Source organism: Numenius arquata, chromosome 12 (genome assembly GCF_964106895.1).
Source record: "Numenius arquata chromosome 12, bNumArq3.hap1.1, whole genome shotgun sequence".
In the NCBI taxonomy this organism is placed as follows: Eukaryota; Metazoa; Chordata; class Aves; order Charadriiformes; family Scolopacidae; genus Numenius; species Numenius arquata.
The window spans coordinates 3,668,097-3,809,487 of NC_133587.1; the positions used below are offsets into that span (position 1 = coordinate 3,668,097).

Sequence of the window (141,391 nt, forward strand, 5' to 3'; positions counted from 1 at the left end):
ATCGATGTCCTGCAGCAACGCAGCGCTGCCTCCCCTGGAACTGCCACTTAATGAGTAACTCTGGCTTAATAACCAAAATCACAGGCTGGGGGTGGAATGAACCCCACTGCTCCAAGAGCTTGTGCCAGAACCGAAGGCTGGGATATGAGCTCCCTCCTGGCTCCTATCTTTAGCCTAAAATGGCCTAAACTAGACGATCTTTAAGGTCCCTTCCAACCTAAACCGTTCTATGATTCTATGGTTCTACGTTTCTATGAAAGTGGCTAAAGCATCGTCCCCCCAAAATGCTGTTTCCCACAGCTGTGCTCAAACCGTGAATTTTATTGCAAACCCTGAGCGTGCCGGGCCAAGGCACTCTGCCCTAAAGTATTAACGATTTGGGGGGCGAGAATGAATAAATAATGCTTTATCTATAGCAGATATCAGACTGCCTTTGTGGACACACCGTGAGGCTCTGAGTGCTGTTTTGACACTTAAAGGGGGTTCACTTTGTGTTTTCAACCGCGTTTTCAACCGCGTTTTCATTCCACGCAGAAAGCAATCTGCTGTAAAGTTTATGTTTTCCTCTTCTGTAGCTTTGGCACTGCCTTGGCTCTCCAGCACTCATACCCTGCGACACCGGTCGTTTCTATACCAGCATCTATACAGTATGTTATAGCAATATGTAAGCCACAGAGCCGTATTTCGGCGTGGATTCAGCACCCAAGCCTTGCTGCAGGCTTCTTCCTCTAACGTCAAGTCTTCTCCCCGCCAAGTTGATACAGCCCAGCCAGCTCGGAATCCCTCCAGATCGAAATTTATCTATTTATTCCTTTATACCTTAATTTTAAAGCCCCTCTCGAAGCCTGAACCCCTCCCGCCGGCCCCCGCCGCTCCGCACCCGCCGCCCCGCCTCCCGGGGAAAGGGGCGTGGTCGGCCTCCCGCCCCATCCCGATTGGTGGAAAAGATGGTGGGGGCGTGGCCAAAGGGTATATAAAGGCGGGGCAGGGGGCGGGGCCGGCAGCGCCGCGGCTCAGGCCGTGCGGTGCGAACCGGACGCGGACGCTGCGTTCCCCGGGCGGCGCCGCCGCCCCCCCTCCTCCTCCCCGCGGCCCTAGTGCCCGCCCGCCGGACCTCACCGCCGCCCAGCCCAGGTGCGCTGCGACCGGGAGTGGTAGGGGGAGGAAATGGGGCTCCCTGTAGCAATTTGGGGGCCGGGCGGTGGGGTGGATTGCTTTGGAAAGGATCAACTGCAAAGCTGCACCGAGTTTCACCTTTTGGGGTCAAGCTTCTGAGACACGGCTCCGTGCCTCAGTTTCCCCGATAAGGATTACTGTATTAATGGGGCCCTGGGTGCGTGGAGGACATTCTGTAGCAGGACTCCCAACAAGTGGGTGCATCGTTAGACCAGGGAAGGCCTCAGCAGCAGCTGGGGAGGAGCTGGATGCCCGGAGGGTGGTGGTGAGGGGTCCCGGGGTTCTGGGTGCCTCCCCCCACACCCGGCTCAGAGCCGGGGTCGGTGCTTTTGCTGTTCCTCCGGGTGGCGGGGGGGCTCGGTGTCCTCCTGCAGGCCCAGGGGACTGTGGCTTGTGCTGGCAAGTGGCACCTTTGGCTGTTTGGGCCTTCTTGGAGTTTGCTTGAAAAAGTGTGGGTCAGACCGTGGGGCGTGGGAAGAGTCAGCGTCTTAGAGCGGAGCGGGGGTGTGTGCTTTGTACCAGGAGAAAAAAAAATACTTGTCCAGCTCAGAGGTGGGCATGTTGTGGGCCAGGGAGAGGGATTTTCTCATTGGGAGAGAGGGACGGAGGGGGGGGGGGGGGGGATGCGTTGTGCAGGGCTGGTAGTTTTGCCCCCCGACTTTTGAGGGGGGGGGGGGGTGGGGGGGTGGCGGAGGTGATGCTGGGGACAGGCTGGGGCTGGAACCCCTCGCAGGAAACCCCTCGGTACGTGCCCCGAGCTAAACGCTCCTTCGCTCCTTACGCAATCTCTGCTGGAGATGTCGCAACTCCCCGGTGTCGGGGCAGAAAGAGGAACGGGATTTTCTGAAAGGAAGCACAACACCCGTGGAAGGGGCTGCGCAGATTTTCCAGGCCTGTGCTCCCTGCCAGCAGAGTCGTTTCCGAAGGAATTATTTTGGCTTTGCACGTCGGGCTGAGCTCTGCAGCTGCGGATTTAAACCATGTGTAGCACCACGGGCACTAACCCCCCCCCGCGCACACACACACACACACACCCCCCCACACCCACCCACACACACACACACACACCCCCCCACACCCACCCACCCACACACACACACACCCCCCCACACCCACCCACCCACACACACACACACCCCCCCACACCCACCCACCCACACACACACCCCCCCCCGGTGCGGTGCCGCTGGGGAAGTGTGTGTGCCAAATCTCCTGGGAAATCACATTTAAAGCATTTAAACTCTTGCAGTTCTCTTGTGCCTGGGTGCAGGACGGTTCCCGGGCGGGTGGGGGGCTGCGGGGGGACTGCGCTGAGACCCCTCTGCAATGACGGTTGCCCCTGTGTTGTGTTTTTTTTTTTGCTCGCAGGTTTTTAGATCTGCACAAGAACCAAGATCGAGAACCATGGCATCCATCCCATCCAGCGGCTCGCTCATGGCGACGCACAACTACCGCAGAAGTAAGGGCGTGCTGGGGGCTGAGGTGGGCCTGGGGGAGTTGGCAACGGGCAGGACACCCTGCCAGCTCGATGGGTTGTGGCTCTGGCAGAGATGAAGCCGCTCAAGGAGGGCTGGCAGGCTCCTTGCTGATGAAGGAGGGCAGCCAGCAGCCATCCCTCCTTCTGCTCGCACCCTCCTTGGGGCCACCGCAGCCCCTGCCCGGTTTGTACCAGCTGGAGATGGGTCTTGCAAACTCCTTGACTTCTTGTTAAGGTGAGGGGAGGTGACGGCTTCGAATGCATCTTACGCTGCTGGTGGTGGAAATAAGCTGCAAAACCAGTCTGGGCAATGGTAGGCACCGGTAGCTCTCCAGGGGAGAGGCTTTCTGGTTTAATGGATTGCCTAAACCAGAGGGAATTAAAAGTGTTCCTCTTGAGCTGGAATTAGGAACAGGATTGTAGCAGTTGGACTAAAACTGCGTGGATTATATGCAGGAATCTGCATCTTCTTGGCCTCAAGTTATCTGTAAAAGCCTCCCAAGCGTTGCACGCAGATGCAAAACCATTAAATAATGTCCTTGGGGTTGCAAGTCTTTTCCTGAAGAGGGGTTTGGGTGCTTTTCTGCTGCCTGCTCTTGGCCAGCTTGTAACCTCGCCAGTATAATTTCCTTCCTAGTGGTTTTTATTGACTTGGCACTAAAGCTGGGCAAGGACTGGGGTGAGATAATGATGAGACTGAGCTGTGTCACCCCACAGGCGGCCATATCAAGGCCGTGCTCTGCTTTTCATGGCATCACCGAGGGTCAATGGTGGCTCTGATGGCTGTGATTTCTCCACAGGGCGTCTGAGCTCCACATCCAGCAACAGCTCCTGCGGCAGCTCGGAGTACTCTGGGGAGGTCATCCCCCACCCCCCGGGTAAGTGCCACCCATCCTGGCTTGGGGTCACACGGGGATTCTGCTGCCAGCCCCTCCAGTGCAGATTTTACTGGAGGTGACCCAGCATCTCCTGTGGGATGAGACCGGGGTGGTAGTGGTGCTGCCCAGGCTGCACTGACGTGGACCTTCCCTGGCACGTGCTGTCCCCCAGGTCTGCCCAAGTCCGACCCTGGCCACTGGTGGGCCAGCTTCTTCTTCGGGAAGACTACTCCCCTGGCCATGACAACTGTGTCGGAGTCCCCGGAGAGGTGAGTGCTTTCCTTGGATGTGATGATGCAGGGGAGTGCCAGTGTGGCACGGTGAGAGACATCCCTGCTGCGTTCCCCAAGGTGCCTCCTGACCCAATGGTGACACCTTCATACCCAGGGCACCTGCTTCTCTTGCTGCAAAAATAAATGCAGGGTGACAATGCGACGCCTCGGCGTTGGCCTGACCCTTTTCTCTGCTCTCTCTTGCAGCTTGGGAGCGCTGCGGGTGACAACAGGACCTATGGCGTGTGGCTTGGTGCCGGTCCCGGGAGCGGGCCGGCGACGCCACGCCAGTGAGCCCAGCTCCGGGCCCTCGGCATGAGCAGGTGGGCTGCTGGTCCCCAAACCGGCGGGCACAGCCCCTTCCCCTCCCAGCCCCGTAGAGTAGGCAAAGGTTGCTCTGAGGCAAAGGTGCTGCTCGGTGATAAAAAAAAAAAGCACAGCAGCCCCCCCCCGATGATTCCCACACCAGCCTTTTTACTCTTTTCTTAATGCCCTTTCCGTGCAGACTCGGTAACACGTTTTATTTACCTTGTACTTGTACAATGGCAACTAATAAAGTCGAGCAGCCTTTTAAAACCCTGCGGGTGGTTCTTCCTCCGGAGCGGGAGGGCAGAGGGGTGCTGTGGGGGTTTGTGGGGCCGGATGGGGGACACGGCACGGTGTCGCACCGCAGCAGGGTCTGGTAATGCTGGTTGGCGCGGTGGTGCCAGTGACTCACTGGTGCGTGTGTGTGTTTTGCAAGTGAGCAAGATCCGGCTGGGCTGTGGTGATGTTGTAGATGCCTCCCCTACCTTTGTCTCCTCCCTGGGCTGCACAGCCTGTCCCTGCTGGCACTGAAGTCCCTTTCCTCCCCAAAGACAACGCTGCCCTGCCCTGCTCCGGAGCCTCGGGGGGGGGCAGGAGTGAGTGCCTGGGTCTGCTCAGGGCTGGGGGAAGGATTTGGGCATGGAGTGAGCCCTCCCATCACCAGGAGGGAGGTGAGGTTTGCTCAGGGCTTGCGTTTCCTGGGTCTGATGTCAGGCTGGAGCTCATGGGGCAGATGGCGCTCAGGGGGTGCATGGAGCTGGGCAGCCCCCGTGCCCAGCTGGCCCATGTGCTGTGCTGCCCCAAGTGGTGTTTTGGCTGATTTTTGCCTTGAATTAGTTAACTTGGCTGTTTGGTGGTCAGCCCAATAGCTGGGGAGTGCTGTTCGATAAAGCACTGAGAAAACAAGAGCCTGCAGGTGCCAGCATGCAGGGAAGGGGGCAAGGTCCCAGTTCCTCCAGTTCCTACTGGAGGCAAACAAAACCCTGGCATGGCTCGATTTGAAGGTGCCAAATCTTCCTGCTCTGCTGTTTTTAGCCATAGACAGCCCCTGTGTGCACCAGGTGCTCTGGGGGCTGCAGGACCCCTGAGTGGTGACTTTGTACCCCCAAATCCTGTGCAGGCAGGGGCGAAGGGCAGAGCTGGGTTCAGAGAGCAGCTGGGGGGGGGGGGGGAGGTGGCTGCTCTGCTTTTCATCCGTGCTGTGGAGGCATCCAGGGTCACTGCCAGCTCTGCTCCTTGTTTCTGGAAGGGAAAAGTGTTGTGTAAGCTTTTCCCTGAGCTCTGTGTCTCCAGGCAGCGGTCCTTGTCCTCAGGGCAGAGGGTCTGTGTCCCTTCCCTGTCCCTAGGAGGGGCTGGGGCAGCACTGGGACCTCCACTCCCCCTCTGGAAGTGTGTGCATCCAAAGGGAATGGCTGCAGGGGGTTTCCCAGGGCCAGCAGCCTTGGGGGTACAGTTTGGACCCCTAAGGCTACCAGCACCCTGTGGGGTCACCTCCATATCCACAGGAGCACATCACCCTATGGCTGATCTGATGTGACTTCCAGCTGGGTGGCAAACTGGTGGTACTGGGGAGGGGGCTACGCCTACGTGCATGTGGCTGTGTATCACGGGAGGCACGTGGCAGCCTTTAAACTTTGCAAAACACAGGAAAAACAAGGCGGGGGGAGAATAAATTCCATTCTGAGTAAGGCAAGATGAGGCGTGCTGTCTGGCTGGTGAGCTGGGAAGGGTGGCTGCGGGACCGGCTCATACCAGCAAGTGTTGCCCCAGGGTCTTCCCATGCCCAGACAAACCCCTTCGGCTGCTGCTTGCCCCCGCGATGCCTCAGGGGAGCAGCGGGGTCTCATCTGCTGCTGGTTCTCAGCAGCAGCCACAGGTTTTGGAGAGACAAATATTTTTTTCCCAGCCTCAGAGGCTGCAGATTAAAGTGTGGACACACAAAGGTAAAGTCAATATTGCTGTATTTGGTTGTTGATCTCGTGATTGTGGAGGGTCAAACCCAGGGACTGTCCCCAGGCACCCCCGGGGGGAGGCTGTGGCAGAGCCAAGGCACCGGTTCTGCATCCCTAGTTTTCAGGTGGGGGTGAAAAAACAGGGAGAGCTCCCCCCTCACACCCCACACACCCCCTCAATTGTGCTCCCAGGAAGCTTCATGGCATTGCTGAGAGCAAAGACCTTGGCATCGCCTTGATGGCATGGGGTTGCCTGGTGCTTTGGGGGCCTTTCTTGCCCCTTCGCAGCACTCAGATGTGTTAAGGAAAAGCACCTGACGGCCAAGCACTTTTATTTTAGCGCTGTTTCCATCCCCACCGCTGTGGGGGTCGGTCTCTTTTCTCAAGAAACAAGTGATAGGATGAGAGAAAATGGCCTCAAAATGTGCCAGGGGAGGTTTAGGTTGGATGTTAGGAAAAATTTCTTCACCAAAAGGGCTGTCAAGCACTGGAACAGGCTGCCCAGGGAAGTAGCTGAGTCGCCATCCCTGGAGGTATTTAAAAGACGTGCAGACGTGGCACTGAGGGACGTGGGTTAGTGGTGGACTTGGCAGTGCTGGGTTAACTTGATGATCTTGCAGGTCTTTCCCAACCTGAATGATTCCATGGTTCCAGCTGATTTCCCATGTCTCGGGTCATCGTGCTGCCCCGCTGTGGTGGGATAGCAAGGGGTTCATCGGGCAACAGAAGTGAGACAAGCAAAGGGTCTCTTTATATACCATGCCCCCCTCTAAGCATCCCCCCCCCCTCCCTTCCCACCGGGAGGGGCAAACACCCCCCTACCATGGCACCGACCCCCATGGGGATGGATGTCCCCTCTTCTGCTCCCCAGCTGCCTCCTGATGCCCTGTTTTGACCGTTGGTTAACTCTAGTATTTGAGCAAAAAGCAGCCGGTGCTTTCTGCTTGCCCTCGGCCCTTGCAGCATCCCTCGTGCCACCCCGCTGCCTCGCAGGAGCTCTCGCAGCAGCCCTGCCGTGAGAAATACTTCTTTTCATTGCCTGCCTCTTGCCGCTTGCAGAATTTCAGTGGTTTTTTTGGTCCCCTCCAGCAGTTCTTCTTCCCCCTCAACCTTCAAAGGCCAGTGTGGGACCTTAAAAATAGGAACACGCTCTGCAGCCCAAACGCGTCGCGTTGGCCTGATCCTCTTTTCAAATGCCACTCGGTCAAACTGAATCCCCAGACGGGGCACGTGCCAGGCTGAAACCAGAGCGAGCGAATGCCTTTAACAACACGTGTTTGCAATGCCCACCTCGGAGGGGGTCGGAAAGGAGTGGGGACCCCACAGCTCTGCCTTTGTGGGATGGATTTTGGGAAGAGCAGGGTCCCTGTAGCGGACCCGATTCTGGGGGTGCTGCAGTGCCCTCCCCAGGCTGAGATCCTGGGATAAGATGGGAAAATCTGGTCTCCCCCCCCTCGACTCTATCTGCTTTTAGAAAGCAAGTAATGACTCAGAGAAATGCCAAACGCCAGCAGACTGCGCTGGAGGGCAAACCCAAGCAGCAGATCGGCTTTTAATGGAGTTGTGGAGGAGGAAAGAAAAGCTGCTGTGCGTAGTGCTGGCTTGGCCCGTGTCCCCCCTCCCACAGCATTGCTGCAGCAGCGTGGGCAGGTTTGTGGCCCTGCGTGTGATGCTGCAGCCCTGCCAGCCCCACCGGCTCCTGGAGGGACCCCGGCCATGCCCCACTGCTCCCCGCACCAGCCCCACCACCCTGGCCACCCTCACGCACACCCTGCTCCTCCTGCTTAATTTAATTTTTAGCTCCATCTGGTGGCAGCCAGACCTGCAAATTTAATATCTTGCTGCACCACACTTGTCCCAAGCCCTTTCTTGGGGTGCCATAAACCCATCGCCTGCCAGACACGGCTTCGGGCTTTATTTTCTCGTAGGAGGGGACCTGGGCTGTGCCTACGTGTCCTCTCTGCCGGGGTGTTTGATCAGGCTGCAAAATGCTTTGCAAGATGAGGGTTTCCTCTTGCAACCGTGTCCAAACTATGCGGCAAAACCAACCCTTTTTAGTTTTGGTTTTTTTTTTTTTTTCCAAAACTTTTTTAGTTTTGTTTTTTTTTAACCCTGAGCTGCCGCCTTTCCTGGGGCACGGCCGCAGCTCCCGTGGGCTCGGCAACCGCCTCACCCTCGCTCGGGCTTCAGAGGATGCGTGGCCGGATCTGAATTTATCACACATCTAAACCGCGTTCCCTGCATCCCCTTTCCAGGCCCCTCGCGCCTGGAGACTTGCTCAATTAACAGCCAGGCTCGTTTCTGCTGGTTCGCACAGCACGGCCGCTGCCCAGGCAGGGAGAGCATTGCATAAACTTTATTAACTTGATATATTCCAGCTCTGCTGTTGCTTCAACCCTACGGGTCACCCCGTCTCCTGCAGACAGACAACCTTGTTGGAAGGAAACCTAAGCCCACGCAGCCCTGGCTGCGTGAGGTGGTTCGCCCACGGCACGTTGTTCTCCCCACCACCAGTGTCCCGAGCGCATCGGTGCTCGAGCAGCCCCTGCCCACGGCTTTGGCACTGCTCCTGGTGCTGCTTTTCAGCGAGTCCTTCCAGCGCTGCCAAGGACAGCCCGGCCTCCCAGAGCGTGCCAGGGGGACACAAAAGGTGCTCATCTGGAGGAAACGCTCCCCCCAGCTCTGGGGAGATAAGGGGTCAAGGTCCTCCCGTGATGCCGTACGCCGGGAAGGGCGAGAGGGGCTCGGCGAGGAGCTGGGGGTGGTGGGGGCATCTCCTGGCTTTGCTCCACGGGTGTGACGAAGGGCAAAGCAGCGTTTTGCCAAGTGCTGCCTGCACCTGGGTGTTAAATATTTGAACCCAGGCATACATTTTTCTTGGAATAACCGCACGCTGGTGAGGAAGGCAAGGAGCCAGAGCGGAGCAGCACCAGCAGGAGGTGCCTGTGCAGGGTCCGCGGGGCATGAAGGGCTGCCGCCTGGGGAAAGAGGTGGCAGAGGCACACAATTTAACACACATCTTTGTGAACATAGACCAAAGAGACGCGAAAATGGTTATATCTGTGGTTGTAAGAGCGGGACTGGTTGCAAACCACTGCTTCCTGGGCAGGGAGGAGAGCAGCTTGGTGAGGGCTGAGGGTTCAGCGATGTCCTGCAAGGACTCACATGGCTGGATGCGCACACATTTATTGATAAATACACCGGACACACGCTACAAGAAAAATCAAGCTGAGCCACAACTGAACACAAACTAGAAACCTTCACGTTGGTGTGGGGAGCGGCAGGGACCTCCCACCCTACTGGCTGAATGAAGATGTAAACTCTGGGTGATGCCTTCACTACCACGGGGCTTTTCCAGGCTGCTACACTGCCAAGTACTGGCACCGAGTTCTCCATGACTGGTTGCCTTTTTCCTTGGCCACCTCCCTGCATCCTGACCAAGCGGGGCCACAGGCTGTTTTCTGGGGGGATGTTCTTTCCGTGGAGCCCTGTCAGAGGGCAATCCAGGAGGAAGGAGCCTCTCGGCAAAAGCTGGCCTGGAGGGGCTTGTGCAGGAAGGACAGTGGGAAGGGGGGTTCCTCAGGAGAGGGAGCTGAGCAGCCGTCTGTAGATGAAGCCCAGCTTCTCCCGCAGGGCCAGGAAGGTAGGACGCTCCTCCGTGTTGCCGCTCCAGCACTCCAGCATGATGCTGTAGATCTCAGGAGGACAGGAGCTGGGCCGGGGAAGGCGGTAGCCCCTGGTGATTTGCCGTACGGTTTCTTGGTTTGTCATTCCTGCAAGGAAGGAGAAGATGCCCCTCAATCTAATGTCCCCAAAGAATGCCCTGAAGGTACATCTGCAATGGGCCAAGAAGTCAACTGGTGCTGCTGTGAACTGGTGTCTCTCTGCCACGAGGTTGGTAGAGGAGATGCTGTGGGAGATAATCAAGCTTGTACCACCTTCCTGCCCCCAGCTCCTTTCACTGCAAGCACTGAAAACCCCTCTCAGTAATCCCCAAAGTGGACAATAACTTGCTCGTGCTCTAGGAGCTGCTTCCACAGCCCTTGTGGAAGGGACAATATAATAACTAATGATATGTTGGCTTTTGGGGACCATGGGCGAGCTGCCCAGCATGTGGATGGAGCAGCACTGGATGCATCCCCTACCTTCATACGGGATCTGTCCATACGTGAAGACTTCGTAGAGCAGAATCCCATAGGACCAGACATCGGACTTGAGGGAGTAGGTGCGGTAGTTGGCTGCCTCCGGGGCTGTCCACTTCACAGGGATTTTGGTGCTGCTGCTGGTAGAATAAATGTCATCCTGAAAAGCAATGGGAGATGGGTCATGAGGGATGGTATGATGAACACAGCAGCTGCTTTTGGGTCTTTGCTGGGGCTGCGGGCTGGGAAAGGGAATGACGAGGGAACGGCTGCAGCATGCAGCAGCTTGGTGGCCTGGGGTGATGGGAGAGACCACAGCATCCTGCTGACCAACCTTGAGGAGCCGGGCAAGTCCAAAATCGGCGATTTTGCAGGTGAGTTCCTCTCCCACTAGGATGTTTCTGGCTGCAAGATCCCGGTGGACAATGTGCTTCTCCTCTAGGTACCTCATCCCATCTGCCACTTGGCAGGCAATGTTGAGCAGGTGGGAGGTGCCCAGGGACTTCCCTTCAGGACCTGTTAACCCAGATGATCCAAGCATTGGGTGCAGTCTAGAAACATCTATTTTGGGTGTCCTGGTTTGGAAGGAAATCCTGTGCTGACAACATGGGACCCAGGGAACATGTAAAACCTTGAACTGGAGGTCCTGCCTAACTATCCTGGTTGTGCCACATGGGAAGTGCAGCACAGCCATGGGCTCCTCAGAAATGGGTCTGGGGTGAGCTCTGAAGAGCGCCTTGTGCTGCAATGAGGACACAGACATCCACAGCTTGTTCAAAGCTAAAGGTGACCTTCTGCCATGCAAATCTCTAGCCAGGCCTCTCAACCTGTCCTGCCTGCAAGCTCCAGCTCCTCAGGCACCAAATGCTGCTGGAGGCACAGCCAAAAATGAGGTCAGTGGAGGGGAGGAGGGGGGTGCACCCAGTAGAAAAACAGGTCTTGGTGGGAGCTGTTTGTCTTGTTTCCCTTCAAGACTGATTACTGAGTCAGGAAAAGAAAGGCCAAGAAAAATAAACTGCTGGCCAGGTGATGAGTGACCATGCTCTGTTACCAGCTCTGCAGGTGAACAAAACTATGCTGCTGGACCCAGGGAGAGGTTCGGTCATTTCATTCCTATTGAAGGTAGAGCTGCCTAAACACAGGAGAGGGGTTTCTCTCCACCTGGCAGCCCACAGGAGGGTGAAGAAGGAGGGATGAAGGTCTCTATCAGCACAGCTGGGCTCACAGGGACTGAAATGGACTCAACCCATATGGACACAAAAAGGATCACACCAGACTGTCTTTGGGTCTCGGATTCACCCAAGAGCATCTCCACCAAAAGCCCATGGATTTCTCTGCATTACAACTCATCTAAGTGGGATGGAAACCAGGCTTTCTTTCTCTTAGGGTCCTCACTTGGGTTTGTAGGGCCATTCCAGGGCATGGAAAGCATCTGCAGAGCACTGCTGCCCCAGGAGCCCACTCCCCGCGGTGCGAGCTCCGGTACTCACTGTTGAGGTAGCTGTGGAGGTTGCCTTTCCGCATGAGTTCAGTGATGATATACACGGGCTCATCTAGTGAGCAGACAGCATGGAGCTGGATCAGCTTCTCATGCCTCAGGCGCTTCAGGTTCTGAATCTCCTTGGTGAAGTCTTCTGCTTTCATGTCAGCTAGGGGAGAAAGACAACATGACCGTTGTGAGCTACTTTCTCACTCAGCACCTCCAACTGGCATGAGGACCATTTTCCTCCTCACAAGCCACTCCTGCTCTCGAAGTTCCTGTCTGCATACCTCGTTATCTCAGATCCAGATACCCAAGAGATGTTTTCCATGGGGCTTTGGACCCTGTTTTCCATCAGGACTTGACTTGTCACAAACTCATTGGAAAGAGCCATTTTATAAAGGTGAAGTCCAAGCTCAGGGCTATAGAAGTAGTTCAGTGGCTACTTGCCAGGTCCTACCACAGTTTGCTTGATAGGACAGACACAATGACTGAGAGGACTCAGAAGCAAAAGGGGCTGAATGATGTGGCAGTGAACAAGAGACCCAGTCGGCCACTGTTAGCATCTGCTCCTGCACCTACCTTTTATGATCTTGATGGCCACTGGCACCGTGTTCCTCCACAGTCCTTCCCACACCTCTCCGAAGTAGCCCTCTCCCAGCTTCCTCCGCAGGGTGAACTCCCAGCGCGGGCGCTCCCAGCCGTCCCTCTCAGGTGGGGTCTGTGAAATGGGCATTGTATACTTGGACCAGCCAGGTAGGACCTGCTGGTGGAGCCTGCACCAGCTCTTGGTGCCCTTCAAGGCCTGGTGGCCACAGAGGCGTGAACAGGACACGGTGCTCCACCACCAACGTTCCACTGGGGCTGCAGCCTGGGCATTGCTTTCCCCTCTGCCAAATGTTTGTTGGGGGCACAAAGCATGTGGGGCATCCCCTGCTGGGAGCCAACGTGTGCAAGGGGGGAGATTTTTGGAGACTACATGAAATATCAGGAATTCAAGTCATAATTCCCTCCTCATCAGACCTCAAAGGTGGCTTTTCTCCATTTCCACCAATAAATAGAAATGGGTAAATGAATATTATTGCGTATTATGGCTGATTTAGACTTCAGCTCATTAAGCATTTCTTTTATCCTACACCTTTTAATTTCACTCTCGAATTATTCACATGTTTAATTGTTATTTCTAAGGCATAATTGGTGAATGGAGTTCTAATCAGGAAATGAGTCGGCAATTTGGGATTAATACTCTAATTGGATTTATGGGTGCCACACTAATTGGCATGTCAACTATATAAAAGCAACATGGTCTAGGAAAAAAAAAAATTGAAAGCGCAAGTATTTCCAGATTCGGTATCGCAGGGATTTGTAACAACATGGTTTCTAGTCTTTGAGATGGAGAAGACATTTCAGAAAAGCCTATGCATTTTGGCTGGTAAAAAATATATATAAATTCCATGCCTGGCCTTAACGTGGTTAATAAGAGGTGATGCTGGCAGCTATAATAATGCTGTATTTTAAATTTAGTTTAATAAAGCTCAAATCCCAAATGGATAGACTAATTATTTCTATTTTTCCCCTAATTTCTCTTTCCTTTTTTCATCCTGGCCATCTTTGGGAGCTCGGCTGAGCCGCGCTGTTGGCGTACGCACCGCGGGGCTGCAGGGCTGCAGCAAGGGGCTCTGGATGACCTTCCAGTGCTTGGTGTAGAAGGCCAGGAGCTCCTCCATGTCCGGGAAGGGATGTCCCTTCTGGATGTAGAGGCTGCCCCCAGGGCTCTTGCAGATTCGGAAGTGGCTGACCTTCGTGTGGTTGCGAACTGTGGGGGAAGCGCAGGAGGGGGAAAGCTTAGCTCATGCCATCGCCGGCTCCTTCCCACCTCCCTGCTGATTCTCACCCTCTCTCCTTTCCAGGCACGGGGTCTATTAATTCCCCCTAAAGCACCCCAACTCCCCCCTGGGGTATTACATACCCCCTCCCCATCACCCCGTTTGCTCCCACCCCCTGGCTCAGAAGACTCCTGGCCTTGTGTGGCTCCTTTGGACCGGGGAGATGATGCTTTATTAGCAGGGATAATTCCCCACACAAACGAACTGCTTGGAGAGTGGCAGAGTTGGTGGCTGCTGGAGGTGGATAAACCAGGGGCAGCTGGAGCTCCCACAGGCTGCATCCCGGGGGGACAATGGGTGGGATGCGCGGTTCGCCGTGAATGTCTCAGGATTGATATTACGTGGATCGGACCAGGTCGTAACGGCGCTGCCTGGTCCGAAACTCCCTGAATTCTGATTTCTGTACGTGGGAGCAGCCCAGGCCCTGGCAACCTGGAGTGGCTGCATATTTTTAGACTAGCCTCATATGACAAAAGCCGTTGGAATGAAATCCTGGGAGTTAGGGCCACGAAACCATCATTAAGCCACTGTGAATTGCTTATGGCTTTCATATCCTGGACGGGAGCAACGTACTTTCCTTTACCTCCATAATTTGGCAATCCATACCTGCATCTATTAGCTTTCCCCCTGCTTCTAGGAAGCAGTCAATTCACTTGATGCCATAAAACGCTTTAAACATATTCCCATCTTTTTCACCCTGTGCTGACCAAGCCAGGAATTGCCCCTAAGGAACAGCCTGCTTCCTTTCCCTCTGCTCATTTTCTCTGGCTAATTGCCACAAAATTACCTGAGAGAGAGTACTCGCCCTTGCTGCTCTCACTGTCCCGGACGAGGAAGGAGCCGTGCTGGTTGGGAGGCGAGAGGAGGAGCTGCTCGGCTTCGTTTCGGCTGATCTTGCTGAAGTACCAGCTGGGGGAGCAGAGCAGAGGGGTTAAGAGATGGCGTTCAGATGGTTCCACATCCATCCCAGGGGCTCCTGCACCTTCTGAGCACGAGCAGCTCCCTCCAACCATCTGCTCGCCCCTGGTAGCCACCAAGCGAGTGGCCCGGTGGCCAGCCCAGGGGCTCAGAGCTTGCCAACGTGGCTTCCAGCACACACCATGGCCAGCCTGCATAGGGGGTGCTTCACCCCATTGGTTTTGCAGGCACGTTGCATTTTATCGCAGCTTTGCTGACTGCAAACCGTTTCCTCTAGCAGTCTCTGGTCACTGCTGTGTCGAGCTGGCCAGGTCTCAGCTCTGTCCCAAAATCAGGAGGGTTTCACCCCGTGGCTCAGTGGGCTGACAGCCTGCAGTGAATAAAGCACCAACAGCCTGGTGCTGAGCAGAAGATGCTCTGGTGCGGTTGCACCCACGTGTCCTGCCATGAGGGCAACAGCTCAGGATCGCTTTGCACTTCTTGACCTGCGGGTCATGGACACAACCAGCTCTCAGAGCAAATCTCATCAATGAAAACATCTCCAGGAATTGCCCTTTGCTGCTCCAGACACAGGGGACCTCAGCAGCACCGAGCCAGGAGGGAAGACCCAGCCAAACCCCTCTTCTGTGCCCGATCAATGCTGAGATTCATCACCGAATCTCCAGCAAGAAAAGGCAGGTTGGGCGGCTGGGTCCCGATTCAGCAGGACACAGGGGAGCACGGGGCTGCTTCCTCCAGCCTGACACAGCTGGGAGGCGAGAAGCCGAAGGTTTCATCATTAGCTGGGATCGCCGGCGTCTGAGAAGCCGTGCAGGAAATTATACGTGATGGGGTTACACAGCCGAACAAATTACCACCCAGCTCCGACCTGCGGCTCCGCAGAGTCTGCATGCTCTCCGCTCGCCCTGGCTGCCACGCTGCGCTTGTAGCTTGCCCGACTGTTCTGTGCCATGGGACCAAAGCAGCGAGCCCATGGTCCTCACTGGTGTGGTCCCAGCACGGTCCAAACCAGACCAGACCCGCCTTTCTCCAGAGCACACGTAGGGAGGGTGTCTCCCATCCCACCAGCTCCAGTCACTGCCCCTGCACTTCGGGGTCCCTTTCCAGGCTCCCCCTGCTCCTTTCCGTTTCCCCTATGCCCGGGCAGCGCAGGGCGAGCACCGGGGGAGGCTGCAGGGCGATCACACCCATCCCATCCGTGCGTTCCCCATCGCCAGCTGTGACTCAGGGCCTGGCACAGAGGGAACAGCAGTGTCTTGGGGCGCTTTGCCCGGCGTGTCAGGACCAGGCTGCCTTATGCAATGATGAGCCTGGGCTTTCCCCGGCTGAGCGAGGGCTGAGACATCAACCTGAGCTCCACATCGGGTGGAAGAGGCACCGAGAGGGAGGGAACCCCCAGCCCCAGATGAGCAGGAGCCGGACAGCAGCAGTGGACTGGCTTGGCCCTACAGAGCTCTGGGCTTCCTGGCAGGTCCTATCCAAACTGCTTTTCCCGACACTCCTGGGCTCTTTGGAGCCAGCAGGGCTCAGATAGAAGCTTCCCCAGCTCTCTCCCACCTCCCCTTTCATGCAGGGAAAGGAGCTGGAACAAGCAGGAGCCCGTTTATTCAGCACCCAAACTGCACCGGAGTACACCATGGCACCACATCCCAGCCCGGATGAGCCACCTCATCCCGTGCAAGGGTGATGCACCTGGGAAGGGGGACCAGCATCTCTGTTCCCCAGTGCATCCCCTAGATGGGATGTGCTGAATGCCCCCACCCCACTGCTGTGAGCTGCAGGAGCTTCACAGTGGGGATGCTCAGGGAAGGAAGGTCCCCTCTCAGTCCCACCACCGCTGGTGGCAAAAGCCGGGGGACGAGGAGCTTATGCTCCACGCCGGAGCAGAGGGCGAGCGCTACCTTTCCCTGGGCAGGGACATGGTCCAGCCTCCATCCCCCTACAGGTCCAGAGCACAGGATACTTACGGCCGGTGAGTGGAGGTGCCCTGGCTGAGGTTGGCCACGTAGGCAGCAGGAACGTAGCCCATGGCCGGCTCCCCCAGCAGCCGCCGGGCTAAGACATACTCTCCTTCTTCTCTGAGGACACGCAGTTTGTCCCCTGCGCTTACGCTCAGTTCTTCCTCGCTCCGGGCTGTGAAAGCGTATAAAGCGATAAAGAGAGAGGACTTGGGGATGAAGGAAATGGAGTTGGGCTCCGAGTGCAGCGAAACGGAATCGGAACCAAGATACCCCAGCGAGCAGCTCTCCGGCACGGAGCGGGGACGGAGTTTATTCCAGAAGGAGGTCAGGAAGGTCAAACGCTTCCGGACAAACTGCTCCATCCCTGGTGGATGCGGTGGATGGGGTGGTCTATGCCACCGCACTCCTCGAGGCTAGAGGAAGGGACGATCCCGGGCTCATGCCGCCGGCCGGGCAGCTCATGCCGCCGTCCCGCGTCCCTCGCGCGCGTCTGGGCACTCGCCAGCCCTTCCCGGCCAGCTTCCTATTTCTGAAAGTGAAACTGGTTGATCTGGTGGGACGAGTCTGCAGGTGGGATGAGTCTGCAGGCGGGAGTCCCACGCTCAGACCCGCAGGCACATCTGGGAGACGGGCACAGCTGGAGCCAGGCTCGTCGCTCTCGAAGAAGGAGAATAGCTTTTTTTTTTCCTTTTTTTTTTTTTAATTATTATGTTAAAGTGTGCTCTCCTGCTTCTTACAGGAGCACGGGTAAACACAGCTCTCTGTTCTTCAAGCAGCTCTTGTGACAAGTGGCTGACTCCAGTTAATAGTCTTGATCTCGCTTGTGTAGGAGGGTTTTTTGTTTGTTTTGTTTTGTTGTTTTTTTTCCATAGGAAAATAACTGCATCCACAAATGTGTGAGAGTTAAAACAGAATTAAGGAACTAACCTTAGAAGAGATCTGAAGTGGTTTGGATATTTGTGGGGTTTATAACACAAGATCCTTTTTCCTTTTGGTCTGCAATGACCTCCCAGTGTCACCCCGCTAAAGTGTTTGCCTCCTCCCACTAATTCCCCGTTGCAGAGGATCTCTAGGGAATCCACTTCCCAGATCCACCAGGACCTGATGCTGGCTCAGCCTCCAGCAGAGACGGGTCCCCCTCAGCATCAGGGGGTCCTCGGCTGGTGCAGGGTCTGGATCAGCCCCAGGTAGCACCCAGAGCCGAGCCCTGGCACAAAACCCCCGGCTCCTGCTGCCGTCAGCACCCCACGCCCCTCACTCCTGGTCACACTTAGACACAGACACATTACAACCCTCCTGTCAAACCCCAGCATCCACAGGGACCGGCCAAAAGATGGAGATTTCCACCTCGCATGTTGCACGTGTGCTTCAAGCCGCCCGAAGGTCGCTGCTCTGGTGAGAAACCCCACCTCCAGCCCCCACCCCAGCCCCTGCCTGGGTTTTGTCATTTAACTGTTCCATCCAATTAGTGGGAGTTTTGTGCCTGGCAACTCCACTCCTGGCCTTGAGCCCATTATTTCAATCCTCCTCTGCCTGTAATCGGTCTGGGTAAGCTCGTTTTGGGTGTGCAGTTGGATTTTTGAAAGAGGTCACTTAAAAAAAAAAAAAAAAGGAAATGGAAAATTAATTCTAGGAGTCCAAGCTGCAGACTCCAACCCTATGGTGTACGAAGAACAAACTGGACCCATCCCTGGGTCAACAGCTCTGAGCTCGCCACGTCCCACGATGTCGAAACAACCTGCAAAAGCTGGGTTTGAGGGTCTTCCCTCACTCTCTCCCAGGCGGAGAAGCCCAGGGGATTCCAGAGGGCAGGACCGCACAGCCCTCTGTGAGTGTGCCCTACACATTGCTACAGATGGGAACTGGGAAAAAAGGTAGTCTTTAATAAAATATTCTGCTCCCTGCTTACCAAAGCAACACCTGAAGATATGGGTAATTCCCCCAAGATCTTCCCCCACCTGCCCAGCACAGAGCCTTGCTCTTGGTGGCACGTGGGGATGTGTAATATCTCGGGGTATTTTTCCCAATCTTTCCCAATGCCCCATCCCTGGAAGTGTTCAAGGCCAGGTTGGATGGGGCTTTGAGCAACATGGTCTGGTGGGAGGTGTCCCTGCCCAGGGAAGGGGGGTTGGAAACACATGATCTTTAAGGTCCCCTCCAACCCAAACCATTCTGCGATTCTATGATTCTATGGGGAGGGGAAGAGATGGAGCAATGAAGGTATTGCAACATGTGGGGAAGGGACATCCCCTCTGCAGCGCTTCTGACATGTCTGTGCCTCACGTCACGCTCTGTCAGGAGGAAAATGTGCTGCTTGGCTCTGCGTTTGGAGATCATCTGATTAGATCGAGCACCGAACGTTTATGCTTTACTGTTTTGAATGAGGACTTGGCAAACTCGTGGTTTGCAGAAGGAGACTGGAGACCGATTTACCTTTATTGACCTTTGCCAGATTAGGTTCTCTAGTGGTACAAGCGATAGACAAGTGCAGCTGATTTATAACACGCAAGGCTTTGGATCTTGATTTGCACCTAAATGAAAGAGCACTTCAAAATGACAAACATCCCTGAGGACTAAATACTGCCTCTGAGCTGAACTTGCCAGACATGCATAACACACACTCATCCCTGCAAAGCCCTGTCTGCGCAGGACACGCACGCACAGCTCAGAGTCCCACACCAGGAAATAGCTGATAAATCACCACCTTTTTCTAGTATCTTTTTTTTTTAATTTTTATTTTCCTATTAAGTTCCAGGAGCATCCCTGCTGCTTCGAATCCCTTTGGTACTATAAAACACCTAAAAATAAAAAAAAAAAAGAAGAAGAAAAGAAAAAAGCACATGTTCATAAAAGTTTCTGGTCCTTGCAGCGTGGGAAGGAAGGTGGGAGGATGCAGGAACAGTGAGAAATAGAAGGAAGGCACAGATATCTGGTGGATCAAGTATTTTATCTTTAGTCCCCGTGCCCAGCTCACAAGGATGTCTTAAAAACCACTCTGCTCCCAGATTTGGGGCTGTGGTGGGTACACAGGGACTTTAGTTCTAGCACCACTAAAAAGCACCTTCAAAGAGCAACAAAACCAGAAGAGCTGTTCCGTAGAGCTGGTTACATGGTCCTGGTTTAGCTGCAGAGCACCTGGGAGCAACGAACACAACCAGCACTTTGCATTCATCCGCGTGTCAAACACTGCACATCGTGTTCTCCCGCACTAATTGACAGAAACCAGCAGCTCCCCTCCACTAATGAGAGCGCCCATTACATCTAATTATTTGAGGTTCTGTTCCAGGTCCTGTTACATTTGCACTCAAAATACATCTTCCAGCAAAGAGCCTTTTGGGAAAAAAAAAAAAAAAAAAAAAAAAAAGGGAAGAGAAACACAAATCAAATTAATCCCCCCCAAAGGGGCAGAAAGTTGGAGAACGAGGAAAATGTTTTTTGAGCACCAGGCACGTAACGGTAGGTCACTCGTGGCAAAGCACAGCGGCTGATCTCGGCATTGCTGGGTCTGGCACCCCGTCCCGAAGCACCCAAACAATCGGGAGACTTCCCCAAGCCTTGGGTTCACCTCCATGCTGCTGGCAGGGACGGCAAGCCCAGCCCAAACAGCGGTTGCCAGGGCCCTGAGGTTCCTCTTGCTCTTTCTGTTGGCATGATAAGATGGTGGGGGGGGGGGAGGGGGGAGGAGGAGGGTGTTTTGGGTTCCGTATTTATTTATTTATTTATTCTTTTCTTTTTTTAAAAAAAAAAGATTTCTCCAGGTGCTTCCTGGCACCACAGTACATTTGAGAAAGGGTTTGCCTCTTAAGGAGTTGTTTCAGTTGGGTGCCCGTGGGACGTTTCAGACAAGGGGTGGTGGATGGTGACAGCATTGCGTGGGAAGAGGAGGAGAGCGGAACGGTGGCACGAAAGCAGCTCCGATTATTCTCCATTTCCTGGGGATCCCGGAAGGAAGCGGCATCTCGGCAGACTGCTGGGTGTCTCCACATCCCCGGAGGGGAACGGACCAGGGGCTGAGGGGCTCAGAGACAGGCAGTGCAGAGGGTTCGATACAGGCAGAAGTACAGCTGTCCTGGGACAGGGAGCGGTACAGGAGGTGTGAGGGGAGGCAGAGCATCGTGGGGTCTTGTGGCTGCTGTTTCTGAGCCCTGTAGGAGTGGGTTGGGCTGGCTGGTGGAGAGCAGGAGTGCAGGTCACAGGGCACCTGGAATGGCAGAGGAAAGTGGGAAAAACTCTATGGGAGGCAGCTGGAGGCAGAGCGAGCTCTTTGTACAGTGCCTGGCAGGTCTGGGGCAGCACAAAACTAGCAACAGCCCTTTAAAACCACAGAAATGCTTTTCAGGGACCCTGTAAACCCTAGAGTGCTCTGCAGGGATCTGCAAATGATGACAAGAAAAAGCCAGCTTGTGTATCACACTGTGATTTAAGTCAAATTTCTAGAGGAGAATCACTGTTCAACTGGAAAATCTATAAGGACCGACACACCAAATCAGACTGGAAAACAGCGTGGCCAGTCTCCAGGCTTCCCCATCTGCTTTCTGCTGAGATGATCAGCACAGACCAGCTCCTGCTTGCCCTCTCCTGTAATCTCCCTTCCAGAGGATGCTCCTTCTAGTACAGACTGCCTGGCAGAGCAATGCTTCTGCGTAACTCTTCTGCTCCTGTCCCTGCAGTAATCATTTGCAACGCGTAAAAAACATTAAACACCTCCTCCAGACTGGCAGGTGCCAGCAAGTTGTGCGTCCTCTCTTTCAAGGCTGCAGGGATCTCCACGGAAAGTGGGCTACGGAAGCTCAGCCCGTGCTCTCCGTGGCCCTAAACACAGGGGACTAGAGGTCTCCAGGCTGGCCCGGTGCTGCCAGCGACCTTAAACACGCGCCTGAACATCCTCACCCCCTCGTCTGGAGCCGAGCAAACAGAGGACTGGCGCTTTCAGGAGAGAGGTGCACAGTGACTCAGTTGTCGAGGGGGAAGTCTCTGTCAATATGTAGGCAAATGACGGATTGCTCCATCTGCCCAGATGTCCTGAGGAGGAACCAGTCCATCTACTCCATCGCTGAGCTCTGTGGTATCTCTCCCTGCAAAGGCCCTTTGCGGGCTGTTGGATTTGGGGTTGGGATATTAGGTGTTGCTAGAAGAAACCTACCTGGACTCCCAAGGAGAATAGGCCTGAGAAACCTCACCCAGTCCACCTCGTCCATCCTATACTTACGTCTTTCCCCATCTTTGCCAAACCAGTTCTTAAAAGACCTCCAGGAATGGATACGCCATAACGTTCCCAGACAACCCATTCCAGTGAGTCACTGATCATTACTGGTAGGAACGAGTGTCTCACCTGCTGCGTTTAAGCCTATCACCTCTTGTCCCATCATCACCAGATTGCTTCAGTTCTTTCTGCAACAGTCTTTTCTGCATGTGAACTGCTCATGTGTCCCACCATAGGCTTAGCAGCACCACATTGATCCACCTCTCGGACCCCAGCCCAGAAGAAACACACTGACCTAATACAAACTGGCAACGTGGTCATCTTTTTCTCCATTTGTCTCCAGTCTTCTTCCCCTGTCCGTGCGTGCTGGTGTTCCTGTGGTGCCACCTCAGCTGGCTCTCCAGTGCATTCACCTGGTGGGGACAAGAAAGCAGCAGCTCTAAGAGGAGCCTGCACCCTTGCACAGATAATCTCTAACCTGTCCCAAATACAAGAAGAAAGCACCACCTCAAGTTACCTCCGTTGAGGCTCAGACTCGTGTTTTTCCCTGCAGTTATAGAGGTTCGAGCTCACAGAGCTCAGCTTCATCTCTCCTCTCCCTACTCTGCTTCTTCTCTACCTGCCACTACTTCCCTCCGATCAGATGGTTGCCCTTGGCTCTGGAGGGCACAGAAGTCACAGAGGCTGCCCATAGCACATAGCTAAATCCTGCTCCTGGGGTGATTCCACGGAGTTGGGGCATGAAGTTTTACCTGTTTCCGTAGGGAAGCAACTGTCTTCTCCAGTTCAGCCACAAGGGACTCGAGATTCTCTCTGGTGGAAGGGCTTGGAGAAGGCACCTCATTTCTGGGGTGAGGGATAAGAAGTGAAAAGGATTACGCAAAGGGAAGCTCCCTGGATGAGAGAATCATTCTGCCTTCTCCAATCTCAGCCTCCAAGTAAGCACCAAACAGAAGGGCCCAACTCCCAAATTCACCTGCCAAGAGATGCCAACTAAACAGCCATCCAGCCCAGATATTTAAATACCAGTCAGGCTCTGCACTAAAGTCTTCGAGGACTTTGACCAAGCTCAGCATCTATCTATGGAAACGCTCCTGACCTCTGCAGAATGCCCATTTCAAAGGCCTGAATGGACTGAGTTATTAAAACCTTTTCTTATGCTTCATCAAATGGAGGTAAAAGAAGTGGTGATACTACACCTGGGGAAGGCAGGCTTATGCTTGGCAGGGTTTTCTTCTGGGTAGCTGAAGCCAGGAGACCTCTTGCTTCGGAACCGCTGAGAAAGAGCCCTCAATTGTCCGCGTGTCTGGCAGTCTTGGGAAGGAAGGGAAAGTCTGTGGTGATCATTTGTGTTTGAAGCAGAACCATGGGGATTGAAGGCAACACAAGGCAGCGCTTGCCCTCCTTCACCATCCACCCTCGACACATCTCTCGTGCGGGAGAGGAGGAGGCAACAAAGGTGTGTAACAGGGCATGCGTCATGCATGGATTCCCACGTCTTAGCTGGACAACTGTAGCCAGAATATAGCACAACGGGACAACCTGTGGTTTAATGGCAGAGTTTTACAGACTCCAAACTGAATCTGTAAAGTGATACGTGGTGGGGATCACCATGCCTACGTCCTGGTCCAGCATGAGCTATTGGCTGCTGCCAGAGACAGAAGCCCTCAGCTAGGTGGACCTTTGGCCAGATTCAATGAAGCTCACGGGCTTCCTCAAAAGGTGGTCGATGCCCCATAACTGTCAGTGTTTAAGAGGGGTTTGGACAATGCCCTTCAAAATCTGCTTTAACTTTTGGTCAGCCCTGAAGTCGTCAGGCAGTTGGACTCCTGGATGCATCCATTTGCTGACACACAGTTCAGTGTACCATGAAACCAGCTCCTGGTATTGCCTATAAGCTGGTGACATGTGACAAATGCCACCCAGAGCCATCCCCACGTTGGTCGGTGGTGGAGCAGCCTCATTCCTTACCCTCACAACAGTCTTGCCACAAACGGAGGTCCACCGTGGGAATCTCCTCACAGCCAACCATGCCCTGTGGGTATGATGCCACCAGGAAGACATCTTTCTGGAGCTGCTGGATGTGGTCACTGTTGTCACAGATGACACGAGCAAGGGACGTCTGTCTGATCTGAGTCAGCTGCGCCGGCGTGAAGACTCCGGGATTCTCATACCAAAATCTGCAGTGGGTTGTAATCACGGCATGAGTCAGGAGTAGGGGAGGAGGACGGGGACTGAGGCTGGGAGAGGGAGACGATTTCCCCTACATCTGTGTGGCAGCACCCACACCCCTCAAAAGGAGCTTTTATTCTGGTGTCAGGCGAACACAGACTGCCCTTTTCTGAACCCATGGATCCCCAGGAGCGGCTGGTCAGAGCTGCAAGGTGCCACCACCTGCAGGTACAGCCGCTGGCAGGGGAATCCCAGGACTCAGACAGCTCTGCTGAAGCAGGTTGGGACACGGGTGAACAATGCTCCTGCCCTAAGTATATCATCAGGCAAAGATGGGTATTATTCACACAAGTAGCAAATAGGAATGAGAAGGAAGGTCCTGCAGACATTTTCTAGCATTTTCAGGAGACATTGGGCACATCCTCAATGTCCTGCAGTGAAACGAGAATCTTTATATCAGAAAAGGACACACTGACAGTAATTGCGACGAGTCCTTTCGCAAATGCACTGGACAGGGGAGACCTCCTATCGTAAGACAAGAAATAATAAAAAATTACAAGTTCTCTTCCTGCTCATAGGGAAAAAATCCCCCCAAACAGAATACTGGTGACTTTGGATTGACTCCGATGATAATACCTGTCTCCATCCCTCAGTCTTCTGAACTGCGTCGTTAACAGGCACATCAGTGTTGGTCCAACTCTGGTGCCAGGGACAAGATCCTCCACCATCAGTGCTGGGAACAGGTCAATATTTTTAGTAGTTCCATATAAACTGCAAGATGAGAGGTAATAATAAAAAAAACAAAATTTAACTGACTATCAAGAGTGGAGATAAAATAAATCTGATCACATCGTAGGAATTTGTATGCAAGGAACTCATCTGGACAATATTTATAATGGTCTTATCTATAAGACAATGGGATAAAGGCTTGCCCTGCAAAGAGGCAGCCAGTGCAGATAGGGTGCAGTTTAGTCTCACTGGAAAATAGCCCCGAGGCTCAACCTGCTCCCAGACTACACCACAGCAGTGCCTGATGACATTCCACTCAGAACCAGACTGATCACTTGGAGACACCTCATTTGTCTTACCCCGTTCTTAAACCACAGCTATTACCCTATCTTAACATCAGAAGAAGTATCTGGGAAGGTTATCTGATGGGTGTCCTGGGAGGAGCAGAAACATCTCACTGACTGATCTCCAGTCATTTTGCTGCCTCCAAGTCCAGGCTACAGTACCTCCTGAGCTTTTCCCTGATCTCCAAGTTCTTTATCTCGTTTCTGAGGTCCTCAAACTCCTGTGCAGATGAGAGGTTGCAGAAGACCCTGAAGTCGTTGTAAGGTGGGATGCCATGGTCTCGCCCTCTCTGGATGTTGATAGCAGCCAAGTCCAGTGAGACAGAGTGTGCCATGGAGAAGAGTTTCTCCGTCAGCTCCATGTTGAGGAGTTCAGAGGGGACCCGCATTTTCCCAGGAACCCCAAACAGCCCGCGGAGGAGGGGGTCGATCCCACCCTCCTGGGTGATCCTGAAAGGGGAGAAGAAGGCTTTGTGCAGGGGGATGTGGCCTTGGCGGATGGGCTGGAAGGTTTCGTTCAGCCGGTACAGGATGGGGTTGATCAAGGTGTGCCCGAAGCGGAAGGCAGCAGTGGCAAAGGCGTTGAGAATCCCCGCATTGATGTTGGGGTTGTAGCCTTTGTACTCACCCAGCATCTTCATCCCAGCTTCCCCGAGGACCTTGGGGAGCCACTGGGCATAGGTGATGTGCTGCATCTGGGCACCCACAATCTTCCGCGCCTCGTGATACAGGAGGTCTCCATCCCAGTGGGGATTGAGGGCTGACAGCTTGGTGGCAATGCGGTTGTGCTCCCGGAACCAAAGCGTGTGCATGGCCGTGAGACCCAGCTGCTCATTGGCACGGTGGTCTCCGGCCAGGAAGCACGGCACGGGGCTCTCATTCTCATCTCTCATGCACTCAGTAGGTGGCCCTACAGCAAAGGGAAGGAGATGCTTCCCCGAGCTCGGCACAACTTGCCCTTGCTTCAGGAGCCCGTTTTGGCTGCTCAGATCCCGCAGCTCCCGTGATTCCTGCTCTGTGCTGCCATAAACGTTGGAGGCATCAATGTAAGATGTCAAGTGGTTGATCTGCTCCCTGGCGTAGACGGAGTTCATCAGCAGGGAGGTCATCCCGCTGCCACACACGGGGCTCGAGCGGACGAAGAACATGCAGCGCCCGTTCCTCACACGGGGGTCGTTGGCGGGGACCATGACGGAGAAGCACGGCGGGTCGTTGCTGCACACCTCGCTGCAGGGTGCTCCATCTGAGAAGCGGGACATGCTAATGGCTGCCACCGTCTGGTCCATGTCGTGGTCCAGAAACTGGCCCCACTGCATGAGCATGTGCGTGAACTGGTCATCGGGGGTGATGGTCTCAGTCCCAACCATGGCAGTGGAGACGAGGCGGGGTAGAGGAAGGGGCAGGTCCCTGGCATCTTCTGCCAAGGAAAAACCCCGGGGAAGGTTAAATCCGTTCTGGTAGGCGGGTTTGAGGAGCCTCTGGAAGGCTGTGAGCGACGCACCCCACATCGGGTGCTGGAGGTTGTTGCAAGAGCCATCGTGGGTCCTGTACTTCTTGTGGAAGCAGATATCCGAGCAGTTCGGCGTGCGGCGGTGGGCAGAGCAGCCCGACAGGTTGGCAATCATGTTCAGGTAGTGAGGGGACACCAAGTCGTTGTACCGATAGCCTGCCAAGGAGAAGGCAAAGCACCAGGTCAGACCACGGCCGCTGAAGCCATCTGGTTCCCACCACCCCGTGTCAGGGCTCTGTGTGAAACCCACTGCTGGGGCTGTCAGGGTGGGCACGAGAAGGCCAGGTCTCTGGTTGTGGTGTTGCTATGGATTTGATGGAATAAATGAAGCCTGGCATTGTACTAGGCCCACAGAGAAGAAAAGAAGGGGAAAAAAGTTCTGTATAAACTGCACGGAGGTGGAAACCAGAAATGTTATGACTGGCAGACCAAACTGTGGGGTGGCCTTGGTCTCCACCCTGGGTTTATTTTACATCTCTCTGGGTTATTCCTGCCACCTGGAGCACCATTGACCACCCAAACCCTACGTGACGAGCAGCAGGGAAGCTGTGGGTGACTGCCTGGGCGCTGCGCCATGCAAGAGCGCTGAATAATGCTGGGCTGTGCAGATGCTGGCAGGGCGAGGAGGAGGAAAGGCTGGGAGCCCGACCAGCCCAGACGAGACCTGCAGCCTGGAGAGAGAGTCCTCACAGCCAGGAATACATCCAGGCAGGCAAAAATATTTACGGGCCCCAAACGTACATGCCTGCTCCATGATGACTCACATGTATAGGTAGAAACACGCAGGAATGTCTGTTGTATAGAAAGGAAGTCTCAGCTAGCAAGGTTTGTTGTCCAGCTTGGACCTCACTAGGTATTTTTGGCATTACATTGCTTTATTGCTCGCTATCCTGCCTCAATAAAAAGAAGCTGAGTGGCTGGAACCCATCTGGATTTGTAGCAAAGAGGTCAAAGTAGTAGAGAGACGGAGGAGAAAGTCAGGAGTGATGTTCCCCTTCCTGTTACAGCACCCAAACACTCCACGGTTTTCAGTATTATTCTCTGGAGGGCTGGAAACATCTCTGACCATGATGCTGAGGGACTGAGCCTCAGATCCACGAAGGTACTCCTTTCTGAGTTGAATGGCTAAATATTTTTAAAGATTAGGGCGTTCACAGCCAGTCAAGAAATCTCTCGCAAAACGGGAAAATGAATCATTTTCCTGAGTACCGGGTAACCCCAAGACCTCAGGCTGTTATGAAACCCATGAGATGGAAGAGAGCATTGCAACACAGACACCACATTTCTAGACAGACCCAAAACTGCACTTTTAAACTTTCTGGGTACCTACACATTGTTGCTTTAATTTATTCCTGCACACAAAGTGAAGAAGAGAAATAAAATCTCTCCTACCTGTGACGTTCATATCCACGATCAGACCCTGCTGCACGTGTTCCTGAATCAGCTGCAAGGTCCTCTCAAAGATCTCACCAGCCCTGGCTGTTTCAAGGGTGTAGGGGTCCCGGGGGTAACGGAAAAGAGCCAGCAGGTCATTGGGCGTCTTGGGGCGTCTGTTTCGAGGAGTTAGAAGCGATGCAGGAGCATTAAAATCGACTGTTCAGGGCAATGAGCCTCCACAGGCAGCAGGAGTCAGGCTCTGAGCCTGGTCTGGTGCTCGACCCCCAAAATTAGCGCATAAGAACAAAGTGACTTGCCTGAATATTGCAGATGATTAAAGAAAGGATATTTTTCCCCAGCACAACACACATATTTAATTTCCTCAGCATCTGTTTTCTTCTGCTATAGTAATTTGTTTTTCACTTTTCAACAGCTGAAACCCAGAGGTTTTAGGCTTAATACAAACTGTCTTCCTTTTCAATAAAAACATATATTGGGGTGGAATTGGAGGGAATTACCATTCACTCGGGAAGTCATTTTTCATTGAGAAAATCATTAGAATTATTGTATTATTAGTTCTGTTCACCCTACACGAAGTCAGCTGCATTTATAAAATGACTATGCTGATTATTTTCTTTTCTATGCCCTGTCTCTGGAGCCAGCTCCAGCTGACAAAATGTACGCTGCAGATATAAGTGACAATAAGAGGTGATATTTGTGTATCAGATTTTTCCAGAATCCCAAATGCCTGTTATGAAGCTCTATCACATCCTCACATCTACACGGTGCAGCTTCAACCTCCAATACCCAAAACAATACTGTAGTTTTCATTTGCGGGTTGTCAACGATAAAATGAGATTTGAGGAAGCTTCATTGTCTTTTTTTTTTTTTTTTTTATCTCTTTTCTGCTTGAAGTCTCAGATCACAGCGTTTCACACTTACTTGCTGAACAGCTCGGTGCGTGTTGAATTGATGGCGTGGTCCACGCTGCTGATGGCTTCCCGCAGCGACGTGGCTACAAACGTGTCACCGCTCCGACCGACATCCGTGGCTTTCCAAAGCAGAAAGAAAGGACAAAAAATGATAAATTTACTTTGATATTAATTTGTCTTCCAAGCTCAAAGGAATCTGTGCACCAGTAGAAGCCCCAGAGTAACTCCACTGCAGGTCAAAAGCCGTTTCCATTTGCAACATAAACATCAATAATTTTTATTTTTTATTTTTAATAGATACTCTGAAGAAGAAATTAAGTGCCTGAAAAAGAAGGTGACTTTTTCAGGAGATGCCTATAGCATACATATTCAGAGTTTGCTCCTGTACAGCTTTGCAAATAAATGCCTGTTTTGGTTGGTGGTTAAACTGGAAAAAGAAAATATAAAAATCATAGCGGGTTAAATCAAAATCATGTGTTTATTTCCCACAAAAGAAACTTCTAAAATTCATGACATTCATTTGAATGTGATTTTCATACATGAATTTTCCATTTGTGGAACACTTCTAATTCAGTTCAACTTTAGCACTAACACATCAGATACGTCATTTTAAAACAAAAAATAAAGCTGTTGTTTGAATATCTTCAGAAGTAACCACATGAATTCTTAAAAATTATTACAGAATGTATTTTTTAAGCCAGGGTCTTTGTCACAGCTGAACAAACCTGCTCCAGTCTGGCTACCGGCGTTTGCAATAGCCAGCTGGAAAATGAGGTACCAATCAAGAATAAATCACAGAAATTACCTCAGGAATAATTTCGAACAACAAAGAAATTTCAATTATTCTCAGCTCCTTGCATACAATCCCTGTATAGAAAATGATACTAAATTCACCTAATAAGCCACTCACAATTCATGCTGGTGCTCGAGGAATAGCTCTCTACTTAATTTTTTAACCTTATTGCTCGCCTTTGATTTTTTTCCCCACATCAGTTCTTCCTCACCCTCTAAGAAGGACAATTTCTGCTCTCGACCTCTGGTTTGACTCACGGAGGAGCACTGCTCCTCTTTATTCATCGCAGCTCCCCTAATGCACGGAGCAGCAGCTTGAAAACCAGCGCCTCATTTCCCACCCCCAAGGGACCGAGCGAACATTTAAAACCCCATCTTCGCAGCGACAACGTTGTTCTCCTTCTCCCTCCCCCAGCGGGCGAGGTTATGGTCAGACGGTGGCTTCTGAGCGTGTTGGCACATCTTAATAAGTTTCTCCCTCCCAGCAGAGGCAGTGACTACACGCACGCCGACAGCTCGGCTTGCAGGAGGTGGTTTAAGGAAAAAACTTTAGCTTTTTGGGAAGAACCATAGAATGGTTTGGGTTGGAAGGGACCTTAAAGATCATCCAGTTCCAGCCCCCCTGCCCTGGGCAGGGACACCTCCCACCAGACCAGGTTGCTCAAAGCCCCGTCCAGCCTGGCCTTGAACCCCTCCAGGGATGGGGCAGCCACAGCTTCTCTGGGCAACCTGGGCCAGGGTCTCACCACCCTCACAGCAAAGAATTTCTTCCCCAGATCTCATCTCAATCTCCCCTCTTTCACTTTAAAACCATTGGCCCTCATCCTATCGCTCCCCTCCCTGATCAAGAGTCCCTCCCCAGCTTTCCTGGAGCCCCTTTAGGGACTGGAAGGGGCTCTAAGGTCTCCCCGGAACCTTCTCTTCTCCAGGCTGAACAACCCCAGCTCTCTCAGCCTGTCTTCATAGGGGAGGTGCTCCATCTCTCTGATCATCTTTGTGGCCCTCCGCTGGACCTGTTCCAACAGGTCCATGTCCTCCCTGTGTTGAGGACTCCAGAGCTGAACACAGTACTCCAGGTGGGGTCTCACCAGAGCAGAGTAGAGGGGCAGAATCACCTCCCTCCACCTGCTGGCCACACTTATTTTGATGCCGCCCAGGATGCAGTCGGCTTTCTGGGCTGCCAGCATGCACCAAATTGCAGCTCAGCTGAGAAAACAGCAAGGAGCAGCTGGGAGGTGCATGGGCTTACACAACAGAGCAACTCTGATCATTCTTGCAAGGGACCTGTCTGCAAAGAAGCTAAAGAAATAACAGAGTTATCCCTTCAAAGTGTAGGCAGCAACACAGCGTAGCCCCTCCTTACACAAGAGCAGGAGAAGACTCAGGAGGAGGACAGGAGACACCCTACCGGTGATGGTGAGCTGCATAGCGCTGGAGGTGAAGCCAAAGGGGTTTCTTGCTATGCACTCGTATCTGCCCTGGTCAGCCACGCCGAGGTCTTGAATGGAAAGGGTCCCATCTTGGCTTATGTGGAACTTGCCACTCTCTGTGATCTGGATCCCCTCCTGTTGCACCATCAGAAGACAGAAAAGGTGTCAGGGTACAGAAAGCTTCCCACCATCCCAGCCTTCAGCCTGTTCAGCAAACCCACAGACAGATGCGATGAGCTAAAGTGGCCACCAGATGTTAGCATTGCTCTTTCCAGAGAAACCAGAAAGCCATCCAAGGACATCTGCTCCTGCCTGAACCCACTGCGAGGGGGTCCTTGCTCAGCTTCTTCACCCTGGTCCACCTCCAGGCACTCACTGTGGCGCCCAGACACCCCACGCGTTTCCCTGCATGTCTTACAGATGGGCTGGCTGGAGCGAGTGCTGTGCCCTGATGTTGTCACAGAAGTTTCATGGCATGTAAAAAAGTCTGAATATCTTGAGTTTTGGGAAAATCTGAAACTGATGGATTTTTGCTGGCCTTGAACTGCAGGTACCAGCTTTTGCTGGCTCTGGTCGGCATCGCTGATCAAAGTGCTGCGAGCAGCACCCTCAGTCCCTACCTCTCAACCTGGCTGCTGGCAGAAGTGGCTTCAGGTTTGACTTTTTTATTCTCCCATTTCTTAACATCTTTCTGCTGCCCTGCCCCAACCTAATGTTTACTGTGCTGCCCTCCCAGGCTCTTTTCTTCTGCTCCCAACGTTGGCTGGAGCCCAAGGCAAACTGCAAGGTCACCTCCCACGAGACCCTCTGCAGGGTAACTGAGGCTCAAGCATTTTCCCCTGACTTGTTCTGTGCCTGCCTGGGCTCACAGGCGGGACAGGTCCCAGGGAATGTCCCAGGTGTTGTACTACGGCACAGCAGGAAAACTGAATTTCACTGAATTTTTTAGAGTTGGAAGGGACCATAAAGATCATCTAGTCCAACTCTCCTGCCGAAGCAGGATTGCCCAGAGCATGTCAGAGCATGTTACTCAGGACTGCATCCAGGCGGGGCTTGAAAATCTCCAGAGAAGGGGACTCCACACCCTCCCTGGGCAGCCTGTTCCAGGGCTCTGGCACCCTCACCGTAAAGAAGTTTCTTCTCATATTTGAGTGGAACCTCCTATGTTCCAGCTTGTGCCCATTGCCCCTCGTCCCATCACTGGGAACCACTGAAAAGAGTCCGGCTCCATCCTCCCTCACCCCACCCTTTAGATACTTATAGGCATTGATAAGGTCTCCCCTCAGCCTTCTCTTCTCCAGGCTAAAGAGTCCCAGCTCTCTCAGCCTTTCTTCATAAGGGAGATGCTCCAATCCTTGAATCATCTTTGTCGTCCTTCGCTGGACTCTTTCCAGTAGTTCCCTATCCCTCTTGAATTGGGGAGCCCAGAACTGGATGCAGTATTCCAGTTGTGGCCTCACCAGTGCAGAGTAGAGGGGGAGAATGATGTCCCTCGACCTACTAGCCACACTCTTCCCTATGCAGCCCAGGATTCCATTGGCCTTCCTGGCCACAAGAGCACACTGCTTGCTCATTGTCATTTTTCTGTCTACCAGGACCCCCAGATCTTTCTCTTCAGAACTTGACTCCAGCAGGTCCACACCTAACCTGTATTGGTGCCTAACATTCTTCTTCCCCAGGTACTGGACCCTACACTTTTCCCTGTTGAACCTCATGAGGTTCTTCCTTGCCCAGCTCTCCAGCCTGTCCAGGTCTCGCTGGATGGCAGCACGGCCCTCCGGGGTGTCAGCCACCCCTCCCAGTTTGGTATCATCAGCAAACTTGCTGAGGATACACTCAGTCCCCTCGTCCAGGTCGCTGATGAATATGTTGAACAGGACTGGACCAAGTATTGACCCCTGGGGGACACCGCTGGTTACAGGCCTCCAGCTTGAACCTGCTCCATTAATCATTACCCTTTGGGTCCTGTCACACAGCCAGTTCTCAATCCACCTCACTGTCCCCTCATCCAGCCCACACTTCCTTAGTTTCCCAACGAGGATGCTATGGGAGACTGTGTCAAAAGCCTTGCTGAAGTCAAGGTAGATGACATCTGCTGCCCTCCCTTCATCCAACCAACCAGTTATACATGTAAACATCTGAAAAGCTTCATCTAATGAATTCTAGAAAAGAGCAGCCAGGCTGCAGTGTGATTGTGGGGGATCGTGGCCCTGCCCCATCAAAGCTGGAGCCAACCAGCATCATCCACTTCCACCAGTGGGAATCCTGGAAATAAGGACCAACTACTCAGGAAAAAAAAACAAAACCAAATTTCATTTTTTTCCAGGAATAGTCAATCAAGTGTTTCTAATGTCCTGGAAGGTCACTGGCTTCAAATTACTCGTTTGGAAGAAAGAACAAGAGAAAACAGGAATGTGCTTTGCAAGGCTTTGAGACTGGGAAAGAGCAGCATTCTTTCACATCATTAGAAAACCCAAATCAGTGGAAATGTTGGTCCTTAAATTTTCATCAAACACAATTCCTTCCATGTGTATTGCACAAATGGATTTAAGTGGTTGAGCTGGGAGAGGCATTTAATGTGAGAGCTGTTTAATGCCCCCATGGAGGAGCCATCCCGCTTCCCGGTGACGGTTGAGGACACGGTGTCATCACTTACTTTGACCCAGGTTATGGTGGGCCGTGGATCTCCTTGGGCAGCGCAGGTAATCGCAACGTCCTGGCCTGTCTCTGCCACCACGTCTTGAGGGGGATGAAGGAACACGGGTATCACTGTGCGACATGGGGGAAAATAAGTCACAAGTGCAAGAAATGAAATAGAAAAAATAGAAAAATAGAGAAATCTGGGTGCAAAACATCTCAGCATGGGGAAACCAGAGCTGCTGGGGCTCCTCCTGCTGCTGCACGGGCTCTTCAAAGGGGTGTTAGTTCACCCATGCTCTCTGTCTCTCCACCAAGTCCTCTGTAATTTACGTTCGTTATTTCCTGCTCCTGTGGGTCTCTACGCGGGGCAATTACATAGGAATGTGCTGGGCTCTCTGTCATTTAAAATCTTTAATTCAAAGGCTTTCTAGAAAAGATGCTCCAGCTGAAACAGGGATCATGAACTGATTCAGGAGGAGGCTCTACGGCAGGTGTTAATCAGGTTAGATTAAATAATTATATTGATCTTGCTGGTCCTAAACTGTTCTGTGAATTCTGTGCTTGAAGCGTCACTAATTTCATGTTTCTAGACAGTTTCCTTCCCTCCAGTTTACCATTAGTAAAATTCTGCCATGTTTGTGAAAGAGCAGGGAAATTTGCTTGTTTAGAACGATTATTTATATGGGAACAAAAAAGAAAATTAAAATATGAAAGCTTTCCTGGGTGACTTGTATTTTACAGCAGTTTGATTTTAGAATACCTAAATTTATGTTGAACCTATGACCTGGAAGCTAATGTTTAAGAGAAATGTATCCACAACCAGGGTTAAATCTTCCTGAGAAGGAAACATCTTGTTTTGCAGAATATTTCATTTCAGAAAAGAATGTTACAATTCATTCTGTAGGAAAGCTAAAATGTAGAAATAGCAAAAGAAAGATTACTAAGAATTTAATCCAATTTTTTGTAAAGTCCTGACAAAAATTCTTTTTTTCCTTTCCTTTACCAAAATAATTCTCTTAATAACAACTCCCGAACTCATTAAAGGGCCCCATTTTTCACTCAAACTGGCCAGATATCAGGGCTCATCTGATGGGCTTTAAAGGTCATTTCTGATCACGTAACCCTGCCCAAGTGCTTATTCCTGCAGATGCCCACCGATACCATCCCGTTCCCTGGCCACACCGGATGAGTTTCATTCCCACGGTTATACTTTTTCTAGACTACCAGATAAATTTCCAAGGAAAAACGAAGCAGTTCCTTCCAATTTATAAATCCTGGCACTCTGGAAACCTCCTTGAAGTTTCCCACCAACTGATGGAGCTCTCATGGATAGACATCTGCTCCCAGGGAAAAGCAAAATCCCTTCCCATTGGAACCAGGGCGATTCCCTGCCTTGTCAGTGTGTCGTTTACCATAACGTTAAATTAATGACACGCATTTGCCAGCCCTGATTTCCCACAGCCTCACCAGCGTACCTCGTGGGGTCACCGACAGCTGTACCGGGAGGGTCCTCACTCCGATGGCACTGATGGCGTGGCATTCGTACTGGCCTTGGTCATGCAAAGCCACCCTCATCACCCGCAGGGTACCCGTGGAGAGGATGCTGTGCCTCCGGTCACTCGGCAGTGGCCCACCTGCTCAAACAAGCAGCAGGATTTGTTAATTGTCAGTGAGATTCCTCCTCCCGTCACTGGAGGTATCTGTGACAGTTCAAAAGTTCATTTCCTTCCCCAACGTGACATCAGCCACCCTGAAATGCCATCTTCATCTTGCTAAGTGAGGAACAGGAGAGATGCTTCTCCTCCCACCCCCAGGATCATGACTGAGTTGTCTTGTCCGAGCAACTGGAAAGGAGCTGGTATCCCCTTTTTCTTGCCTTGTAAGCCTTTTCTTAGTGCAAACTGTAGATTTACTGACACCTTATGGATGGCAAATCTGTGTTCAATTATCCAAACTGTTTAATCAAATAAATGGAAACATCTAGCATTGTCTTTTTTAATTTGGTATTTTGATTTTCTTTGGTTTGGAAACTGCGTTGTTTCAATATTTCCTCTATTTAAGGAAAAAAAGTTCAAAATTAAAATGCTTTACCAAACCCAAACAAAATTATTAGAACTTCTCAGTTTAGTGACTTTTTTGGTTTAATATTTCATTTTTCCTCCAAATAAGGGCTCTATTTATTCATCCCAAATAGCAAAAGGAATCTGAATCCTCCCCACACTGTCAAAAGTGGTTTTGAGAATGAGCGATGCTCCATCACTTCTCCTCTTGTCTTGCTCTTAGCAAGCCCTCTGTGAAAGCACTGAAAGCCTGGCCGATCTTTGGATTGCTGCGTGACCCAGCAAACTTGGCTACAAAGCAGTTATTAACCTTACTCCTTGTCACTGTGCTCCTTTCCACATCTCTAAGAGATACATTCTAAAATCTGGGCAGTGGAGAAAAACAGGTTAAAGGAGATGGAGAACATGGTGGTGGAGAATTTCAGCTCGTCCTTCTTAACTCCACGTCAGGGCTATTGCTGTGGAAGCTGGAAAACAATAGCCACGAATTCTCCGCAGCACTAAACCATTAATTATGGCTTGTGAAGCATAAGGAAAAGTTGGAGGGCCTCTGGGCCAAGAGTTATTGGCTTCTGTCCCAGAAAGTGCTGGATGGGATCAGTTCAGTGGAGCCAGCGCTAACAATCATCCGAGACTGTAAAAGTTCACCACCACCTGTTGGCCCAAAGTGGTCTTTCCTAAGCTGAAAGGAACCTCCGAGGTGTGTCAGCGGTCAATGGTGCCCTCCTACAATGCGCTCCTCAAGAGGAGCAAATCAATGACAATGATGGAGAGCTGCTACGTGGTGATCCCCACCGACTTGGAGTGTCCAGACCCTGACTTTTCAAAGGAGGTAAGAAGGAGGAAGGAGGAAGTTTGAGGTTTTCCATGGGTTTCACGCTGATGAAAACCAGCACACTTCTTCCTTCTGTCATGATGACTTGGTGTGTCAAAGACCTAAGAGGCTCCTTCCTCGGTGCTTAATGTCATCCTTGGTGATCTATGACATACCTCCTAGCGTGACTAGGGCTGTGCTGATCACCATCTGTCCTGTGTCACCACTGCAAGTTATTGCCCTGGACCAGCAGCTTGGCTGTTCCTCACCCACACCCCATGGATGGCAGCACAGAAGAGAAAGAAACCCCGAGTCAAGTGAGGCAGTACCTGCCCTCGTCCAGGCAATCACAGGAGGAGGGTGACCCTCAGCAGAGCAGGGGAAATCCACACTTTGTCCCTCAGTCACTGTCTGATCAGTGGGGGTGAGGAGAAACCTGGGAGAATCTGGAGGGGAAAGCAATGACTGAACAGCAGGAAAAATTCAGGCAACAGATTTGGAGGAATTCTCAGTTCATGGGAGCAGAACCAGTCACAGGGCTCAGAAACAGCACTTTATCCCAGAAAAATCATCAGCCTGGGACTCCTCACCTTGCACTATGATCCTTGCTGTCGCCTGGATGGATCCCTCGGTGTTGCTGGCATTGCAGTTGTACTGTCCCTGGTCCGAGAAGGTGACGTTCTGAATGAAGAGTCCTCCAGAGCTGGTGATAGCGAAACGGGAATCCTGCGGTAAAGGAGAGCCTGTGCCAAGGGTCCAGCTGATGCGAGGGTGGGGGTGCCCAGAGACCCCACACTCCAAGGTGACGCTTTCCCCAATCAGCACTTCAGTGTTCTGCGGCTGGATCACAAAAGTGGGCTTGGCTGGAAGGAAACAAGTGCTTCAGAAACCAGAAGCCCTGCTGCCTCCTCGGTTATGGGCAAGAATTGCTTGGACTCCTCATGCAGCCCACCTAGCAGTCACCTGGCTCTTCCCTGACCTCCAAATCCTCCATGTGAGCAATTCCCCCAGTGCTACTTTTTCCTACCACCTCCCCAAGCTGGTCACTTAGTGCTGGAGCATCCCCACCCCTATGTCCCCTTCACCCTTGATACCTCTGTGCTGCAGAATTCATCCCAGCCTCCAAACTCCCTCTCCAGCCCCAAATTACCTTCAAACTCTAAATCCCCAGTTTCCCACTCCCATGAAGAAACCCCCTAAAGCTCAGACCACGCTACACTGTTGGCCACTCTCTTCCCAACCCAAGCTGGGCCTTCAAGAGGTGCACAAGGCTCAATTACATGGGGTGCCAAAATAGCGCAGAACGACTTCTTGTGTCTTGACCTCCCCAGCTATGTTCTTGGCCATGCATTGGTAGACGCCTTTGTCGGACTCCTTGGTATTCTGGATCATCAAGGTACCATCTTGCAACAGGTTGAGGCGATTGTCATCTTTCATGTCAATCTCATTACTGGAAAACAGCCACAAACAGGCAAAGTCTGAAAGGAGTAAAGACCATTGGTCTTCCCTTGAGCTGCTGGTGGGGCTTTGCGTGCACTGCAGTAAGTTGGTGTTCCTTGGAGCTGTTCCGAGACTTCATGAAATTTATAGCAAAAGTTATGATTTACAGCACTGAACTCCAGCTCCAGCTCTGATTTACTCCCTGGGTGAGCTACTTTTCCTCTCACCACTGATTACATACGACGTTTACAGCCCATGGGGAGAGCATACTGTTCCCATGCAATAGCATCATTGCTATTGTCAGGGCATCTAGGCCCAGAAAGCTTGTTCTCATTATTTACTGAGTGCAAATATAATAATGAATTAATATTGTTATTGTGTGCAGCCGTTTCTATCCGAATGGGCTCAAAGGCCTCAGGGGGGGCAAAAAGCTCTGAGTAAGTCACTGTGGGACCCCAGCACAGCTTGGACTCCAACCCAACCCAAGAGCTGTGAAACATCTTCTTTCTTTCTACAATGACCTGCGACTCCTGGATCCAAGCCTGCGGCAGAAGGTCCCACTGCTGCATCCCATTTGTCCCAGCACAAAGGAATCTTGGACGGCTGCAGATGATTGAAGAGGGAGAAGGGACCTCTCTCCCCCTAGGACAAAGGCTGAATCCACTATGCAAACTAATATGCTTGCTGGGCATTTATTTAATTCCCCTGATGTCTCCTCACTCTAGTCATATCTCGTTTGTGGAACATTTATTATCATTACCCCTCTTACAATGCTATTTTTGGGAGCCTGCCAGCATTTCCCTAACAAAACCTTCCTTCCAGGGGACTTAACTCAACCATAAACTTTTGCTCCGTGCTGAAACTCTGCCTGGTGGGGAGTTAGCTGAAGAAGCATACATTGATCATTTTTATTAATAACCGAGCCCTATTCAGGCTCCCACAGACAAGAAGCTCGTAAAGCAGCAAAGTTACTTCACTTCCACAGTGGGCAACTGCTTGAGCACAGAATATTTTATTGCGTAGCATTTCCCAGAAAAAATTCAGCATCCAGCATGGCCATATATTTTTTTCCAGTGTTGCTGTATAGAATGATAATCTGCTTTGCAAGGTCTGCCTTTCAGTGTAGCACAGTGATTTTTCCCTTTGGAAAAAAAGCCATTCTCCCAGCCTGCTAGGCCTCCAGTGAGAAAAACCGAGAGACTAGAAGTATTTCAGCAGTTAATAAATGGCAAGCATGGTGGCTTAGAGCAACATGAAATACTAATTTTTATTTTTTTTCTGATCAAAAGACAATTGCTTTCAGCCTGCAGAGCATGTTTATGGGAAAGTTATAAGCTCTTGGAATCCATTACAAATGCAGATGAAACATTTCAAATGCAGATGAAAACACCACTTGGATTACGTGGTCACCAGAGAATGCTATTAAAAGGAAGGTAAATACAACCCATGGAATATCCATTTCTTTTTTTTTTTTTTTTATGTTGCGTGAAACAGCTTTTGTAATTACAGGCAGTCACTAAAGAGCTCGGTGCTTGAAAACCTTTGCTACCCCAGGGTTCAATGTGTGCGACTTACTTGTTGTGCAGCCAAATAATGGCAGGCTTTGGGTTGCCTTCTGCCCTGCAGGTGAAATAAACCGTGTTTCCCAAGAGGACGTCGACATCGTGGGGTTCGGAGGTTATGCGAGGCCTCTCTGCAAAAGACAGTTTTAATGCAACCCGGTCTAGAGCAGCACAAAACCACCTACAGCCCAACCGGAGTGTAGGGGGTAACGCAACACCCGTCCTGCAACCCCCGAGCAAGCAGGAACCAGCAGAGCCCTCGGCACAACAGCATCCTCTCAGAGCCACCCCAAGACTTCTCACCAACGTCTAGATACGTAGCTGAAGGCTTTGTTTGACTGTGGTAATGTGTTGCGTTTGTTAAGCTGCTATTCTTTACACTTATATAAATTCTCACTGAAAAATGCCATTATCTCAGAATCACGGAATTGTCAGAGTTGGAAAGGACCTCTAGAGATCATCTAGTCCAACTCCCCTGCTAAAGCAGGGCTGCCCAGAGCACATCACTCGGGACTGCATCCAGGCGGGTCTTGAAAATCTCCAGAGAAGGGGACTCCACGACCTCCCTGGGCAGCCTGTTCCAGGGCTCTGGCACCCTCACCATAACGAAGTTTCTTCTCATATTTGAATGGAACTTCCTATGTTCCAGTTTGTGCCCGTTGCCCCTCGTCCTGTCACTGGGAGCCACTGAAAACAGCCTGACTCCATTCCTCCTTCAACCCACCCTTTAGATACTTGTAAGCATGAATGAACCTTTTCAATAAAAGGTTTAGTCGATGTCCTCTTGGGAGGGAAGAGCATCTTTCATCTGAGCCCACTAAAAGCCCTGGAGAATTGAAGAGGCAGTACGTCGGGCAGTGGATGGGCTCCCTGTTCAGCCCCCGGTGGCACTGGGACAAAACAGACCTGGCTGGACCCCACTTCACCATAGTTCCCCCAAGAGTTGGTCCCTGGCTCCCCCCAAAAAAGCGAAGAAGTCAGTGGCATCCTCACTCAGGTTGTTGTCAGTGGGCATCCTCGCAGAGCCTGCTGCTCTCAGTGACTGCCTGCTCCATCTGAACACGGTGCCAGCTCTCTGCGCATCACACCACCTCCCGTTCGGCAGGATCTCATTCCTTATGTCCCTAATTCATCAGCCCATCCCTGTTCACCAAACCTTTCACTCTGTGCTTCACTTTAAGATGAACTCAAGCACTAAATTAAACATTTAAAGGATGTGCTAAAATGGGAAGGAATTTATGTACATGATCTGGAACGCTTGATCTCAATTCAGCAGAATACTTACCCGTCTAACAATCTGTACGTTCACCAGTAATCCAGTAAAACCAGCTGGATTATTCATAAAATGAAGTGAGAATCTGCCACCTTCTCCAATGGAAGGTGTGTGCCCTTACTCCTTAGACCCCGAGTTAATGGCTTGGCAATTTGTCCCCAGTGGCAATGCCAGTGTGGGACCAAACCCAGCGCAGCCCCATGGTAACAAAATGCTGCTCCAGCACAGATTTGCTCCGCTGGGCTCACATCTGCCAAAAAGCCGTGGGTTAGCTTGATGCCAGGAGGCTTCGTACCGACTCAGATATCAGCTGCCTGCATCCTTAGAGCTCCACGCTGAATTATACATCATCTGTCTTCCCCAGCTGGCACGATACCAACATAAAAAGCCTAATGCCAGCAAAATCTTCCCACCAGGTGCTCTGGCTAATTTGACAGACATCCCACTGTGCGCCCATGCCTAAACCAGAACAAATTTACATTAACGGCTGTACCGTGGCACCAGGTGTGTGCCGGGGACAGCTCGTCGTGCGGCACATCCACTTGCAGTGAATCCCACTCCATGTGTCCCCAGCTGCTTTCTCTAGATCCTTCCTATCCCCGCCCCCCTTCCCCCCACCAAGCCTTGAGGTTATGGACCCATTTGTGCCATTTCAACTCTTTGCATGGCTCTGCCCTAAATTAAGCTGTGAAACGGTCAAGATTAAAAAAAAAATAAATAAATAATAAGATCATAGGAGAAAAGCAGAATTCAAGGGAGGGTTCTTCAAAAGCCAGCTGATGTCACACATCTGGCTCACAGTGCGGCCAGGGACACAGCTGGACTGGCATATCCAGGAGGGATGCTGAGAGCTGGCCCGGCCAAGTGGGAACGACTCGAACTGACTCTACCAGCAGTGAAGCGCCAGGGAACCACAGCCAGCACTTCTGCCACCCTCCGCCGACACCTGCGTTTAAAAGTTGGAGTTTTGTCTTTCTCTAGCTGAAATATCTAAATTCGGGATTTTTCAGAACAAAACCTGTCATTTCAAAATGACATTTTTCAGTGAGAAATTATCTAATACATAAACAACAATACACGGCCACAGCCAAACAAAGCCTTCCGCTACGTACCAACTAAGAGTTCGCTTCGGTTTTCAGTTGCGTTTCCAGCCCTCCCTTCTGTTCAGCCCAGGTGGGACATTTCTTCTGGTTGCTGGTTTAACCACTGGCCCCAGCAGGTCCTTTACTAGACCTACTCTATCTAAAAACCAAGACGACACCCGCCAGCCAAAACAGAGCTGCTTCCAACCCCCGTGAGACTTTCCCTGCATTATCCTGATAACTCGTGTGACCCCACTGGGACTTTTCCATTCCGGCAGCCAAAGGAGGGAGAAAGCAGGATGCCAGGAGAGGGAAGGAGGAGGGAATGGGGTAGAGGAAGCGATTCCCAAGACCAGAGCCCAACTCTACGGGCTGAGGGTGGCCGGTGGAAGGGTTTGACCTTGCTCACCACAGTTAAACTCCTGGGTGGTCAGGGTGACGATGGAGCGACCATGTAGTTCCCGTGGCGCCTCGCAGGTGGCGGCTGTTTGGATGCTGCCCTGCTCGGCGTATTTCCTCAACAGCTCCGCCAGCCACATCAGGTCGCAGTCGCAAAGCAAAGCGTTGGAGTCCAGCCGCCTGCAAGACCGAGGAAATGGCAGGGTCATTTCCCAGCCTCCAAAGGCCGCCTCCTTCTCCGGGACATCGGAGGGGAACAGTTCTCTGGAGAGAGGGATCACCTGGCTGTTCTTCCCTGCATTTGATTATATCCCAAATGAAAATTTGAGATATTTCATTCCCACAATGTTTACAGAATCACAGAATCTTAGTGGTTGGAAGGGACCTTTGAGATCATCGAGTCCAACCACATTAAAAAAAAAAAAAAAAAAAAAAAGAAAAAAAACAAGAAAAAAAAACACACACACAAACCCACACAAAAACAAAACAAACAAACAAAAAAAAAACCAACAACAACAAAAAAACCCCCCATACCAGAAAGAAAAAAAAAAAAAAAAAGCACCCACCAACTAAACCCCACACCCATAATCTCACACACAACACCCCACCACAAACCAACAAATCCAAACATTTAAACAGGATGCTTAACCAAGTCAGAAGGATTTAGTTGAAAAACTAACATTACCCATCAGCCATTCTGGCTTCAAATGAAAATTATTCTGTTAAGACTGGATGATGCATTTTGGGGCTTAACTTGAGGCACAGAGAGAAACTGAAATATTGGTATTTCCCCCAGGATGGAGATTTCAACCTTTACTGAATTCTGTAAGAGCAGCAGATAACACCACCTCTGTTAGAGCTTTCCATGCTCAAAAAACCCTCCTCCTTCATTTCAAGTGCATTGGATCAATCTCTTTCTGTGACCAGCTGCTAGAGGTTGTAGCATTCCTGCCCAACTACAAGAACTTTTATTACTGCACCATAGTCCTGCACCATGCTGAATGGAGCACTGGTGACCTCCCAGTGCACCCGTGCTTTTCCCTCCACTGACCTCATTCCTATGTGCAGTGCTATGCACAAGGATAAATAAAGATTATGGGGGGATTAGCTGATGCCTCCTTCCCCACTGACAGTTTTACAGGAGATGGGCCAGGGCCATTGGAAAAAGAAAAACCATGGCAAAAAGGTCTAATGTTTCCAGGGACAAACATTTGAGAACGTGAGATTTCACCCAAAGCCACGATAGAGCATTTTATAGACACCCCACCTTTTTCTCTGACACACACAGACAACTTTTCACAAGTTACTCCCTGTTAAAGAAAAGCGAAGAATTTTACCTGCTTGCAGAAATCACAGAGGGCTGCAGTGAGAAACACATTGTTTTCTTGTAGTTCAAAATCATGGCAGAACACCAAAATTCTTTAGTTTTTGCTTTTTCCCCAAAAACACGTCATAGAGCTTATTTCCAGGGATCACAAAAGACAAACAAAGCAAAGCTCTGGGGGGTTTAAGCAAGCAAAAAGTAAGCTTAGGAGGCAGCCAGGTTATGTGGGAATAACACACCAGGGCATTCCTGCATGGGATAAGAATCATGCACCTCGGCACCCCTCTGAGAATTTTCAGTCTCTAGAAAAAAAAAAGGCTTTTCTTTTACAACTGTGACTTTTCCTTCCCTGTTAGATACTGATCTGAAGACACAACTCAGGTCATAGCTGTGATTCGGACACCCTACATTTTTGAAAGATGTTTTATGGGTTCAAACTGTGTAGGACAGTCGTGGTGGTGAGGACTTTCCAGGAATGTTCATTCCTGTGGCATTATTGAGCTGTAAGAAGATTACAGTTATATTATAATTAGACACCAGCATGAAGAAACCACGAACTGGTTAAATGAGCTCTCACGTCCAATCAAAACTGTTTCATAAACTGAGCAGTGGCCTTAGAAGTGCAACAACTAAGAGCTTTGCCAACCAGGCACATTTTTCCTCAGGTCCTGGCCATCTGATCAAAGATAAACAATTGCTCTTTGCAGGCAATGTTTTTCACTTACAGCCGTTTGAGGGATTCCAGTTGAGAGAATGTCCCTGGATGAATCCTGGAAATCTTGTTGTTGTGCAAGAATCTGCAATGGGAGAACCCATGCCAAAACATTATTCAGTATTTGCACTACACGGGTGATAACATCCCAGGTCAAAACTCAGCTTAAATACAAAGTCTGCTCATCAAAATGGAGCTTGGTTTTTAAATTTACTGTGTTTGTTTCCATGAGCTATTGGGATTTCATTCATTTGCAAGTGCAATGCAATACACCAAAGTGGAGAGCGGGTGTGGAATGGAAACGGTGACTCAAAAACGTGATGTAACAGGTTTAAACTGGAACCTTAAAGTTAATCTGCTTCATGCTCTGCAAAGGGAGGAGAAAGGGCACGAAATCCCCACAGGCTGGACCCACCCTGTGTGCCTGGGTCAACTCCAGTTTAGAAGGGACCTTTTCTTTCCCCCCCTGCAGAAGATAACGGCAATTTTACGAGGGCAGCCTTTGAAGTAAGGCTCCAGCAGAAGACACCAGACAACTCATGCCCTCCACTAAATGTAGTTATTAACCCAAATCCATGAGTAAATCTAATTCAGACAACATCAGCCTAAACTGGGCTTATCTCTGAAAAAGGTGAGGCAAATTCTCACTTCCAGAGTCTTAGCACACAGATAAGACTAAAAATAACCGTGGATTGCACTAAAATGCATCAGCGGGTACCAAGATGGGATAATTAACTCTCCATTCCCATAATGGAGGAGGAAATTTCGTTATGTCGGTTACATCTAAAACTCAGGCCATTGACAAAAGATAGGAAGCAATTTTAGTGCTTGGAAAATTTAGTGCTTGCACCACCTCCTTGGTGGAACAGGAAAGAAATACAAAGGCAGTAGAGCTTGCATGCTAATGTCTCCATACACACATGTATGCATGAGTTCAGCCTAGCTGGATGCTGAGGAACCTTCCTCTAAAATTTAAATCCAGAATTTTTGTTGGATCAAATACAGAGACTGAGATCAGCCATGGCGTGCAGATCCAGAGCTAATGGCGCTTGGATCCCATGATTTTATTTTCCTGTCATGTGTGGACATAAGGCACATTTCCACGCAGCACCAAAGGGTCTGTTGGTTTCACCATGGAGTGGGAACCACCATGAGAACTTTTGTCCTAGTGGCTACATTATTATTAGGAGCAATCCCCGGGTGCAGGAGACACAGGACTTCACTTTTTAACAGCTTTCAAGACAGATGCGTGTTTTTCTTGTTAGACTTTCTTCTGACTTTATTCCTTTTCCACCCTCTTTTTCTGTACACGCTGCCCAATGGTGACTAATGTTGACCTTATGGTCATTTATTTGAGTAAAATTTCGATTGGCTTGGCCAACTGTAGGGCTTTCTGCAGAATTACCCCTACTTAGATGAAAACATGAATATAACATAAGACGGGAAATTCCCTTCATATTCTCAGTAACCCTTCTACTTGGCAAATATGTAAAATCTTTTTTCAAGGAAGCTTCTTTTTGCATTTTCCTCCATTTTGAAGATCACACTTCATGCTACCAAAATGGTTACACAAAACAAAGGGGTTTTTTCCCGTTCTCCTCACCCCCTTGCTCACGAGAAAGGTCCCATCTTTACTTACAGCCTTTCAAGTTTTGGCAGGTCACTAAAAGTCTCCAGCTCCAGACTTTCCAGGTTGTTGAAATGCAGGTAGCTGCCACACAGAACATCACAAAGGACGGGGTTACAGATCGCAATTTAGAAGCCACAAGATCTTCTCAGACCTGTCCACCAACACCCACCAATTGGTCACCACACGTCTCAGGGCAGACATGGAGAAGCCAACATTCACCTTAGTGTCTCCACTTTCCACGTGCAAACACAGGAGCCAAAATTGGTTTTTCCCTATTCTGTCAATTATTTACTCTATCTTTTAATGAACTAAAGCACACGGAGAAAGGAGGACGGATTTGCTCTTCCCTGAAGCCCAAGACCACCACCACCACCATCACTGTGACTGTTGCACTGTCAAGGGTCAGGTTGAAGCTGCTGCCCATGGAGAGTTCTCCCATATGAGCACCATACGCGATCCCCCAGTGCCTCGGCATTCCCTGACACATCATGGATCCTCGGGGAGGAAGAAAGGAATAAATAGCCTTACTACAAGACACTTATTCCCAGCCTTGGAATCGCAACACTTCTGAGTGGGATCATGAGTTTGCTGAGAATTAATTTGTAGAAAAAGGCCCTGAACAACCTGATAAAGCTTTGAAATCAGTCCTGCTTGTTACTGAAGTTGGACTGGAGACATCTAAAGGTCTCTTCCAGCCTGCATTTGCCTGTGATTCTACCAGGGGCTCCCAGCAAGAGCTTTCTGCGGAGGGAAGGCAGAGTCTCCAAAGACAGAGACGGAGCAGTTCCAAACTGGAACACTTGGATCTAAATGGCACAATAACGTGAAAAGCCCAGGTCTTGCTAATACAGGTTAATGTTTTGATTTCCACTAAAATCTCAAGTGTGACCTGCTATTCCAGGCCTGGGAGACCTTCTGCACTGTCCCAGGTCACCCCTGGCCATCAGCAAAGAACACTTGGGGTCTGCAGAGCAACACACTGTGATACCTGAGGCTCCCTGTTCCCATTATGTGACATTGACCGGCCAAACTGACACATTTCTGACCTTTACATGGATTTTGGTATGGTTTCAAAGTTCCCTAAACTCTTCCCCTTTATTTTACACAGGCATAAATTTCACAGCAGACGCTGATTAATCACGGATCTACAAATACTCATTCTGCTGTTGTAGCTGAGTGCATTGAGAAATAATTGCCTGAGCCGCCACATGGCTGTTTGATTTGTAATGGAAGGATTCATGATAAATGGTCCACTATCAGAGCGCAAACCGAGCGATGGTGACTCAGATTCTGCAGTGGAGGGTAACAGCGGGGAGAGACGTTTGTGCTTTAATAAATCTCAGATGTCTCCTGTCATTGCTTTGGACCTTGAGGAAAGCATCTGATACCGTCCATCAATCGGGTTATACTTTTTCTTGAAAAGCTGGCTTGTGGGGTGCAGGAAAACGGGGTAGGATTTGAGTGAAGCTAATTCTTTTGGAATCACGCCTGCCCAGGATAGAAAACAGATGGGACTTACAGCTGGTTGTTTGTTGGTTTTGTTGTTTTGGTTTTCTTTTTTTTTTTTTTTTTTTTCTTTTATTCGTGACATCAAGTCTGGAACGCTTATTGTTAAAATCTCCCTGTGGCCAGCATCATCTCCTCTCCAAGCAGTGCTGAGCCGGTATCTGCTTCCTCTGTTTTCTCCCAGGCATCCCTGCTGAGCCGGCAGATGAAAAACCACCTTGCACACAAGGCTGGTAGCACCCCTATTATTAAACTCGCCTGAAACTTCTCATTATACTCTGTCCATTTCTGGAGAACAAGCTGAATCCTATCGCTTTTACAGCAAAATCCTGCGCTACATTCCAGCCCTATAAACGCTGTCATTTGGCACAATTCATGAATTAGAGCGGTTTCACCTTTGGTCCCAGTTCTTCAGTGATGCAAATAAATCCTGTACTTCAAACATCCACGCTCACACTCTCTCCGTATGTACACATGTATTTACACACATGCATATAATATATCATGACCCCAGCATGAAAAATCCAATCCCAGTTTAGCAAGATGCTTTAGAAGAGTCAGACCTCAGTATTCCCATCTCACCTTGAGTGTGGAGCACAAAGAGTCAAAAAACAAACCCCTTTTGATTGAATAAACAGCACAGATCTGCAATACGCAGAAGGGGAGCGAGTAAGGGCTGCCAGAGTGTCACTGTGACGGGATCCAACTGCCAGGAAAATATGGGAGGCTCCTTTCACCCTGGAGTGCCAGGCAGCTTGGAGGGAAGGTCATTACTTTGTTTGAATCCATCATCTTCCCCCCATTGCAGTTTCCAGATGCTTTACAGCATGTAAGCACCACCATCACTCCCACAGACACCCCGCTGCCCCAGCTCTCAGCTCGCCCTTCATCCATTCACTTTCGGCAAAGGTTTGGGTAAGAGAGAAACTCGATCAGCACCTTCAGTTCAAGCAAAGGGCCAGATCCTGCTCCAGGAGTCCCAGCAAACATACACACAGCAGCCCAGCTGCCTTCTGCTTCAAGCCATCCTACAGACCCCTGTCCCATCGTAAGGTCCTTGGACCTAAAGGGAATCAGAAGCCCAGCTGGGCTCTTCCTACACTCCAGAGGTTTAAGGTCAGGAGAAAACTTACGGGACGTCAGTAGGAAGAGACCTCAGCATTAACTAACCAAGATCGGTACTGGGACCAGCTGTTTTCAAATGAAGCCAGTGAAGTCTTGTAAAGCTGGATTATAAAACAGTAGAAGCCTCATCCTACTCCTTGCTAAGCGTCCGGTACTCTCCACTACTGGAAACACAGTGCTCGGGTTAGAGGAGCCCATAAATCAGCTTTTACACACATCACATTCAGCAACAAACAAGTCTCGTTTGTACTTACAGCTGTTCCAGAGAACGAAGCCCGTTGAAGGCATGTTGCTGGATGCTCTGAATTTCATTTTTATAAAGGTAGCTTTCAAAACGGGAGAAAGAAAAAAAGCATTAGGCTAACTGATCAGCAGTTGTGTTGTAAAGAGACACAGGAAAATAGCTATGATCCTCAGTCCAAAGCAGGGCTTGCTGATCGGATTCAAGGGCAATGTTTTAGAGCTATGACATGAACATCCAGAAACTCCACACGCATAAAATACATCCTTGACTAACAAACATTAAAAGTGGGTTGTTACATTTCAAAGAGGTTAAGAAATTACCGAGCTACCAACTCACAGGTATTTCAGGTTCTCCAGATCTTCAAAGGATCTTCTCACAATTTGTTTTATTTGATTATTGTTCAGCAGCCTGTTCAAATCAAGAAAGAAAAACACAACCGGTGAATTCAGCACGTGTGAGACTTGTAGCATTTCTGTGCCTGGACGCCCACTGAAATACCCTGAGCCCACGTCTCACAGAGTTTAAGATTTAAAGGGGTCAGCAGATCAAAACTTGGATACTCACCCCAGCTAAGTCAATGACACGGTTTCTTGCCCAGAGGTGCCAAGTCCTTCCAATATGTACAATGTTCAAGGACTTTTCTTTACCTTTTGCTACAGTGGTTTTCAGCCAAAGTTACGATTTTGGCCAGGAAAGGATGAGGGAAAGGAGACAGGCGGAAGGAAGTGGAGGGGAGGGAGAAATTAAATCACTGCTACCACTCTTGTACAACCCCAATGGTTTTTGGAGGTGCACGGTTGTGTTCAACATGTGAGCAGGGGCATGCACAGCCAGTTTTTAAGAGCATAAATGCAGCGTAAAACACCAGTTCACAGTGGAATTATAGGAGTTATAAAACACTAATGCCTTGTTCTGGTCACTTTGTATACAAATATGCACAAATGAAAAATAAATACATACGGATTGGACTCATGAGGCTATTCAGAGGCAGCCTCTTTCGATCTAGAGAGCCTTGTGCCAGGTTTTAATACAAAACCTATGGACAGCATCGCATTGGCAAGCGTTCTCTGACTTGTATGTGCAGTTGCCATGACTGTGCATGCAAATGTTGGCTGGTGCCCATGACCAGAAACACAGCTCAACCTTGTCATGACCACGCTGTGGTAACCATGCAGCTGAACGCTACAAAAACCTCTTCTGCACCCACTGCCAAGCCCAACACCGAGAAAAAGAAATAAAACCCTTATAAATAGCTCTGTAATAGACGACGTTTAACTATTCATCGTGGCTGCCCAACCGCACTCCTGTGGGTCCTTCGCCGGGATGTTCGTATCTGGCAAACCTGGCTGCGGCCGCAGAGCTGGTGGGGTTGACAGCCCAATGGCTCAGAGCAAGGATTTCACTGGCCACACTTAGTTTTAAAATTCCTAGATGGAGATATGGATGGAGAGGAGAGTTGTGACTGTGTACTGCAAAGATTTTTCTAGTGTTGTAGGAAAAACGGCTATTCCTTCTGCAAGCAGCCAGACCTTACAATGTTGGGCCAAATTCAACACGTGTACTGGATGTGCATTTTCTATTTTACAAGCTCCTTTTTGTCATAGCCATGCTCCTCAGAAACGATCTGCCACCAGACAGCAGGTGAGGAGACAGTTCAGCACTTTCCCAGCAATAACGGCCAATCTTCAGTCCCACTTTGCTGGAGAAAATAGGGCCTCTGGCACAACAAGGAAAGGTCTCTTCCTGGGAAGAACAGTTTGTGGGGGAAAAAAAAAAAAAAAAAACACAGAAGAAAATGTGTGGGAAAAGAAGATAAAATCAAATGCCTCAGGGATGCAAAGATAAAAGGTGTTGGAAACATATTACAGCTGCTTCACAGGTTACCACCAGGCACCTGAGTCACACCAACTTTCCACCACCTTGTTCTCAGGCAGAGTATTACATGAAGGGTCCAAAAGGCATGTAAGAAACTCGAGTGCAAAGAAACCTTTGGAAATCAGAACACTAAGAGTTTGAGAAAAATCTCACTACCCTTGATTTGCCCATCCTCTTCTGACTAGCCACCCTGCCACCACGGATGTGGGTACCACAGCTGCACGTTGCCAGGGATGCGGACAAGCAGCCCGAAGAGGTTAAGGCAGAAAGTTGCTGGAAAGTTTCTGCACAGCTGGAACCAATGGCTCAATGGCTGAGGTTAAACAACCCAATTTCACTCATAAGGATGCAAAAATGATGTCAAGTCCTTGGAACACACGACCCTGCTTTGACAGCCAGATATGCCGAGTGGAAATACAGCCCCTGAACACCAACCCAAAGGTTTATTTGAGGATTGAACACCCAAGGACTGGAAATAACCGCTCGAGAGCGGTGCGGGAGAGGGGTTTTGTCTATTTACCCAGAGGACAAAGACAACACAGGCACCAACCGTGCGTGCTTCCTCCCCTGCCCGCTTTCATCTCCAGCCAGGGGAGGATGGAGGCAGCTTGTTCTCCATTATCTGACCCTTGGCTCTACTTCTGAGGATGCCACATGGGCTGACAGATGGGTGTCAGCACCCATGTCATTCCCACAGATGTGAACACCCTGCCAGGCAACCGGCATCGCTTCACAGGGGGCAGGAGACGACAACCAGGTGACGCCCTGGAGGCAGGGTGACACTGACAGCACCACGATGGTCTGCACTCCTTCATGGCCCTTTCTCTTCAACGCAATGAGTTTGGACCAGGACTGAAGTTCAGAGGGGCTTTCAAATTGCAACATGTTGTCTGACTGCATTAACCTAGTCCTTTTTTTTTTTTTTTTTTAATGTCTTGGCTATTTAGGACAGTTCAAGGGGATGTAATCAGTGATCCCAGCCAAATAAGACAAATTCTGGAAGTTCAGATGGCATGCGGTACACAAGCCTCTTATCTCATTGTCTGATACTTAAAAATGCATTCATTCCCCAATTAAAGGTTAAAAAGCGTATGGAAGAAGCCATCTCTGTTTCCTGTCTCAGGATTCCCCATTGTAATAGAAGGACATGTTCTGGAAAACACTCAAAAGTGAGATACTTTATGAAGTCCATCATAGCCCACATATTCCAAAATGCTGCTTTCAGAGAAATCCATAGACAAGACAGCACATCTGGATCCTAAAAAGACTTTAAATGGCTTGTGCACAGCTGTCTGCTCTTGACTCCCGGGCAATTCACCCAGGCAGAGAACTCTGCAAAATCCTGGCATGACCTGGAGACTGATCCCGGCTGCAATCAATAGCAAACTGCACGAATTCCTGCTAAGGTTAAAGAGGACTGAATGCTGAGATCTACCGCTAACCAGATCTGCTGGGAATAAACACTCTGGCAGACAGAAGCTGGGAAGATCATTATTGATGCATATCTTCAGGATACCCTTTAGCAAAACAAGCTAAATTAAAAGTATCAGAAGCACGTTTCCTGGAGCTTAGATAGCAGAATGGTGTGGCATTCCCCTTCGTGCCAGCTGGTGAACTGGGCTCCAAATGAGTAGGTGGATTCAATCATACAGGTTTTGGGAGGTTTGAGATATACAAGCACCATGAGATCTGGCCCAGATTCACTGAGAGAACATTTTACACTCAGTTTCTTTTAGGTTTTATGTCCTGACCGCCCCTCCCTTCTCCTTCCCCACCCTCTCTCTGGGCTGCCAACCACAGGCTTAAGTTGCATTAAGTGAGTCGTTTTCTGTTTTGAAGAATGTATTAAATGATGTGACAGCACAGAATTCAGACTCAAAACATGTACTCCTTCCTCTTTTCATTTGACAAACCACATGCTACAGTCGTTGTGACATAACAGCTTTTTTTTTTCCTTCCCACCATTAATAGAAATCATCACGTAGTGTATTTAAAGGGGGAGAAGAAGTGAGTTTAATGTTCAGCCATGCATTCCGCCTTGTCGACAGAATGATCTGGAAAAGCCATTTCCCATATTTGAGGGGGAAACTTTTATTCTGAGATCCAAGCAGGCTCCAACATCCATCCCCTCCTTGCTGGCAGGAACATGTTCTCTCAAGAGCTACTAGAGGGTTGGAGACAGAGCCTCCACGTTACTCTGTTGTTCACCCTGAAACCCTTTACAAGCAGCATCTGAAGCAGAGCTGCAGCGCTCACCAGAAGTGCCTTTTCCTCTTGACTCAGCAGAAAAAGAAATATGATGTGAGCAAGGACGTTGACAGGGCAAAGGTACAAGCAGAAGCACGTACCATGATGTGGTCTCCACAGGGTCCCAATTCTCTAGGGTTCCAATGTCACAGGCAGAGCAAAATACATACTGGGGAAGTTAAGATGTAATGCTTTGGTCCCAGGGCTGGACATTTCTATAGACAATGCGGGAGAGACTCAGGTAGCAGCAACCATTTGGTTGTGATGGCCTTGGTTTGAAAATATAGCAATCGACCAGCTGGGTCAACGTGGCAGGGTACAGGGGGACAGTCACGTGGGGGTGTCGTCATGTATCCCCACCCGAAGATGACCTAAAGGACCAAAAACTGGAAAGCAATGAGCTGCTGTGCCTCACCACGGGCTCGCAATGTGTTTGCTGTCCTCCCCAGTCCTCCATCTGCTGTGAGCTAATGTTGGGCTAAGTACGGCTGGCGTTGGCAAACTCAAGCCAAACATCTGTTGAGGAGCTGTGGGTATTTTGTGGATGGCATACAAGAGATTTTTCCCCTCCTTCTCCCTGCTACCCTATTTTTTTTTTTTTTACCAAGGGGACATATTAACAGTTTAAAAATACACAAAGGAGATCCTGACATCAACATCTGCACGGGAACTAAGAGGCAATAGGAAGGGATGAGGAAACCTTCAACTCTAAGACTTCTAGTCCAAGAGGACTTCTCCAACGTACACAACATTTCAGAGAGCTGACAGGCAAGCCCCGAGAGGTGTAAAAATTAGGATAATTGCTCATTACCTGTGGTGCTGCACCAGGAGTCCCCAGCCAGAAAAATAAAATGAGTGCCTTTCTTCCACAAACAAACAGGGCTCCTGTTTTAAATTTTAAAGTAGTGCTCTGTAATTTATCAACTCTCCCACACCAGGGAGAGAAGAGAAAGAGAAAGAGCCAGGGGAAGCTTTGAGCTGTCAAAAAAGCCCCACCGGACATCCACGGCAGGTTCCTCTTCCGACAGTCTCACAGCCCACCTCTCCACATCCAACACTGGCTACAAAGGTTTCCTTATCAGGGTGGTTTATCAACTGTCAAACTTGGACATACTACAGCCATCCTGCCCAAAAAGAGGTGCAGAACAGAAGCTTCACCAGAATCTGCTGCCCTTCCTCTGCCAGGCCAAAGCACCACAGGAAAAGGCTGTTTTAAAAGCATTTCTTTGCTTAAAGAACATTGCTTTAAGTCCCACGGCAGAAAGCTACAAGCTCAGAGCTCTGCATACAGAACCTGAGCTATTCTGTCCTCCAAACCTCTTGCTTCAAATATTCTGGTCAAACTTTCCCAGCAAGTCTCTCAAGGATTTTAAAGGATTTATTCTCCTTATCACTCCAAGACCTATATGAGTCCTCAGGCAAAGGTTTACCATCTAAGAAACATCAGCAAATTCTTCAGCTCTTATCAGTTTTGATGTGGGAATTGGACAACCCAAAGTTCCTGGAGAGAAATTTGCTTTTGGAGTGTGAGGTCTGATGCTCTTTCATTCAGTTATCAAGCTCCTCATCCGTGGGAGTTAACTACTACGAGGCTGAGAACAACCGATTTTTCCAGTTTTCTGGCCAAACCTGGAAATACAACCAAGCGTATGAAGTACTATCTAAATGGAAAAGTTTCCTTTGCAAAACCAGTTGATTTCCAGAATTCAAATATGAAAATGCAGTATTTTGTTAGAGCAGTGTTTCACCTAGTCCAGTATTCCAACTCTGATGGAATATCATCACAGGACAGTATTTAGGGAAAGCAGGACAGCATCTGTTCACCATTCCTCTTACTGCCCTGGCATCCGTGATCACCAGGTTAAGGATGTTAGGGGAGTACCTTCGTGCCTGTTCCCTTGAGTATCTGTTCATGGACTTGCTGTCCTTGAGGTCCCTTTCCAGGAGGATGTGGAGACAGAAAACAAAAAGACTTGGACAAATTAATGGAGCATAAACAGGTATTTTAGACAGGTCTTTCCACCTCAGCCAGGCTGCGTATCTACATCTAGCTTTAAGCAGAGAGGCAGGAGTCGGAGAGAGAGAAGCAGAAGTCTTGCAGATGTGAGGAAACTGCCCAGAGCGAGGCACTGGCAGGGCAGGAACTGGGATCTCTTACAAAGCTCCGCAGGTTGGGTGGAGCATCTCTCCAAGTGAAGGCCTGCCAGCATCCTCCGATTCCCCAGGGTTCGGCTGAAACTAGCCTGGCGGTCCTGCCGAGCTGCCTGCCAAACATCTGTCTGCATCACACAGGGATGACATCACTTGGAACGGTTTGTCTTCTTGACTCAGGAGAGCTTCAGGGGTGGAAGAGCAGGTCTGGAGATCAAGATGCCTCCGCAGAGCTTTGTGATAAGGTAAAACCCCACGGACTCAGACTCTATTTTCTCTCTAGATATTTTAGGCGCGTTTATCACCCTATCTCAAATGACAGAAATCCATCCAAAGTATCCTTTCTCTTGATTATTTTTGGTAATTAAGTACCACGTGGTGCTCTTTGAGAGACCTACACTGGCTGTTCTTGTGCTCTGGGTGAACAGCATCATTGGCAATAAAGTTTTCTATCTCTCTACCGGTGCTATGAGCAGCAGAGTACTTTGAAGCATCCAGTTTGGCCAATCAGTCCCACACACACGACGGAACGATCTTTAGCAAATGCTGATTTTGAAAAGATAGCTATTGAACAGGTCTCGATGATAAAGTCCTGCTGGATTCCTGCTCTTTCTACAACTCCTTACAACTGACTGAATGCCTTATTGCCCGTTCTTTCAGCACTGCCGTCTTTACAGGATCAGGGACTTCAGAGCTCTCAAAGACAGGCACAAAAAACCGATCTGGACTTTCTTTTGCCATTTGGGACCATTAAAGCACAAATCCAGGAAATATGAACGCCTGGTGCACAGAGCAGGTTCCCAAGCAAGCCGGTTTGCCTCACAGAGAGATTCAAGCTTGGACCTGGAAATCCTATAGCTGTTAGCACCGTGTTACAGCTCGGATAATCAGATCTGAGTCTCAACAAGCCAATTACATCCAGCACAGTGCTGTGCTGACACAGCTTCTGTTCCTCATTTGGGAGTTGCTTTGTTTTCAATTTCTTGGCTACACGGTGAGGATGTACTACTCATATCTGTCTTCAAACCCTCAGCCTTACAGCGGCAAGAAGCAGCAAAGGCTCCCACTATTGCCTTTGAGCAGAGTGAGAAGCTTGTTAGAGTAGTACATCACACCAATGGGAGCACGTCTGCCCTGGCTGGGACATAGGACTGAAGGAACTACTTTCTAGTCCCATTCCTACCTGCAGTAGGATAAACATAGGCATTTATTCCAGGGCAGGGTTTAGGGACGAGACGGCATTTGGAAGGATGGACTCTCGCTTCAGTCAGTCACATCGAGCAACTCAATTGGTTTATGCATTTGAGTAGGTCATAGAATCATAGAATGGTTCGGGTTGGAAGGGACCTTAAAGATCATCCAGTTCCGCCCCCTGCCCTGGGCAGGGACACCTCCCACCAGACCAGGTTGCTCAAAGCCCCGTCCAACCTGGCCTTGAACACCTCCAGGGATGGGGCAGCCACAGCTTCTCTGGGCAACCTGGGCCAGGCTCTCACCACCCTCACAGCAAAGAATTTCTTCCTAATATCTCATCTAACTCTCCCCTCTTTCAGTTTAAAACCATTGGCCCTCGTCCTATGCCTCCACTCCCTGATCAAGAGTCACTCCCCATCTCTCCTGTACCCGCTTTAGGTACTGAAAGGCTGCTCTAAGGTCTCCCCGGAGCCTTCTCTTCTCCAGGCTGAACAGAAAGGAATAAAAAAGAAGAAGATTTTAATGCATTCCTCCGCTATCTTGATCCCAGGCCAGAACTGTTTTTACGGGCTCCTCTAAAGCCATACCTGCTGAAACATCCTCAGGCAGTGGCAGTGTGCATCAGGATTTTAATTTTTTTTAAAAAAAGACAGGTTAATTGCCAAAATGAAAGTTAGTAAAATACACATTTAATTAGAAAAGGGTAAGAAACATGATCCAGGGTGGAACAGAGAGAATTTTAAAGCTTTAGTTGGATATGCACAACTGAAATAACTAAAAGACCAAGGCTATCTTTCAGACATTCTAGGGGATAGAACTAACATAAAAAATGGATTATCCTTACTGCAGGATCACCGAGTGGAACTTACAGTGTGTTGAGGTTCTTCAGTCTTCTGAAGGCTCCAGGTTGTATCTCCTTGATGTGGTTGAAGCGTAAATCCCTAAAAGCAGAAAACACGATCATTGCACTCGTGACATGAACAAGCCATTAGCACTCAGCATCGTCCACGGCAGGAAGGGAGGAGGGCTGCTGGGAGAGTCTGTCACACCAGCCCTACGTGAACTGGAGAAACAGAGACAAAGATCAGGGAAGGGGATGGAGAAGGAGCGGGGATGATGGTTTGGGTCTACTCTTGTCTGCAAAGTCAGCCAACAGCCAGGACAAGCTTATACTTACAAAACTCATTTTAATTTCATAGCAAACAAGTCTAAAAGGACTCAAGCGATCCTCTCCATGAACACCTGTCAAGGTCTGCTGCTCAATACCCCAAGTTCACATGCAATTGCACTTGCGTCTCATACTGATTTGTAGAGGAATGCACCTCATCATGTGGGCCCATTTTTCAGCTCCCTAGCAAAATTATCTTTGCCCTAAAACGGTTAAATCTGATCAAATAACCTCACATAATAAGCATTTCACATTCTGCTCTGCAATGGTCCAAGAATCAGAACAGCTTATCGCTGCCTGCATTTCAAATTTGTGCCAACTTCAATTAGAATTAGTGGAGTCCAGGGGATTCTGGCAAATTTCAAGGGCCGTCCACGTAACTACATCGACTCGGAGCCCTAAAACATGGATTTTTGATTGCTAATGAGATAATAAAATAAGAGCTAAGTGGTTTAACCTGGTTAACCAAGTAGAAACACTTCTATAGGGAATGTGCATTGATTTGGAACCTTCCACGGTCCACTGTATTATAACAATTCGCAAAAGACTGACAAATGGTTTTTGCTGCTAGTTTCTATCCAAAGCACAACAATGAAGCTGCTTTTTTTTTTTTTTTTCCCCTCCTACTCTGCCTGATCTGTCACATTTAGAGAATAAACAGCTATTTCTCTGTTTAAGGCATCCTTTTAAGGGCATTTGCTTTAAGAGATAAATACACACGAATTGCCTATCATTCTGGTGGTAAATTGCAGAGCATTTGGAGGCAGAGTTTAAAACAACAATTCTACAAACAGCTACAAGTTCAGCGCTTATTTTTAGAACAGACATCAACAAGATTTGCATTCATATGAAATTAAGATTAGAAAGAGGTACATTCATTGCAGGTAGCTGTAAACTCAAACCGACAGTAAGTATCCAAGGGGGCTGAAACGTCTCTGGGCAAGTACTCGAGAAGAGGATACACAGTAAGTAAAGCTGATTTTATCTTAAGATGTAATGTTTCTTTAGCTTAACAGTTTGCAAAAGTAGTTATTTTATATGAAAAAATTCCCACTTAGATTTTCTTACTTTTAAGGGCAGAAAATGCACAGCTTTTTTACCGAACTCAAGTTACACTGAAATATTAAGTCTCTGCCTTGTTACTCCTTTGTCGTCACTGAATGCAACAGAACACACGCCAGTGGAAGTTATCTTTTCTGTCCCGTTTTCTCCTTTCTGTCACTTTTCAACTCTGAACAAAGGAGAGAGAAGCCTAACGTAGGGAGAGATCTCTCCCCTTTCTCTGTGGTAAGTATGGCACAGAGAAGAGTTAGAGGGCAGGAAGGAACTCAGCTTCAATGTTTCAAAAAAAAAAAAAAAAAAAAAAAGTGTTGGAATTGTAATTCACAAGCACCACTTGTCCTCTGCAAACTGCAGTCCCCAAGGATCACCCTTTGGAATTGCAGTTTTTAACAGAAACTTTACCTTTGACATTTTTGGGTGTGTTGGGTTTTACTTGGATTGCTTCAAATGCACGTTTCTTGCTCTTCATGTTGGAAGGTGTTACATACCCCTCTCCCCCGAGGATGGGAATTTGAGGATATCTGGGGGGGGATTTTTCAAGGCAATGGCTGACACCATAAAGCCAAATACAATTAAACATTGGCAAAGGTGACAGCACAACGCGCTGAGTGCTCTCCACGGCCCCATTAAAAGGAAATGAGGAAAGACTAGACCATGAAAAAAAGGTGAAGAAATGCAAACTTGATTTATACACTGTAATGCACAGACACCAATTTTGCCTGCCCTGGGGGGGCTGTAAAGAGCTGTGTAATTAGTCCAGGCAGCTGGCTACAGGTAATAGGGAACACAACAAATAAATGGAAAAAATACACAGGGGTCAAGGCTGAAGCTGTTGATGCTCATGGAAGGCAGCGGGAAGCAGGCAGCGAGGTGTAAAATATCACTTTGGGTCACAGGCTGCAGGTGGGGGGAAGAAAAAAAGAAAAAAAGACTATTTTAGTGAACAAAGACAACTGCCATCCTTCACACCCCAGCATTCACACATAAGCGCACGGCTCCCACAGCTGCAACAAAAAGCAAAACCCAGGACCACAGGTGACTGAAAACACCTCTGAAAACCCAGAAAAATAAAACACAAGCTCCTCCGCTCCCCGGGTTGGTTTCGCTATCGGTCGTTTGCTGAAAACAACAGCTTGGAAACTCTACTGTGGAAGTTTGCACCTGGACTTGAGTTCCCCAAGTGAGTCCGACCTCCCAGGCAGTGGGTTTCTTCACCTGTGAGAGCGACAAAGCCACCCTGGGCTGCAGAGCCTGGCAGGAGTGACCCTGTGTCACTAACAGAGGTGTCACGGCTGTCCCCTGGCTGGACCATCTCTCAGCTGCGGAGAAGCGCAGGGATGTAGAGATTCCTCCCAATATTTCCCGCTGCTGAGCGAGCAATGGGGGCCTGGTTTCACGCAGGAGCTTTTCCCCTACACCATCCCCAAGGAGCATATAATAAAACTTAGCTTATTACTTTAATGAAATATTTTTCTTTTTCTTCTGTTTTCTATTCCAGATAAGACATCTAAATGAGTCCCTGGACCCTAGCTGTCTTGCACTCCTTTGGAAAGCTCGCTCCCCGGTTTGCTCTCCATCACACAAAGGCAACAGCTTTCCCCACAGACCTAAAAATAGGGATCTGAAACAGTGCATGTCTGCTCTGAGCACTTCACTTCAAGAAATGATGTGAATTAACTGGAGAGAATCCAGAGGAAAGCAATGGGAAGGATCTGAAGTTGAGAAAACATGACAATGAAAAGAACTGAAATGGCTTATTTAGCCATAGATACAATAACTAGGTCAGAACATCGCTCCAAATAGAAAAGGGCAAATAGTCACTGACTAAAACTGCAGATTCAGATATATATTTTTTTTCTAAAAAGCAAGGTTATTAAAACCCTCAGGTGGACTGCAGTGGCATCAGCCACACATGGTTTAGGTAGTGTGGATCCTGGAGGCAGAAGGATGGACTAGACTATTTTGCTCCCTGTACCCAAGAAAGCAGTAAGAAGCAGCTTAGTGTGGATGTCCCTGCCGAGCAAAAAAAGCCTCTGGAGGCAGAGAGGAACCCACATCTTCCTTCTTACCACTGCTTTTAAAAAAAAAATTTACTCTGGCTCCTCCATTGTGTTTTCCTCCAGCCCTTGCCTCAGCCTGAAGTGTAGCTGGTAACGAATGCCGTGTAGGGCTGCTCTGGGAAACTCCTGGCTTGCGTGTATGGGATTGAGAACATTCCCCACTGAGTTTGTCTGTCCCCTCTTACACAGAAACACTGGTTTCTCTCTATTCCCAGGGCATTAGCTCTGGAAACTTTACGTTTCTTTTCACAAACAAGTGTGCTTTTTTACGGGAACCCACCACACGGCTTCTCCCGTGCCAGCCTGTTCCAGCTGCTGTGTGGACCAGCAGCTGGGCTCCCTCACTCCCGCCTGCTCCCTTCCACCTTGGAATTAGCAAAATTGGGGGGAAAAAAATAAAATCCCTTGTGATTTGACTGTTCCCCATGTTTTCAAGCCAGCTGTGTGGGATTACAAGATATCCTTCCACAAGAAACAAAAGGAATAGCTGCTGCTAAAGGATCTCAGATCCTTTTCTACCTTCACATACAGAGTTCTTGGAGGTCTGGGACAACAGCTGTTCTGCATCACGGAATACTGATCCCTCTGGACAATACCAGCTTGACTGGCTCAGCAGAAAATCTCACCAAACCCTCATCCCAAAGCACCGAAGCTTTGACAGGGAACCCAGATGGATAATCTAGGATCTGCTATTGAAATAACTCACCTTTGCTGACTCTGGAAACTCTTAACCCCGTTGCAGAGGTTTGCCAAAAAAATGCCCGAATTTGCAAATGGATGAGGAAACAGGTCTTTAAAGAATGAGACTTGAATCCTTCTGATCCTCTCAGCTGCTATCAAAACAATCATTCCTGAAAGCACTGTGTTAAATAATTAACAGCGATTAGCATACAAAGCAATCAAGGGCTTTTAGAAGAAGCTTCCACTTCTATTTAATCTATTTAGGCTTTTACAGAATCATGTATTACCATGTTAACTAAGCAGATAATTAGCTACAAGAGGTATTTTACTGCAGTTCCATGGAAATTACTGGGTTTGTTTCACTGAAGCATCTTTTGTGTTAAAAACAGGGTGCACACCAATGATGCTGGCAGTTCTGGACCGTTTCACCCAGAACTGGTTGAGTAAGCGGCAGCCACCCCATCGTTACCAACAAAGGGGCAGAGAATAAAGGTGGTTTGACAGAGATAAAACATCAAGGTTCCTTCCAGTGTTTCCTGGGGAAGGGAGGGTGTGAAAGACATCCTAAAGGCAATTTTAAAGTCAAGTTTCCCATATATAAGAGCCAGAGCATTTATCAGAACGATGATCATTTCTCTTACTTATCGGCAGAACATCAGAGTCAACTCTGCAGGTTTCCCCGTCCTGCCAAAGAGCTCCACAGCTGGCAGGAAGGGAAAACAGCCTTGCTGACATAGAAATGCAGTCTTCCAGACCCACTGTCATCAGCTCCCCAACTCAGGAATGTCCCTCACACACACACACACGAGCCCCACATGGCTTTAATAAATGACAGCCTTCGTCTCCCAATCCCTACATGGCCAGCTGAGCATCGCCGTCTCTGTTAGACAGATGAGGAGGACCACAGGGAGGCTCAGGGCTGGGGGTTCTTCCAAGTTCTGGCTATTTTGGGGTGCACCAGCTTAAGACATCAAGATTTAACTGTTCGAGGAGTGAAGAGGAAGGAAAATATGTTCAGCATGGAAATACTAATTAACCAGATGATACGATTGTGGATGAAACACTGAAGAGCAAGCAGATGCAGAACAGGCTGCTGTTCTCTGCTGTGCTGCCACACTGCTTACATTTTAAAGTTTTAGGGATGGGCACACTGGATTTTAATTAAGAAATTACCCCACAGGCATTCCTGAAGCCAGCTTTTTTAAGATTTCACCTCCCACAAAGAGGGGTCAGATTTTCAAAAGGGCTCCCTCTGCACGAGCTGGGGCAGGACGGAAATTCAGCAGTCAAGGTACCAGGCTGGTTTGGTCCCACCTTTTCTGTGCTGGGGTCAATGTTGTGCTTCACAGCCTGGCCCCGAAGGCAGTGCCAGGGCAGGAGGGATCTGCTGGTGCTTCATCTCTGGTGGAATCATTTCATCAATGGCCACAGAGCATCCCTTTAGCTCCTGCCAGTAAAGTGAGCAGCAAAGAATACCTCCAAAATGTAGTTTTGGCCCTGGACATGTATTCAAGTAGGGAGATTACACAGAAAACTGTTGACCACATCACTCTCAGATAATTTGACCTATTACGTACTAGCAGCAGGGATGGAGATTAGGGCCTGATCCTGATCAAACCAGCTAAGTCTATTCTTGGGCATTCGTGTCAGCAAGGAGCAGGCCTCCCTTAACATAATGCGTGTTTCCTTTGCACCATCTATTCAAGATATTGCCCACATCAAATGAAGACAACTTTCCCTCCTCCAGATGTGTGTTCTGACCCTGATCTGGAGGGAGTAAAAGAAAATTTCCCAGTGTAAAGATGTATTTACTTTTGAGTCCAAGAACCATTAGCACCGTGCCAGCTTAAATGAACTACTGGGGCATTCTTTAATATAAAATCTTGTATAGCACAAGTGTCAGCTTTTTTTCTTTTTGAACAGCACAACCATTTATGTCTTTACCCAGAATACACATTCTTTCACCAAAAAATACTGATTTCTCCTTAAAGAGCACAGGAAAAAAATCCTGGTATACACCTATGGGGAGAAGGATGTGGTGAGGTCAGTGAAAATGCAAATACTCAAGTGGGAACCAGACGACGAAGCCTTGTGAAGCGATTTCTAAAGACTTTAGGTAGCTACAATCCCAAGAGTTAGGATGTTTTCATTAAAAGATGCTGGAATGTTTCTAGGAAGGAAAATACCTTTTAAATACCTTCCCTCCCCATTTTCCTTCCGATGGAGGGACTTGTAGAAACAGAACATACAGAAGACTTTGGTCACCTCTAAAAGGTTTAATGAGGATTAAATCCTAGAGTGAAAGAAGTCAGGAAGAGATCACACCTGGCACATCCAGAGTGTGTGGGTGTGCGTTTAATGGCTGCATATAAGACTATCGCACGCAGAGGAAATGAGTAATCCATTCTTCAACCCAAAGCACACGACAGAGACCACAACGGGAACAGCATTTCCAAGAACTCAGTTGCTCAGTAAACCTTTCCCCAACAAATGTATAAAGTTCCTTCTCAACACTATGCTCCTTAAGAGCTACAGCCTGCCCTACTGCAGTGCAACGACCTGCAGGAGGATGAAAGGAACCGAGAGGCCACCAAACAAGCAGCACAAGGACGAAAGGAAACAAAACTTGCCAAGCTGGCCATGCTTCCCCTGCCCAATTAGCAACCAGGTCCGTGAACAACTGGGTCACCTCCAGTTCATGCCAGCGAACGAGTTCAGATCCCAGATACTGCACTGCCTTTGCTTGTGCCCTCAGCGATGCTTCTCTGGAAGGGCTCATTCATTATGTGCTCTGCATAATGCAGAAAGGAGAATAACCCACAGATAATTGGATTGCAATCCATTAGCTGCCAGCCAGAGGGGAACTTCTTTCCATAGATTTCTTCTACTCATGCCCACACATTTCAAAGTTTATTGTTTTAAATGTCACACTGTAGAACAAATGACTTAGAAGGTTAAAGACCTATTGAAATTTTCTGCGTCTATGTTTCACAGCTGTTCCCTTCTTTGGGCTGCTGGCGAAAAGGACCGCTTGAATCCCAGCGGTAACCAGCAGATCACATCTGGATAATCATGTTCCAGTTGAAGAGACAGTAGCCAAAATACGTTTGCAGTTATACACCATGAATTTTTATAGCTTACTCATCTGTACATGTGTAGCCATTCCTGCCATCCTATTCTTTGCTCGGGATAAAATGAACAGACTTCATTACCCAAGATAAATAGTCTATTGCTAAAAGCAGACATTGGGCCAGATCCTCAGCTGCACCCAGCTGGGACTGGGAAGGGAGGAGGGAAACGGCGACCCAAGAGGAGCCAGTAACAGCTCATCAATCCTGGAACTGGTTCCATGCCAACCCCAGCATCGCTTGGAGAAGGCGATGGGCTGCTCTACGTTACGCCAGCTGGCTACAGCCCCGAGGGGGCCATCTGCCAACGGGGCTCGTTGAAGCACAGCGTGTGCCGGCTACAAGACTTCCCCACTCTTCAAGGATTGTTAGAGAGAGGGTGGCATGGAGTCCTGGAGGTCAGAAAGTCCCGAACTCCCAACTTCAAAGCAAACTCCATCTGCAAACTGCAGCTGTTCTGCGAGGGAACCGAGCTGGAGCCTGGGATTAGGGTTTGTATCCACAGTCACAGACTCGGTCCCATTCATACCAAAGGGCAAATGTGGAAAATATCACAGTCCCACATTTTCTACTCAGAATAACTCCATGATCAAGACTATTCCTGCTATAATTCTGAATGTTCACTCTGACACAACGATCCTCCCAGGAGAAAGATTAACATACCAAAAAGCTGGAGTAGTCAGGGGCTTGGTTAAGAAGCATTCTTTGATCTTTCACAATTGAAAAAACTTTAATTATTCAAATGCTATTTATAACAGATACAATGGGATGCTGGCTGGCAAATGCATTTACATACATTAGATCTTCAAGATAGCCAGAAAGTCAGGATTTTTCCTTGCCACACACCATCCAAAGGCACATGATCTGCCAACAGAGAACACTTACCAGGCTCATATGCCTTTGTATCTATGGAGATTCTCTGCTCATCAGTATGAGTTTTGCTTATAATTATGCAGGCAGTATAAAAGAGAGGAAAAAAACCAGACAAATCTCCTTAAAAAATACTGGTCTACAAAGGTAGTCATCTCATTTTGGAATAGTACTACTTTTATGTCTCACATCTATACCCTTTTAGTTAAAGTTTTAAAACCCTGTCTCCCATTCAAGGCTGTAGCTATCACGTTAAATTAATTAAACCAGCTTTCCCAATGGTTAAGGAGGCAAAACACAGACCATTTACAAGCAGTGTAGATGTAAACTAGTTAGAGGAGGGGAGAGGGAATGAGGGTGACTGTATACACTGCACTGGGAAAGCTGGTCACCTTTCTAGACTGAGTTTTACAGAGAACTAAATGCCACTTACATTATAAGAAGATACTACCTGGAATTTTACTAAAGCTGCAAGGACAAGCCATGGACCAGAGTAAGGTTTTTTTTACCCCTTGCAGCACAGCAAGAATGAAGTGCGCTGTTGCCAGAGGGCATGTAGAAATCCACCATTCCAGTACTGAAAAAAATTGGTGACCACAGTAAATTTCCCAAATTCAAAGAATCTCTACCAAAAACACTCAGGCTATCCAGTGTGACAATAGATGTCTCATTTCAAACACAAAGAACAGAAATTAAGCTTTACTAAGCCCAGAAATATCCCAGTTCAGCCAACGAAACAAGCTCTCCCCCCAATAAAGTCTATGTTTAAACAAGGAGAAGCAAGTTATTTTGGTAAAATCAAACAGTATAGGGGTATTTTAAATATTTTAGTATTTCAAAATGCGGAGGAATAAGAGGGGGGAAAAGTTTAGGGACAATTTGGAGAGTCAGGCTCTGCAAGTTGCTGTAAGAGCAGATAACCACTGCCCAGAGAGTTTGCAACACGCCAGACAGTTCTGCCCAGTTTCACCACTCCATCGCTAGCCCAGATTCTGATCTGCCCCATGGCAGGGTGACCCCCAAGTAGCTCAGCTGCCACCAGTTTCCCCAACAGCACAGCTCTGGCAGCTGGAACAAGTGGAGGCATTTCCCTGTGTGCCCCTAATGCCAGAACCTCTGTGGTCTCCATCCACCACAGCAGATCTGGGTGGCAGGAACTGGAACGCCAGCGTCCTGCCTCCGTCCGGGTCCTTAGGCTGCCGGCAGAGAAAACGCATTAGCAATATCAGTGAGATGTTCACATGAGAGATGCTGGTAGAGATGTTCTGGCTGAGATAAAATTCAGTTTGTTACAGGGAAAAGCTTCTCAAAGTAGTGCTGAAAAAGTTTGAGAACTTTTACAATCGGCAGCAGTTTAAGGACAATGAGTATAAAGATAAATTTTGGACAAGTCTTTCCTACTATTTACAAAAAAGGTCTTTCAAACCAAGGGATCAGCTAAGAGTAGCACAAAGGGAAGTATTTTGTCACTGCATCTTAAAGCCACCTTTAAATTTATGATTAACTACTTCAGAATCACAGGGAAGATCTTCTGGCTCTATCACAAAGAGCTGTTTAGGAGGCTCCAAGCCTTACGTGCCCTTTTCCTCCCCTTTTTCTGTTCGAATGGGCTCAGCCAGGAGCTCCCTCTCCAACAGGTACTTTATTTCTCAAGGAATTTGTGACTTTGCCACAATTGTTGCTTTCCAAATAAGCCTTAAGTCTGGTTTGTAGAGTTCAGATAGAAACTGGAAAACCAGTACTTAAAAAAGTAGGAAAGAAATAGGGTTGTATGTATTAGAAAAGTGGGGGTTTTTTTCCTGTACAGACAAAAGCCTGAACTGCAGTATTTCCTCTCTCCCCCCTACACCCACGGACAAAGCCTTTTCAAATATAAACTGTGTACCTTTCTATAAGCTCAGTTTAACATTTGTGACCTTTCATTCTCCACAACTGTCTTCCGGTGATCGCCCTGACATTATTCTCATTAATTTTTTTCAATTCCCTTGATCATCCCGTTAACAATTAACTGATGCTAAAAGAAGCAGTTTCTGTTTCATGCTTTAAAAACACGAAACAGTTTGTGATACAGACGATTCTGCAGGAAAAAAAAAGGAGGATAAAAAGCCTGCCTTTGACCTTGACTTTTTCTTTCCTCTTTCTAAAAGAGCAAGCAGGTAAGAAAGGCAGTTAAAATGCAATGGTTACTCACAGTATGTTTGTCTGGGGTGGGATATCGGGGATGGTTTCCAACATCAGATGCATGCATCTTACTGTGGTCCTGAAGCAGAGGCAGCGACTGGGGCAGGAGCAGGAGAGACCGGGCAAGAGGAGAAAGCACAAAAAGCCTAGAAGAGCTGCAGGTTTGATGAGCATGGTGTTTGCTGGAGTGTATTTGCCTCGATTCTGAACTGCAGGGAGCTGACAAAAAAAAAAAAAAAAAAAAAGAAAAGTTTCCCAGCCCTGAGGTCCAGGAGGAGGGGACTCATCAGCATGTGTTTGCAATTAAATTAAGGCAGTTTGACAGTCCAACCACCCATCCCCCTGCACATCCCCGAAGATCAGACTGTTCCCTCCCCTTCTCTAATTGGGGTGCTGAAATAACAAACCCTTAATTTTGATTTATTTTTGCCTCGTTTCCTATTTGGAACAGTGAGTTCGCTCCTCACCTTCTCCTGCAGAACGTACCTTCATGGACAATGACCGAAAAATGCCCCCGCGCTCCCAGGACTGAGCCAGGACGCGGATGGCCCAGGGTCAAGGGGTTTTTATGTCCAAATTTTTGCCGTAGCACACTCTGCAAACTAAGGGTAGAATCTTATCTAACAGCCTGTCAAATACATCAGCCGGCAAGACTTTTAGGATAGAGGCTGTCTCTTTATTACATGTACTTACAACATCCAGCAAAAAATATCTCTTCAACCTTTGACAGGAGCGTGGAATGCTAGAGATAAGTGATTGTAAAAGGGAGATCACTAACAGAGATAAATAACCTGCAAATAAAGGCACAAAAAAAACCCCAACCCTGATTGTATGCATCCTGTAAAGTTTCTTATGCAGAGTAAAAGCCGATTCATATCAAAGACCTTTAAGCCAGCACAATTTCTTTCTACAAGGGTGTCATTTGGAAAAACATCAAGATTTTGGAGAAATTATAAGCAATTTGGGGAGGGGGAGGGATTAAAACAATGAAATTGAGGGGAAGAAACAAAGAAATAATGAAACCAAGTTTGAACTGTAAGAAATACCTCAGTTTCTTTCTCCCATTGGATGACAAAATCAAGATATCAAAGGGAGGACCCGTTTCCAGTTGAATTAATAACCTTTTACTGTTATAAAGAAGCTCAGCACGAAAACAGCTTGTCTTTAGGTTTTAAGTTGTTATGACACAAGATCCTGAATGTGTGGGTTTAGGAGGAGCGTGAGGCATTAACACCCATTAGGATATAACTGTACTTTGGGAATTCCAAACATGGCACCATCTCATCTCACCTCACCTGGAAGATGAAAGGAAAGTTCCCATCACCCTGCATCAGTCAGCTTTATACTGTAAACGACAATATAATTAACGTGACAAAACGGTACCTAACAAGAGTGACATTTAAACCTCCCCCGTCCTCTTCTCCTTTCAGGTTCTTTGTTACTTGAGCATTTGGGGACAGAATGTAGGGTTTTGGGGTTTCACGTACAAATTTCACGTTATAGATGGTAAAAGCTGTATTTTTTCCCAGCTACAAAAGGGCATTTTACTGCAGGTTTCCTGCATCCGTTGTTTGTTTGCCCTGACATCACTTCGAAACCCAAGTTCCCTGAACTCCTCCCCGCTCCCCGCAGTGGACCCAGCTCATGGTTTTGAGCAGAGTGTCCTCTAGTGGCCACCCAACTCCAAAACAGGTTGTTTTCGGCTGAATTACCTGCTCCAGCCTTTATATATATAACAATTGGCAGCTGAGAGCAGATTGCTCCAGGCAAATGACAGCTTTTAATTCCAATTTGAGAAATCAAGTGCATTACAAGTGCGTCGTTTATGTGCATTAGAAAAGACAACGCAGGTTACATCATCAAAGTCTTCAAGACTTAAGTCGTACGTTCTTCCAGCCTGATCGCTCCTGTATCATCCCTTTCCAAAATACACTGAACTCTTAGGACAGGCTCACACAGCTACTTAGGAGCTGCTCCGTAAAGAAGTATTTCTAAGAAAATAAAAGAAAATGCTCTCTTCAAACCATGCTTCAGTATTTAGAAAAGTCATCAACACCCGTAACACTTTGTGGGAACGGGATCTTTGGCCAAATGAGCAGATTTAGCTGGGGCCAAACCACAGGGAATAATTTGAGTGCAAAAAGGCAAGTTCTGCAAGCTACGCATTTACTTAGAAGCAGATCTTCACTTGGACCATACCTCTTCTACCTCGCTTATCTCCCCTTCATGACAAGATGGGATGTTTGTGAGATATCACGAGACACTAGGGATCACGGATCCCTTACTATTGCATTAATTTATCTTCTTTTCCATCAACATGACAAATTGTTTAAAAAGGAGTGTGCTGCTCCAAACAAGAACCAAAAGTTAACTCCTAAGCACCAGGAAGGAAAATTAATGCTTGTCCCACGCTTCAGCGTTTCCAGCCTCTGCTGGACACACTTTTTAACACCGGTAGAATGCAAGGAAAGTTGCTTTTCTTTTTCAGGTGTGTTTTCCCCCTCCCACCTCTTCTTTGCTTTATTTTTAACTATCACTTCTGCCCCAGCAGAAAGACTTCACTGGAGTAGGTCCCCTGAAGAGCTCATCACTACTTCAGGGAACTCTGAGATTGCACATTTTACTATGTAGCGAACATAAACATTATCTGACAAATTTAATTTACTCGATACCGTTTGTGTGACACATCCATAGCTTTCCAAAGCAGAAAAGGATATTTTTTTCAGCAAGCATCGTATGAATAAAACATTAACACTGAACTAGTCTCATGGTATAGTTGGTAAAAGGACATCTGTCATATACACAGGTGACGTGAAGAAACAGAGTAGAGGTAATTATCCTGTGGAATGAAGGTTAACAGCTACTGGAATAGAGATTAACAGATACATTTCGCAAGCAACAGCTGTATTTGCTATTACGATCAGTTTCTTACTACAGCTGAAGCCAAAATATTATTGTCATTACTAGTGAAATGGAAGCCTTGACCACCAGCTCTTAAAACCCTGCATTAATTAAGCACTGAAAGAAAGCAGAGGAGACAAGGGGGGAGTTGCAGTTCAGAATGCACTATACAAACCCCTGACCTGTTCGGTTTAGACAATTCCTTGAAGTACAGAAACTCTCGACATCTGTTGTCTCCAGGTCTAACAGCCAGGAAAGTGAATTCACCCTTAAATCATTCTGATATATTAAATCTAGACGAGTGCTGCGTGTGCCAGTTCCAACATACACCTTGCACAGCTCCATCACACAAAGGGTTAGAAACCATCAGCCGGGCAGGTTTCTTTTGAGAGATTATATTCGGAGGAGTTAATCTAAAACTATGGATCTGCACCATGTTATTGAGTGCTTTTTCTATAGAGTTCTTGTGTGTCAACCTTCAATTACGGAAAGAGTACTTATCTACAAAGTATTTTCATCACAACACGAAGCAAAGCCATTTTAAGAAGGCTAAAAAGTCTTTACTGAATTTATTGATACAGAAACACTTTATATTAATAAAGTTTAAATTGCGTAACACTTTCGCATGCCTGAGGCCAATTTAACTCTAGTTTCTACACATTGATTTTTTTAACTCCCACGCTAATGATTAAAGCAGCTTGAAGTTCGTTTCTTTTTGCAAATTTACTGCGGTATTGAAACCTAAAAGGAGTCACATACAATTAAAGACGACTTAGAAGACAAAAGGAAACAGTCAAAGCAGGTAAAATTCCTAGACAGTTTACAGTCTATACAAAAGCAGTTCTGCTACAGTGACTCTATTAGAAATGCATACAAAACTACAGTGCAAGTGCTTGTGCACAGGGAAAACCTATTTACAGCTCCCCTTCTTTTACAGGCTATAAGCAATACTATTTCACAATTATATTACACATAAAATTTCTCCTATGGGTTTATTTGGATACGTGGGTATTTTTTTTGGACAAGGGGACAATTTGACAACCTAGAACATTAAATTCCTGAATATATATATTTATTTATTCAACCTTATCCAGGAAAAATAGCAGTATTTTATGCATCTTACAGAAAGCTACAAAAATCTAGCAAATGTAATAAAAAAGGCAAATCTGGTGAAAAAATCTCATAAAATTACCTTTTACAATTGGGGGTGGGAAAAAATCAAACAGGGATGAATGAAAGATAATTCTCCCACAACTGGTTAGCTTTAACAGAATCTCTGCAAGGTCTACCAATACAATCCTGAAGTTCAATGTCATTTTTAAAGCAATATCTTAAAGTTTTGTAATTAACGCACTTAAGGATGACCTGGTAGCCAAAAGTAGGAGGCGCCCTATGTAGGGATAGGGAAATTGTGCCACAACACAGAAAGGCACATACCTAGTTTGACAGCTATTAAGCAGAAATGCCTCGCAATTACAGAGGTGACAGCCTTTGGGGAAGCACAGAGAAACATTACATGTAGATTCTATTAAGCCTCCGTTTACCACCGTATTCAGGATTTTCATTTGTAGAAAGAAATTCATTCTAGTTGCCAGAATTACAAGACGGACACTTGTATGTTACAGGAAACCATCAGCTCAATGGCCCCAGAACTGCCCCATTTAAAATAAAGAAATAAAAATCAGAGGGAGCAAGATTATTTGGGGTACCATTTAGACCAGAAGTAGAGACTTAGGAAACCAGAAACAAAACACAGCCTACGACCGTGTTATGTGCCAGCGACCACATGACACTGTATTATCAGCTAATATTCTCAAAGATACACAAAAAGCCTATTCAGCAAGGAAGAATTCTCTACCTCGGGCTTAGACATACAAGAGTTAACTGTTTATTTTCAAAGCTGCAGGGAACTTTGAAACACTGTTTATCACTAAGCAACTTGTGCAACTCAGTAACCGGAAACCCAGGGTATTTTTGGCAAGACAGTCTTCATTCATTCATTCCTCAGAAAATGAGGAGATGGTACCAAAAAAAAGATATCAAAGTGATACCAACTTAAGTGCTTCTAATGGGGCAATGCCTTAACGTAGCTTAATTATCTACTGAGAGGGAGTTTTACACTCCCCCCAGCTTTAGGAGTATTTCCCATCAGTACAAGCTCAAAGGGTTTCTTTCCAGCCTTTCCCAGTTTAGGTAGATTTTTCAAAACGGCTGAACCAAGTAAATTTCCCCTTCTAAACACAGTATCTCCTTCCATCACCATTACAGGAAGACTTGGGAATAAAAATTAAAGAGTTCACATCCACAGAATCGCAGAGTGTAAAATCCTTCTATACAAGCTTGTTGAAGCATCTACTTAATTGTTGCAGGAATAAAATAACCTCTGAAGTTGATCAACTTCATTCCACCTACCGTATGTGTACAAGTTGTATTCTAGCCACCTTGCTACAGCAGGGGCACACACACAGGAACACCTAAAAACTGCATGAATTTGGCTTTCTAGACTGTTTTCAGGTTCTACGTACCCTCCATAAAACTATATGGCTGAATTACGGGGACACAAGCCACTCCGCTCAGGCTCTGCCTTCACCCTGCTCAGCCCAGCAAACAGAAGTTCTCCTACAACAGCAAAATCCGGAGATTCTGCTCTCGCAGTCAGTTTTCACAAACTCACTTCTACGCATCTCCTCTCCACCCTCTTCCCCATTCAGAATTACTCTGGAAACATTTCCAGAGACCAGTCACAACTCTGGCTACCCCAGCATCCTGTCAAAGCGAATCAGCTTCGCAACTCTTCACTTGCCTCCATTGCTTTAAAACCAAAATTGCAACTAATAGACTAATTCACTAGAACAGGTGTTTCCCATTAAGAAACCCAATATTCTGTAAAACATTTTTACCTTTTCCTGAAAAATTATATATCATTTATACGCAAAACTGAGACCAAAGTGGAGCTGATGCTTTCCTTCTCATCCAAAACCTCGATGCCACAAGGGCAGAGGCCAAAAATTCTTTCCTCTCTGTACAAGTTGTGCTTTTTCAGATTACTGGAAGAAACAAGATTTGCCAGGTCAGTTTTTACTAATAATCTCATCCTCCATTAAACACACACCACGGTTAACACATGGCAGGTTTAGTGGGAGAGAGCACAGACAGCAAAGGTCTTTGGGGAACTGCTTCCAAATATTTAAAAACTGCCATTCAGTAGAGCAGCCGTGAGATTTTTAGAGTATCTCTGTGCAGTTAGTTTTGGGGAATTAAATCCTCCTCTCCATAAGCAGCTGAGCATTTCACCAACTTGCTTCCTAAGGAATCCCTGCTGTAGGATAAAACTATAGCACACAACCGAGAAGAAACAAGAAACTCAAAAAAAACCCTATAATGTTTAAGAATACAGCAGCCACATTCCCCAGCCAGCCTACCGCCTTGGGTGGTCGTATTAGCAGGCAAGCAAGTGGTATACATTTGTCAAGCCCTAAGTAGTACTTTATTTTCTGCCTACTTCCCAGTTTCTAGAAGAAGGAAATTACTTTTCCCTGTAATAAAGCAGGTAATATTTCAAGGGATCAGGCAAAGGCAGACTCAAGACCTTTTCTCTCAAAAAGTTTACAGGAGGATCTGGCTTTAGTTCAGAGGGTTTAGTTTCTTCCTCTTCTTGTCTCTCATCCTCAAGATCCTCACTGTTGTTGTTATCGTCTGACGGGTTGGAGATACGACTAGCGAAGACCTCTTTGTCCAAGAAAACAATAGTTTCCATGCGACGGCGACGCACACGTCTTCGTTTAAATCTTGGGGGGTTCTTCAGCCCGTTTCCATTTTTGTTCATTGTTTCTTGATGTATAATTTTTTTGATGGTTCCTCGGATGGCAATGCGAGCCAGATCCTGGAGGCTGCGAACAGCCACTGGGGCTAAAACAAAATGAAAACCATGAACAGATATGGAGAAACTCCCCTCAAGAGTACTCACAGGAAAAGTTGTACTTGCTCAAATTAAATCAGGCCATTTGAATTCCCTGTTCTGGTTACAAAAACAGCTCTATTCAACTCCTGTCAACTCAGATAAATTGTATTGTTACTTTCCAAACAAAATTTAATTATGCATTTCTCTCATTAACTGAAGAAAAAAACGAATGGGATGAAAGAAGAATTTCATATTTTGATGTCAAGTCCTCACAATCATTTTAAGATACATCTTAAAGATTATAAGAATGCAGACTTAGTGACTGAAACTGTGACTGTATAATAACTTCAATAACTTAGAAAAAGATATTTTCCTACAGTAGATAGCTAGACCTGAAGTCTATTTAACTCTTCCATAAAATGATTTTTCTATCATGAAGTTACTCCGGCTTTGCCAAGTTTTTCACTTATAAAACCTGAGTGCTATTTACACTCTTCAAAAACTGCTTCAGACTAAGTGGGTGAAGACTGGCTGGAAACCATTTGGTAAAAGTAATTATAAAAGCATACAGTAAGTTATTGTACTAAAATACCTCCCACATTAATGGCTTGGAAGACTGCTCTGTCTTAGGCATTTATTTTCTGCCAGCCCATAAGTGCACAAGTCATGCAGCATAAAGAAAAATAAATACGTATCGATGGACACACATCCATGTACTAAAATTGATTTAAACTGAAACAAAAATGCTTGTCTTCTACTGACAAGTAAGCGTTTCTGTGACCAGGATGAAGGAACCAGAGAAAAATTACATGTAATATATACCCAGGTCTCACTACAAAGCCACCATTCAAAGTATGCTGAAATATGCACTTAAAGGACTTTGCAGCACTGTATGGACTGCTTACTGAGCTGCTTTTTGTCATGCAAAGACACCTTTCCAGAATAAGAACAAAGCCTGAGTAATCTCTTTATGGAAGTATCTCTGTCTTCGTGTGTTCTTAAGAGGCCTCTCTACACTGAAGTCTTAATCTGAAGATTGAGGCCACTGCGTATGACCTGCATTTCAGACAGCTGACCAAAAATCGCACAACTTCCGTCCCTCAAGCGTTCCAGGTTCGGTATAATTCTGAATTGCTGGGCAGTGAAAGCATTTGAGTAGATACAAAGCTTGTTTGCCGGTACTGCTTGTGTGTTTTCCATCATCATGGCAAATGCCCGAGAACCACGACAGTACACAATTCAGGACTGAAACAGATGTCTGTGTGTGCAAAAGCAATGACCAAACATCCCACCAAGTTTAGGTACAATTTGACAAGAAATCATTTGCATTATTTTACACAATTCTGACTCTTGCACCAGGCCTCCCAACACAAGACTCGGAGAGCTGTTCAAAGGGGTAAGCAGCAGGAGTAATTTTCCTGGAAAGGATTCATAGGGATGTAACATCTAAGAAAGCAAGGTGCAGCTTAGAGACAAAAAGCAAAAGAACTCCCCCCATACTCAAGAAGGTCTGTACTCACGCAAGTGAACAAGCCTCGATTTTCCTGAATCTGCGTGGTTAGGCTGAATCAAAGGAGCAAAAGAAACAGCAAGAATCTTCTTGGTTTCCCAGGCAGAAGGACCAGTTCGAGTTATCTTAGTCAACTAAATCAAAACAAGGAGATTATCATCCATTGTGTGAACTACAGTAAGATTTTGAAGAAAAAGAAATGAACAAATTACTTTTCTGCCTGGACAAGTGGTTAAAGTACTAAAAGCTGCAACAGTAAAAATTAGGTAATACTAAGAAACATTGGTGGTGGGTTTTTTTTAGCAAATTGAGAACTCCTTACAGGATTAGCCCCAAGGAACTTCATCTGTCACAACAGAGCACGGGCACTGGCAGTTTGGGTCACTCTGCTTTCCCAGTTCTTCCTCAATTCTGAACCAGAACAGCTATGTCTGATTACTGAGAAAACATGTCAGTCACCGACGAACATTCACTCTTGAAGGAATCACTGGATTTCTGTTCCTGCTCAAATCTCCTACACTACCTCATCACGCAGCGTCTTGCTGGGAAGAAACTCTGCTTATCTCAACTCCTCTGACTCAGGGAAAAGGTCAGATACACCTCGGCCACTCAAGTCCATTAAAACAACATAGCTTTTCACCCAAAAGATAATCTGAATTACAATCTTGAGTTCACACACAGGGCAGTTACCCACTTTTTAGTAAAAATCCACTGACACCTGTAAATAGGGACAATTTGTGTGCTCTTTCATAAGCCATTTTGAGCATAAAATTTTGTATTTTACCATAAGTACAACACTAGATTATACAACTTGAACAAAGCCTTGCTGATATTTTTCTGCAGCATGAAAGTAAATTTGCATTAACAACAAAAGGTCAGAATATGTGAAAGACTGGCAGAACTATGAATTTTTCTGATATTACGAAGAGCGCAGAGTTCAGTTTCCACTCAGTGAAAACTCGTGCACTCAATGCTTTCTCCAACCTGCGACAAAAAGGGCAAACTAAAGGAATAGCTATCGACTAAACAGAGATTAGAATTAAGAATAACTGAAAGAGACACACGGGTAGGAAGGAACTCAACCTTCTCTTCCAGAGGCATAACAAGAATTCCCCCAACTTTCAACAGATTCTTCATGTAGTCTTCATGTTCCTTCTGTACTCCAGCACCACAATAAACACGGTCATACTGAGTACAGTCTGGAGAAATCTCTAAACAATTGCCGGTAACAAAAGATGGTTCACAGAATTCAAATCTGAAAATGAAGTACAAGAATATTACAATTTATCAAAGTAATTACTTTCATTATTCTGGAAAAATTAAACAATGAAAAATACTTGGAAAAAAAAACAGTTTCACAGAATTTCTCCTCTGAAGCCCATATATTCTAGATATTATCCGAACAGACCATAGCTATGTCTCAAAATTACAGAACAATGAGCTGAGAATTCATAGATGAAAATCTACAAACAATAAGGATGCATAATTTCACATTTGAGTTGCATATAACTATTCAGAATGAGCTATTTTTAGTCACCCGATGCTGACTCAGTTGTAATACACAAATATAAACGTTAGACCTGCAATTCAAAATGTTAAAAGTCTTTTAAGGACTGCACTGGGGTTCTTCTGGCATTTCCAAAAGCTTTTTAAATGGCTTTCAGATGTTGTGGGGAATTATAACCTGATGCTTCAGAAATATGCTTTGCTGAAGGCAATGGAAGTTTTGCCATTAGCTTCAAAAGAACTGTGATTTCACCCTTCATAAAAAGAATTTTTGCCTATAGCATTTCTGATTCAGTTTAGAAGACCAACGAATGATTCTGTGATGCGTCTGGTTTTCTTACATGCTCCAAATCTACATAAGTTTTAAGCTCCACATTTAAGGGCTAATTTTCATAGAAGTTGTACAACATATCGATTCTTCTACTGGTATCTTGAGAGGCAGGTCAATATAGCACCTATTTATTCCTAAACACTTCCTGAAGCTTTCTGTTTCTGCAAAGCGTGCTAGACATTCAGAGCAGGCAGCTAACAGCTCCTGCACACAGTGTTCCAACAGCACAACCCAGCAGCCATTTCTCTCAGCAGTGCCAGTTTTCCAGTCATGTTGATTTCTGAATTCAGCTCGCTTTTGCTCCACAGCTACATTTGTCTGAGGAAAAAAGTCTTCCTTAAAACATCTATTCAAACACCAGCAACGTGACTCTGAAAAAACCCCAGTGATCTATGTGCAAACACCTTCCATGCCGAAAACTTTCAGCCTGTGCTGCCAACACCAAAAAAATACAGCCCTCTCGGCAGCAGCTTTCCAATACAGCAGTAACAGCACAAGGCTGAGTAGTTTAAATTCCAGCATGTAATGACTTTAATTTTCTTCCTCCCACGAGACGAGGACTATCAGGTATCCAGAAATGCTTTACTTCTCTGTTTGAACAAACTATGAGAGGGATCCAAAAATATGACAGCTACAATTTTTATTGCTGAGGTTACTATTGGCAATGGTTATCTTGCTGGAAAGTTATTACTTGTGACAGCAGCAGAATGGAGGTTCTAAGGAAGAACATAAATCAAATCCCAAGCAGTTTTACTACCAACTTTATCATCATAAAACTACCTTCATGTTTTAAACCACCATTTTTCTTCTTCTCAGATAAAACATATTAGGCCACCACAGAAATCGGTTCATACTCTTCTGATAAGCATGTATGCTCTCACATCACAAGCATAACTATTCGTGTTACTTGCAAGTTTCAAGTTGTTACCTGCAAGTGCATTTTAAAACAAGTAACCTTCTTCAGCTTCCTCTAAGCTCTGCAACAGCAGCACCGCTATCAAAAATACTGCAAAACTTTCTGAAACTCCCCCACGATATGCATCAGCTTAGAAGGTCACACACTGCAGCTCAGCCAGCCTAAGGAGCCAGAATCCACAGATTACCCTGAATCCAGAGCTGCCACACGGGAGCAAGAACTGCCATGGCTAAAGCCAAATGCAAAACATGAATCCAAACGAGCATTCCACATTCTTACTTGTCAAAGCTGTCACTCGTTTTAATGAAGAAGTCCAATTTCTGCTTTGCGTATTCGATCACATCGGAATGAAGCTCCACACCATGGTTAACGCCAAAAGGACCTGCAAATTTAGAACAGTAGGATAAAGGTAACAGGCAACAACACAAAATCCAGCAGGATTGAATACAGTGTTGGTTGCTTCCTATAATGGATTGTTCCTTGAGTGTCAGACAGTCGGTGCTTGCGTAGGGTCAGCTATCTTAGTCCTGCAGTGGGAATTGCTACCCTATACCTGCGATTTCTGGCAGCAAATGAGGCTGTTTTGGACAATTGAATCATTTGCTCTTAACTATGCAGGAAATTCCTCTGTAGGAGGGAAACACTGATATTAAAAATGCAGGCCATTGTTCTGCATTAGTAAGTCCCTCAAAAAAATCTATATGTTATTTTTATACCCCCTTGCTGATACGCTAAAAATCCTCAATCCTCCTCAAAGGAATCAGGAACAGGCACCATACATTGTACCTCAATTAACAGCAAAAATAAATTGGAAAATACAGAAGACATTCACAAATGGGAGATGGGAGCGAGGCTCTATCCTGACACCAAACATTTCAGCAGTTAAAATTCTTGACACCCCCACAAAAGGAAAATCTGTACCCTATAGCCATTTGCTATCTATCCTGGCAGCACAGCTGCTGACTGAAATACTTAAGGACGAACTGCAATTGTAAATGCACTTTGATGCTTTGCTTTGTGCCTACTGTAGATGTGGCCATGAAGTCAGTTCTGATGCACTAACTGCTCTCCACAGACTATTCCCACCTGTACGTTGGGAAGAGTCAAAACTGGATCTCAAACATGTTTCACTCTAGACAACACAGTGTAAAAACAAGGCAGAGAGCAACTACAGTCTCAGGTTTCTGTGAACATGCTCAATCCTTGGTTAAACATGGCATTCCCGCTCCCAAGCTGGGTTCTTGCTCAAGGGGCAACAAACCCAAGTTTGTGTCCAGTCCTGCAGGAATCCACTGCAGCCACCTCTGCAATTACGTCCTGGCCTGTTCTGAACTGCCCCAGAAACCTGGATCCCACCAAGTTCCAGAGAAAAGGTTGCAAGAATCCTGATAAATCCACCAGTGGATTAATGCACTCTTTACTTTCCAAGCTACCTTTTTATTTCATTACTTGAGGAATGCTTCATTCCCGATTTCAAAACTTGATTTTTTAATCTGATGTAAACAGTTAACATGATTGAAAAGGTATTTACCCAAGATGAGTCCAACCATAGAACTCAGATAACCAGTGCCACTGCCAAGATTCAAAAATGACAGCCCTGGTTGCAGATCCAAAGCTTCCATCACCTCCGAGTAAATGCATGGTGCTGAGAGATGAATATTTCCATGCTTCCATGCCAAGTCCTTGTAGGCATTGTCTTTGAACTCTTCCAGGTAGTAATCTGCTCGATCAATGGCTCGGAACGCCTGTTCTACCAGTTCTGTGCGAATGTATTGTGCCTCCTTCAGGTTATCAATTAATTCATCATTATCTTCTCCTGCACTCACTGCGCCTCCCATCTTCAAGAGTTTTCTATAAACACTAAAACAACAATAAAGGCAGGTAAGCTATAGAACATGCACTTCAACGCTAAATTATGCTGCTGTAGATGGAAGTACTTTGAGAGACCTTTAGGTACTCTAAGGAAGACAAGCAGCAGAAAAACATTACCACCAGCACTTCCACCCCCCAGTCAAACAATGAAAAACAAAATGCAGCAGATCTGGTATACAATCCCTGACACCAACCAGGAAAATCACAATAGACAATCTAAACGTGGAATGCCTATCTTCAAACGCTACCACCGTTTTACTAGCATGTCAGCTTTTCCACTGAACCCTTTTATATAAAGGATTATTCTAGCTCCTGTGCTTAGAGGTCATTTTTCATTGCAAATCCAACCAGCAGTGCAAGTCTGCCTTGCCTGTCAGAATTCTTGCCACACGCAGACTTTCTATCTCTAATAGCATTGAGGGAAAATTAAGAGACTAAGACGCAGGCAGCAAGAACCAGAAAAATCTCAAATTGCACACTCAAACAAATGTATCAGGATGCTGAGTTCACAGAGGTTAAAAAAAACCCTGACCCAGAGTACAAGCTCACTCACTTTAGCAAATACACTTTCATTCAGCTCATCTTTAGTGCCTGAGCCACCATCATTGGTAAAACAGTTAATGATACAGACAACAACAGCAGAGAGAATTTCCACTGAAGCCTGTGAAATTTCTGAGGTTCTCTTAAGTCCTAGATAAGCCAACTCCCAATTGGGAAACTCTTCAGTGACAAAGATTTACAAATTACAAACACTTCTGACTTCACTGACACAATCATCTCCAGCAACTCTTTTCAGGCTTGTTGGTGTAGGGGAAAGAGAAGCAAGCACCTTCCCTGACTGTGCATTACACCAAGCACGGCTATACATTTCATGTTTTAAAGAAAAAGGTAAAGGGGGAGAAGAATATAGAAGAACTTGTCACTCAAAATGAATCTAGATTTTCTTCCCTACCCATATCTTTACAAAAAATAAATCCTTTTCAGAAAACACAACATGATTTTTTTTTTTTAAATGCATTTATTTACAACGCCTTTCTCTGCTCACAGTAATAACCACAGAAGCAGCAGCTTTAGAGTTCATTCCTGGGATCAGAAGATCTGCCTACAGCTAAATTGTTGGGGTTTATTTGTTACATTCAGCAGAAGCAAATTATACACTTTCATTTTTCAGAGGAAACAAAGAAAAGCTACAGGATTCTAAGGAAATTTCACAGTTATTCAAATAACATACCGTCCCGATTACCTGTAGAGACACACAAAATAGGATATACATAGCAGGGAACTCAAGCCAGTTTTTAATACACTCACGGCTCAAACACATCAATCCAGTTTCAGACCATTAACAAGACTTAAAAAAATGCCACCCCTCTCCTTTCCATCATTACTCCTTCATTTTCACTACAAAAAATGATTTGTGTTTTATTACTTCACAGTGGAAACACATCAAGTTGAAGGCTTAGGTGGGTTCATCAGCCAATTTATTTTTTTTCTTCTCTAACATACACATCAATTTGTTGCATCTGCACATATAGGGCTGCTGAGATCTTTGGTCAGTATGCTTTATATAACATTCTGCATTAAAATACTCTCTTCCCCTGAGGGTGTCGATACCTTTGACTTTCTTTTGTACATTTTGTTCTTTGCCTTGCTTCTTTCTTCCACTTAAGCTCTTTTTGCGATTAAAAAAAAAAAAAATCTAAATTTTTAGATTTAAAGCATGAATAAAAAGTGCCTTTAACAGTGTTCCATTTTGTATCCCCAACAAATTCTTTCTGATGTATGCAAGCCCCACTGGGACGACCACTCCGATCTGGTTCCAGCTCAGTTTTATGATCAACAACTGTTCTTCCATGTTCTAAAACATGGAAGACATTTTTCTAATGGACACCAAGGAATCTCCAAGTTATGACAGCAATCAATTACTTCTGAATTTATTGCTTTTACTGGACGCTAGCTTGCTTCCAATAAAATGCATGTTTTATATGCAGAACTTAGAACTCTGACGTTTATATTCCTCTTTGGATAATTCCACATCTTCATTTAACCTTGTTTCCCTTCTCCTATTGGAAGGGGGAACCAAAACTATGAACAGGACTTATTCTTAACAAACTTTTTAAAACAAGATCCTCTTTCTCCACAATTAGCACAGTTGCACTTTTCATGCTTCTAGGTAAAGCACAGACTTCCACAAATCTGAGCAGGCACAAAGTTCACCTGCAAAAATTATGATCGTTAGCAGATCACAACATGAGTATCAAACCAAGCAGCCGTTCAGTGTTTAAACTGCCCTTCAATTGCATGTTGCCATCTTCTCCTTTAACAAAAACAAAACAGAAAAACAAACAAACAAGCAGAAAACCCCAAGTCTGACATGAGAAGCTGCATTCAGATGCCTGAAACAAACACTGAAATTAAAGCAATTTCTCCCAAAGCAAACACCAGCAGATGCACAGGGGAAGACTCAAAAGAATACACAAGGCACAAAAATGCAATTCTTCACCCCAACAGATTTCCAGGGTCATCCCTGCTCTGACATAATACATCCAGAAAGAATAACAAAGGTGAGGATGTTTACCGACCAAAACAATGTTACAGTTGGCACAGGTTTCAACACGATCCCCTCTAACACTCTCAAAGAACAAATTAAAAAGCCCCACGCCATATAGCTCAATCACTACCTGCGTTACCAGGCTGCTGCCGAGATGACAGTGGGAGGGAGGTCTAGGAAACCCTGATGTTGATAACCTCCCTCACCCCCCACTTTAATTACAGCTGGGCGGCCCCGCTCTCCACACAGTGCCGCTGCCTCCAGCCCTGCCCGGAGCCCCAGTCCGGCCCTGAGGGAGCCCGGCCCGCTCTGACGGGGAGGCGGTACTGGGGCGGGGGGGGAGGTCACGAGAAGGGCCATGCCCCCACCCAGGAGCACCCCCGGCAGGAGCGGGAGGCCAAGTGCCGGAGGAAGGCCTCCGGGCAGCGGCCTGAAGGGGATACAGCGGCCTAAGGGGGCAGAGGCCTGAGGGGTGGGGTCCCGCGGCCTGAGGGGGGGCTCCGGTCGGGGCTGAGGTGAAGGGGCGGGGGGGATGCTGCAGCGGCCCGGTGAGGTCGGGTCAAGCCGAGACCGGCCGCACCTCAGCGGACAAGGTCTCCTCGCCCCCCGGCCGTACCTGAGCGGCGGCTCGACCCGGTGCGGCCCGTTCCCCTCCCGGGCCCGGCGGCACGGCCGTCCCGCAGCGGTAAACACTGCCCAGCTGAGCGCCGGCCCCGACCACTGCGCAGGCGCGGCGCGCACCACCGCGGCGGGGAGGAGGGAGCGGGGAGCAGACCACTGCGGTCCGGTGGACGGGGGGGGGCGCTGTCTGTACCACGCAGACCCGTCGCGGGCGGGGAGGGAGGGAAGACTGTACCACTGCGGGGCGGGGGCGGCGCCGGCTCCCTCAGGGGACACCGGGCAGGGCCCGAACCAGGGCGGGGGAGTCCGGTCTCTAGAGCATCGAGAGCTCTCCCTTCCCTGGATGTGAATACAGACAGGGCCTGTATATGGGATCTATTTACGGCACCTACTTATGGGGCCTGTGCATGAGGCCTGTGTATGCTATGAGGCCTACGTATAGGGCCTGCGTGTGGGGCCTACAGACCAGGCCTTAGTATAAACCAGGCCAACACAGTGGGCCTGTGGGTGAGAGCTAAATACAGCCCAGCCCAAAGTACAAACTGGGACTAAATACAGCCTTGCTTAACAGGCCAGGCCTATAGGCACAGAAAGAGTGGTCGGGCATTGGAATAGGCTGCCCAGGGAGGTGGTTGAGTCACCATCCCTGGATGTGTTTAAGAGCCGTTTAGATGTGGTGTTGGGGGATATGATATAGGGGAGAAGCTTGTAGTGTAGGGTAGATGGTTGGACTCGATGATCCCAAGGGTCTCTTCCAACCTGGATGATTCTATGATTCTATGATTCTAAGTATGGACCAGAGCTACAGATTGAGGCTAAATGCAGATGGAGCCAACAGACCAGGCTTAAATGTGGCCTGGGACAGCAGCCTGGGGATATTGGCCAGGACTAAATGCAGACCAGATCTAAACACAGGCTGGGCTACAACCTGCGCCTACGGCTCCAAACTACATATGGACTGGGACTTAGTACGGACCAGGACTCTCTTTTCCTGAGCTTCCCCGTTTCACAGTCCCTGGGAACATCTCTCCATCCCAGCGTGGCTGCCTTCCCCTGGTCCCATACCCCCTACCCTGCCCTAATTTCTGGCTGCCAGCGCATGGCTGCATTTCCACACCCGCTCCTTCAGCTCAGCGCCCAGTTCTCCCAGTCCTCATCTCCTGCAGGACACCTCCGCAGCACACCCTGCTGTGGTAGCACGTTGCCCCAGCTCCGGGTGGGATCAGGGCTCCCCAGGGTGTGGGAGCGGATGCATGGAGCGGCGTTGGGAGCCGGCGAGGAGCTGGGGAGATGCCAGTCTCCAGCTGGCACACACAGTCCTCGCGCTGTAGCTAAACCTCCCGTGTGAAGCACGGCCAACACCAGATGTTCTGATATCGTTAGTCAGGCTTGGGGAAAAAAAAATCATGGGAACTTAGAAGAAAAAACATCACTCCGGGAGCTAATTGATATTCTGTATCTTGAGCCTATGAACACCCAATTGAGTCACATCCTTGGATTTTTTTTTTTAATTTTTTTTTTCTGCAACCATAAATGCCAGAAAGAAAATCACTGAGAAAAAAATAAGTGAGATGCGGATTCACCCGACTCCGGGGGCTGGGTCTTGAAGGAAACATGGAGTATTGCAAGACCGCCGCAACATCTGACTTTCCATTCGTGCGGTGGAGGGATCCCTGTCCCCTGATGTGATTTGGCTGAGCATTGGGCACCTGATTTAGATTTTACCCAGTCACGTAGGCTCCTTCGGTGGTTGTAACCGACATGACAGGTCCCGACAAGACACGGGGTGGTTCTTCTCACCCGTCTCAGAATGAGAAAAATTATCCTCTAAAAGTGTGAGTCTGTCTTCATCCGTAAGTGACCCGCAAAGCGTCAGCTGAGGCTACGTGATCCCCGGGACCCCTGAGGCTGCGGATCAGACCAAATTGTCTGGCCTGACCTTAGATCCAGGACTTGATACTACGTATGGCTACAAAAATGAGAAGGAATAATCACATCTAGACAAGAGGCTGCTTGATTTAAGTTGTTTGGAGGTGAATTGTGCAAAAAAAAGAAATAGCTCTCCTTCCAGACACAACAAGCCCGCAGTGGAAAGAAGTAAGAATTAGCCCTCGTAAATGAGGCTCAAATAGGAGAAAGTGAATCAGCATCCGAGATGTGTTTATGCTTTAAGGTGATTATCTCAGCTCCCTTCATTAACATGATAACAGCAGACTCGGCAAACAGGCACGGGGGGTAATACTGTAGATGTCTGCACTTTCATTTCGCAGAAGACAGCTGCCGGGGAGAATGGGATTATTCGTGGAGAGCGAGCGCTGAAACTCCTCCTTGCTGATGCAACCGAAACGGGACGTGGTGATTGCGCTCGCCTCCTCTTGTTTCGTGCGGAAAGCGCTCGAGCATAATGGCCACGCAGTTGAAATCTGCAGGCTCAGGACAGACAAACTCCTCACACGTGTGATCGCAGGGCTTCCATTCAGCATCTGCTTCCCCTTCCCGCTAGAGCCGCGTGAAAAATAGCGGTTGGTTTGGGTTTTTTTGCCCGAAAATTGTTAAAATAAAAGCTGGGTTAAAAAATTGCCCGTTATTGCTTCAGAGCAGCTGTGCTATAGGTGAGATCTCGCTGGGGCAGGGGGAGCACCACTGTCTGCCCTGAAAACTGTTACTAAGGCAGAGAGGAAGATACAGCATCAGCAGCTGCTTTTGCAGCCGGTCCCCCAAAAGACCAGAAAGAGCTCGAGGAGTGTTTTAGGGATTCCCGAATACCCTGAGCCCTCCCAGGTGTATTCAGCATTCCTTCCAGCCTTTCGCTGCCGGGATCACTGAGACTTGCAGCCCCTCCGTCTCCAGACAGAGAATTACGGGAATCAGCCAGAAGCACCCGGGGAGGACACTTGCCCACTGCAGGTCCTCACCTCATTGCCTGCACCCCAGACGTGTCAGGGGGCACAGCCATGGGGAGGGACTAGCTGAAGGGAGATGATTACCCCCAAGAGACAGGTTATTTTCTTCACTTCTTAACTTACACACATCTCTGCAATATGTGGCCCGAATCCTGGACTAGGAGGGGGTGATTAACAGAAGCCCCATAGCAAGCTGTACCTGGGCCGGACATGCTTTCACGTGCTCATCCCCAGTTTCCCGCTGGCACCCACTGGTTCTGCACCCCTGGGAGTGTTTTTTTTTTCCCCTCTGGGTTCTTTGAAAATGTAACTATTGCTGAAAACTCCTCCACATAGGTGATAGCACTGGGCTGCAGCTCTGGAGGAAACCCAAAGTTGTCTGATAATATTGCAAAAATATCCACCTCTAGAAGAACAGAATGGTTGGGCATTTCATGGGTCTGCAATTGCTGATTCTTTGTGCCACTTCTTTCGCTGCACTATAAAAAGCCCTTCCCTTCGTCCTTAGAGCTCACCGGGGACTTTGTTATCCGTGAGTTATAGTCAGCAGTAGATTAGTGAGTAACTCCTACGTCTGCGTTGTCCGCAAACGCGTGGGGGCAGCTTCCCCACCCCAGCCTGAAGAGCCCCAGCAGCCTCTGAGCATGGAAAAAGCAAAGTGGGATTGGGAAAGCAGAGCCTGGTGGCACTGGTTAAATCCCAACGTTATTCCATTTCTCAGCCGTGTACCACAAGGTGTCTCCAGCGGTACAGGCATCGCTGCTGGCTTTGGGGGCTGCACCTCAGCATCTTCCCCTGGGCTGGGACAAGCAGGGATCTGGCAGGAGCAAATGCAGTTCTTGCCCCTGCTCTCAGCAACTCGCACCTCCACAATCTTACCAGCAAGAATAGGTCTCCGTCCTTCATTAGCTGAGATACTTAATTGCTGAGAGCAAGCAATTTTCATGAGGGTGAGCTGAAGCCAAGATTTTTCTTGCTTTTCCTTGCCTTAATTTCCCTGCATTTTACAGTTTCTTCATTGCTTTTTTTATCCTTATTCTTGTATAAACATTTTTAAAACACCAATGAGCATGAATTAACTTCTGAAGCTGATCTTAGTGGTGGTCAGTTAAAATGAGATATTTTTATTTGAAAGAGCACATAGTAAAAAAATCATTTTAGCCCCCAAGTCAGGGCCCGGCAGGCTGAGCTCGTGCTCTCGGGCAGCCTGACCTGCAGCACTGCAATACAGATGGCTTTTTAAGTCAGCGGGTAATTTGTGGGGGACAGGATGACTCACATAGATTAAGAGCAGGAGGAGCATTAAATCATAGCGTTATATTTTTACCATTTCCTTTTTGTTTTGTTTTGTTTTGTAAAATATGCTGGGTTGCGTTTTCTGGTCAGTTTGGCACTATACCACTTTCAGAAGCTTATACTGTATATGCATCCCCACACACATATGCATATATGTAAATACATGCAGACATATGCATTTACACTAGTATTACTATTAACACACTGACAGCAAATCACTTGAGATCCTCCTGACCATTAAAAGGGTGTATGTGTGTGTGTGTGTGTCTCCTAAAGCTTTCCTCTTGCCTCACTTCATCAACGGGCTCCGTGAGTAATCGCTGAAGCAAGAGGGAGAACATATGTCTTGATTTCCACTGTATTGCACCGTGCATAACCACTGCGGCTTGGAAAAAGGACCCGTAAAGACCTGGATTCATCTCACTTAACTGCATCGTCAAAGAAAAGCAGCCGGGAGAAGGTGCAGCCCGGACGAGAGCGAGAGAAAGCATCACCAGAGGTCCCTGCCCTTGGGGACGTAGGGCAGCAAGGTGTTTCTTCTCTTCTCGGTGCTGCCGGGAGCACAGACGAGCCCCCTTCAGTGTCCTGTCTCTCTCCTGTCTCATTATGGCCCATCTGCCATGATTTAGAAGAGGGTTGCCAAATAAAAATCTCAACAATCAAGCTTTTCATATTTATAGGGGGAAGAAAACAATTCCTGGGTCTTTCAAGTGACTCACGGATTAAATAAAATCAATGGATTTTATGGATTCATAAATAATAAAAATACAAGAAGACAGCAACCATATCACACTTCCCTGCTCCTCCTTTTGCGTTGGTAAGTCCCATATGTCCCACTCACCTGTTGGGCTGTGCCAGCCACAACTTTTGTCCCTTAAAAGCCACGAGGACTCAGCGTCCTGCTCAGGAGGCCTTTCCAAAACTTCCCTCTTCCAGCAACAGGAAAACAGCTTCAGATTTCCAATGGAAATTTATTCCTGGCCAAGATGCGCCTTATTTGATCTCCTACTCGTATTATCCTCTAACTTAAATCATTCCCCTTCCTCCCACCCTGAATGTATTTATGAAGAGTAATCATATCCCCTCTTAACCTTTGTTTTTCTGGGCTAAACAAGCCAAGCTCTTTTAATCTCCTCTCCTAAGATAGGTCCTCCGTTCTGCTAATCACCCTCCCAGTCCTTCCCCCCACCTGTTCAAGGATAAATTCATCTTTCCTTTTTCCAAAGAGAGGTCCCAGAACCACACACAAGAGGTCCCAGAACCACACACAAGAGGTCCCAGAACCACACACAATATCCCACGTGAGGTCCTACCAAGGCCGGTATTAATATTTCTCCGTGTCTACGGAATAAATGGTTTGTTGCATGAGCCTTTGTGCACAGCGAATGGATAATAGATATAAATCCATAAACTAATAACCATAACACAATCTTACTTAAGGAGATCGCTTTTTTACTTGGAAGGGCATTCTGCTCCTTTGCATTTGTTGGTCCTGGTCCTTAGCAGGCGTTCATCGGTGGGTTTCCATATTTCATTTACCCTGGACGAGCGTCAGGACCTCGTGTTAAAGGAGGCACCGAGGGAAGTCTCGTCTGTGTTTCCCTTAGCCTTTGCTCTGGCAAAACTCTCTTTGAAATCACGGCTGAGGGTTTGAACTACGAAGATGCAGAGTCAAATGATGAAAAGCGTTTTGCATTCGTCTCTTCTCTTTTCAAAATGATTTTCCAGTTTTACTTGGGGTTTAATTAAATTTCTGTGACCCACGCAGGGAGTTCAGCCTTTCTTGATTAATGCTCTTTTAGGTGGATCTGATAAGAATTTAGCATCAACAATTGAGCTAACAAGCCCCAGAGAACAGTTTATAGCAGGAGACTAATTCTATTAACGCTTTGCAGTGTCAGGACTCTACTTTGAGCTCGCAGCCGAGAGGAGGGACGGTGGAGAGGGAGCAAAAGTAAAATTTGGCAACTAAATCACCAAGATTCAGCTTCTTTGTGGGCAGAGCTCATCTGGAAACTGTTTTAGCTGACAGCATCAGAATTTTACCTGTTCTTTTTTTTTTTTCTTCTCCTGGCTGATGCTCTGCACTTTCTTGGCTCATTGTGATAACGGCTGGGAATAAGGAGTGGAACCGAATGGTGGCATTGATAAGAGAAATGAAAGGGTAACGCGATGGCATGATACTGGGGTAGGGTCTCTGCGGTTAGCCCTGCCCGTGCTGGATGTGTACCAGAGTACAGGATGGTCGGGACAAAGATGCTTGTGCTGGCAGTTGCAAATTAGTCTGTTGTGAGGGAAAAAATTGAGGTTAACGCTCTGCAGAAATGCTTCTCTTACTTTTTGGCGACAACAGAAATATCTTGCGGGTCTGTTGTGATTCACAAGCATTTTCTCTCTCTCTTTCCCTCTCCCTGCTAAAGGTACCACAAAAATCTCACTCTGTGTTAAAACACAACCTAATGCCGTTAAACCACGATGCAAAGTCTTGGCCAAGACATCACAGTTGATTGGCCTTCGCAGAGCTGCTCATCTCCAGTACCTGGAGACCCAGTTTCATACTTGTCTGCTTTGAGCTGCCCACAAACCTCACTTTGTAGGAGCCTACAGAAACCACAATATTATTTCAGGGATGTTGTTCTCCTTTCTCTCCTGGGCAGTCATCAAGGATTACTTGAGTGAACCAGATTACCTGGAAATTACCTGAAAACAAGGCTACTTGGTGCTCTTTGGGTTGGTACCAGAACTATAGTCACACCAAATGATGCAAGGTAGAAGTCAGTGTCCATCATTGCATGACCCGCGGGGGCTTATCATTGCTTCTTGTGATAACAGAGAGCACAGATGCCTTTCTCCATCGCTGGCCACTGTCTCTCCTTCCTCAAGGCACCTGCTTAGGGCTCCCACTCATTTCTGCTCTGCCAGGTCCATGCTGCCCTCTGAGGTTTTAGGAGGACCAGGGATGCCCATGGCCAAAGGGGCTTTTCCAAGGCTGGTGGCTGAACGGGGAGTATGGGAAGCTGTGGCTCCATCGGGACAGAGCTCTCCAGGAGCCACAGAGCAGCTTTCAATGCTTTCCGAGCTGATTCTCCTGCCCTCCTCAAGAACAGGGACAGGCACTAAGTGCTGCTGGAGCTGTGTCCCCCAGCAGGGCTGGGTGACTGCACCCATATATTCATTTGTGCTGTGGTCTGTGTCCCGTGCTCACAGTATGTGCCCGTTTTTGTTTTATTTATTTTACAAAGCAGACTAAAGATTCGATTAAATTATTTAGGCAATTCGATTACCTTTGCTGTCAGTGCAGTTGTCAGGGAGGATTAGCAGTGTCTCGGCCCCTCATCAGCAGGAGCTGGCGGGGGGCACATGTCCCACACCACACACACCCTCCTGCTCAAACCCTATCCCCTGTGCACCTCATTTGGATGACAGCTCTTTGCTGTCCCTGGATGAAACCCGTGACAAAATATGCCAAGGGCGCACAGACACCCTCCCTCACTCCTCCGCCCCGATGACTTCTGCTGCAGCATCGCTGCAAATTGCGGTTGTCAGCGGGGGAGCACGCTCATCAGGGGACTCCATCCATAATCACTATAAAGAGGATGCGTATATCTAAGTCCTGGATGCTCCCCAATATCAGATCACAGCGGGGACTGAGCTAATACCCATGTTCCCTCTCATGAAAACATGAAGACCCACTGAGAAATCACAGAGGAGGGAGGCTGTGACAACGCTCCCGACCTCTCAGGACAAGAGGCAGCTGAAGCATCAGCCCCCAAAGGCACCTGCCCTCGTGATGCTGCTGGGACCAGGCTCGTTGTGGGATCCATGTTGTGAGCAACCAGCGAGCACCGACAAAGATCCTCCTGCCTTCATCTCTCCAGCTGTTGAAAATGGCCCCGTGCACAAAGGGCAGCGTCCTCATTAAATTTCGCGGAGGGTTGCCATGTGGCCAGCAGAAATTTTTGTTTTGTTTGATTTGGGTAAGCGGCATGGTAATATATTCACCACCTCCAAACGTAATGGGGTGACAGATGGGAGCTGGGCTCTGGCTTTCATGGGAAAGGCTCCTCTCAGCAGGGAGGCAGTAAGTTTCCCACCTAATCTTCTGTAACCTTCAGACTGCTAACAACTGTAAGAAGCAAAGCAATGGGTAGTTATTAAATTAATGACTTCATCCCCAAGCTGGTAATAAATATTTTACAGTTTTATCTCTCCACCCCGTAGACTGCTCTAGACAGACTAGACTGTTTATTAATCTAGCTTGTGGATTTATGTTATTTAATTGATAAACAGCCTCAGCATGGTTGGGCTGGATTATTAAATGTTGAAAGCTGAGAAGGAGTCCTCTGGCAAACGGCAAAACCTGAGGGGCTGATCCTTGATCTTGGGCTCGATGAGCTTCAGGCCAAAACCAACTCCCTTGTGGTGCTAAGGCCCATTTTGCCCCTGTGTGAGTCCAAACCATTTGGCCATTGTCTCTTGCTTAGTTCGGGTGGACTCTGGGACTTGTTGTGAAGAAGGAAGAGGCCAGGAAAAGTTTTGGGTTCAATAACAGCATCCCAGAGTTAACCATGGCCACCGTGCTGTGGGGTCAGACATCATACCTTAGCGTGGACCGGTTCTCCTGGGGTGGTCCAGCCCTTCATGCTAGTCCTGGAGCTCAGGCAGAGCACGTCCTTGCTCTATCCCTTCATGGGTCGTGTTTCTTCAGATCATCTCAGGTAGTCACTGACATCCAAACAAAAGAGCATTGCAGTTATATAAATGAAAGCAGGCTTTAATGGTTGTTATACTTCCTTTTTGACAGGGTCGAAAATGTCTTTAAATCTGATACTAGCGGTTTTACAACAATTGGTGATTTATTCATCCCACTGAAAGAAGGGGATGAAGGCATCTGGAATAACGAGAGCTATTTGTCTGAAGGATACATCATCCGCGTGCTTTCCTACAGCCTCAATCCCATGAGCCCTTCTGTACAATGCGGAAGGTCGTTTCAGGATATATCTTCTCATAAAAGTGTAGGAGAAGTGAGTGTGTTAACAAGTGCGGGCCAGAGCCTTTAATCCAGCCAAGCCGTGCTTGGTGCTGGTTGAGAGGAGAGCAGTTTCCAGCCAGGGGGCTGCCCCGTTGGCTGCAGTGTCATCTCCAGCCCACCCCATTGCTCCCCAGCTTCAACTTCGTCTTCCCGGGGACCAATGGGGGGGTGATTTGATGCCAAATGACAGCTTTGAAGAAGAAAGTTGCCTTCTCTCCCCAGTAACATGATGGAAAATGAGACAACTCCTTCCTGACCACCCAGCTATGTGGTCCAAAGGACCACAAGGGACCCAAGGGACACCTTGGTTGTGGGACCAGGGTGAGATGGACCGAGCCTTGAGACAAGGCATGGAACAAAAATCAGAAAAAAAATGCATGAGGCTGGGAAAGAAGCCCTTTCCTGCACACACCTAAAAGCCATCGCCGGAGCCTGTGGCTCACTTGGAGAAGCTGGGTAAAGGTTGACAAGTGGAAGGTACCACTCAAGCAGGAGAATGGAGGGATGGGTTGTTAGCAGCTTTTAACAATTAACAGTGGCATCAGTGAGGCCAAATGACACTCTGGTTGGTCAATGATTTATCGACATGTTTAGAAACAAGCATACGCTGACAAGTATCTTTTCCTTTGCATCCTTGAAGCAAAAGACTCGCTCTCCTCTGCTGTTCAGCTTCCACCCTACGCGTGTTGGAGGAAGCTTAAGAGCCCTCCTAAGCACACCTATAAACTGGCAGTGTACCGTCTTAAACCGATTCAATTCCCTTCCCTGCGATAAAGGACGCCAGTTCAGAGAAGATAACATCTCACAGTGATGGCTCCCAAAGCTGCAGTTTAACACAAATCTAACCGCTCTATTATGCAGCGCAGCCAATTCGTTAAGAAAGGACAAGTGAGCATGTCTATTAGCTCTGTCATCATAATCAAATATTGGCACAAGGAACCGCTCGGTGGTGCAAAGTCTAGCGAAACTCCCCATAAAACAATTACGTGCCCTTCAGAAAAACAACGTGCCAGCCAATTTAGGTGAACCATTGCTTGACTCCCCCTGATTTTCTCCTTTGAAGATCTGCAGCCCTTCGCAGAGGTGACAAAACCCCATCAGCTCTAAGCTGTGTCCAGCAAAGCCGGCCCTGGAAACCCACCAGCACGAAGCAAGAGCATCTACTGCCAATTCTCCAGGAGGGACCTCCTCTCCTGCACCATCCCCATGAGCCTGTCCAGTGGACCTGCCCCAGTTCAGCTTGCAGACACCCAATGAAGACAGGAAAACGTTCCAGTGAATACCCATGGCCGTGTACGTGCTTGAGGAAAGGCTTTAAGAAATCTTTCTACCCAAAACTTTCCTCCATTTTTTTCTGGCTACAGTTCTTACCCCTTTGGCTCCATTTTGCTCTGCCTTTCACCCTCATGTCCTTGCAGCGCAGCCACCACCTCCTGTCTTAACCCAACAGCGCTTGTGCCTCTGCACGGGGACGGTCAGGAAAGTTCAGCTCAGTTAATCAAAGAATTGAATTTCTTGGTGATGGACTTGCCTGAAATTCCCATTTGATCCAACTCACTCAGCTCCGAATGGCCTTAATGTGATTTACCTGATTTCACCTGGGAAGTTACAGCTACAGCAAAGCCAAACTGAATTTCGGTGCCTTCAGAAGTGACATCTCCGCCACAGAGACCGGTGAGAAATTCTCTTCATTGCCACCGCTTCAAAACATAAGCTCTCTTGCCAGTGAAAAAGCTCCATTTTTTTCCAGGAAGGTGAATCTGTGAACATCACAGTCAGGCAGATATAAGTGAGGAAATCTTGTTGACAAAGACAAGCCATCTCCCAGAATTTCACCTGAACCTCAGAGGCCAATTTGGTGACGATTTTTTTGGAAATCCAGGAGGGAAAAGCATCTATCTCTGTGTCCCGTCCAAGGGCTGGCATCTCCTGCACTGCTCCCGATGGCATCTCCTCTGCTCGGACACCACCTGCGGGAGCATGAAGCCGTGAGATCCCAGGGGATGCTGAGTGCTGGGGGTGCAGGATGTGACCCCTGCCTGGAGGACTGCAGCCCTCCTGCCTTGGGAAGGGGCTCCAGCAACCAAGTAAATAAACACATACCTTCACTTGGACTTTTGAGTCTCCTCATCATGGGAGGGACTCTTGATCAGGGAGGGAAGTGATAGGATGACCAGGAATGGTTTTAAACTGAAAAAGGGGAGATTTAGATTAGATATTAGGAAGAAATTCGTTCCTGTGAGGGTGGTGAGACACTGGCCCAGGTTGCCCAGAGAAGCTGCGGATACCCCACCCTGGAGGGGTTCAAGGCCAGGTTGGATGGGGCTTTGAGCAACCTGGTCTGGTGGGAGGTGTCCCTGCCCAGGGCAGGGGGGCTGGAACTGGATGATCTTTAAGGTGCCTTCCAACCCAAACCATTCTATGAGTAGCAGGACTTTAAGCACCCACTTGGACGGATGGTGACAGCTCCTTTTTCTTGCAAGCCTTCAGAGATACCAAACCTAAATTGTTCCTATATCCCCCAAATTAGTTGGTGGGTAGAGCCAGGTTTGGGGTGGGCAGTCCCTGGCCGCAGCTCTGAGGGGGGGACACGCTGACCCTCCACAGTGCAGGAACAAGGACAAAGCCCATGAGGGACCCGTGGGGGACGTTGGCAGCAGCTCGAAGAAAGACCATAGGAACTAAAGTCACAAACAGAACTGGGTTTTATTACGAAATAACCCTGCCATTACATAAGGAAGTTCTGTCTGCAAAATACATTTCCTGAGGAAAGTAGATCACAGTATTCGTTTTCACAGAATAACATGTAGCCTGCTATAACTTTCAATGTGACTCTTTATTATTTAAATATTAACAGTATTCCTTCACATAAACAAGTACTCAGTCATCACATAACCGACACACAAACGACAAAATAAATATACAACAAGAGCACAGTTCATTTTTTTTTTTTCCCGACTTAAATATTAAATAAATAATAAATACAGAATTTTCATTTCCTGTTATCAGTGCCTGAAACAATATGAATGAAAAAGAAAAGAAAAACTGAAAAAGTTCTCTCTTCCCCCCGGTGCCCCTGCCCCCACAAAAAAACAAACCAAAAAATTATCAAAATGTCTCAGTTATAAAATATCTTTAAAAAAATTCCCATCGTTAAAAGAATAAATAACAAAATATATAAAAAATAACTTGGTTGCATCAAAATTACAAGTAGGAGTTGTAGATAGGGGTTTTTTCTTTTTTTTTCTTTTTTTGGAGTATCATTTTTTTATGGTCAAAAGTTTTAATTTTTAACTTTTTTTGCTTCTTTTATCTTCTTTTCTATGGTGCGGTGTCCAGTTTAAAATAAGTATAAAATTAATAAATAAAAAAGTTAAATAAATAGCAAAAAGTTAACATAAGGTGTTGTAAATATAAATTACATACATCTTGCCAAAATTAAATAATTTACAGGATAATTAAACTAACTACTTTTTTTTTTTCCTCTCTTTCTTCCAGGAAGTGCAATTTCTCTACTTTTAAATACTAACTGAATTGCAGTCACAATCAATTTGGACTCTATTTACATGTTAAGAACATTGTGTTTTTAACACCTCAAATTATTAGTATTTTTTTTTCCCCTTTCTTTTGTATTTTTTTGCACTTGGAATGGGTTCTAAATTAAGTGAACTCCTGGAGTCTGATCCTGCAAACACTGAAGTCTGTGAGCAAACCCTCCCAACGCCAACCGCCCTCTTGAACTCAACGGGGGAACCGACACGAGTCAAGATGCTCGTGAGCTTCAAGGCCACATCCAGTGGCCAATGCCATTAATGGGAAGCTTTCTACTGACTTCTAATTACATTCTGCCCTAAATATCTGCAGGATTTGGCTCAACACGACCCCACAGTGTCTCACCTTTAGTATGGGTCAGCAAAATTCTCCCCAGCTCTGCCTGCCCCACCGCCGGGAGGGATGCGGGATGCAGGATGTGGATGCTCCCCAAGCTGGGAGCCCTCAGGGGAGGGTTGTCCCCCTCTATTTCCCAAGAGTTTGCATCAGGGGGACAGTGAGCTGGGGACAACGAGTTGGGGACAGTGAGCTCCGGACGGGAGTGAACCCACGGGGTGACAGCCGGCTCCGCGTGCGATGGAGCGGGTGCTGCAGAGCAGCGTTGTAAAGACATTCATAGAGTTGTTCTTTAAGTGCACAGTGGGCTGCATGAACCGAGCTGCTTAGAAAATGCTTCTTTGGAAGAATACCCAATACCTGAATACTCTTTTTTTTCTTCCCCCCCCCCCCTTTTTTTTTTTCCCCAGAATAACGCTTGCGCTGTGATTTTGCGCAAAATGTAGAACACCAAACCAAAAATTACCCATTGCCCTGTGGATACCTGTAAGAAATCAACTACTGATTCGTGGTAGGTAAGCACTTTGCTGGCCATCAATTAACATCTCTTTTTTTGTTGGTTTTTGTTTCTCTTTTTTTCTTTGTTTCTTTTTTTTTTTTTTTTTTGTTCATCGCAATCTCAAACGTTCTCTGGCATTGATGTATGATCTCTGGACTGGCAGTACTGCGCCACTGTAAGGATGATCACAATAATGAAAAGAACCAGAACTGTCATCAAACAGGCTTCCAAAAAATCATATACACCGGACCATGACACATCGAAGAATTCTTCTGTATGAAACATCTGGTATTGGCCTATTCATAATAGCTATTCTCATATTTAAGACAGACAAAGGAATACTGTAGTTGCAAACTCCAAAAGCTTCCCTGAGAACCTTTTTTCCATTGCGCTTTCCACTGGAGATCCAGAACTGCTCTTCAGATTTCTTTCAGAAAATAAAAATAAGCTACTTTATAATACTTCAGAGTTCCCATGCCCAGTGGATATCTGAACACCTTGGGGTTGGGAGGCCCAGCACAGGTTCAGATTTACAGGTAGCTTGCAGCTCCAGCACTTGTAGCAACACAGAACATAATTCATGTGTGAGTAGGTGATCTGGACATACGACCATAGACAACATGAGGGTTTAAGCCAGTCATACGCTAGTCTTGGATCAGACAAGACCCTGTTCTTGTAAAATTTTAACCCTTGGATCAACTCTGCAAGAGCATGGCAGCTCAGGAAAGGTGCCTGCTCTTCACCAGCTACACAAGCCCCACAGCCTACTGGAGAATTTAACCTTCCATCCTCATCTACCTCGTGGTCCGGGTAGAAAAATCCCACTTTTCTCAAGAAGGTCCAAAGTTAAGTAAACGAGAACATTGAGTTCGATCAGTTCCACATCTCAGAAATGGCCTCTTGGTTACGTTTTGGTCCTTTTTTTTTTTTTTTTTTTTCTTTTTTTCATTCATTAAACAAGTTTTCTAACTTGTAAACCTGAATACTTGGAGGGAAAGTTCCATCTTACAGTCTGTTCTCTTGCTCGTCTCCGTCCCGCGGCACTAAACCTGGATGCCCTTGACGGCTTGCTTGATGCTCTCCAGCAGGTCCTTGTTCTCCGGGTTCTGGTAGCACTCCTGGTTGGTGTACATGTCGGTCAGCGTGTTCACATATGCATCGAAGTTCTGCTCACTAATTGGCTCCTGCAGCCAAAAAAAAGCCAAATAAAAGTGTTAGTAGCAGAGCAGAAAGAGGTCTCTTTGCAATTAATCATGTGTGCGTGTACCAACAGCCAAAGGTCTCCATGCTGGATCCTTTTTGTGCGTGGTGCTGTATGTATTAATCTCATCGTGCGACCCCTGATCCTGCCAGATCTTCACCGGGTCCTTAATTTTATGCATTGGCCCCGTGGAATTATTAACAGCATCAGGTTAAGTGTGTGCAGGCGGTTTGACAGGCCGGAGGCTGAATTAGACCATGGAAATGAAGGGCTGGAGGACGAGAGGAAGGACTGCTGAAGCATCACGGAGGGGATCAAAGGCAAAGTTAGGACAGGAGCCCGGTCACCCTGGGCTCGTGTCTGCCCACACCATCACGCCACTGCTGCGGTAGGGCTTTTGCCGAGGAAACCTTGCAACTATCTAACTTGGAGTTAATGGGAAAAAAAAAGAAAGGGAGAAGGAAGAAAAAGAACAGGAATAAAATGAGCGTACAATTCTCATGGGCATTATTTAATTGGAGTTGCCTGAAACCTTGAAAAAATATTTGCTGAACAGTTTATTTGACCTTTATGTGTCAAATACTTTACAGAAAAGCCCTCAGCGAGCGGTTTTCTGCCAGTTAGGCAGCTGGGTGAATACTATCCAAAACTGCTCTGCTGGAGGATGGCTTCTCTCCAACCAGCCTGAATTTAAATACAAACCCCAATGAAAAGGATTGCCCCCACCCCCCCAAAAAAAAAAAAACGGTGGCACAAAAAATAAATCAAAAGCTCATTCCTCTGATCATTGCGATGGTCCTTATGAGTTGTAAGAGGACAGCTTTCCCCAACAACACCAGCCCCTCCCTCCACACACCTGGTTTTGACAACAGTAATTACATTCCTGGGAATAGAGAGAAGGTAATTAATAGCCTTTTGTGGTTTTACTATTTTAATGCAGTCTTTTCATTTTGCAGTAACTCTATGGTAACATGCTGTGGGCTGTTAGACCTTGTTAAATTAAACAAAATACACTCTCTTTAAGAATGCTATTCTTTGGCTGCCAGCTATTCAGAACTGAATTGAAACTACCTGCATTATAATAGGAGCTGTAAGATCTTTCTGACGTTGAAATCCAATCCCTCCTGATCTCTGCTTGTGCTGTCTTAGGCTAAAAGGCACTGGGTGCCCTTGATAAAGTTTCCTATTTTGTGATAATGCTCCCAGATGTAATGAGACAGAACAATAGATACAAAGGGAGATCAGCAGAAAATGACAACAAAAGGGAGATATAATGCAAGCTTCAGAGATAAAGCAAAAGTACTGATCTTATAAAGGACACGTAGGTGTATGGAGAGAAATTCTCCCACTCTTTAATTGTACGTAAGCCTTATCGGGAATTGGGTTTGGCACAGCTCCCTCAATCATGCCAGCTGGGGCAAGCATCACAGTTTTCTTACCATGTGCGGAAGGCGGATATTGGCAAGACTTTGGATTAGAGCCTGGCTCAACCCTGAGAGCTCCAGGAACAGGGCTTCATTTTGCTCCTCTATGATTTTGTTTTCCTCCTCAATGTTCTTCAGGTTCTTCTCCATGGTGGAGATCTGCAGAGCAAGGAGCACAGCAGGGTTACCAACCCTCACGCAACAGCACCCACCACCATGCAAGGGGCTTGGCCATCCCTCCGTGGGTCTGGATGCACCTCTGAGCACACAAACCTGCGACTGCAGTTTCACCATGGCCGCTTCCATCTCCGAGTTGGACTCATTCAGTTCACTGATCTCCTTGTTCAGCTGCTTGATCTCTTCATCGTTCTCCAGAACTGCAGGAGAGAAGGTCGAGGGCAGTCAGCAAAGGCTCGCGGGAATGTTGGGCAAAAATGTTGGGCTTTCTGCTGAGCCTGCCCTGTTGGGTAGACATTACCACTCACAAAGTCCTCACCTTTGCTTTTACAGCCTCTAAACAGGATGCACCTCTCACCTATTTGGGTTTCTATAATTATTTTTTTTTTCTTTAGTAACACTTTTTAGCATCAGGGTTCAATGATACTTTATAGGTCAATATGTAAATGCAAAAGCCAACGACAGCGTAGCAGTGGGAGTCCAGCACATCCCCGCACCCTGAGGAGTTCATTGCCCTGAAAACTCAGGTCGTTCTCTCCAGTCCTGAGTTTGGGAAGACGCCATTTAAAAAAACTAATGCATGCCCTGGTTGAAAATTACGAGGTTCATAAAATAAAGTAATATTTCTAGAAGAGTGCAGGTATTTATAGATTCCAAACTATATAAGTATTCAAGTTAAACGCCTGAACCTTGTCAAATACCACAGAAACCTCAGTAATAGCACTGGAAATGCAAAGTGCCATCGCCAACAAAATTCCAGATCCAGAAATATCTCAGGATTAAAAGCCCTGAATAGGTGAAAAATTGCTGAATGATTGCAAGGGATTTTTAAAAATGGAGTGAATATTTGAAAAAAAAAAAAAAAAAAAAATCACAAACAAACTAAATTTCAGCTTTTTTTTGGTTTTTTTTTCCTGGAATTTCACTATGGAAATTCCTTCTTTATCGTTTCACCTGCTCCGTCACAGCGTGTCACTCAGAGAGTGGTGCCGGTACCAAGGAAACCCAACACCACTGAAACCCAAGAAACGAGTGTTCATAGCACATGATATCCTCACAAATCTGTGGCCAGGTTCCAGTTGTTGAAACCCGCCCCCCCCGCCCCAGTCTGCAAAGAAAAAGATGTACGGGCTCAGTACCCTGCCACACCTGCAAGGCAAAAGGAGTGAAAATCCTTACCATCGCTGGTCTTGAACTTTGTGTTGAGAATTTCATCCCCTGAGAGTTTGCCTTTCTTCCCAGCAAAAGTAGCTCTTGGACACCCTGACAAACTGAAAAGCAAGTAAAAATGGCTTTCATAAACTCTAGGCATTTATATGTGCTTATGTTCCCAACAAGAGCACGTACCGTTTGGTGGAGTTCATGCTGCGAGACAGTTCTTCTAAAAGCTTTTTATGGTACAGAGGAAATTGCTTTATGAATAATGCCACAAACCTCCCCATTTATAAAGTGAGAGCAATTTTCTCTGAGCAAAGATTAAAAAACACATTGTTTCCTAAAAGAAAGGGCACGAGTCTGGCTGGTAGGGCATCAAATCCCTGGTTTGGGCACCGAAGTGCTGTTCCGGCTTGTTCATGGAAGGAATTTTCATGATTTTGCCCAATCCACATCTCATTGTTGCAGTATTAAAACAAGTACATGTTTTATTCCGTAAAAAAACATCAACCTTGGAGCAACCTGACTGAAGTTCAGCATCAGAAGCACCAGCTACTGAGCCCTGCATGAAGAGCTGAACCATGCTCAAGCAGCATCTACAGGTAGGTAGGTTACTCCACGGCAATTTTGTCACGCTCACGACGATTTCAACCCTGTGATTTACCTTCTGTGAGTGAGGAAGCTCCCATTGGCGTGGCCGGAGCCGTCACAACCCGGGGTTGGGCAGGTCGGGCCTTCGTTCTTCAAGGACTTCCAGGAAAATGAGGAGCCGTTGAGTGACCCTTCCTTCTGCCTGCGGGCTGCGAGGGGGCACCCTGACGCGCTCCGGTGAGAGGCGTATTTGCCACTGATGTGTCCAAGCCCAACGCAGCCAGGAACCGGACACCTGGGCACAGGGAATAACCAAAAATTACAGCATGGGAATTAAGAGGGACGTAAGGAAATTAGGGATAAGCAGGAATGAGGAAGCCTGGGAAGCAAGCGTTCGCATTTGGGGATGTCATCTGGACCTTATGTGGTAGGTGCTTCATCGATGGAAACAGCAGATGGGGGATTAAGAGCTGTGACTGCCCCTTCAACAGAGCCAAAAGAACCAAGGGAAATCCTGCAAGAGGGAAAGACTGGAGAGGCCACATCATGCTCACACTTGCAGCAAAAGCAGGTTTCAGTGGTGTCCGTAACTGTGTTTGGTACCTGACTGAGGGCACAGACGACAGGTTGGGCTGCCTGACTTTGGAACCCGATGTGAACCAAGGCTTACACACTCACACCAAACCACCATGTGTTTTCCAGCCAGCTCTGCCTGGTGTTACTGCCAAGGAACCTGCGGTCATCAACTTTATTACTTTACACCGGTATGGTCTAGGTCAACAAGGGTCAACGTGACCGAGGAGCACTCCATGCCCATGGGGACACAACCCTTCCCCATGAACCAACCCCTGACCCAGGAGCTGATCAGGCTGCAACCTGTGCACCGAGAAGCTCAAACCTTCTCCTGCAAGGAGGGTGTTCGAGGGGTTTCTGAGCCTGTACTCCATCAGACAGGACAAACCAACCCTGGGGCACCACTCAGCCTGCAGCCACAGCACGACCTCGCTTGCCTCCTCCTCCTGCTGGTTTCACATCCCACGGCTCAACCCGCGCTTGCAAGGGGATAAAAGTGGGAATTACCATCAAGGCAGCGCACGAGCCCTCCCACCCCTGTGCTTCTGCCGCCATTTATGGCCGGTTTAAAGCACACAGGAGCTGCGAGGGGCGTCCTGGAAGTGCTGACACGACTTGCACTAATTGCCAGGAGGATGATTGCCTCTAAAGGCACCTTTCTCCTCCGCACTCGCAAACTCCCCGCCAATGGACTGCTCACTAAATCCAGCCCTTTGACAGAATCCGGTGTATCTATTAAGGTTTCTGCTGTGGTTTGCATTTGTTTAAAGATGCCAGTCAATTATAAATACAGCTAAAAGTTTATTACTCGAGGGAGGTTGCTCTTAAAAAAGGGGAGGTGGAAATAGATAAGAAACGGTCAAAACGACCCCCGTGTCCTCGGCTTGAAAGCAGTTCAGGACTTTGAGTTTCCCCAGCAAAATAGGCGCTGAGCTGCGCCTGAAAAATCACAAGCTGCGTTTCAGCGCAGAAATGATTACCCTGATTGTTTATATTTCGTACAAAAGGGAGATGACAGCAGAAGGGGGGAGCTGTACACCCAGCCTTTTCCCAAGATAATTTGAAAAATGCTGATCTCGATTTTAATCAGCTGCAAATGCAGCACAATTCACTTATAATATCCCTGCCAGCAGGATCCTCAGTAAATTCATAACATCATTGCTTTTATATGATCACGAGCAAATTACTGAATCCTCAGGAGGAAAAGGAGGGGGGGGTGGAAAAGAGCGAGAGAGAAAGAGAAAAACCCCAGCATTTAGCATGCAGCCGTTACGGCCCAGCCATTACATATTTTACGCTGTTAATTTAACTTTCATTACATTTTCATTGTTAAAAAATAAACCAGAGCCTTATTGTGCAAAACGGCTGGCTTGGACATTTTTTAAATATTTTTTTTTTTTTAATTATTTTTATTTAACGGAAGCACCAGTAGCTTTTGATCAATTAGGCAGCCGCGGATGCTTCCGTTTTATGCCAGAGCTGGGCTGAAGGTTGAGGTGATCTGTTCAATCACGTCTGTAGCAAATTACTCAAAGGATGAACAGCAAAAACAACAGGGACTAAATGACTTTCTCCTCGGTGGTGATGTGCAAAACTCGGCCGGGTTCCAAGCAGTGCTGGGTGCAGAGGGAGGAGGGATTTAGAGCCAAAGCTTAATGCAAACCTGCCCCAGGCACACCTTGGTGTGGGAACCAGGACACGAGCTCGCCAAGAGCTGGGGGAAGGATGGTGGCAGCCATGGGACCACTGTACCATGTTGTTTTGCATATCCCAGAGGAGCTCCTGCTCCAACTGACCATACTGGAGGAGCGGGGGCTGCTGCCCGTGCTGCCTTCGCCTCCTCATGCCACAGAGACCCTCACACCCAGCACTGCCTGCTCCCTGCCCACCATCCCGCTGCTGAGGGACCAGCAGAGCCACCACAAGCCACCACATCAAGGCCGGGGGTGGACGGCATCTGCTTTCTGGGAGTCAGAAAATCCCAGCTCTGGTGATGCTCCAACCCAATTTCTTGCCACTTTAGTGTCCCAGCGTTTGTACCGTTAGGGCATGTCCTTGTTTCAGCTGAGAAAGAGTTAATTTTCTTTCTAGGGATTGCTGTGAAAGGAATATCAATAAGACCTATTGGTTTTAGTTGTTGCTAAGTGATGTTTACACTACTCAAGGACTTTTTCCAGCTTTCCATAGAAGCATAGACAGAAGGACAGAATGGCCAATGAAGTATCCTGTACCATAAACATCATGCTCCATATATAAACAGGGGTTAGTGGGGGGTGCGAGTCCACAATCACTTCTTGGGACAGTCCCAATTCACCAGGAGGTGAGAGTGACCTGTGCCATTATTGTTAGCATTATTGTTATTTTTCCTTTTCTGTTATTGTTTCTATTAAACTGCCTTTATCTCAACCCACCAGGTTTTTTTTCTCCCTTTCCCCTCCTTGTTTTTTTTCCCCCTTCCCTGCACCCTTCTTGGGGGAGAAACAAGGAGGGGGTGAGCAAGCAGCTGTACAGTTCTAGTTGCCATCTGGGGTTAAACCACAACAGGGTGGACAAGGAGAGCCCCAAGCCCTGGTGAGGATGCCATGGGGGGGACCATCATTCTGCTCGTCCCTCATTCTTGTACCAGCACCAGCTGCACCAGAACAAACCAGCCGTATAAACCCCCTTTCTCCTTGCACTGGGAAGCAATCTCTTTGCAGAGAAACCACACTGGGGGAGCCCCTTGGCACATCCCCAACTGGTCCCAGCCCCAAATGGATGAGCAAAGCCACAGCTGTGTCCCAGCCCCACAGGACACGTATCCCTGGGGAAAAGGTGGAGAGGGATGACCTCTCAACAGGGGCTTCAGACTGTGGTGAAAGAAGCAGACGTGCAGCACAACAGCATTTGCTGCTTGTCCTTTCCTTCGCTGTGTCATGGGTTAATGGCACAGCATTACAACGCCACCAGCAATTTCATGTATTTGAGCCAAAAAAGGATTTTTTTCCCCCAGATTCTCGAGTAGGTTGCTTAATTTTTAATAAACTCCACTAACTCCTGCTAATTATCACATGGCTCATTTAACTGGGAGGCTTTTCTTCCTGTAGACTAAGGATTAAGAACAGAGCAGATGGTTCAAATATCATCCTTCGCTTAAAGGTCCTTCCCCCCGGCTGGTGCATCCCTGTTTCCCGCAGCCCCCGTGGGGCTCTTCCACACCCACTGGTTCCCACTCCTGCTCCAGGGCAAAACCCAGGTACAGGAGGTATTCCCCTCTGCTCTTCTGCAAGGGCAAGACCAGCCCTAGGGGTAAAATGGGGAAAAAAAGATGCATTTGGGGACAGTCTGCTGAGCCAAAGAGGTTTGGCCAGAAATGCCAGCATTCGTGGACATCCAGAAACTCTTGGATGGGGTTGATAAGTTTCTCCATGTTTCTCTTTATCCACCTCCACCTGCACTTGCTGGTGAGCGGACAGGCTCTAGAAAGACTGGGGATACTCCGAGTTAACCGAAAATAGGATGCTGGAGTCAGTGGTGGCCCCAGTCCTGCCATAAAGGCTTTGATGTCCTGTAGCTGCGTGAGGGGTTGAGACACAGACCCCAAACCTCACATCAGGCCCTGGATGCCGAGCCCATGATGCTCGGGCTTGCTAGAAGTCAGGACAAATGGATTTCACAGCAAATGAAAGCTCCTGAGGCAGACTAAGGGAATTAAAATCTCTGTTCCCAGTAGGATAAACCCCCTGGGTTGTTTTGAAAAATTCGACCCAAGGTAGCAGAGAAAGACTTTTTCTGTTCTCTCTGAATATTCAGCCATGGTAAAGACTCTACAAAACGTCTTATTGTCGGGTCCTGACCCCATTCAGTGTTGGATATTTCTACTGTGTTCCTGGGAGTTAAGCAAAGCCACCAGCACCCCTCGCCTGCCCATTGCTGCCCGAAAACCTGTGACATTTCACTTGGCTGTGGGGTTTTACCCTCCTTTACAACACTGGTGTTTTTTCCGGGCATTATGTCAAGCACAGGTATGAGAGGAACTGTTCACGCTCTACCAGCCTACATTTCACATCTGTAAAAACAAATAAGAAAGAATCCACTGTTACCTCCCCCACCTGCTGATTTTTCAATCAAATTCCAAAATGACACCACTGATTTTGGGATCGGGGAAAAATTCCCCAGAAAGCAGTGGAGGAGCTTTGGCAATGCCTGCTCCAGCATGGGCAGACGATGCTCCGAGCAGCGCCAGTGAGGGGGGATGCGGGATGGATGCTGCTGCCCTGACTAAATCTGTGCGAGGCAAAGGGGATGGAGCGAAAGGGTCCACTGGGGAGTTTTCTCCAGACTTACTTCATCAGCTCTGGGTCTTCTTTGTCATCCTTTGTTGGGGTGATCTTGATCCCACTTTTCTTGGCACGAGGGCAGCCTGACAGACTGTGGTTAAAAAGAGAAGAAAGGGCTGTCTCACTGGCAGAATCACTGCATTTGCTATTCCCCCGCTTCAGTCATCTTTCCCTTGAATTTCGCACAGTGTTTTTGATCTCTCTCGTTTTGCAGCTTCACATCACGAGGAGAAGTCAGGAGGAAAAAAAAAATAATAAAAAATTGAGGGAGATGGACAGTAATTAATGGTGTCTAGATAAGAAGATATCTGCTAACAGCCTGCGATGTTTAATGGAATTGTTGAAACAGAAGGCTCAGATCTCTGCTATTAATGCTCTAAAGTGATAATAGAAGTCATAAATAGGTAGCATTATTAACGGGAACATTGCATCAGCTAAAATCTGACCCTTTGTCTTTTATTCTGTTGAAGGGAGCTTCTAATCAGATGCTGGAAACATCAAAAAAAAAAAGAGAAGTCAGATTAAAGAGATGAAAATAGGCTTCAGTTGTCAGTAACATTAATGTTTTATTCAGAACTTTACAACTCTGCCCACTGCAGGGAAAAAAAAAAAAAAAAAACAAAACACAACAGAAAGAGGCTACAGAGGAAATAATTTAAGGGAGATCTTACCTTCTATGCGATGCATAATTTCCTGTTATGTGACCAGAGCCATCACAACCAGGAGTAGGGCACCTGCGGAGGAAAGGGATGCTCAGATTAGCCTGGGGATGCGAGGAGGGGATCGACGCTTTGCGACAGCTCATTTCAAAGAGAAATTTAGGGACTGTCAACACAGAAGCAGGTTTTTCTTTCTGCATCTTCTCTCTCCGCAAGAACAAGGTCTGGCCTGTCAGATCCATGATACCACAGTCGATGCATCGCTGCATGATGCTGGCATTGGAGAGGAACATCTGTGGGAAGAGGTGGGGATGTTGGGACCGTGGTAGGTAGGTGCTCTCCAGCAGAGGGACATGGGTCCCAGCCTCTGTCCCTACCCTCGTGAAGGGCATAGCTCAGGAGATGATAACAAAGGAGCCAAAAAAAGACCTCCAGGACAGTGTCCATCTTCCTGAGGAAGATGCAAGGAAATGGCAGGTGCCATCCAGGGCCATTGGGCTGGATGCAAGAACAGACAAGAAATCAGAAATACAGCCTACAACTCTGGACAACTTGGCCATCAAGCTTTCTCCTCCAGGGCCACCAAGAGGAAGCCCAACAAAAGGTCTCAGCTCAGGTCTGGGTGATTTGGAAAGGGCTAATCTCACTGAGGGCAGACACCCCACCTCAGGAGGGTCCTCAGAGTGCAAAAACTTTGATGCCTCTGATGGAAAGTAATGAAGAAATAGGAGGGAAAAAGTTAGGTTGACCTTGGGTCTCCTCCTTCCCTAACACCGTGGGCAAGGGACAGGGGCGTCTGCAAGGCGACAGCTGCCTTTGGGACCTTGGGCTGGGGATCAGCAGGTCACCACACAGCTGCACCAGCATCTTCTGGAGCTTCGTGGAAAATCTGCCCCTTGGTCCTCGGCCGCTGCCGTTACAAAGAGGTCTTTGAAGATGCAGCCATGATCATGGGTTTGAAGGTACAGATCAAGCACTCTGGGACACAATTGAAAGCAAAGCCTCGAGAAGGGTTGTGTGATCACACAAACCTGCACAAAGGCTGGCAGGGGCTGCGAGCCCTACCGAGCGGCGGCATAGATAATGGCACGAGTTAAGCACCGCATCATTAAGGGCGCAGAAGCAAGAAAGGTGAGGGGATATAAAGTACCATGAGCACAAAGATCTGCTCCGAATGCTGTTAGGTGACGTGGCGGGCATAAAAGTTGTCATGGGGACAAGGAAGAGAGGCGAGGAGTGCTCGCCGAGGATGTGCGCGCCGGCCTGCCAATTAGCCAGGGCTAGTTGAGCCAAGTGATTAGGACCGGGGGAGGAAATCCATGGTGCTGCTGTGGGATTAGCAGGAGATGTCCAGCCTCTCGCTTCTGAGCCAGAGAGAGCAAAGCTTACAGAATGACCACAAACTTGTAGAGTGCCCTTTCTCTTTGAGGGACGATTTTGCTTTGTCCCCGCTTTCTCCATCCCCATCTTTAAAGCCACCAGTGCCTGGTTTCGTAGCACTGGTCGATACCCCAACACCAGAGCAGGGACTGATGTGTCTCTAGGACATCCCAGTGAACTGATGGGCAATTTTTGTTAGAAAATATCAAAATTCTCCTCATTGCACCAGCTCTGAGGGAAGGTTTGGCATTTGTGGGTCATTGAATGGTCTCCATTGGCTAAAAATTAACACCTCGCCCAGGGTGGGGACAAGTTCTGGTCCCAGAAGAGTGGCAGGGAGACTAAGTCAGGACCAAGGCTCAGCCTGCTCAGACCCAGGAAATCATAAATGCACATAGGTCTGGTGCAGTAAGAGAAGGGACACATCCAGCAGCACCCCAACGAGGGTGCAAATTCTCTAACTCATTTAGAAATTGCAGGTTTAGGAGATGACTGTGACATCTCCCTGTTATGCGCTGTTAAAGTAGAAAGCAAAACTACTTCTTTGTTGTTCTAGCTTCAGGGCGGGATGAAATTATGAAAACACTAACACCAAACTCCTTTTGCCTTTCAGGACTTTTAAAAAAGGGAGAGAAGTGATTTCAGTTTTATTTTTAATTATCTGGAGACAAATCATACCGACAGAGACCTTTTATTGCATGTTCCAGCCTGGAGCTATTTTTTTTTTTTTTTATATCAGGGATATTAACCCCTGAAATAGAATTTATAATGGAAACACTGACATGGCCTTATCTGAAGTTGTGAAAAGCGATGACTGCGCTATCTGTAATATCTCCAAATCCTCTTCCCTTCCTCCCTCCTCTGCTCCCCTCCTCACCAGGACAGAACAAAAAAAGCAGTACTTGGGCAATGACATTAAAAGGCTTTGTGGCCAGAAGTTTCCTGTTTTAAGTAGTATTTTGGTAAAAATTGCTGACATTGGATGCCCAAGGGGAGCAGGACGCTGCACAGCAAGACTCAGCTCGATGCTCGGTCCCAGGGACGATCCCGTTTGCTTTTTCTCTTTACTGGAAATGGGCACTGTTCCTGAGAGCTTTTAATATCTGTAATGCTAATTGCCTGATCACTGGGCTATTCTTTAAGGCTGTTGGAGAAACACCAGTTCAGCAAAGCTCTCTTAAGAGGTACTTTCAAAATGTATATAGCCTATAATGCATGATTAAGTGTACTTAGCGCTAATCATGCGAGTCCTTTCCCTCCACGAATGTATTCTATTAATATCAACTAATCCAGCTACTTTTTTCACCTCTGTGATAAGGAGCAAGTGGTTAACGAACACTTCTCCTGGCACCAGCACCCACAGTGGGGTGCAGAGCAGTCCTGGACCCATGCTGGCCTCTGGGCCACCAAAATGGGATTTGGGGTTTTACTGACCACCTTAGTGATCAAAGGGGGCTCCCACCTGACTTGACTATTCCTAACATGGCTCCAAATGTCACTGATTGCATACAGCACACAGGACATAATTTTTTTTATGGTGATCCTCTGCAATATGAAGTACCCCATGAGGTTTGACTCTCCATAGAGGCTCTTCAGTTATAGTTATGAATATCTCAGTGTCTAAATAATCCTGAAATGGGATTCAGCAAAGCAGGAAGCTCAGAGGAGAATCAGCCTCCAAAAATTGGCTGGTTCTATGGAACTGATGTTTGAAAAAAATTCTCAATTAGCTTTTCCCCAAAGGTGTAGGTTGGGTGGAGGCGGGTTCAGTCCCCCCCCCTCCTCCCCCAGTGTCTCCATCTATTTTAAATACAATTTCTATTAAACCTTTCTTTAGGAGAGACACCCTAAGAGAGAATTTGGGAAACCCTCCTGTAAGGAATAAGCTGCTAGTGAAAAATGAGGAGCTTTGGGAAGACAGCAGCAAAGCTGAAAACAGGATTCAGAGGGAGGTATTTGAATGAAAACGTGAACATGTGGTTCCTTCCATCAGGAGCAGAAAAGGCAACAAAGAAATCCGTGTGCCTGTGAGCCCTTTGCCACTGGCTCAGGATCCGGCCTCACCAAGCGTTTGCTTCCTCCCTTTTTCATTCCCTCACAAATCAAACTCCTGCGGAAATTAATAGGAACCTCTGTCACTGCGTCCCAAATAACCCCTAAAATTCAGCCTAAAATTAGCATCCCAGGTTCTCCAAGAGAGTTGGCTTCTTTTCCCAATGTCCTGGTAATATTTTCCCAGCTGTGTCTCTACCCAAAAATAAAGCGTGTGCCTTTATCTAGGCTTGGGATTATTTGAGAGCCATACAAAAATGTTGAATGAAAAGGATTATGGCATAAACTGGGGAAACAAGAGCCTGGGAAAAGACACCAAATGAAAAAGAAAATAGCGTATTTCTACAGTTCCCAGAGGAAACCTGCCAGGGGTCCAGGTTATTTCTGATCACTGCCATGATCCCCCCTCCCCAAAATAAGCCTTGTTGCATGATGCTGACTCTTCCCAACGCGGCAGCTGGAGGCTGGGCTCCACCGGAGCTCCTCGCAGGCGCATTTTGATCATCTCTTTGAAAGGAGAAGGGAGGGGATGGAAAAGCAAAAGCAGAGCAAGAGGAGGGGGAGGCAGGAAGGGGGAAGAGAGAAAAAAGGGTGGAAAAAAAGAAAAAAAAAAAGGAGTTCCAAGTTGAGCGCAAACATACTTGAGGTCAGCAGAGTGGGCAGCCATGAGGTTTCTGAGGCTCTTGTCAGCAAGAGGACAACCAGAAAGGCTGAAAGAGAAGAGATGGAATATCTGGATAAGCAAAAAAAAAAAAAAAAAAAAAAAAAAAAAGGAAAAAGAAAAAGGGCTGGGGCGTGGGGAGGGAGAGGGGCAACAGAAGGTGGGAGGAAACAAGGAAACAGAACCAAACTATCCACATCGTCAAAAAAATATACTAAAAGAAAAAAAAAGTTGCCTTTAGAGTCCGAACCATGAACAAAAGGTCAACCCACCTGCGGTGAGAGGCATAGTTTCCCGTTATGTGTCCACTGCCGTCACAGCCTGGGGTTGGGCAACTGGACAACAACAACAACAAGAAGGAGTGTAAGTGCTGGAAAGGAATGGATTCACCCGAGAGCCACGGATCCGCACAGCCAGCTGAGCCCCCCTCGGGGTCTGTCTGCCCCTTACAGCGGCTCCTTCCATCAGACCTCAGCATGTGCTTATGTGTTGGCATGCAAATAAACCAGCTGTTTCCCTTTCAGCTCCATTTCCTCCCTTTTTTGTTCCCAAAAGATCACAAGGATCCTGAAAAAAATTTGAAAAAATTTGAAAAAAAATTGTGGCAAATGTGATGAAAGTGTTCCAAATACTTAGTTGTTTGGTTGGCCTGGTGGCAGTGGAAGACTTAAAGCAGCCTGATGGGTGGCATGAACGCACAGGCATCAACACCACTGTCTCGGTCCTGCCAATTTGGATGATTTTTGCAATCCTGAAGCTCTGGGAGCCCTAGAGCCAGCACTGGTATGAAGGTGTTTGAGCAGCAGTGATGTGTTGCTACGTGGTACCCACTCGTGTGCTGACAGGAGAGCAATGAGAAGACAGAGGTGAGGAGCATCTTCACAGCGACTGCCATCTGTACCTGGAGATGGCCCAAGAGCTGCACCCAGACACGGAGCATCCAACAGGCACAGCGGGCAAGTCTGCTCCTGAGTTAACTACAGCTAATTCATTACAGCCCTGGGGCCAGGAAGGAACAAGGATGCTAAATGGGGAGAGAAGGCTCAGGGCTGCCCACGACACCATTTATTTATTCCAGGGCTGTTTCCATTTAGGAAATTTCTCTACCCTCATAATACAATTAAAGCACAGGAGGACTTCAGGGCTCTGCCTCAGAAATTGCTATTCACATCACTGCTGGGTTTTTTAAAAGCCTTTAGGGCGGCTGGTCTGTGCTTTGCTCATTTAGGGGAGATGCTGCTGCTGCTCTGCCCCCACGGATCTCCTCCCTGCCCGTCTGCTCCCTCAGCCTCCTGCTTGCATGGCCAAATAACGAGCCTCATTGTATAAGGTCAGCAAAACGATGCTCGCTGACTCGTCCCTGTTTAACATACGAGAAGGTCAGACACACAGGCCCACACACAGTAGATCTGCCAGGGTGCCTGGGAGGGGTGACCTCCCCATCACGACCTCCAGCCTGATCCCAACATGCCATTAGATCAGAGCTAGGTCCAAGTTGTAGCGTTTGGGTCAGAATCTAAACTTTAATCACTAGTTTGGGTATCAGCGTGGATACAGAGCAATGCTCCATCCACTAGAATAGATCTGGGTCTATATTTCCACCCACCCAATGCCATGAATACACAGATGTGAGCTGGGTTAGGATCTCTCTCCAATGTAAGATGCAGCATGACAGCAGTCTTGCTGCAGCCCTAGTTCGCATTTGGTGGCCCTGCAACATCACGGTGGTGGGACCCCTTGATCTACATTTTGCAGACAACAAGTCCTGTCTTCCCAAGGAGGGGCCTTCTGGGTCAACACCCCCATCGAGAAGATACTGAGATCCCTTGGGTGCTCTTGGCTCCATGGCATCACCCAGTGTCCCAAAACAAGGGGGCAGTAGATTAGGCAGGCTCCATCACTGTGCCAGAAACACTCTCGCAGGAAAATACCAGGGAAAAGAGGCCCTGGAAGGAGGTTTCCATGTCCATGTCTGTGAATCCCGAGGGCACTGAGGTTTCCCAGAAATTTCCTTTCATCACTGCAGAGTTTCAAGGCCATATGGGAACATGTTTTTCCTCAATGATCTGCAGTTGTACGAGGATAGGGTTTCTCTTTGAGCTTTCATTTGAACCACTTAGATGAAGGAAGACCAATCACAGCCAGAAAGGGAACTACACTTCTAATTTTTAAAATGTATTTGCTAATAAATGTTGCCTCCTGGCAGCCTGGCTGTGCTGGGTACATATTTTATACATTTTGGAGGAAGAGACAAGAAGGCAGGACTTACGTGAGCAGTTCTTTCTTGATGTCCTTGGAGAGGAATTTAAGCTTGAAGTTGGTTAAAGTAACTTCCCCTGGGTATTTTCGTTCTTCAAAGTTTTCCTCCGACACTTCTTGCTCATCAGCTTCCGAGGAGGCAAAAGAGTGGGCAGCAGGCTCTGACTGCAAGCAAACAGTCAGGAAAAGTGGTTGTAGTGGTGGTCATTGCTGCTGAGCCATGGTGGGAAAGGATCCCAAGTTCATCCCAGTTAGTGCAGCATTGCCAATGCTCCTGAGCCCTTTGCAAGAGCCTCAGAGTACCCAAACCAGAGATCAAATAGTCTGTACTTTTCCCTTTTTATAGTAGAAACGTGTAAAACATTTTTTGTTTGTACAGGGATTTACACTTGGCTCTCCCAAGGTCCTGAAGGGCTGAAGATCAGTGCAGTCCCCCCATACTCATCCTCAGCAGCACCTGCCTCCCCAGTGCCAGGACGCTCACCCCAGCCAAGAGGTAATGGTTGGGTTCCCCCACCTGCAAGGATTAATGTTAGTGGCATCTGCTAATGGCAGATATAAATCATCCTGGGGAGCATGACTGGTGCAAATGAGCTGAAAGGATTTACAACAAAGAAAGCACTGCAGACCCAGGACAACACAAGTGGTAGGTTCTTCCTTGGCAAGACCACCCCAATGGAACCAAGAGCGTTCACCCCAAGACAGCACTGCCTCTTGCCTGATGTCTGATAGCACTGACAAATTAATACTTCTCTCCTAAGCTTAAAGAGCAAAGTAGGGGATTGGGGGGAAAATAGGACAACTGTGTAAGCAAACATGGCATTGAGTCCTCCATGAGGTGTTATTTAAATGTCAAGAGTCACCACTCACCTCTTCTGGCTCCTCTTCTCGCTGACGGTTTGGTTTAGTGTAGTCAATGGGCCCATCCCATTCATCCTGGCGGGAGGTCTGGCTAGACTGGGGGGAGGTCATGGTGCTGCTCGTGGCACTGGTACTGTTTTGGCGCTGGGACACATCTGGGGACTTCATGCTGGGACTACTGCTGCAGCTGCTGCTGCTGGGAAAAGTGCTCTCCCGCTTGCGGTGCTTGTTCATACTCAAGTCCAGGGTTCCGTTTTCATCCACCTCAATGTCCATGGACTGAAAGGTTGGAAACGTGCCCAGCGTTAGCAGCTGCCAGCCATTCCCTATGGGGATCGTACCCCCATTTGTCTTTCGCACTGCGGGGGGCAAGTTATTCATGTCCCATCCTCTCTACAGTCAGCTGGAGGGAACTGAATGGAAGGGATGCTCTTTCATAAGTATTTCAGAAACAAGCCATGCAAATGCATCTCTGTACTACCAGCAACATGGCATTTTGACTCAATTGCTTGAACACAGGCATCTAGTGCCATTTAAGATGCCCCATGGTACCTAAGGCATCTGCCCAATGCCAGGGGGTACAACATGGGACTTCTAGAAAATCTGTGTTCCTCTGAAAAATTGCTGGAGGTTAGGCTGGACACAACTGGGGAATCTCAAATGGCACCAGATACAGACCAGTGAGCAACTGAAACCAGCCCTGAGACTCTCCTTGGGAATGATGCTCTTCTCAGATGGGTAATTTGAACCATGATGCATCTCTATAACACACTAAGAGCCAACACTACCTCCTCCAAACTGCATCACCCAAAGCAGGGAGCAAAAGGGCAATACGTGATGAGTCTCTGCATTCCCTCTATATTTAAAAATTAAAATGAAAGGAAGGGTAAAAAAAAAAAAAAAAAAAAAAAAATAGGGTATTTCTCCCATCCCAAACTTCAAGTTTCAACCCACTCCGCTGCTTGCTGGAGTGGGTGGTGGTCCCTGGGCTTGCTGGGCTCACCTTGCCGGGGGCCTCTTGCTGCTTGGTGCTGAGATTCTCCGGCATTTCCCAGCAGCGGGTAGAGAGGTTGAGGATGGCAGTGGCGGCCATGTGCGCAGCCTCGGCGTCGTGGGAGTAGTCGAAGCCTGTGGAGGAAGATGAAGTGCTCTTCACGTAACTGCTGGAGGGGCTGTGGCTGGGGGAAGAGGCCTTTGGAAAAGGTTTGGCTGGAATAAAAAGAGAAGGAACAACACAAGGCTAATGTATAACCGGCACAGGCAGTGGGGAGAGGTTAAGTCAGTCTGACGCAGGCGGTGTAGTAGCCGTTCCAGTGGCAAACAGTGGTTATTACCAATCCACGGGCTATTTTGTTGCCCAGGATGTGCAATAAGAGCAGTGTTGGCTGCGGCTTGTGCAGTGGTCTCTGGGTGTGAAAATTTAACTCATTAACTGACTCTGCCACCAACTCCCCAAAACATGAGTGCTTTTCTTCATTAAAGCTACCCTTGGTGGAGGCAGTTAAAGGAGAAGGCTTTATAAAGAAGATCCCCAGGTCTTTTTTTATTGTTCATAACTTATCTGCAGAGCTGAATTACGGAGAGATTTCTTGTAACACATTTGAAAACTTATTTAAAAAATTACATTAATAGCAAAACCATGGCCATAAAATACGAGCTTCTGATGATGGCACCAGTGAAACATGGATTTTCTGACAGCTGACATATCATTTAAATATGCCCAAATAACAGGATTTATTACACAGCCACAACACGGCCACGGCACTGCACTGTTACTGTGTGCCACGGCACGCAGCAGTGCAATCCTGGAGGTGCAATTTCTCTCTACACCCTATGAAATGAAAGCGAATATTTCCCAGAGTTAATCTACAATAAAACTTTCCCTAATCTCAAACCTGGTCCTGTTTAGGAGGGCCCTGACCCACACAGAGTCCCTCTGAAGCCATTAGTTCCTGCGGGTGCAAACCAGGGATCATCTCAGTCACAGGACTGTATTCTGAATCAATTAGCAAAATCTTCAAATTCCTAATTAATTTCATTCTGAACCTTTCTGGGGGGAAAAATCCACCCCCTTCAGTAGGAGTCTCGTCAGGGAAGACTCACAAGCTTTGGCTTGATGATGGTGAAGCAGCAAGTCAACCTCGGTTGATGTGGCTACAGAGCAAAGCGATTTCATTATTTCCATTACAAACTCGTAATATAAGACACTATAAAATGCTAATCTTCCCGAGGACTGTTTTCTTCCTCGTTGTGTGCGTATATAATGCATATTGACATTAATGGGAGTTATGCACACACATGCAGGGGAATATAAATCCCTCTGGATGAAGATCTCTTTGAAATAAGTTCTCAGTGAAAGGAACAGATTTCCCTGCTATGATTGGCAATCATATTCATCTTGTCGCTTTGATTAACTCATTGGAGGTTTGCCCAAATGGTTATTCTTGTGTATGGCTGCTTGTTTTCGAGTCCGTTTTAATCCATGTCTTTGCGGCGGGGTGCGGGTATTTGCCAGCCCAACCTGACAATATCCAGGATCGTGAGATGCCAATTTCAATTTCACACCGTAGGCTCAGCGATGCTTTTCCATTTCATAAGTATTCCTACCACTAATAGACTCGCAATCAGCAAATTAGTAAAATAAGTGATGAGAAAAAATAGAAAGGATTATCCTAGTGGGTCTGCTGGAATTATTTTTGTCAGTACAATTACCCTGAAAATTCTTTGCTAATATTGCAAATAACACAATCTATTCAGCAAGAGAATCACTTGTGCTGGGAAACAAATTACTTTTCCATCAGCCCTAACCCAGGATGACAGTGGCAGTTGTGCTCTCTGGCCTCCATCCAATTTCATTGTCTGATCCTTTACAGATTTAGTACTGTAATAAAGGGCGCTTCCATTGTAGTGCAACAACCGGGATGCTTTCAAGTACGAGCACTTTTTAGAGAGCAGCTGCACCAGGATTAAACAGGATTGTGGAAGTGGGATTAGCCAGACAGAAAGCCCTCTTGAGGCCGCTGACTTCTGCAAACTGGGCTCCTAAATCTCTCTTTTTTCCCCTCAAAATGATGTCTTCAGGTGCACGTTTAGTGTTAAAGAGAAGGAGGAGGTTTAACATCAGTCTGCGGTGGGCTGGCTGCCCTTCTGCTCCTGACAGCCCAGCCCCTGAGGCTTTATTTAGCCATCTCGTTTTCACCCACATTTTCGTTGCACAGTGTTGGAACCAGTGCAAGGTCCTCAGTGCAGAGCAGAGGTGGGTGGCTACGACAGGAAAGAGCTGGGGGATAGGAGGTGGGTGATCGATAGGTAGCAGAGCTGGAGAGCAGAGCACAGCAAAGACAAATGGGTGGAGTGGGTCATATATAAGATGGAAGAGAAGAAAACTATAATCCATTTAGCTAGATGAGGAAAGACAGATCAATAGATATGAACTGCAAAGCAACGGGGACCGACTGAGGACAACTGTGTAACTTATCCCACCTAAAGACATCGCTCAGATTAATGTTCCCACCACTCAATGCAATTCTTCCCAAAGCCGAAACCAAAGCGACTCTCCCCCCAGCAAAGTTTTCCCAGCAGCCATGGGCTCCTCTCTCCACCACATGTGGACACCTTGGGACCCAGCTCAGCCTCCCCATCCCCATTTCTCTCCCATTGGTCCCAAGACTTTCCCATCACCCCAAATTCACAACCCCAAGAGCCTCACGACACGCTCAGAAAGGCAGAAAATGCAAAACCCAGCCCGATCCCTGCTCCCAACTTACATTTAAAGGCTTTAGGTGAGGTTTCGCTAGTCTGAATCTTTGGGGCAAGCATGCGTTTGCCAAAAACCTGAGCATCAAAACTTGCATAATCGAAGGTGACCTTGGAGTACTTCTCCAGCTCCTTGGCCAGGTTGGCCCGGGGGGTTGCTGGGACCATGTTGGGCCGGTAGCTTCCGTACTGAGGGATCTCCAGTTGCTTCACAAAGCACATAGGCCTGCGGATGAAACAAGGAGAAAGAGTGATTTCTCCTTTCCTCGACGAGATGGCTGTTGGGAGAGGACCAGATGTGATGGGGACACATAGCTGCACCTTGTCCCCAAGGGATTACTGGGGAAGAGGAGGCAGAAATAGCCCTTTTGCTCTTCCTCAGAAAGTCTGGTTTGGGTCTCTTAGATGCCTTTTTTTATTTTTTTCCCTTTTGTTTTCCCCCTCTTTTTATAAGCAAAACACCAAAGTGTCAGTCTCATCCAAAATGATATCCTTGCAGGCTGACGTGGCGTGGCAGCACTTTCCAACAGCAGTAGAAACTTGGGCATCACTCACCTATGGGAGCACAACACAGGATGGCACAAAAAGGTGTGAAGACACCCCCAGTTTAGCTCTGCCTCCCTCCCCGGGATTCATCGCCAAGGCTCCAGGGCTTCTCCCCTGCCTGCAGAGTCCCTCTTAAAGACCCGCTTCTGCCGGGCTGCCTATCATGAATCAATTTGTCTTGCATATAAATTGTATATAAATGGCCTATTGTTATTCTCCTTCCCGTGACCTCTTTCCACCAGCGAGTCCTCGGAGCGGGAGCTCCTTGGAGCATGGACTGTCCTCGTGATGTGCTCAGAGCGTTCTGTGCCCGGCGCGGGCTCCGCTGCAAATAAATAAGTAATCGCCCTAAATGGCCTTTCCAAAGCACGGAGCGCCGGTGCACCGGGGTGCTCAGCAGTCCTGGTGAGCAAATAAATAAATTAATCAGCCCCCGGTGCCTTTGTGGGAGCGCTGCTCAGGGCTCGTACTGCAGGTTTTGTCCTGCTCTCATTGCAAAATAACTAACCATATTACAATCCATCTGTAGCCTCATGAATCACATCAGCTACGGAAGCCAGCATCTATCAGGGACATCCTTAATGTGAGACAGCCCTTTCTCCCGGGAAGATAGAGATGGGCGAAATAACAAAATAAATGTGACTGGTTTGGAAATAAGTGACAGGTTTCTCTCCTCTGAACCGGGCGGGCTGAGGAAGAAAAGCGGGTGGACTTAGGCGAAACTGCCGTCGAGTGATTTATATGTAGCCTAAATCTCCTCCTCCCCCTCCCCAAGCCCACCCTGCTTATAATGTTAATATAATAGCCATCATTCTCTGGCAGTTTGCATTGCAGAGCAATCGGCACAACTGCCTTCTGCTGCACTGGTAAAACCCTTTGGCCCGTAGCCTCAGCATTAATTGATGCTACAGAAGCAATTCATTGTCCTCAATGCCCTCCCTGGGATCATCAATTAAATATCTCCCCACCTTGGCGAGACCTATGATCATAATAACAGGACTCAGCAGTATCAAGATACAGCCGGAGGGAGATGCTCTTTGCCAGCATGGCCCGGCGGGGAGGGCTGGGGTGACAGGGGGGACCCGGCGCTGGGCTCCGCGCTCCCATTTACCTGAGGATCCGGTCAGAATTGGAGCTGGTCTTCGAAGGATCACCAGACTGGGTTTGTTGCTTTTCATGCGATTTGGCTAATTTTTCAGCAGCAGCAATGGGGCACCCAGACAAACTGAGAGAGTTGGGTTTGTTTTGTTTTGTTTTTTTAAAGGAGGAGGAGAAAAAAAGAGAGAAGGAAACCAAGCATGAGGGATGAGCATAAAAATCTTCCTTTCAGGGACCCAGAGTTGCACCGAGCCCATGAGAAAAATGTTTGCATTTAAAGGTTTTTTTTTAATTTTCATTATCCTAGCTTACTTTTAGTCTTGGCAAGCAGCAAAGCAGCAAAACATCAAGTGCCAAATCTCTCCAGGATGAGCCCTGGAGCATACCCAGGGCCCGGAGGTGGATCGAGGAGGCAGCTCCCCCAGGGCTGAGCACAGCAGGAACAGAAGGGGATGGACTGCTTTCTTTGAGTGGTTTTAGCAGTTAAATGGCATTTTTGATTTGTATTTATTTGGATCTTTTTCAGGGCCTGTTTGAAGGGAGCACTTTTGGGGAAACATTTGCACTTCTGATGTGTGTGGCTGCTGTCGCGCCGGTGCCTGGGGGAGCTCAGGGGCTGTAATGGCTTTTTCTCGCACGCACCCTATGCATGAGCCGGGCTCTGCCTCTTCCTCTTCGGGACCAGCTTGGCTCTTATAATGAAAGTAAAACCCTTCACAAACAGAGCCCACACACTCCCAGCCGACCCCAAGCCACCAAGGGCACCTTCATCGCTGGAACCGCCAGCACCGAGGGACCCCCATCTCAGCCCCACGCAAGTCTCAAGGGCTCTGACCCTACTGGGTCTCAGCCCAACCCACTGTGCCCAAAGGTCACTGCATAACCCACTAACACCAGTGGATCACCTCGATCTCACTGTGATCACTTGCTGCCTGAACCAAACCACGCTTTTCAGTTAACCGAGCAGATTTCCCTAATTTTCCTCGAGCAGCTATGGCTACAACAAAGCATCCACTAGGTTCCTCCACGGCTAAACAAGTAATGACACAAACTCAGCTCATGCCTGCAAATGCATCAACATCCGCAGAGCCGTCACTCTCTGCCAATTAAGCTCAAGAGCAACGAATGGGAAATCATAAATTCATGAGCGCATCCCTGTAGCACAAGTGAGTGCAGCTTTTTGGAAGGTTTCTAGCTTTTAAGAGCATCATCCACTCCTCTTGCAGCCTTCCCGCTTGTGAAAGGGCTGGAGTTTGTCCAAAGCCAGAACATGGGGTATAATTACAGATCCCAAAACGCAACCCTGTCCCTCCAGACCACGTCTGGGCTGAGGTCCTCCAGCAAGAGGACTTAAACTCCCAGTTCATCAATATTGCGGAAATTCCTAGAAATCCTGCTAAGTGCCATACCACCAAACACAATCATCACCCTCCAGTCAACCACACCAGGCCCCCTCTGCTTCCCTAGTGCCTAACACCTCCTCCATGTACGCCCACCTGCATCTACCCAGGTCCCACCTGGGAGCCTGGAAGCATTGCTCTGCTCTATTCCCAGCCAGAAATCATTCCCCCGTCTTATTTCCCCATATTATTGTCTTAGGGTCATCCCTACTTCATAGAATCATCGAATGGTTTGGGTTTGAAAGGATCATGTAGTTCCAACCCCCTTGCCATTGGCAGGGACACCTCCCACTAGACCAGGTTGCTCAAAGCCCCATCCAACCTGGCCTCGAACACCTTAGTTACACTATCTCTCAGTGCAAGAGTAAAACCAACATCTTTTGGGCTGGTTGCCCTACTGCCATCCTTGCCCTGGCCATTATGGAGAAGAAATCAAAGCTGGTACCTCCTGTGCGTGTTGCGGTTGCTGTTGACGTGACCCTGTCCTGTGCAGCCTGGCGTGGGGCATTTCAACACGTTCTCGTGCATCGCCAAGACTTTGGACCGAGAAGGGGAAGGGAAGCAAAAACAACTTGATAAAGATCAAAGATAAATTGAAAAAAAAAATACAAAATCATCAAGTCTTGTACGCTGGTTTCCTAGAAATCAGGGAACGTGAAAAGCTGTAATTAGAATTTGTCTGTGTAAAGGAAAAAAAAGATTTACAAGGCAGCAGTGCTCAGGTCAGCACTAGATTAGCATCTCTGCACACAGCTTGGGCTTTCTCCTCGTTTGCTGATTGCAATCCGGCTTCCCTCATCCAGCCCCTCCTGCCCGCCACTGTTTTGGAGCCAGGTCTCCCAATTTCAGGTAGTTTTAAGTGATTGAAGTTGTATCTCTGCTTTTATCCTTAGGACTAGTCTTTGCTGTTTGGTTTTTTTTTTTTTTTTTTTTAAATTTTAATCTTCAGGATTATTGCTTCCTGCAGCGCTGACCTTAAAAGTAAAGAAAATTTGATTTGCAAGCCTTTCTAAAGCAGACTGCTTGTGTTACTTATTTATTAATATTTTTCCTTGCATTCAAGCCTGTGTGAAGATAACTCTACTTTCTCCTTGTTTCCTGCAGTTCCGTGTTTATGGCAGGTCTGCAACTTTTGAAATTACTGATAAGGAAGGGCTCCTTTTTCTTTTTTTTTTGTCTATTATGCCATTATCATAAACATACAACATTGATTTTTATGTATAGGCACAGGGAAAGCTATTTAGGATGCTGGTAGAGAGGTAGAAATAAAATCTCTCTATATATATGTATAAAAATCTGTTATGATAATGATAAATATTTTCTGTGGAATAGATGAATCTCGATGTAGCCCCTCGTGAATTTTACAGTGATGAGATTTTAGGGGGAGACTCAGCTATCCTGTGCATCTGAACGACTCCTCTCCTTCGCCATACGGCAACACCTTGAGCACATTTGGACAGCAGGAAAGAACAGTTTCCCCTTCTTCCCAACATGATATCCCAAATGAGGAAAAATATGTCACATCCAGGGTAAGGATGGGAACTGCTTAACACACCTCTGGAGGTGAGTTATGAGGGCAGTCGTTTTTAAAGCACCTCTTTGATTTTCAGAGAAGGGACTTCATTCTCCACAGGATGGTGCTAAAAATCTTTAAGAAGGGTAGGACTTCCTAGTAATCTCCATAGCGTTTCCCATGAAGAGCAATAACACTTTGAGAGATAAAAGCATCCCGGAACAACTTGAAAAAGCACCATTTCATGCCAGAAACTCTGTTACACCCCAAAGATTAACATCAGGCTTGTGCTAGGGATGTAGTAATAAAATTCACATCATTTGGGGACTATTTGGAGTGCCCACTGGCCTTGAGACAGCTCTACCCACCAGGTGTGAAATTCCCCCTGGGAAATAAGGCTTCAGACTCATTTAAGCAACCCTTGTTATCCCACCATGTACTCACTCTCGGGAGGGATCCTGTCTTTGTGCGGACAACCAGAGAGGCTGCGATGGTGAGGGTAGAGTCCTGTGACGTGGCCAGTCCCATCGCAGCCAGGAGTCGGACATTTGATTTCTCGCTTCTCGGGTCTTGAGGGATCTAGGGATTGTGGGGAAAGGGCAGTGGGAAACACGTTAGCAGATGTGGAGGGGAAGAGGTGTAAAGAAGAGAAAAATTGCCAAGGGTGCTTTCCACCACTTTTCCAGTCAAACGGGGAGAAACCTTTGGGTTTGGATGGGTATTTTTTTTTCCCTGAAGGTGGAATTGTAACACTGGAAGTTTCAAAATTTAAAACCAGCAAAGCAATTTGAGTACTAACCCAGCTAGGAGCATGGAGCTGCTCACAGTGACCAAGCAGGCAGCCCAGCTCAGAGCCCGGGGGACTCTGCAGCCCCTGTCAAGTCCCTCATGTTGCTGTGGCCGGACTCCTACCACTACTTTAAAACTCACTTGGATTTTAAGCCAGCTTTGCTGTTTAGGGTGAGATTTTCAAGGCCAACAGGCAATTTAGCTGGGCGATTTCCCCTGATGGTGATGACACCATCATTTTGTGTCCTCTACAATCATTGTTGACCTCTAGGATGTCCCCATCCCTCTGGACATTGAGGATTTGTGGCTCAGTTCCCTCTTTGGGCTGTGAAACTCTCCAGCAGCCAAGTTTCCTAGTTTTCATGGGGTGCTTAGCAAAAGAATTCAGCTGGGGACAGGAATGAAGGAGACACACAAAGGCTCATCCCCATACCTTTGCCATAGTAGCTCTTCCGGATGCTGTCCAGCGGTTTGCTCTGTTTCTCATCCACCTGGAAGTGCTTTACGTGCTCTCCTGGCAGTCGGCTGGGCTCCCGCACAATTTTCACCTGCTCAGCCTTCAGCGCGATGGCTTGTTCCAGCAGCCCCAGGTTCCCCCTCGTCATCATGTCATACATCTCTGACTCGTCGGTCACTGCTGATTTCTGGGAGCGGGCATCGTCGTCTTTGTCATCATCTGACCGGACCTCCACGATGACCGAGTACTCAGGCTTCGGGCTGAACTGCCCTTCACAGTGGCTTTTCTGGGTGTCCTGAGAAGTGTGAGGAGCTTCTTCACAGATCACTTCAGGAGCCATCTCCTCCTCCTCTTCCTCCTCCTCTTCTTCTTCCTCTTCCTCATCCTCTTCTTCCTCCTCCTCCTCTTCCTCCTCATCTTCATCCTCCTCATCATCATCATCCTCATCCTCCTCTTCTGCTTCAGCTTTTTGCAGTTTGCAGGACTCCTCACAGTTCGCATCATCCCGGTGCTCTGAGCACAACTCGCTGCTGCGTTCGCTGGTGACCTCGATGACCTCCTCCGCATCCTCCGTCTGGATGATGATCTCCTTGTCACACTCCTCCTCCACTAACTCCTCTCCTGCATCCTCATGGACCAAGTGCACAACGTTGGATGGTGGCTTGGAGCCCTGCAGCTCAGCCTCAGGCAGCTGCCCTTCGATGGCGAGGGTTTCCTCCGCTATTTGGCCTAGGTTTAGGAGAGAGTTGGCGATTATTTCTTGATAGCTGCTATAGTTGGCCTTGCTGGGCCCAGACGTACTTGTTGCCGTGTTTTGTCCATAGTGGGTTGATTTTGCTGGGCTTCTCTCTGAGGGGAGAGAAAAGGAGGAAAAGAAAAAAAAAAAAAAAAAAACGAGAAAAGGAAAAAAATGAGAAAAAGGAGGAAAAGGGAAAGGAAAAAGGAGAAAAAGGGAAAGGAAAAAGGAGAAAAAGGGAAAGGAAAAAGGAGAAAAAGAATATATAAGCTCGTAAACATCTCTTTGTCTTACTTAAGCTTAATTGAAACCAGAGTCTGGCTGTTATACCCCTGGAGCAGCCTAATTTACTGCATTTGGGAATGACAGGTAGAGAGGGGATTTCCATGTAGAAGCTTTTGTGGGGCTCAGATGTGCGTGGCTTCCCAGCCCCCCACCATCAGCAGCCATCTGGCCGCCTTGCTCCCAGTGCTCCCCAAACCAGGGGCTCCAAACTGGGTCCGACACAGTGCCAGGACCCCGGCTGGACACCCGGCCGGTTTGCCTGTCACTCCTCTGGGACAGTGGCCGGATCAGTGAGCCAGTGGAAGGCTCCTGCACTGGGGAAGCCAGCCGAGGCACCGATGCGGGACCCCGGCTGCCTTCCCCATCACCATCTGAGCCACACAGCGAGCTCCTCTCTGCTTGCTGTGGGTCCTTTCCCCAGGGAGCATCCCTGATGGAAAATCTTTCATTTTTAAGACACCAGAGACAATCTGTGCGTCTCTCAGCTTAACCAGAGATTTGCCATTGTGCTTCCACTGAACATAATAATTGAAGGACCCATCCTGTACATAATTCAGAGGAGCTATAACTCCTGGTTATTAACACTCCCTGCCCTTTATTCATCTGCAGAACACAGCTCTGCAATCAATAATGATAAAGCACCTTCTGCCGGCTCGGGGCTGCGGGTCTCCTCCTGCTCCACCACCTCCGCCTCGTCCTCCTCCAGCGTCCCCTCCGACTCCTCGGAGCCGGACTCCTTCGCCTCAGCCTCCTCGCTGCCGTCGCTGTCGACATTGTAGCCTTCATCCAAGGCCAGCTTGAGCGGATGGGATTTTCTCTTCGACACCAGATGTTCAGCCTCTGCGTCCTGAAGTTTCCTCTTCTTTGCTAGAGGGCAGCTCTGTAAACTGCAGATGGGATCAAGGAGCAGAGAGAAGGCATTGCCCAGTGAGAAAAGGCACGGCTACAGCATCTGAACTGGTTAGGCAAAGGCAACTGGGACAAATACACAAATACTACAGAAAAAAAATATCGCCCAGCTTTTTAGCTGGTTTAACCCTTTGTGGCCAGAAGATCTGCTCTCAGACCTTGACTTTTTGCAACCATGTCAACTTTTCTCAGAAGTCATTGCGAAGATGCTGGGCTCACTCTAACAGTCTGGCCCACGGGCAGTGGTTGTCCAGGGAGCAGCAGGACCAGAAGACCCCAGCACCGGTGTTGGTGATGGCCACCAGTACCACCATGAAACTAGGCAGGTCATGTCCACCAACTGCTCTGATTTCACCATTATAGGGTGATGAAAGCCATCAGTTAAGGCTGGCATGGCCCTCAAGGCAGCCATTGTGCTCTTATTGCCCCTCCTCAGCGATAGAGGCACCAAACAGACCAAAATCTCTGCCTGTCGACAGCTCCCATCAACCTCAGGCACCTGAACCAGGTACTTCTGCCGTGGTTTGGGATCTGTGGGAAGGCTACTGTCATCCTGGTGACACCGATCCCCCCTCATGGACTGATGGAGAGACAGAAAATTGGCTCTTTGGATAGGCAGATTTGGGGCAGGGGAGCTGGGCTGCTGCTCTGAACCAGCCTCTCTGCAGTGAACGTCTGTCTTTGGGTTTCTTGCTGGCATTTTTCCATCCCCACCACCTCCAACCCAGCCTCACCTTCTGTGTCTTGCATACTTTCCACGGATGTGTCCTGAGCCGTTACAGCCTGGGGTTGGACAGCTTGAGAGGGAAACAAGCAGCCATCAGGAACAGCAATAGGACTCGGAGAATTCATTTTTAATTAGAAGTGTATAAACTATGGTCAGTTAAACAGGTCCTGTGCCCAAGGAACAAAATAACCACGAAAGGGAAGATAATTTCCTTCAAAAGGTTCAGCTTGTCCCTTTGAATTCCAAGTAAGGAGGGCAGGAGTGCAGCCTTGCAGTTTGCTAAAAATTAATGAAATGACTCACCCCATTTAATGAGATGAACGGTTCATTATAGTTTTATGAGTATGTTTAATTAAAGATTTGCATGTGTAAGAGCAAGCTTTTAAAAAGCAGACAACTACTGCACGCTGCTTCCCCACTGCCATTCTTTATTTCTCTTTTTCTCTGCTGCAGGAGGAAAACATGGGCTTTTCCCTTATTTGATGGCTTATCAGGGAACTGGGGTTCCTTAAACTAAGAAATGGGTGGCTTTTTGGAAAGAGCAGGCTGGGAGTGGAGCGAGGAGGTTTTAGCCAGAGCACGTTGGGTGGAGATCACCAGGACAAAAATCCTCAAAATCACTTTTGGGCAAATGGATGGGATTTAGGTGACCAGATCTCCCAAATCCCAGCATTTGTTCCTGCTGCTCTGCAGAAGAGGATGAGTTAAAGGCTTCCAGGGATCTCTGGGCAGCACTCGCAGCTGCTGCTGCCTTTGCCATGGGCTGCAGCAACGCAGCCTTCTTGCTGCATCCCTCGGTGCGAGGCCACACGTCTCCCCTGCAGGGGTAATTAGCCCCAGCTCCAGGAGCTATAAGGGCTCCAGATAAGACGCATTAAAGCAAACATTTTCTGGCAAAACCAGATTATGGCATTGATTATAGGATGCCCAAGTGACTTGCCTGACGTCTGAGGAATTCTGGAGTCGTGTAGGATTAATAACCTCATTTAGCACCGTATCACCCTTGGCCTGGGAAGTTGGAAGCGCTAATGAAATCTCTTGATGACAGTGCAAAGGGAGAAGGCATCGCCAGCCCAGAGGGTATCTGGCCAGCCTGTTATTCTTGGAGTAAAAGACATGGGACAACATTAAATAGTACCAAGTGCCAAGTTAGGCTTTAGGGACTCAATTTCTGCTCTCAGCAGAGAGCTCAGCCCTCACAGAAAGCTAAGGATAAGGAGGATCTGAGTGCACTAATGGATGCAGCAGCTCTGGGTGCACCGGTGGGTTATTAATGGCTCAGCTCCCCAGAACACCGTGCACAAGTCAGATCGCTGTGTTCAGAGAATATAATTCAACCCAAAACCGGGACAGGAAAAGGCCACTGAACTGTCAGGGGAGTAGGAATCCTTCCTTCAGGGAGACCGGCTTGCTTTAGCTTAGCAAAGCTAAAGCTGAGAGGTCAAATGACGGCAGCGTGTCCCCTAAGGGGACATGGCTTTCTAGATGAGGTGGATAAGTGGCCGTGGGTGTAAGCTGCACCTCCTAGCCTCTCCAAGATGAAGTCTCTCTTTCCCATTGTCCCTTTTCCTCGTGGCCCAATTTCAGCTGAGCATCCTCCAATGCCATCGCTTGGGGGATGCCTCCCAAGTTTTTTGGTGTGCGCACACAGCCCGAACCCTGCTGTCCCTGGGGTCCTGCCCCCTAGCAAGGCATCCCTTCCCCAGCAAAACACCCAAGGTCGTATATAAGAAGATCTCATCCTGCTAACGTGTGTAATTGGAAGAACTGGGAGAAGGAGCTCCCCCCTCCGCTGCTCCCACTGCTGATGATCTGAAAGTCTATTTAATTTTAATTGGCCTCAGTCATGATTGAGGCTGCTCTATCCTGAGCAGCCCCAGACACACTTTAAGTGACTGTACACTGAAAAACAGAGCAGTGTTTATGTTACCAGTGACTTGCCTGAAAAAGGCCTTATTCAGTGGGAAACAAGAGCAGCTCTGATGATGTTACAGCCTTTTATAAACTTTCCTGCATCAATTAAAACCGATTCCCCCCCACACACACACGCCATTTTTGATGTGGTGAAATGAAGCCTGCATTAAAAAGTCAGTAGGAAAGAGCCAAGTGGTTCAGCACTGAGGTTTTCCGAAGCAGGTGGCGATTTGGGATGTCTCTGGCTTCGGTGTGTCAATTTTAATCCCTCTGAAAAGCACCAGTGCTGAGGTGATGCTCGGCATGCTCCAGGCTACGCTTTCCCGTCCCTGCTCTCCTCTGGGGAAGTTTCATGTATTTTGGCAGGAGTCCCGAAAGGGGAAAGGGACTTGGAGGTCTGTTAAAGCTGCCCATCCTTCCCCGCAAGAGCCACCACACCGACCTGCTCTCCCTCTCTCCACAGCCTTCATATGCTTGACAAAAGGGCCTCTTATTGTTATGCAGACGATGCCCTGCTTCCAATTAGTCGATTAATCGTCCAGTTAATCAGGCAATTAGGTGACAGCTGCAGAGATGGCTTTGTGGAGCACTCTGTCCTGCCCCTTATATATGTCACCTGCTCCAATTACCACCTCCACTCAAGTGTTCAGCAATAAAAGTTGGAGAAGTGGCATGCCTGCCGCTCACCCCTCCCAGCTCTCCAGGGTAATAGGAGAGCGGAGGAGCAGAAATGCTCTGAAATTGGGTTGGTTAAGGTCCAATTACTCTTTGACACACACAGCTTTCTAACGGAGGCTGCTAGAAAAGGCAGCCCCTGCTATTAGCGCCTGTCCAGGTTAAAGACTCCTACCTCTTGTGTAAGCCCTTGTGCAAGGTTTAAAGGGAGCTTAGAGATGGGGGAGGCTGTTATTTATAATGAGAAGCTCTGTAGGGCTGTGGAAGCTCGCTCTGGCTCTTTTGGCTGCTGCTGTTGGCGTGCCAGCGCTGCTAAATGAGTGACTACAGAGCCTCAGTGAGTCAGGAGGGGAGATAGGGCCAAAGGAGGAGCATCTGGCACAAGAAGTGATGTGACACAAAGTTGTTTAGGGGCAATAAGGGGATGTAAAATACATGGAATAGAAAGTCTGGTTAGTAGGATGTTGTCCCTAATGATCCTGCAATGCAAAACATGGGCATCAGGTTTTTCTGGGGTTTAGGTCTGGGGTAGGACAGGGGATGGCTCCATGGTCTCACATCTAACATGACCCATCCAGAGCTCCTGTTTCACCCCTTTAACTCCTGCAGTTCCTCTAATGTGTGTTGTCAAGTGGTGCCCCAAGGACTTGGACACAGCAAGGTGCCCACCAGTATAAGCCCTGGAGCAAGACCTCTATCCCATTAGTCCCATGGGTTTTCTCCCCTCACCCAGGTTCCTGAGCCTGTAAGGAGCTGTGGGACTTCACCCAGGCGAGTTCCAGCATGAGGTCCCCCCTCCCTCCCTCCCACTACTGAGGAGGAGCAGGGTCCTTACCTCACCTCCTGGCCGATGAGCTCCGTGGGCACTGGGCGAAGGGGCGGGATGCAGCAATGGAAAGAAACAGAAGGTCAACAACACGACGAGGGTGCCTGGCCCTTTCCCGAGACATGCCCCTTCTCTGGGGGTGCTCTGCTGCCTGCAGCTGGGTTTCTTCTGCCTCCTTGGGCATCCCAATTGGGAAAGAAAGGGCAAATCTATCCTGCTGTCACTTGCTGCATGCCAGACTGTAGTAAATCATAATCCTGCCTTGTAAATCCTCATGCCTGTGCTTAATTTCAAGCATGTGAGTGGGTGTTTGCAGTGTCAGGGACTACCTCTCTCTAAATACACGACAACTTTAAAGTCAATGGAGTTATACTGATATACACGCATATAACTCGAACACTTTTAAGTAAAAAATGAGTTTTCTCATGCCTTCTTCTCTAGGTTTGCCTTTAAAATATGCTCCTCAATTGCTTTTTCCACAGTGCCCTACTGTTTTGCTGCAATTGCCAAATGTACCTCCATAACATCAACGGACACAGCCATATTTTTCTCCTCCCCTTGTCACACTGGGCTGAAGTGGGAGCCCCTGCTGATATTCGGACACATGGTAGGGGATGTCTTACTTGGCTTTTAGGGTAAACAATAGTTTGTAGGGTTTTTAGGGATTATTCTCCACTTGTGAATAAGAGGACTTCTCACTGCTTACAATAACAACACACAACAACATCGCATTGCTGCTGAAACCTTACATCCAGCCAGGAATCCAAATAATCAGGAGGAAAAAAAAAAAAAACCACAACACAAGTCTAAATTTGCCCAGACTAAAAACCATAACACGTTTGCTCAATTTGTTTGAGCTAATTGGGTTTCCTGGGATCCAGCTCCCGGTGGGATGACTCACAAGCTTCAACAAACTGGAGGCAGTGGCAAGTCCCAGGGTGTACGCAATAAATTACCTTTTCACATCAAGAAATCCAGATTCAAGTGTGGTGAAGGCAGGGTGCGAGAAAATAAATAGAAATCAGGGCACTCTCATTAGCAACCTGAGCAAGCACCTTTATGTATGTGCCACAAAGCAATGAAACCCAAATATCCAAGCTCAATTCAGCACAATTGGCAGCATCTGGGTTTGGTTTGGTTTATAAAAAGATGCAGATGCTGAGGAGAGCAAGGAGGAAGGTGGGTCAGGACAAAGGAAGGTGGTCCAGCACAGCTGTGTGGGTGAAGCTGTGGTCCCTGCAGTCATCCCACTTTTCCAGCCAGCCCCATTCATTCCTTGCTTCCAGCCACCTTTGCAATTCATCAAATCCACAGCCACAAAAAGGAACAAAACCGGAGAGGCTGGTCCGTAGCCATCACACGTGGCCATGGGACCACCCAAGGGAACACCCTGTGCTCCATATCAGAACCCCTCACCTTCTCCCAGAGAGAAAGCAGGCAAAGACAGACCTGCATGGTGTTTAATTTAAAGTTGGGAAACAACTAGCAATCGAGGTTTGTATTAACAAGTTGTTTGTCCTCACATCCCTGCTGGGGGATGGCCCCGTTTGCTTCTCCAGCATGCACTACTTCTGCCAGGCACTCTCAGATGTGCAACTTCAAAGCCGCTGGCAGAATGTGCATGATGAAAGCCCCAGGAGCTGATCTGAAGCTCCAGTGATTGCGATTCCCCTAAAGCAAAGCATGCAAAGGGCCTTTTTTTTTCTTTTTTTTTTTCCCTTCCCCTGTACGTAGGGGATGAGGGTTAAATATTACGAGGACCTGTAAAGGTTTGTGGTTTGGAGTTTTCCAGGTTCATGGACAGATTTCGGTGGGGTTGGAGGGGGGGACAGTGAGTATAACTTAAAGAATTAAGCCTGGACCTGAAAAATCAAAGCCCATTTGGAGCAAGCAAAGTGCGGGGAGCTCAGGTCTATACATCCCCACGCTGCGGGACAACCAGCTGCTCACCTCTGATAGACTTCGATCGCGTGCGTGCTCTCTTGTCATCATTTTCTAAACTCATCTGGAATGGAAAGAAAAGACAATTGGTGAAAGACAACAAGAAAACTGTTGTTGAAGGACAGTCTCACGTGGGGCTGTTGCTCTGGGTAAATACCTGGGCAGCCAGGGAAAGCTTTCCTGCGTTTTTGAGACAGAAGTTTCTTGCGCTGATTTTATCGTTCAACCCACAGTGCCCAAATTCAGCAACCTTAAATTAAATTTCCACATCCTGGAACACAACAAGGACTCTCTGCTTGTCGGGTAGCGCAGAGGGACAAAAACCCAGATGTGATGGCCCATGATGGAAAACGGCTCTGTCTGAGATATCTCTTGATAGAGCCAGAACTGATTTCTCTGGATTTACACCACAGAAGTCCTGTGAGTATCTGGCATGTATAATTGTTCAGAAATCTCTGAGTATGCAGCTGAGCTGATCCTGTGCCCAGGAAGGGCAACTTTTCGTGTAGTGCCCTAAAAAGCAACCTCTCCTCTCCATTTAAATTTGACACAAAGAGGGTTGCATCTAAATAACCCCTGCAACGTGGACATCAAATAGGAGGGTCTGTGGGGAATACGGGCATGAATAAGTAACGTCAGGGACTTCAAAGTGCTTGATATTAATTAAACATCACAACATGCCACAAGGTAGCGGAAGGCTGAAGTGCAGCCACCTCTGGCGTGCTGCGTGGGCTCTTCACCCACGTCCCGGCATCGAGGGGAGCTTTGAAATCAGGCTGTGCCTGGAGGTGGGGGCATTGAAAGCAGGGGACCTCCATGGCAGGACGAAAGGATACGGCCAGAATAATAGACATGGGATTTCCTGAAACTTGTCAATGAAGCTGCTGACGTGGTCAAAGAGACATCTCTTCACGTCTCACCCTCAGCACAGGTGCTCTCTCTGCTGGCAGGTGCATTTGGCAGCAAATGCCAAGAGGGGGGATGCAGGGTCAGGATGAGAGCAGGGAGGTGGATCATAGCATGGTAAGTTGGGGACAAGACAATTTGGGGTTTATTGCAGTATTATGATATGGGACATTTCTTCCAGGGATAACAGGAAGGAGAGAGAACGGAGGGGGTGAGGGGAACAGACCATTTCCAAGTGGGATTTGACATAGTAAACATGATTTCTCTGAGGCACGTGCTCTTTGGAGCATTCCCTAAGGGCCCAGATGGAAGGGGATCCAACCAGCTCCTGTGCCATCCCTAAATGAGGATGCTCCACAGCCAACCCTCCTGCACCCCCAACAGAGGGAGACACAAGTGACTGCTCCCCCTCGTCGAGGAGCAGGAAGGGGGACACACACAGAGTACACATAGGGACGATGCACACATGATATGTGCCACCACATCCCCACGTGCACCTTGAAACTCTTCCTTGATGGATCCTCCACCAAGCAGAAGGGGCTGGGGGACCTCACCCATCACCCTGAAAGGATGCCCTGCTTGATTTGAGCCTCTCTTGTCCCCCCACCCCGAGGTTTGGGGGTGGTGAGGAGGGAGGGAGGCTGTTGGGCAGGCAGGGAGAGGGGACGGAGGTCCGCAGCTGATGGGACACTGCAGCTGAAAACATCTCAAAGGGGAGGGATGAAATTTCCCCGAGTGCCTCTCTCCCTCCCGCTGCCGCCCTCCAGAAACACTGCGTTAACACGCAATGATTTATGTGATTTGTTAGATGGGGAGATTGGAGAGGAAGAAAAAAAAAAAAAAGGGAAAAAAAATCAAAACCTGGAGCAATTTATGCATCCTGTCAGCATTCAGCTCGTGGCACCGCGGTGTTGTGCTTCACGTTTATTACAATCTTCCCAATAACACAGCAGACAATTACTATAATTTCTATTTTTAAAGCCCCGGTTCCCTGCGGACCAATGGCTCACGTTTAAAGTGCGGAGAGGAGCAGGTGTCAAAGGGACTTCATTACATTTATGAGCCTTTCAGCGTCGGCGTGCGCTGAGCGAGGTAGCTAATGCCGCCGCCGCACGCCAACAATACGACTGATACGTTTGATTGCTGGGAGCCTGCCTCCAACCAAAATGGATTTCAGAGAGGGCTTTTTCTTTTTTCTTTTTTCCCTTTTTTTTTTTTTTTTTTTTTTGACAGTTTTCCCAGGGAATTGGCACGCGTTGGGCTGGTGCCTTGGCAATATGGGTTTCCTGCAGATAAATTATTCAAAGAGGCAGAGGAGGGCAGGCTGCGGGGAAGCGTAAGGGGCACTGTCAGTACCGGCCAAAAAAGAGGAAGGTCTGGGACCCCGCAGGGACAGTGGGGGAAAAAGCAGAGCAAAACTTCAATTTTCTTAAACCTGCCCTTCAAGGACAAGGGTGAAATCCAACTTCATGTCACATTTGTCTTCAAAATGTAGGTATCGTGTCTGAGCTAACATCCAGGCTCCTCACTACACCGTAGCACCTCACAACACAATTCCTCCCGTTGCCTTCGACAGCTCTTTCAAGCCAGGGTCAAATGTGTTGGGAAGACAGGACCACACTCAGTCACCACATGGGCAAAGGGGACAGGAGCCACCTAAGACAAGGACAGACCCAACCTTGCTCAGGACCGAAGGGTAGAAAAGCCAAATAGGCTGCCTTGCCTGGCTTACTATACAAAACAGCCCTTTTTATCTTTTTCTTTAAAAAAACCAAACACTAAATAATTAGGGGTTTTTCCCCATAGAGAAGACCCCATTATTTGATTAGAGAACTTGACATGGCCCCATCACTCTAAAATATTTCTCTTACAGCACTGGATGGGGTGGGCTCTGCACACCTAGACTGTTTTCTACCATCAGGCTCCTTTCCTCAGCTTAAATCACCGGCAGCAGCATCCTCAAAAAAAAAAATCTTCATTTCCCACCAAAGCATAGAAACACCAGGGAAAAAAAAAAGACCCATTTCTGAGCTGAGCCCCTGGCTCCTCCGAGGCAACTTAAATTAACTGACGTGGCCATCCCTGCGCTCCTGGAGCCTCCGTGGTTATCGGGCTTGGATGCAGGAAGGTTACATGAAACCACTGTCCTTTATCGTTCACCTCCTCAGCGAGAAGCCCTCTAGACAGATCGTTTTAACGTGAAGTTTCAGGTCACATAGTGCATGTTTGCAGACTTGGAGGCTGACGGAGTATTTTCATTTGTTCTCTCTCTTGCTCGAATAATAGCCAGGCTGAGAAGCAATCTGGATTTCGCTCATTATTTTAACTCTGAATGGAAAACAAAGCAATCTGAAAGGAAACCTGCAAGTAAATTATTGCCACCAGATGCCAGCCCCAGAGCGTGTTAGATCGGCTAGAACAAGGCAGAGGTTTATACTGCTTCTCCTCACCTTATTGATGGATTACCCCTCACATTAAGCCAAAATAAGCGTTTAGCAGGTTTCCTAACCCAACGCCACGAGACAACGCAGTGGGAAAGGACCCTGCGCTGGGTCCAGGTACTCGCTGCAGGATTCAGCTCCATGCTCTGCCACCGACAGTCGGGACAAGGTAACCTTGGGAACATCACTTCATCTCTGGGTGCCCCTTTTTGATACCTTCTCTCTCAAGGTGCCGTGGTACAGGGGCTATTCCTTACCAAGTGCTTGTCCCGCGCTTAGGAGCTTCCTGACATGAGCATAATAAAAGCTAAACTGATGGTGTCCTGATGCTGCAAATGTAAATCAATGAGGTTCAGACAGATAAACTTAAAATGCAGTTTAACCTGAGTACAATGTGAATTTTAACAGCCTGCTTCTACACTAACAGTCTTGCTCTGCTGCCAAGACCACAGCGATACAGCACGGGAACAGCCGCACGGATCTGAGGTTTAATTTTATAGAGTACCTAACAGGGTTGATATTTTCTTCTTATTTCTTATCTCAATACACATTTCTTTTCCAGTGGAAGACCGAGGTGCTGGCAGCCTCCCATGCACTGATGCCCAGGTGTGCTGGGACTTTGACAGCTCTATGCAAATATGCCATTAAGGGCCAACGCTGAAAATTCCCCATGGTCAGCGGTAATACTTTATATGTATTCAAGAGCACCACGGAGCTCAGAGAAAATAAACACGCTGAAAAAGCCTTCAGCTGGACAAAGAGAGGTGAGGATTCAGCGGGAATATTTATTTTGCTCTGAAAGCAGCAGTGCTTCCATCAGTGCTTATTTGCAGATATAGCAAAATGCCATTTGCAAGAAGCTGTGTCTGGGCTTTAGAGGGACAGACGGACAGACAGAGCCTCTATTTTTAGTCAAAAACCTTCAAAATCTAAAATTTGCTTAGCAGCAGGTAAAGCAGGAGGAAGAAAATGCCAGAAGAAATTACATTTTTCCTCCAGAAGTGTGGAAAAGTGGTTTTCTACTCAGTCCTCCCCCTCTTCCAGGTCCAAAGAGCCCCTTCTTTAGCTCCTCGAGGGAGAGCACAGAACCAAGTGCCCTAATGAGGCAGGACCCCACCACACCCCCCCTCTACCCTGACCATGCACAGTCAGAGGATGGTCCAGCTCCCACAATTGTGTTTCAGGGCAGGGTTCAAAGCCGGGATGAGGGAAGGGAAGGGAAGGGAAGGGAAGGGAAGGGAAGGGAAGGGAAGGGAAGGGAAGGGAAGGGAAGGGAGGGGAGGGGAGGGGAGGGGAGGGGAAGGGAAGGGAAGGGGAAGGGGAAGGGGAAGGGGAAGGGGAAGGGAAGGGAAGGGAAGGGGAAGGGGAAGGGGAAGGGGAAGGGGAAGGGGAAGGGGAAGGGAAGGGAAGGGAAGGGAAGGGAAGGGAAGGGAAGGGAAGGGAAGGGAAGGGAAGGGAAGGGAAGGGAAGGGAAGGGAAGGGAAGGGAAGGGAAGGGAAGGGAAGGGAAGGGAAGGGAAGGGAAGGGAAGGGAAGGGAAGGGAAGGGAAGGGAAGGGAAGGGAAGGGAAGGGAAGGGAAGGGAAGGGAAGGGAAGGGAAGGGAAGGGAAGGGAAGGGAAGGGAAGGGAAGGGAAGGGAAGGGAAGGGAAGGGAAGGGAAGGGAAGGGAAGGGAAGGGAAGGGAAGGGAAGGGAAGGGAAGGGAAGGGAAGGGAAGGGAAGGGAAGGGAAGGGAAGGGAAGGGAAGGGAAGGGAAGGGAAGGGAAGGGAAGGGAAGGGAAGGGAAGGGAAGGGAAGGGAAGGGAAGGGAAGGGAAGGGAAGGGAAGGGAAGGGAAGGGAAGGGAAGGGAAGGGAAGGGAAGGGAAGGGAAGGGAAGGGAAGGGAAGGGAAGGGAAGGGAGAAGGATGCTGTGTGGGAAACCTCCGCCATCACCAGCCTCGTCCCAGCAAACTCCTTCAAGCTCTCCCCAAGGAAGATTAAATTTGCTGTTAATTTGCACTGCTGCTTGCTGCTTCTTTCCTACACAAGGATCGCCTTATCCGCATGAGCCAACCCCAAGGTCCAGCTGGATGCAGACTATGGGGCAAATCACACCAGGGAGCAAAACAAGCAGCAAGGATGGGTTTGAACAGCCATCCTGATTTCTTTTGGAGGGTTTTTATTTTCCACCCCATGAGGAATCCTCCCTTGGCTGTTGCAGCTGAACGTGGATGGAGAGACCTGGCTCTGGGTCCCCAAATCTCTCCCCCCAGCTCTTTGCAAAGCGCCGTGGCATCATCGGTCAGGGCAGGAAACGAAGAAGGCTTCATCCCGCTGGGCCTTCTCTAGCTGTTAATTTTCAAGAGAATTAATAAGGGGTGATGGAGGAAGAAAAACCCCTTGATCAAGAGTCTTCCTCTACTTTTAAAAAAGGCTCAATAGTAGCTCCCAGCTGCTATTTTATAACCACACTTCGAGGTTAGGGTGGTTTTTTTCCCCCTGCTTCTTCCTTTAGGGTCTTCCCTGCTGCTTGATTTAAATCCTCCTGACGTTCCACCTATTGCGAGTCCCATCCTCGGCTGAATAAACTACCGTCTGCCTTTTGCTCTCTCACTGCTTCCAGGAAAGGACACCCTGTGCTGTGTTCTCAGGCTTGGAGTCAGGGTGGGGGGGAGGATTTTGCTTTGACATCTTTAGATGCAAAACCACAGTGTGTACCCACCTCAAATTAAAAATTACAGCTGTATCACAAACATCCTCCTGAAGCCCTGCTGTCAGTTTTCATTTGCGGAAAGGGTCCAACACCCACCAAAACCAAACAAAAACAAAAAACAAACAAACAAAAAAAACCCACACCAAACCCAAACCCTCAATGCTGCGAATGAAACGCTCACCCAGCGCTAATGCTCCATAGCGATAGCAGAGGCATCCTCCGTGCAAGTGAAGCGGACCAGAAAAGATGCTCCCAAGCATCACGTTTGACACAGCCGCGGCTGCAGCCTGTGCCTCCGCAGCGCTGACATTCGAGCATTAGGCTGGGGTGATTTCACATGCGGTAGTTTAAGTTGACATATACTTTCCTCTTGACGGTTTGAAAGTGCTACCACACACGATCCAAACGCCGTTTGACGAGCGGAGAGACCTAAGTGGCTCCGTACGTGGCAACGGCTCTTACACTACAAGAGGAGGGGTAGGAGAGGAAAAAAATCATGGTTCTCCAACCCCATTGTTTTCAAGCTCAGTAATAAGCTCCCTTTTTCATACGATTATCCTCGAGTGGCACAATGCACGGTGATTGCTGAAGTGAACTACATGCACATAGAATCATGGAATGGTTTGGGTTGGAAGGGACCTTAAAGATCATCCAGTTCCACCCCCTGCCCTGGGCAGGGACACCTCCCACCAGACCAGGTTGCTCAAAGCCCCATCCAACCTGGCCTTGAACCCCTCCAGGGATGGGGCAGCCACAGCTTCTCTGGGCAACCTGGGCCAGGGTCTCAGCACCCTCACAGCAAAGAATTTCTTCCCAAGATCTCACCTAAATCTCCCCTCTTTCAGTTTAAAATCATTAACCCTTGTCCTATGGCTCCCCTCCCTGATAAAGAGTTCTTCCCCATCTCTCCTGTAGGCCCAAAGAGGACTCAAAGGGGATCTCCAAAGACATCTCCAAAGAGGACTCGCTCATGGCAGGAGACGGGCTCTGGTGGCCCCATCAATATCAGCCCCACCTGTCCCTAACAGCAGCCACCCTTCAGCATCAGCCTGCCTGCTGTTCCGCGACACTGTCAGCTAGCTCACCACAGAGAACAGAGATTTTGGAGAGAAAGATTCATTTCTCCATCAGGATGAGCGCAAGCAGGAGGGTCCTTGCAGATGGTCTCAGCTGGCTCAGAGAGCACCTCTCCCCAGTGCTCCTCAGAGATCTCATTTCAGACCTGTCATGGGAAATTTTATCCTGTGCCTGGGCTTCTTTACAGGCAAAAATAAATAAGTAAACATGCCCCACATCCCATTGTCCTTCACCGCTCCGCATCCTGTGGCTTAGAAGCCATAACTGGCATGAAATGAAAAACTACATTTAAATATGGTATGTATTTATGAGCACACATGCAAGCGCAAGCGTGCGCCCGCAGTGCAGATCTGAAGGTTAGAGAGGGAGTGAGATTTCTCTCCCCACCTTGAGAGGTAAGAGGGCTGCACGCACACAACATCCAAGCCTAAACTATCCTAAGTTCTACCTGGATTTTAGGAAAATATAGCAGAACATAAATATGCTACTTGCACTGATATGCAAAGTAGTATGTTTTTAAATTTGCCTAAATGGATTGAAAGTAACACACGGGGAAAACTGCTACTAGAGAGCTGGTGACAGCCTTATCAAAGCCAGCGTCCTGCACCCTCTTCCTATTGAAGCCTTAATAACGAAGGACCAGAATTCATCTATCGCTCACTCACGCGCCTCAGGCAGCAAGAGATGCACAGGATCAGGCCCTCATGTACCCTCGGCATCCCTTGGGGTGACTCTTCCTGGACCTGGCTTTGCAGAACCAGCACCACCACCTCCAAAAGCTGCAGCTCCCCAGACTCCGTTCCCACTTCAGATGTGCCCCCCTCCCCACCTCCTCCTCTCGCCCCCAGACCAGTCACTCTGTTAAAGCACAGATGAGCAAAGCTGGGGGTTGCAAGAAACAGTTAATATTTGCAACGTGCTCGGGGGAGGCAGAGCGCTAGATGAACACCAGGTACTAGGAATATTACCTTTTGTAATCATTGCTTTATTAACACACAACAATCTTATTAAATCTAATCTAAGTGCTTATTTGGCAGGTTCAATAGAAAAGCCTTAATTGAGCTCGTTTTAAATATAGCAACAACTGCTTACTCTGCTTTCTAAGAAGGTGTGAGCTTTCCTGGTGACACCTGCTTGCAGCTGACAGCTTGTTAGTGAAGAAGGATGATTTTTAAGGGTGGATTTTTGCTGGTTTGGGGTTTTCCCAGGGCTCGGTTTATTTGGGGATACAGGAAGAGTCGGTAACATCAGTCACCCGAGGAGGGCTTCCTCCACCACCCAGGTGGGTCCATCCACCCATCTGAGATGGTGCCTCGCTACTGAGAGGCCAAAATGGCACAGGAAGTGCCATTTGCGTAATGAGCAGCCCAGTTCTATGCTTAATTAAAGCTTCCTAATCTGCTGGCAGTGAATCTGCCGGGAGGTTTGACAGCCTTGGCTGGACCCCTTTCATCAGCCACAGCTGCAGCAGTAAATGAGCGGCTCTGTTGAGCCCCCAGGAGCTTCCCCACATCCCGGTGGGGATGAATGCCTCGCTTGTCTCCTCCAAAGACACCACGGCTTCACCTGGCGTACGAGGGGCTTCTTCCGACCAGCCGGCGCCTTGGAGAAAGGGCCTATTTTAACAGGCCTGGGACTGACCTAAATATCCAGCTCTGAGCCATCCTTGAAGGATGGGACCGGGGAGGAAGGGAAGGATTTAAATATCTGGACCCAAAGCCAAGTCGTGACAGCTGGAAGCCCTCTTTGCCTGGATTCACCATGTTCAGCTGTAACAAGGAGACAGAGACTCCCAAGTCCTACCCATCATTTTGGGTACAGAAAAGGCTCCATCCCCCCAGGACCACCTGGTCCATAAGGGCTGGAGCAGCACGTGGCCCTCATCCTGTGGCCAACACACAGGGCAGGGGGTTGCTGTACCAAAATAGTACACATTTGTGAAGGATCAAGGGCTTTCTTCTCACCTTGATGCGTGTGCCGTGCAGGCTGGCGGCTCCCTCGCAGCTGCTGATCTTCTCTCCACAGGTCCACCTCTGATTCAGCAGCTCGCCCCGAAACTCATTTTCTGAGGAAATGGAAGAGGAACACAGGGTCAGGACATGGAGTCAGCCCAGCACCTCATCAGCAGCATCAACCAGAGGTGAAAATGCAATATTTGTTCCCTGCCTGCTTTCTATAATGGCGACACAAATCCTGCCTGAGGGTCTCCAAGCCCCGAGTAGGGCCACATGGTGCCGTGCCAAGGCCAAGAGCCCCAAGAATTTGTGTGTGCAGCTTCAGCCTGCCCCAAACACTGCAGTGCT

General features: G+C 47.9%; 5 protein-coding genes across 6 annotated transcripts; 1 reads left to right on the top strand and 4 right to left on the bottom strand.

The window, feature by feature from the left end:
• The first annotated feature begins 999 nt into the window (after positions 1-999).
• Positions 1,000-4,375, top strand: PPDPF (pancreatic progenitor cell differentiation and proliferation factor). Its single transcript, XM_074157278.1, has 5 exons — positions 1,000-1,134; positions 2,545-2,635; positions 3,454-3,531; positions 3,704-3,800; positions 4,011-4,375. Exons 2-5 carry the CDS (start codon positions 2,581-2,583, stop codon positions 4,120-4,122), a joined length of 342 nt encoding a protein of 113 aa, XP_074013379.1. The 5' UTR covers positions 1,000-1,134; positions 2,545-2,580; the 3' UTR covers positions 4,123-4,375.
• Positions 4,376-9,640: 5,265 nt separating this feature from the next.
• SRMS (src-related kinase lacking C-terminal regulatory tyrosine and N-terminal myristylation sites) lies at positions 9,641-16,810 on the bottom strand. Its single transcript, XM_074156970.1, has 8 exons — positions 16,455-16,810; positions 14,357-14,478; positions 13,333-13,499; positions 12,266-12,404; positions 11,694-11,852; positions 10,538-10,719; positions 10,207-10,363; positions 9,641-9,834 (listed from the first exon to the last, which is right to left on the bottom strand). The coding sequence occupies exons 1-8, from the start codon at positions 16,808-16,810 to the stop codon at positions 9,641-9,643; spliced, it is 1,476 nt and encodes a 491-aa protein (XP_074013071.1).
• Positions 16,811-20,186: 3,376 nt separating this feature from the next.
• LOC141470835 (peroxidasin homolog) lies at positions 20,187-67,539 on the bottom strand. The gene is made up of 23 exons (XM_074157107.1): positions 67,376-67,539; positions 57,085-57,156; positions 49,085-49,156; positions 48,759-48,830; positions 45,883-45,954; positions 44,257-44,328; positions 42,218-42,387; positions 39,467-39,584; positions 37,732-37,901; positions 37,042-37,314; positions 36,781-36,897; positions 35,053-35,211; positions 33,594-33,706; positions 30,916-31,072; positions 28,726-28,834; positions 27,799-27,956; positions 25,059-26,562; positions 24,460-24,594; positions 23,623-23,831; positions 22,851-22,965; positions 22,404-22,497; positions 21,947-22,064; positions 20,187-20,649 (listed from the first exon to the last, which is right to left on the bottom strand). Exons 1-22 carry the CDS (start codon positions 67,537-67,539, stop codon positions 21,969-21,971), a joined length of 4,221 nt encoding a protein of 1,406 aa, XP_074013208.1. The 3' UTR covers positions 20,187-20,649; positions 21,947-21,968.
• A 3,269-nt stretch (positions 67,540-70,808) lies between these two features.
• PCMTD2 (protein-L-isoaspartate (D-aspartate) O-methyltransferase domain containing 2) lies at positions 70,809-83,568 on the bottom strand. Of its 2 annotated transcripts, none has more exons than XM_074157164.1 (6): positions 83,467-83,566; positions 79,962-80,290; positions 78,710-78,812; positions 76,761-76,932; positions 75,688-75,811; positions 70,809-74,175 (listed from the first exon to the last, which is right to left on the bottom strand). In XM_074157164.1, the coding sequence occupies exons 2-6, from the start codon at positions 80,266-80,268 to the stop codon at positions 73,793-73,795; spliced, it is 1,089 nt and encodes a 362-aa protein (XP_074013265.1). In that variant the 5' UTR covers positions 80,269-80,290; positions 83,467-83,566; the 3' UTR covers positions 70,809-73,792. The 2 variants fall into 2 exon arrangements, with proteins under 2 accessions (XP_074013265.1, XP_074013263.1); XM_074157162.1 differs by having other exon boundaries at positions 70,815-74,175; positions 79,962-80,281; positions 83,467-83,568.
• Positions 83,569-98,132: 14,564 nt separating this feature from the next.
• Positions 98,133-132,037, bottom strand: MYT1 (myelin transcription factor 1). Its single transcript, XM_074157564.1, has 21 exons — positions 131,983-132,037; positions 130,042-130,072; positions 126,625-126,687; positions 125,622-125,868; positions 123,937-124,807; positions 123,159-123,293; positions 121,647-121,737; positions 119,815-119,928; positions 118,169-118,383; positions 115,405-115,529; positions 114,411-114,680; positions 113,551-113,705; positions 111,554-111,616; positions 111,262-111,330; positions 107,201-107,263; positions 106,537-106,620; positions 101,711-101,932; positions 101,071-101,162; positions 99,988-100,091; positions 99,730-99,873; positions 98,133-98,273 (listed from the first exon to the last, which is right to left on the bottom strand). Exons 1-21 carry the CDS (start codon positions 132,035-132,037, stop codon positions 98,133-98,135), a joined length of 3,354 nt encoding a protein of 1,117 aa, XP_074013665.1.
• Positions 132,038-141,391: the final 9,354 nt, after the last annotated feature.

Coding starts and splice junctions, on each gene's coding strand:
- PPDPF (XM_074157278.1), top strand. CDS start 2,581: ATGGCATCCATCCCATCCAGCGGCTCGCTCATGGCGACGCACAACTAC. Junction 2,636..3,453: donor GACGCACAACTACCGCAGAA/GTAAGGGCGTGC, acceptor ATTTCTCCACAG/GGCGTCTGAGCTCCACATCC. Junction 3,532..3,703: donor GGTCATCCCCCACCCCCCGG/GTAAGTGCCACC, acceptor GCTGTCCCCCAG/GTCTGCCCAAGTCCGACCCT.
- PCMTD2 (XM_074157164.1), bottom strand. CDS start 80,268: ATGGGAGGCGCAGTGAGTGCAGGAGAAGATAATGATGAATTAATTGAT. Junction 75,812..76,760: donor TTATGCCTCTGGAAGAGAAG/GTTGAGTTCCTT, acceptor GTTTTGATTTAG/TTGACTAAGATAACTCGAAC. Junction 74,176..75,687: donor ATCGAGGCTTGTTCACTTGC/GTGAGTACAGAC, acceptor ATTTTGTTTTAG/CCCCAGTGGCTGTTCGCAGC.
- SRMS (XM_074156970.1), bottom strand. CDS start 16,810: ATGGAGCAGTTTGTCCGGAAGCGTTTGACCTTCCTGACCTCCTTCTGG. Junction 10,720..11,693: donor CCTCCACAGCTACCTCAACA/GTGAGTACCGGA, acceptor CTGGGTTAACAG/GTCCTGAAGGGAAGTCCCTG. Junction 9,835..10,206: donor TGGACAGATCCCGTATGAAG/GTAGGGGATGCA, acceptor CCTTCCTTGCAG/GAATGACAAACCAAGAAACC.
- MYT1 (XM_074157564.1), bottom strand. CDS start 132,037: ATGAGTTTAGAAAATGATGACAAGAGAGCACGCACGCGATCGAAGTCT. Junction 115,530..118,168: donor CTCACCTAAAGCCTTTAAAT/GTAAGTTGGGAG, acceptor CTTCCTCCACAG/GCTTCGACTACTCCCACGAC. Junction 101,163..101,710: donor AGCTTCCTCACTCACAGAAG/GTAAATCACAGG, acceptor CTTGCTTTTCAG/TTTGTCAGGGTGTCCAAGAG.
- LOC141470835 (XM_074157107.1), bottom strand. CDS start 67,539: ATGCTCATCAAACCTGCAGCTCTTCTAGGCTTTTTGTGCTTTCTCCTC. Junction 23,832..24,459: donor AGACTGAGGGATGGAGACAG/GTATTATCATCG, acceptor AACCCACTGCAG/ATTTTGGTATGAGAATCCCG. Junction 22,065..22,403: donor TTGCTTCCCTACGGAAACAG/GTAAAACTTCAT, acceptor TGTCCCCACCAG/GTGAATGCACTGGAGAGCCA.